The following is a 144,179-nucleotide window of genomic DNA, read 5'->3' on the forward strand; positions in this document are numbered from 1 at the left end:
AAAGTATCTGGAAAACACACTTTTTTGCATGATTTGTGATAACCAGCAATGTCACTATGCATTACACCTCTATACAGCATGCATATGAGCAATCAATTAGACTTTCATTTTGTAAGGAGTTGTGTGTGTATGATTGTGTACCATTGCATCTCCCTTGGATGAGCAACAGCTCCACCACATATGGTTGCTCACACTCCTCACCCAAGGAGCAAGTTCTTTGCAACTCCTTCGATTGGAAGCAGAAACCAGCTTCTTCTTTATTCCTGAATTACAAGGGTACATTATTATTGTAAGTCTATAGATTTTTATCCAACTATGACAACTTCCACTTCTGAGAAACCTGGAAATGTGAAAAGGATCCATCAAATCCTTCAATCTACTGAAATATGCATCTGACCATGATTCTCCCATCAATGCTTGCCTTTTTAAAAAAATGTGCATTGATATGGGCAATTGATCAGTTTTGAAAGTAAATTGAAATAGACAACACAGTAATAAATTTTTTAAATTATTTGAATATGCCATTATGGCCATCATAGTAACATAAGCTATGTTATAGGTTCATTTGTTGTTACCGAAAACCTGTGTAGACTACCTTCTATAACAAAAGGATTTGATAAAAGAATTGATAATTGAGAATCAGATGATAACGCAGGATTGACAATGGCATATTGTTATTGATATTGTTAAAATCCAATAAATTCACACAATAAGTATCAACAGGTTGTGCTCTACTGCCTAATAGACTAACCTTTTGCCACATGCCATGGATCAAACTGATGTATGATGTTAGGATACTCTTCTCTCATCAGTTTTCTGATGGATGGATGTATATCCGTTGTAACCACTTTTATGTCAATGCCTTCATCCAAGAGCCTCTCCAGCCCTTTCCTGAAGCCCATTGGTTCCATTGCTACGGAACTTGTGGCCTGGGACACCTAGAGGGAACAATTTTACAGATTATGACATTTTAGACATCATTTTTTAGTAAATTTATTCTAGTGTTGTGACCATTTGTTTACCTGAACCAGATCAAAAACAACTATCTGATTGGAGGAGTCATCCATGAAGGAATAGGTGGTATATTTGCATGAATGGCCTGGGCTGTCACTCCTCCCATCTCCGCAGAGCTGCACTCCCTGACCATCCTGAGTCTGGCAGATTAGTTGCGCTTTTATGAATTTTTTCATGCTTCTTGTATGCTGCTTCAATCGCTGGAATGAGGTAGCTTGCCTGTATGTTGTAGTATGTTGTTTTTTGGGGCAGCTGCAAGTTCAAGAGCCCAGCCCAGTCAGCGATGTCTGTAAACGTTGCACCAGTGAAGAGTGTGGAAGCTGCTGCTAGTAGGTTGTTTTCCGGCATTCCACGTGTGTTTGGACATGAATCACAATGTCCAGTATGTCCGTTGTTGCATTTCCAGCTCACGTTGATTCTGCAACCAATTGTTACTATGGTCTGGTCTGTCTGGGAGATCAGAGCTCCACAAGTGGAGCATTTCTGGAAGAGCTCCATGAGTTTTGACTCATTCACAATCCACTTTCTCTCATTCCATCCTCTGTAATGTTCAGAGCTGCTTGAAGTGCTTCCTGTGGAAGAGGTCGAGGGGCTTGTGAATGGAGCAAAACTGGCATCAGAAGGATCGGCAGCAGGCTCTGAACACATGCTGATTTCCAAGGCTGATGATGAACTGATGTCCATTAAAGATGTGTGTTTTTCCTGTTATTGACAATTCAACATTGAAATTGTTAGTTTCTCTTCCAGTATTTGTCTTCTCACATAGAAATGATTTGATTAAACAATTATTTGACTGTTCTACCATTGCATTTCATAATGCTATAGATAAGTGTCAGCAGAACGATGCAAAAAACTAATAATATTTTCATTATGGATTATAGATAGCAGACATATAACATGGACACTCACATCATAGATTAAACTTTTCCTTGGACTGGACACAGCCATGACACTGGACGAAGATGCAGTGTCCTATAAATTATAGAGATTTCAAATAATTTTAGGAGTTTCATTCATAACACATTACAAAAAACTAGAACAGAGGGTAAAGTTTCATTTTCCTACCAGTTGTGTCCATGTGGGTGCCAGGGCAGCAAATGGCTTTGTGCATGTCATTGTCTGTGCTGGACTAGTCAGCTGCAACAGTGACGGATGTCAGGATTCCATCTTCACCACCACGCTCTCCTTCACCTCCGCCCACTCGTTCTCTCTCTCCGCCCAGTCATCACGTCACCCGTTCACTCTCCCCTGATTACTGAGCACCGTCACCTGTGTCCCATTACCAGCACTCCCTACAAAACCCACAGTCTCCCTTCATTCAGTGTCTGGTCTCGTCAATACATGACTCACAGACTCCCGATCACTCACCTGGATACCTACCTGCTGAAATCCTCTCCGGTCCGTCCTTCTTGCATCCTGTTCAGCCTTCAGTCCATCCTGCATCTGCCTAGAGAACGAAAGAGAAAGACTTTACCATTCCAGCTAAGCAATCACTGTTGTTCTGTGTTACTATCACTCACCATCTGTCTGCATCTCCGTTATCTGCAAATAAATCTATTAACTTACCAACCTTGTCTGCATCCTCTGTGATCCGTGACAGAAGACCAGACCCAACATGCAGAAAGCGGAGTTATCCGAAGACCTGTACACGGACATTCCTGCCGTTTCCATTCCATCCATCTCATCGATGTCAACACGTCCACTTCCGCATTCACCCACTACTTCGTTCACTGCCTCCGCGAGTCCCATGTCCCGGCCAGCGACCTTTTCCGGTGAGGCGGAGAACTGCAGTGGGTTTCTGCTTCAAACTTCACTATATTTCACCATGAATGAACATCAGTTTCACAACGATGCAGCCCGAGTCGCCTTCATGATTTCTCTCCTCTCAGGCCAAGCCCTACAGTGGGCTCAATCATTATGGAACTCTGAGTCTGCGGTGGTAAAATCCATTACTGAATTCACGCGGCATTTCAAGGAGGTCTTTGGACAAACTGTTTCGGAACTATCAGTCCATGATCAACTGTATAATCTCCGTCAAGGGAATTCATCGGTGAGTACATTCGCTTTACAGTTCAGAACCCTTGCCGCATCCAGTGGTTGGAACGAAACCGCTCTGATCACCGCTTATCGCCATGGCCTGAACCCTAACATCCGCCATCTGCTGGTGGTGTATGAGGACAGCATGGGTTTGGAGAACCTGATTCAGAAATCCATCCGCATCTCGCAACGCCTCTCTGCTTGTGATCTATCTGCACCCACTGTAAGTTCTCCGCCCACGGTCAGTTCCAATACTCCTCCAGCACCAGTTCCCATGGAGATCGACTCCACTCATCTTTCATCCTCTGAGCGTCAGCGCAGGATTCTGCATCATCTCTGTCTCTATTGTGGATCGGATAAACACTTCCTCAGTTCCTGTCCAGTTCGTCCACCGCGGTCGGCGGTAAGTTCAATCCAACTCACTCCTAAGATTGAAGCATTAAATCGTACTAAAGTACATATCCTGATGTCTTCAATGTGTATCCCAGCGCAAGCTCTCATCGACTCCGGGTCAGCGGGGAACTTTATATCCACCCAGTGTCTTGAAAAACTGAACGTTCGCCGGCGACGCTTGGCTCAAGATCTGCCCATCCAAACCATCCAGGGCAAGCCACTGGGGCGAGGTCGTGTTCGTCACTTCACACCAACATTAACTCTTCGCATCGGATGTCTTCATTCTGAGGAGATTTCGTTTATGGTGCTGGAGGAGTCCACTGCGGATATCATCCTGGGACGCCCTTGGTTAATCCAACATCAGCCAACACTCCACTGGGAATCCGGAGAGGTCCTTCACTGGGGTGAGGATTGTCACGTATCCTGTCTTAGTTCTGTCAAGAAAACTCGACCTTCAGTCCGTTCCTTCAATGAGTGAGTCCAGTTTCCCTGTTTGTTCAACCTCGGTGGAAAGTCCCGAGACATCAACGCAAGTCGAGATCCCAGTGGAGTACCGGGCGTTCCAGGATGTCTTCAGTAAGGTCCTGGCAACTAAGCTACCACCTCACCGGCCATGGGACTGCGCTATCGACTTGCTACCCGGAGCCATCCTTCCCAAGGGCCGCATTTATCCTTTGTCCATCCCGGAACAGAAGGCCATGGAGGGGTACGTCAAGGAAGCACTAGAACAGCAGTTCATCCGACCATCTACCTCCCCTGCCGCTTCGAGTTTCTTCTTCGTGGCCAAGAAGGACGGAGGCTTGCGGCCGTGCATTGATTATCGTCAACTGAACTCTCAGACCATCAAGTTCCGTTATCCCCTTCCTCTGGTCCCAGCCGCCCTGGAACAGCTTCGTGGTGCGAGCATCTTCTCGAAATTAGATCTCAGAAGTGCTTACAACCTGATTCGTATTCGACGAGGGGATGAGTGGAAGACTGCCTTCGTGACCCCCTCAGGCCACTACGAATACCGGGTTATGCCCTTCGGGCTGTCCAACGCTCCTGCCGTGTTCCAAGGATACATGAACGAGGTCCTACGAGAGTTTCTCAACCGATTCGTAGTGGTCTACATCGACGATATACTCATCTATTCCTCTTCTATGTCTGAACATCACCATCACGTCATTCAGGTTCTAGAAAAACTGAGAGAGCACCGACTATATCTGAAGCTGGAAAAGTGCGAGTTCCACATTTCGACTGTCCAATTCCTGGGTTACATCATTAACCAACAAGGCATTCAGATGGACCAGAGGAAGGTGGAAACCATCCAGCACTGGCCACAACCCTCTACCATAAAGGATCTTCAACGATTCCTGGGCTTCGCGAACTTCTATCGTCGATTCATCCAAAACTACAGTCAGATCAGTGCTCCTCTCACCTCTGCACTCAAGGGCCGGCCCAAGTCTCTGTCCTTGTCTCCCGGTGCTATTCAAGCATTCCAGCAGTTGAAGGAAGCCTTCACGACAGCTCCTATCCTTGTTCATCCTGATCCAGATCTTCCATTCGTGGTAGAGGTGGACGCCTCTTCCACCGGGGTAGGAGCTGTCCTTTCTCAGCGGCAGGGGGATTCACGTAAACTCCTTCCATGTGCCTTCTTCTCCAGAAAGCTGTCCCCGGCGGAGCTAAATTATGACATCGGCAACCGAGAGCTGCTGGCCATCAAGCTGGCTCTGGAGGAATGGAGACACTGGCTGGAGGGAGCCAACCACCAGTTTGAGGTAATAACTGACCATCGCAATCTTGAATACCTCAAAAAAGCCAAAAGACTGAACCCTCGTCAGGCCCGCTGGGCTCTCTTCTTTACCCGGTTTGATTTTGTAGTGTCGTACCGACCTGGAAGCAAGAACTGTAAGGCGGACGCACTCTCCTGGCTCCATCATGCATCTCAAACCGACCTTCAACCTGAAACCATCCTCCCTCCAGCCATGATCCTGAGTCCCATCCTTTGGGACATCGACCAGCAGATCACCCAAGAGGCAGCTCGCCAGCCCGCTCCGCCGGGAGGTCCAGAAGGGCGCCTCTTCGTACCTCAACATCTGCGGACACCCCTTCTGGACTCAGCACACACCGATCCGGGCTCTGGACATCCGGGTAGCAAGCGTACCCTCTCGCTCCTCAGTCAACGGTACTGGTGGCCATCCATCTCCCAGGATGTATCCAGATTCGTCCGCGGATGCTCAGTCTGTGCCATAACCAACACCCCGAGGAGGCTTCCCGAAGGCAAGCTAGTGCCATTGCCTATTCCTCTGCGACCTTGGTCTCATATAAGTATAGACTTTATGACTGATCTACCCAATTCTGAGGGCTTCACCTGCGTATTCGTTGTTGTGGACCGGTTCTCCAAGGGGTGTAAACTAATTCCTCTACCAGGTCTCCCCACTGCCTTGGAATCCGCGGAAGCCCTTTTCAACCACGTCTTCAGGAATTTCGGTATCCCTGAGGACATCGTCTCGGACAGAGGACCCCAATTCATCTCTCGGGTATGGCATGCCTTCTTTAAGCTCCTCGGGGTCACTGTCAGTCTCTCTTCTGGATACCACCCTCAGACGAACGGCCAGACTGAGCGGAAGATCCAGGAGATAGGAAGATATCTGCGATCATACTGCCACCAGTACCAAGACAGCTGGAGCCGCTTCCTCCCCTGGGCAGAGTACGCTCAGAACTCCCTGCGACAGAACACCACTGGGCTCACCCCCTTCCAATGCATCCTTGGATATCAACCTCCACTCTTTCCCTGGTCGGGTGAGCCCTCAGAGGTTCCAGCTGTCGACTTCTGGTTCCATCAGAGCGAGAGGGTATGGGACTCAGCTCACGTGCACCTCCAACAGGCTGTTCGGAGGCACAAGGAACACGCGGATCGTCGTCGACTAGAGGCACCCCAGTATCAACCAGGACAGAAGGTTTGGTTATCTACCCAGGACATCCGCCTCCGACTGCCTTGCCGTAAGCTGAGTCCTCGATTCATCGGACCTTTCACCATCCAGAGGCAGTTGAACGAAGTCACCTACAGGCTCAACCTTCCTCCTCAGTATCGGATCTCCCTGTCTTTCCTTGTCTCCCTACTCAAACCCTTCACTGACCCTGTCATTCCTGTTCCCACAGATGGCTCTTCCTCGGACGTACATCCTCCTCCAGTTCCAGTCGAAGAGGAACGAATTTACCGCGTCCACACCATCTTGGACTCCCGGCGGCGAGGTCCCCGCCTGGAATACCTGGTGGACTGGGAGGACTACGGGCCAGAGGAACGTTCTTGGGTTCTTCGTGACGACATCCTGGATCCTGCCCTGTTATCCCAGTTCCACGAAAACCATCCTGATCGTCCAGCACCCAGAGGTCGGGGTCGACCTCGCCGCCGGCAGCGCTCCTCTCAGGCGTCAGGAGCCGCCTTGGGGGGGGGGGGGGGTACTGTCAGGATTCCATCTTCACCACCATGCTCTCCTTCACCTCCGCCCACTCGTTCTCTCTCTCCGCCCAGTCATCACGTCACACGTTCACTCTCCCCTGATTACTGAGCACCGTCACCTGTGTCCCATTACCAGCACTCCCTACAAAACCCACAGTCTCCCTTCATTCAGTGTCTGGTCTCGTCAATACATGACTCACAGACTCCCGATCACTCACCTGGATACCTACCTGCTGAAATCCTCTCCGGTCCGTCCTTCTTGCATCCTGTTCAGCCTTCAGTCCATCCTGCATCTGCCTAGAGAACGAAAGAGAAATACTTTACCATTCCAGCTAAGCAATCACTGTTGTTCTGTGTTACTATCACTCACCATCTGTCTGCATCTCCGTTATCTGCAAATAAATCTATTAACTTACCAACCTTGTCTGCATCCTCTGTGATCCGTGACAACGGAATTTTGAACTCCGCTGGAAATTCTTTTGAAGGTCTGGATTTCTGAGGGGTTGACTGTGGTACACCAGCAAAAAGGCTGAAGAAATGCTCATGTTCAGGTAGATCCTGCTGTACATCAAGCTCATCCTGATTGATAATTAAAAGAAAAAAAGGTTATTCCATGGAGGCAATACCTTTGAGATGCAAAAAAAAAAAAGTCCAACACACCTGTCTTTCAACAGCATAGGTAATATGAATCAGTGTAGCATATAACATAACGGTGTACGTATTGGCTTGAAATGAATGGGGCTATCAAATGTGTGTAAATCAAATCTTTGCTCATAATAGACAGGAGGGGCAATATTATTAGTCTAAAAATGTAAAGTGGCTGAGTTAAACAAGGTAGGGGACTGTGAATTTACAAGATTAGAACCGCTTCCAGAACTAGTCAGGCCAAAAGAGATTTCGGACGTCATCAATGAGATGATTTTTCGACACACGCTCCAAAGCTTCGGCACATAACGTGACATCAATAGTATTTTGTACTATAGAAACTTTAGATAAACAATACCGAAAATTCCACAAGTTTCCTTTAATTCAACTATACGCTAACTTACCGCACCAGAACTCGACAACAAAACTACTAACGTTATATGTACGTTACTGTACAAGACAAATGATCGAGCAAACCTAGCACTCATTGATTGCATTTCACAGGAAGATAAAGACAACGGCAGTCGGCAGTGCTTTTTCAATCAAGTGGTTCAAGCTAAAAAAAATAACAAATTTATACTTACAGCCATGGGTGATGATGATACACTGATGTTTTGAGATCAATGTTCAGAGCAGCCAACCATTGATTGTTTAGTTCCTTGTTGTTCACTGGTATTCTGTGAAACATGACGCCGGTAGTGTATCCCCTCGACTTACTATCACAGCCCTTTACTACGCACAGAACCATGGCTAATCACACAGGAAAATCCACTAACTTCACCTAATTTGCCGACTGAAATACACAAACTTAGTCCCGGTCACGTTGGAAGTTACCGAGCTGGGAACTATTTTCAGGCGCTGCGTCATATCCTTACGCCTGCTGCACTCATGGTACGGCAGTAAAGTTTCTTGATTATTACGCAGGAACGAGAGTATAGTTCCTAGACATATCAGCCTAGAAAATCGCAACTTTTCATTTTCCGTTGGTCTTAGTGCACGATGTGTCAAGTTTTAAATAGGAAAAATATCAAAACTCTTTGGTAATTTTTTTGAGAGAAATGCTAATGGTCTTGTCCACTTCAATGATGTATGCTAAGCTATGCTAAAAGTAGTACCGCCAGAACCGGAGATCGGCTGAATGGATTCAAAAACGGTAAAAACTCAACTGTTTAACTCTGGGGGAGTTGTAAAATGAGCCTATTTCCCAAAAAAGTAGAGTATCCCTTTAAGAATGAGTAGCTTTAAGAAGGTCTCGGGAAACCCAGCCCAGATCATTTATAGTCATGTGACCCAGTAAATACTCGTGATTCATGTTAAAGCTAGATGGCAGGAGAGTTCGAGTTGTTTTGTTTTGTTCATGATATATTTACACATTTTTGTCATGTTATGTTTAAATAAGTTTCATTGGTAAGAAATGTGTTAGGTAATGCAGGGTCAAAGATGACACAGCAAGTTTTAAAGTTGAGAGCAGAGAAATAGGCTACACACACTCATAGGCCATATACAGTCGTGCTCAGAATTAATCATACCCCTGGTAAATATGATCAGAAATGGCTGTAAAAAATAAATCTGCATCGTTTATCCTTTTGATCTTTCATTCAAAAAATTGGCAAAATCCTAACCTTTCATTTAAGTAAAAGAATTGAAAGTGTGTGTGTGTGTGGGGGGGGGGGGTCACATTATGAAATAAATGTTTTTCTCCAAAACACGTTGGCCACAATTATTCATAACCTTTTATTAAATACCTTTGCAATCTCCTTTTGCCAAGATAACAGCTCTGAGTCTTCTCCTATAATGCCTGATGAGTTTGGAGAACACCTGACAAGAGATCAGAGACCATTCCTTCATACAGAATCTCTCCAGATCCTTCATTCCTTCATTCAGAATCTCTCCAGTTCCTTCATTCCTTCATGCAGAATCTCTCCAGTTCCTTCATTCCTTCATACAGAATCTCTCCAGTTCCTTCATACAGACTCTCTCCAGATCCTTCATTCCTTCATACAGAATCTCTCCAGTTTCTTCATACAGAATCTCTCCAGTTCCTTCATTTCTTCATACAGAGTCTCTCCAGATCCTTCATTCCTTCATACAGAATCTCTCCAGATCCTTCATTCCTTCATACAGAATCTCTCCAGTTCCTTCATTCCTTCATGCAGAATATCTCCAGTTCCTTCATTCCTTCATACAGAATCTCTCCAGTTCCTTCATTCCTTCATACAAAATCTCTCCAGATCCTTCGTTCCTTCATTCAGAATCTCTCCAGATCCTTCATTCCTCCATACAGAATCTCTCCAGATCCTTCATTCCTCCATACAGAATCTCTCCAGATCCTTCATTCCTTCATACAGAATCTCTCCAGATCCTTCATTCCTTCATACAGAATCTCTCCAGTTCCTTCATTCCTTCATGCAGAATATCTCCAGTTCCTTCATTCCTTCATACAGAATCTCTCCAGTTCCTTCATTCCTTCATACAAAATCTCTCCAGATCCTTCGTTCCTTCATTCAGAATCTCTCCAGATCCTTCATTCCTCCATACAGAATCTCTCCAGATCCTTCATTCCTCCATACAGAATCTCTCCAGATCCTTCGTTCCTTCATACAGAATCTCTCCAGTTCCTTCATTCCTTCATACAGAATCTCTCCAGATCCTTCTTTCCTTCATACAGAATCTCTCCAGATCCTTCGTTCCTTCATACAGAATCTCTCCAGTTCCTTCGTTCCTTCATACAGAATCTCTCCAGATCCTCCGTTCCTTCATACAGAATCTATCCAGATCCTTCATTCCTTCATACAGAATCTCTCCAGTTCCTTCATTCCTTCATACAGAATCTCTCCAGTTCCTTCTTTCCTTCATACAGAATCTCTCCAGATCCTTCGTTCCTTCATACAGAATCTCTCCAGATCCTTCGTTCCTTCATACAGAATCTCTCCAGATCCTTAATTTCTTCATACAGAATCTCTCCAGATCCTTCTTTCCTTCATACAGAATCTCTCCAGTTCCTTCATTTCTTCATACAGAATCTCTCCAGATCCTTCATTCCTTCATACAGAATCTCTCCAGATCCTTCATTCCTTCATACAGAATCTCTCCAGTTCCTTCGTTCAGAATCTCTCCAGTTCCTTCATTCCTTCATTCAGAATCTCTCCAGATCCTTCTTTCCTTCATTCAGAATCTCCCCAGATCCTTCTTTCCTTCATTCAGAATCTCTCCAGATCCTTCGTTCCTTCATTCAGAATCTCTCCAGATCCTTCTTTCCTTCATACAGAATCTCTCCAGATCCTTCATTCCTTCATACAGAATCTCTCCAGATCCTTCTTTCCTTCATACAGAATCGCTCCAGATGCTTCATTCCTTCATACAGAATCTCTCCAGATCCTTCTTTCCTTCATACAGAATCGCTCCAGATCCTTCATTCCTTCATACAGAATCTCTCCAGATCCTTCATTCCTTCATACAGAATCTCTCCAGTTCCTTCGTTCCTTCATTCAGAATCTCTCCAGATCCTTCATTCCGTCATACAGAATATCTCCAGATCCTTCATTCCTTCATACAGAATCTCTCCAGATCCTTCATTCCTTCATACAGAATCTCTCCAGATCCTTCTTTCCTTCATACAGAATCTCTCCAGATCCTTCATTCCTTCATACAGAATCTCTCCAGATCCTTCTTTCCTTCATACAGAATCGCTCCAGATGCTTCATTCCTTCATACAGAATCTCTCCAGATCCTTCTTTCCTTCATACAGAATCGCTCCAGATCCTTCATTCCTTCATACAGAATCTCTCCAGATCCTTCATTCCTTCATACAGAATCTCTCCAGTTCCTTCGTTCCTTCATTCAGAATCTCTCCAGATCCTTCATTCCGTCATACAGAATCTCTCCAGATCCTTCTTTCCTTCATACAGAATCGCTCCAGATGCTTCATTCCTTCATACAGAATCTCTCCAGATCCTTCTTTCCTTCATACAGAATCGCTCCAGATGCTTCATTCCTTCATACAGAATCTCTCCAGATCCTTCTTTCCTTCATACAGAATCGCTCCAGATCCTTCATTCCTTCATACAGAATCTCTCCAGATCCTTCATTCCTTCATACAGAATCTCTCCAGTTCCTTCGTTCCTTCACACAGAATCTCTCCAGATCCTTCATTCCTTCATACAGAATCTCTCCAGATCCTTCATTCCTTCATACAGAATCTCTCCAGTTCCTTCGTTCAGAATCTCTCCAGTTCCTTCTTTCCTTCATTCAGAATCTCTCCAGATCCTTCGTTCCTTCATTCAGAATCTCTCCAGATCCTTCTTTCCTTCATACAGAATCTCTCCAGATCCTTCATTCCTTCATACAGAATCTCTCCAGATCCTTCTTTCCTTCATACAGAATCGCTCCAGATGCTTCATTCCTTCATACAGAATCTCTCCAGATCCTTCTTTCCTTCATACAGAATCGCTCCAGTTCCTTCGTTCCTTCATTCAGAATCTCTCCAGATCCTTCATTCCGTCATACAGAATATCTCCAGATCCTTCATTCCTTCATACAGAATCTCTCCAGATCCTTCGTTCCTTCATTCAGAATCTCTCCAGATCCTTCATTCCGTCATAAAGAATCTCTCCAGTTCCTTCATACAGAATCTCTCCAGATCCTTCATTCCTTCATTCAGAATCTCTCCAGATCCTTCTTTCCTTCATACAGAATCTCTCCATATCCTTCATTCCTTCATACAGAATCTCTCCAGATTCTTCATTCCGTCATAAAGAATCTCTCCAGTTCCTTCATACAGAATCTCTCCAGTTCCTTCATTCCTTCATTCAGAATCTCTCCAGATCCTTCTTTCCTTCATACAGAATCTCTCCAATTCCTTCATACAGAATCTCTCCAGTTCCTTCATTCCTTCATTCAGAATCTCTCCAGTTCCTTCATACAGAATCTCTCCAGTTCCTTCATTCCTTCATACAGAATCTATCCAGATCCTTCGTTCCTTCATTCAGAATCTCTCCAGATCCTTCATTCCGTCATAAAGAATCTCTCCAGTTCCTTCATTCCTTCATTCAGAATCTCTCCAGATCCTTCTTTCCTTCATACATAATCTCTCCAGATCCTTCATTCCTTCATACAGAATCTCTCCAGATCCTTCGTTACTTCATACAGAATCTATCCAGATCCTTCGTTCCTTCATTCAGAATCTCTCCAGATCCTTCATTCCGTCATAAAGAATCTCTCCAGTTCCTTCATACAGAATCTCTCCAGATCCTTCATTCCTTCATTCAGAATCTCTCCAGATCCTCCGTTCCTTCATACAGAATCTCTCCAGTTCCTTCATTTCTTCATACAGAATCTCTCCAGATCCTTCTTTCCTTCATTCAGAATCTCTCCAGATCCTCCGTTCCTTCGTACAGAATCTTTCCAGTTCCTTCATTCCTTCATACAGAATCTCTCCAGTTCCTTCATTCCTTCATTCAGAATCTCTCCAGATCCTTCTTTCCTTCATACAGAATCTCTCCAGATCCTTCGTTCCTTCATACAGAATCTCTCCAGATCCTTCGTTACTTCATACAGAATCTATCCAGATCCTTCGTTCCTTCATTCAGAATCTCTCCAGATCCTTTATTCCTTCACACAGAATCTCTCCAGATCCTTCATTTCTTCATACAGAATCTCTCCAGTTCCTTCACACAGAATCTCTCCAGTTCCTTCATTCCTTCATACAGAATCTCTCCAGATCCTTCTTTCCTTCATACAGAATCTCTCCAGATCCTTCATTCCTTCATACAGAATCTCTCCAGATCCTTCTTTCCTTCATACAGAATCTCTCCAGTTCCTTCACACAGAATCTCTCCAGTTCCTTCATTCCTTCATACAGAATCTCTCCAGATCCTTCATTCCTTCATACAGAATCTCTCCAGATCCTTCTTTCCTTCATACAGAATCTCTCCAGTTCCTTCACACAGAATCTCTCCAGATCCTTCATTTCTTCATACAGAATCTCTCCAGTTCCTTCACACAGAATCTCTCCAGTTCCTTCATTCTTTCATACAGAATCTCTCCAGATCCTTCGTTCCTTCATTCAGAATCTCTCCAGATCCTTCATTCCGTCATACAGAATCTCTCCAGATCCTTCGTTCCTTCATTCAGAATCTCTCCAGATCCTTCGTTCCTTCATTCAGAATCTCTCCAGATCCTTCATTCCGTCATACAGAATCTCTCCAGTTCCTTCGTTCCTTCATACAGAATCTCTCCAGATCCTCCGTTCGTTCATACAGAATCTCTCCAGATCCTTCATTCCTTCATACAGAATCTCTCCAGATCATTCATTTCTTCATACAGAATCTCTCCAGTTCCTTCATTCCTTCATACAGAATCTCTCCAGATCCTTCTTTCCTTCATACAGAATCTCTCCAGATCCTTCGTTCCTTCATACATTCCTTCATTTGAATCTCTTTTTGTAAACTCGGAGATGTGGATTCAGACGGCAATTAAATTACCACACGACCTGTTTGTCAAAATACAGTAAGTACTAATTTGGACAGGGATTTTTTTGCGGGTTGGGTGAGAAAAAACATTGATATTATGGATTCGGACCGCACTAAAATCACCGGATGAGCCCATGAGAAACAATATTAGCGTCCGAATAGAACTTAACTGACAGTAGCCTATGCTTTCACTGGCCTTTAAAAGCGCTCTTTTATTAAATTAATAATATAATATATAATAATAATAATAATATAATTAAAATTCTAACAACAATCAGTGTGATTGACTATTTTATTCTTTGCATGAAAACGCTTGAATTAGCCTAATTGAACACTGTCTGGGTGTATTAAAACTTCAGAATTACTGTATATTCATATAGACCTGCAACAGTGATAAGGTAAAGCTAAGAGTGGTCCAGACCAACTTTCCGAACGTATGACTTACAGAAGGTGTACTTAACTAAGAACGTTTCGGGAAACACGTATTAACGATAAGGTACAGCTTAAGGTGTAACTTAAGAACGACGTAGCATTAAGAAGGTTTCGGGAAACCCAGCCCAGATCCTTCATTCCTTCATACAGAATCTCTCCAGATCCTTCATTCCTTCATACAGAATCAGCTCCACCTCAGCGAACAAAAATGGGAAAGAGAAGAAAGCACATAAATAATTGAAATGGTTATTATGGCAGCAATATATGATACAATTTTAAAATATGTAGGCAAGGCTATTATAGGCTATTATAGTTTGGATTATTTTTTATATATTCCTAATAAATGAAATTTCAACTATTTCTGAAGTGCTTCTTTTATAAAGAACACCGCTTTCTCACATAAACAGCCCCTGCACGAGAGAATAATTGATTCTCGAGCCATCGATATCAACCAATTCAGCAGCATCGCCACGGACAGCACCCGGTAACGTCGCACGTAAGAAGGTATATCTTAAGCGGCTTCCTAAGGTATAGTTCGGGGAACACGCCTAGTAATAGTATACCTTCAGTTAAGTTATACCTTAAGAGTCTTCGTAGCGCGCTAAGAGACAACGTTATCGGGAAACTCAGCCCAGATCCTTCGTTCCTTCATACAGAATCTCTCCAGATCCTTCATTCCTTCATACAGAATCTCTCCAGTTCCTTCCAGGCAGATTCGTCACATCTTTAGTTGATTGGAACTTCTTAATTATTGCCCTGATGGTCAAAATGGGGATTTTCAATTCTTTAGCTATTTTCTTACAGCCACTTTCTATTTTGTGATACTCAAAAATCTTTTGCTGCACATCAGAACTATATTCTTTGGTTTTACTCATTGTGATGGATGATTCAGGGAATTTGGCCTTTGTGTTTCCTCATATTTAAACTCCTGTGAAACAAGAAGTCATAGCTGGACAATTTCATGTTCCTAGTCACCCTGGTGTGATAAATAAAGGTAAATATTAATGAGAATATACTTCAGAGATATTTTACTCGTAAAAAATTCTAGGGATATAAATAATTGTGGCTGACGTGTTTTGGAGAAAAACATTTATTTCATAATGTGATTTCCCCCCACTTTCAATTCTTTTACTTCAGTGAAAGGTTCGATTTTTGCCAGTTTTTTGAATGAAAGATCAAAAGGATAAACAATGCAGATTTCTTTTTTACAGCAATTTTTGATTACTAGTTGCCATAACAACACTATATAGAGGAAAATTTGTGCCAAAATTCAGAAATCTTTGGAAGATATCACTGAACATTTATTTAACCATAGCAAAAGTAATTTTCTTCATCTCTGTTTTTTTGTGTTTATTTAAAATGAAACAAATCTGATATTGTTTGAATCTCCAATATGTTATTTAACAGTTGAGATAGTCCTTTAATGCTGATCTGACAGCAGAAACACTTGCCGGGTTTAAACCCCAGTTGCACAGGCGGGGCATGTTGTCACACTGCGTTACAATGAGCCTCTATTAGAACTATTCTATTATATTCTATACTTTTATGAACATTATTGAGAAAACATGAGAAAAAGGTGAATAAATACTGAGAGTCTATGTTCAGAAATGATTCATTATTATTATGTTTTGAACTATGCTGTATAGCTGTTTTCCGGTGTGTTCGCTGTCAAACTCAAAAATTACTTTATTTTTAATTATTAAAGAATGCCATTATTTTATGTTAAAAAGTTAATAATTGTATTTTATTGAGGAAATATTTTAGTTTGTTTCGTATATTTTTTTTGATTAGATCACCTTTTTTTTACTAGTTTATTTTAAGGATTTTTCAAGTTAAAGGGACACTAGGTAACTTTTTAACCTTAACTGAACAGCTTTGGAGTCAGTGGAATGGTTATATTACTTATTTCGGGTTGAATGGTGGTGGTTTCGCACCCCCCTGGTGCCCGAGAGCGGAAAAAACTCACTTGCAACTTTGGGACGCGGGTCGGCGGCCTCGCCGTCAGGAAGTATCGCGTGATATCAGGTCTCGCGATGTAACGAATTGCTTGACGGCACTGCACACGTAATTACACGCCCCCATTCAAGCACCGGCTAGCTATAAGCAAAGGGCAACGATAGATTTAGTTATGGCTGAGCCTGTAAAAAAAGAAGCAGAAAGCTAGGAAATCTTTGTCGGAGGACCAACGAAAGAGGAAACGGGAGACTGACCGAGCAAGAAGTCAGACTCGAGTAAATATCGGACCGGCTTTTTCAGAATGGTGAGAACTGAGAGAAACAGAAGCCTGCAAAACGGATGCTGACCTTGCCTTCTTGCTGTTGCACTTGTAAGTATCTTTGGAATAAACTGTGTTTAATATTTAAATTTCAAGTAATTGCGACCTCAGGATGTTTGCTATTGTCTGTAAAGGTTTTTTATTATGATCGCTGTCTGTTACGGGCTTACTAGTACGCTAGATACTATAACTTTGTCATTAGCAAACACGTTTGATTTCTGTAGCTGTTTGGCCGTTCCTCTGTCGGTTTTATTTGTGTAACTTACACTTTTATTTTATGTCACTAAGTCAACGCGTCTGATAATAGGCATAACATGTTGCACATATCATGATCGAGCTAGAAAAAACTTTCTGATGTTTTCTTAGACAAGCAAAGGTAAACCGTCATTCTACCAGATGAACTTATAGACCTTGCTAATATAACTTTAGACAAATATTAGCCTCCGATATATATATTTTTATGCTCATGCCCATTCTCCCAAAAACAAACAAACACGAAAGCAGTAGTTCGCCTCGTTCATATCGTTCGTTCCCGGTAAAAATACTAGTATGCATGACAACACAATAAAAAAAAAAAAATCGCCATCAGTTGGAAATAAAATATTGCTTTACTTGCCTCGGTAGACATAACTTGTTTTGAAATAGCCGGTTCCTCTGCTCAGCTGGGTTGCTCGTGGCGAGGGGGGAGGGACAACAGTTCGTTTTTACGACAGAGTGTTTGAAAGCATTTACTACCAGACACTAGGGGGAGCTCCGTAGAGAAAAAACACTCAGACTTGCATAGTGTCCCTTTAAAACAGAACAAACAACACTGTCGTTGTTTTCGTTCAAACAACGAAATCCACATCTGGAAGGAAGGGGGTGAGGGTGATTTCCAGTTTTTAAGCACAAGTCTCTTAGCCACGACCATACTCATCATTAGAGCCTGTTGTAATGCTCCTGAAAGATGGCGAGTTCTGTGGAGGGTGCTCTGGGAGTATGGGGTCCGGGGCCCTTTGCTAAGGGCTGTCCGGCCCTGGTGGCTGGGCGATCCCTTAGAGATAGGATGAGGACACTCGGGAGGAGCTTGGAGTAGAGCCGCTGCTCCTCCACATCGAGAGGGGTCAGCTGAGGTGGCTCGGGCATCTGTTCCAGGTGACTCCTTGACACCTTCCCGGCAAGGTGTTCCGGGCGCGTCTCACTGGGAGGAGACCCTGGGGAAGACCTAGGACACGCTTGAGGGATTATGTCTCCCGGCTGGCCTGGGAACGCATCAGTAATCCCCCGGAAGAGCTGGAGGAAGTTTCTGGGGAGAGGGAAGTCTGGGCGTCTCTGCTTAGACTGCTGTCCCCGCGACCCGGCCCCGGATAAGCGGAAGAAGATGGATGGATGGATGGATGGATTATGATACTATTTTTTATTGCTAAATGATATTACTTTATTATTAATTGATTTCATTTGTATCTATTTTTATTTAAGTATGCACTGTAACCGTTCATCTGTGAGACGAATCAGTTTTATACATCAAACTCAGCAGTGCCCTAAAATCCGGTGGTTATGTTTAAAGGGGGGGTGAAATGCTATTTCATGCATACTGAGTTTTTTACACTGGTAAAGAGTTGGATTCCCATGCTAAACATGAACAAAGTTTCAAAAACTAAGTTGTACGTTTGAAGGAGTATTTTTGGAACAAAAATACTCCTTCCAGTTTGTCACAAGTTTCGGAAAGTTTTTTTCGAGTATGGCTCTGTCTTACGTAAGATAGGGCGGAATTTCCTTATATGGGTCCTAAGGGCACTTCTCCGGTAAGATCGCGGCCGCGCGCGCACTCGTAGACCAGAGCAAGAGAGTGAAAGCAGTTCGCCATCAAAGCGCCCTGCCCGGCTTTTGGGAAGTCAATGTCACCAAAGAAGTGTGTTTTTGGTTGCCAGGGCAAGACAACCCTGCACAGATTCCCAAAGAACCCAGCGTTAAGGAACCCGTGGATGGAGTTTGTTTTCCTGAGCATAAACGGAGTTGTGTAAGACTGTTGTTCCCTGCATTTCGACGATGATTGTTTTATAAACAAAGCCCAGATCTACGGATTTGCAGATCGTCTAATGCTTAAGGATCGAGCAGTCACAATGATAAAGGTTCGCGGTCGTGCGTTGGAACCGGACGGTGAGTAAAACTGTTGAACAAATGTCTCTGTGTGTTGTCACTAGCTCGGCGTGTTAGCACAGCTAAGCTCCGCCCACACGGCCCGCCCCCAGCCGCTCGGTTTTTTCCGGAAAGACTCGGTACAGCCTATCTTTCTGTTAAAAATTTAATAAAACAAAAGACTTTTTGGAGATATGAAGGATGCAATATTACTCTATAGGTACTCAAGATTAACAGGAGATTGAGTGAAAATGAGCATTTCACCCCTCCTTTAATGACTTTGTGCATTGAGTTTAATGAGTGTGATGAGTTTAAATTTCTAATATTTATATTTCTAATAAATATCTATACTGTTTTTATACATTCACATTAATTAATTGTCATTTCCACCACCACACACATTTTTTAAAAATATTTAAAAAGATCCCATCACACATTAAAATTGTATCCACAATTTATGAGATCATGCTCTACTTAATATAAAAATTCAAGTTATTTATTTTGTAATAAGCTCTTGTCCAAACCAATATTAAATTTCAGAGTGATGGTGTACAGTTCAGCATTTTGTCCTTAGGGCAGTTCATTTATCTCATTGACAAATGTATAATTATTGTACATTGTGGAAAAACCCTGATTACAAAAACGATCTTAGACAATTCTTGAGTGGCATAAGTTATTCTATTTTTAAATAACAGTATAATGAGCTGTGGTGGAAATGACATTTGTTCATTGCAGGTCAGAAAATGTTTTAACAATTTCTCTTGTAATCTAAGTTTGTCCTCTAACAGACCTTAAAACTAGACAAATTATTAAAATTATGAGACTGTGTTACGTGACTTTTGAACAAGTTTTTTTTTTATTCAACTTCACGAGGCCCTAGTTGAAGAAACGCCCTATATATATATAATAATATCGCATATTTTAAAAAACTTTTTTTATATAAAATCTGTATTAATTTGCAACAGTTAGGTTAAAGGCAATATAAAGAAATTCCTGTCGTAAGGACAGCTGATGGACACCGTGCTGCGTTTTCATCGGAACATTCCCAGGTGAAGATAATGAGGAAATCACGTTGTCTTTCATCGCTGCCTTCGCCAAGTGCGTTTCAAACGGCTATAGCCTACATGTCATGGTCTTGGAAGGGAGGGGGGCATAGGGATGATCACTTCCGCTTGGAATTTTCCCTAAGTTGTGCCCATAGGTTGTGCCATTGCGTGATCGTGTGCCACCATTGATCATCACAGATGCTGCTCCGTGTTTAAATGATACTCAGCTAAAACAGCGACGGAGACGGAGAGTGTGTGACAGCAGCCATGAAGAGGAATAAAGCGGAGGTGGAGCGATATATTTCTGCAGTTCAAAGCTCCTCTCCCTCTCAGAAAGCGGTAAGTGATGATGATGTCAGGAATAAGACGACGGTGTCTTCAGTGTTATCTCGCATGAACTTTCCTTTAGTAGGTCATTGTTTCAAAGTCACTCAGCTTCGCTTTTCTCTTTTCCACGCAAATGTTGACAGAAACGCCTCAGTGAAGTGGCTTTCAGAGAGCTGTTGTCTTCGGTTCTGGTTACAGTACACCTGTTCACTTCATGCGTTTTTTGCTGATTTATCAAAAATACTTGGTCACATTTAAATGTGTCTCCGCAAAATGGATATAAATCCGACCTTCAATTCCTGCGCTTTAGGATGCAGATTTAATGGAGTTCACTGAAAGAAACAAAGAGCTGGAATGTATTTTTCAACAGCTGTTCTATCTATTAGCTAATTTAAAAATCAAAAACTGTAATATAGAGCGGCAACAGCATTGCTAAAATTATTTAGTTTCTTTACTTTTAATGATTATGATTGTGTATTGAACAACTGCGACTTATTGTAGCTTACTTTCACTTTCATTTGCAAGTTGCTGAATAGAAACCTACTCGGGTAACACACGACGTAACAGTTTCGTAATGTATTCGTACTTTTTGGTCATATCATGACTTTGCGATTTTTTTATTTTTTTATTTTTTTTATTTTTACGAATTACAATAATAACAAAACAGTTTACATACAAGAGTACACATAACCATACATGTCAGGGGTAGAGAATAAATAAGAGGGGGGAAAAAAAAAGAAAAAAAGAAAGGCTTTTTACAAAAAAAAAGCTTACTTGTCAAATAGCTAGTTTTCATAGCTTTCAGGTTTTTACTTTTGGATATAGTTTCTAAATATATCTTAACATCAATTTTAAAATGTTCAAAATTTGGTATCTTTCCATTCCATTTGACCTTATGAATATAGTAACGGGAAATTATAACAATTAAATCAAATATAAACAAAATATTTTTATCACCCTCAAATGAAAAACATTTTAACATAACATCAATTTCTTCAAAGTTAACAAGAGTCATAACTTTACTTTGCAAGTAATTACTAAGTTCTTTCCAAAACATTTGGGTCTTGGGACACTCCCAAAATAAATGCTTAATAGTCTCAGGGGTAATTTTACAAAAAGCACAAATATCTTCAATGTTCACTTTAAAACGCTGTACCACAAGTGACTTAACTGGGTAAATTCGATGGAAAATTTTATATGCAACCTCTTTTACTTTGTTTGTAATGCAATACTTATGAGGTGTCATCCAAACTTTACCCCACTCAATATGTTTCTTAAATAAAGAATTCCAGTGAGTAGTAACAGCAAGTATACATTTAGATTGAAGAAGGGACCGCAAGAAGATATTATTACATCCAGAACTTGTGAAATCCTTACCCTGCAACTTAATACAAGTAAATTCTTCTACTGTTGTTTGTAGAGAACAATTATTATGACCTTCTAATAATCTCAAAATTTCCTTGGGAATTGCATGTAAAATCAAAAAATATTGGACAGGATCAACTGAAAAGTTATAAATATGAACAAATTCATTATAATTGTATAAAACACCATAATTTTTGATCAACTGCTTAACCCAAATACTTCCCTTTTCAAACCAATTTTCAAAAAATATTGATTTGTTTCTAACCCCTATACATCTGTTGTTCCATATGGTACATTTATGGGGGGCGGGGGTGGGGTAGGGTAGGGGGGGGGGGGTGAATGATGACTATACATAAGAGTCCATGAAAGTAATGCTTGTTTGTGGAAACTTGCAAGTTTAATGGGTATTTTGTTAACATCATAATCACATTTTAGTATAAATTCTATACCACCTACTTTTTGAAAGATAAAATTAGGTACCGTATACCAGATACTTTGCTTATATTTCAAATAATTTTGAAGCCATTTTATTTTAAATATCATATTAGAGGTCTTAAAATCCAAAACATTCAATCCTCATGACTTTGCGAATTGACAACCTAACTACGACGTCGCATGCCCGTAATTTCATTACCATTAAATAACCAACTCACAACGTCGCCTCCAGAGGTGGACAGTAACAAAGTAGACTACATTTACTGTGCAGACTGAGTACAGTTGAGACACTTTTTGCGTTTTGATTTTTCACACAAAAATAGATACTGAAAAGAAGTGAATTTCCACATGACATGCCACATGACATTTCATTAACTTCTAGACTAAGATATCATCAATCAATAATACCCACAAGTAGTTTATATTTTCCACAATTAGCTCATAAAAATAAGGTGCTTTTTGTCTCAGCTGTACCCATATGTGGTACAGTTGAGACACCCATTTTTAATGATGTAAAGGTAACTAACCATTCATTTTAAATATAAAAAATAAAGACAAATAAAGAAAAATAACAATTGGGCAACATTTTTGTTTATTCATCCATTTATATTCATTCATTTCATTTAAATTAGCACTGGTTAAAATTTATAAAGCAGGAACAAGATATGAAACAATATTTATTAATAATACACAGTTTAAATATCACAAATATCAAATTTTATTTTCATTTGCGTCCTTGTAGTATCCTGAGTACTCATAAAAGGAAGACGGACAGCGAGGTAGCATTTATCAGATAGCTTTACTTCACACTGGCATGAGCAAACACAGAGCATGCAGAGGGTGCTTCTCAATATCCCTCCTCGTCTCCTCTCTCCTCCGTCCTCCATCCTATGACCCGGAAACCGATCGAGCACAGCCATCTTGAAGGACATCTCAATTCTCTAATTGCACCGCGAGGAGTTGAGGATCGAGGAGTGAGGAGGCTTCCAGAGGAGTCATGAGCGAGGATACACAGGTGTATCCTATGCGGAAGAGTTTTATCGACTAAAACGTGACGCACAATACATTCTCCTCCCCCTTCACATCGGTCACAATCATTTTGATTTATACTTTACCTCTGCAGTTTATATAAACCACACATCTCACATCAACAGGGTATCTTGCTTTATTATTATTTATTATGAATTTCTTAAATAAACAAACTTCAACAACATAAGGGCAGATCCTCTGAGCGCTGCTCATGACGCGATGAAGTGACGCTCGAGTGATCAAGGATTCCAATGTATAAAAAAAGCTTTCATTCGATTCCTCCGTCCTCGCGTCTTTTCCTTGCAGCCTTCCCTCGCATCCTACAGGGGGTGGAGCTGAGACGCGAGGAAAGGAAGCGAAGCGAGGAGAGGAAACGAGGATACACAAATAAGAATTGAGAAGCACCCAGGCTGACAGACTCTTCTTCAGCTAGCTCTACACATCCCGTTTTAACTGCTGAACTGCTATTGCCACCTAGGGGACAATTCTAATATGACAGAGAAAACCTTCCCCATATACCACATTCTTCCCCCCTTAAAGGTCCCATGACATGCTACTTTTTGTAGGCTTTAATATAGGCCTTAGTGGTTCCTAGTACTGTATCTGAAATCTCTTTCCAAAAATTCAGCCTCGGTGCAGAATTATAGCCACTACAAGCCAGTCCCAGAATGAGCTTCCTTCAGACGGGCCGTTTCGGTGTCTGTAGCTTTAAATGCTAATGAGGAGGAGAAAGGTGGCGCAAGGTGGAGGGTGGGTGTGGCCTTAACCATCTTGCGAAACGGTACCGTGGCGTGCATGTTTACGTTGGATATAGCAATGGCACGAAGACACGCAGTCTTTCAAGCATTTCAGTTTGACCCAGAATCTGATCCGGATGAAGAAGTTGCAACTCAGCGGCTCCAGCAGGACGTTTCCGAATGGTTAGTTTAAAATATTATGTCTGGATACGGTACTTTATTCGGATGGTTTACAGTTATTATCATGTAGCTAACGCTAACCTACTGTTGCCTTTTCATGAGAGATCTGTAACATCTGTAATTTATCTTATTACAATTACATCAAGCTCTGCGATCTTGAAATGCGGATATCGCGCGCGCCGTATAACCAACAGGAAAACGGTTATCCAAATAACAAAGAAGTGTACAACACTCGCATTACAGTGTGTGTATTCACACACATAAACTGCATAGCTGCATAGCTAATGTGACAGCCACATTCTACGTGTAACAATCTAGGTAACCATAAACAGTAAAGCAACACACTTATATATCATTAGTTGACTTACTTGTCCGAGGTGTGTAGCTGAGCCAAAGAGAGTGATCCAGACTTTAGTTTCAGACGTTCAGCAAGCCCAGCTCTGTATTGACCCTTCGGTGTTCATTTGTACATCCAATTATTGAGCAATTGTTATGCTTCGCTCGCTCAAAAGCCATAATAGCTCTCGTGGACAAACTGTTCCTACTTCCTAGCTCATTTTCTCATGGGCGGAAAATATTCTCTGGGTGGGCAAAGCAGAGACAGGGGAGGTAACATTTCCTCCTTATGACGTCATAAGGAGGAGATTCAAGATCAGCGCGTATGAGCCTCCATTTTCTCAAAGGCAGAGAAAGATAGCAAAAGCTCGATTTACAAAGAATGACATTTCTAGAAACTTGGGGACCATATACAGGCTAGGGGAACTCATATTAATGTTAAAATACCTCAGAAAGTGAAAATTTCATGTCATGGGACCTTTAAGCTCTTACAACATACACTTCTTGTGAAAAACATACATCTTTTTTTTTTTAACGTGTGTGTGTTTAAATACATTTGTTTAGCTGGCCACTGTAGGTGTCTGTTTGTTTATTGTAAAACCACTCCAAACAACAATACACAAAGAGTGTGAAAATATGTTGAAATAAATTAATTATTTCATAATAAACCTAGTTTGTTCACACAAAGCGCGCTTCTTCATTGAAATGCGCTACTATTCCATTGTTTTTCTATGAAAATACTAGTCTGATGTGCAAAACTGTTCCGCTTGCTACTGCTAAGTCACATACAATAATCCATGTCCTCATAAACCACGAGTAAACACACACAAATGTTGTAAAACTCGCGCATGACATGGTGTTCTAAAAACACTGCGCTCAAGTTAAAATCATTTCTACTTTTAAAAAACTCTTGAGACCTCGTGTTTTCCCCCATTTCACTGCCCATCTCACGTTTTTCTAAGCAAAGACGTGTTCTGTATGTATGCTCGTGATTCTTTAGCTCCGCCCACACGGCACGCCTCCAGCCGCTCGTTTTTTTCCGGAAAGACTCGGTACAGCCTATCTTTCTTTTATAAATATAATAAAACTAAAGATTTTTTGGAGATATGAAGGGTGCAATACTACTCTATAGGTACTCAAGATTAATATGAGATTGACTGAAACTGAGTGTTTCACCCCCCCTTTAACTAATGCCTGTCTACTGGTTCCTTCCCTAACAGCCTTAAAGTTGCTGTGGTGACGCCATATCTTAAAAAAACAAATTTGGATCCTTCCTCTCTCTCTAACTTCCGTCCTATTTCTAATTTACCTTTTATTTCGAAGATCCTTGAGAGAGTTGCACTGACTCAATTACAATCATACTTGTCTGTAAATTCTCTCCACAAAACGTTTCAATCTGGTTTTAAAGCTTTACACAGTACTGAATCTGCCCTTTTAAGAGTTTCAAGCGATATTTTCACAGAAACTGATTCTGGGAAATCAATGGCTTTAGTTTTATTAGATTTGAGTGCTGCATTTGATTTAGTCGACCATGAGGTCCTGCTGAGACGTCTGGAGATATCCGTGGGCTTTCGAGGCGTAGTCTTACAGTGGTTCCGCTCTGACTAACAAATGTTTTAGTGTTCGTATTGGTCATCAGTCCTCCTCTAGTGTACCTCTAAACTGAGTCCCACAGGGATCAACCCTCGGGCCGGTTTTGTTTACCCTGTATATGCTACCTCTGGCTTCCATTTTTAATAAATACGGAGTATCCTTTCATCTATATGCTGATGATACTCAGATCTATTTTCCTTTAAAATGTAACGATAAAAATAGTTTACAACTCCTGTTGGCCTGTTTAAATGACCTTAAGCTTTGGCTTTCAAGTAATTTTCTAAATTTAAACGAAAATAAAACTGAAATAATTCTATTTGGGCCCAAGGAGAACTGTGTGTGATGTTGACCGTGGTTCTCTTGCCCCATATGAAACTTGTAACGACACTGACAGGGTATCCGGCCAGATGTTCTGAATTAGCGAATCCTGATTTGCAAACACAGCTCGTTTCTTCTTGAGTAAACAAAGAGCATTCTGTTTACGACCCCCTTTGGGGCATGTTGACCAGCGGGGGCGCCGCTCTGGCTGGGGTCTCCCGTGGCGCATGACACATTTATAACAAGCCGCGCGTTGTCGAGCAAATGGTCGACCTAGTCCCCTGATTCAAATCTCGCCACCTCACGGGACACACATCCTGATTCCCCCTGAAAGGGGGGGAAGGGCAAGGTTCACAAAGCAGCCTGAATTCTGAAGGACAATCACACACACACACACAAACGTCCTTTGTATGTAACTCAGACTTGTATCTGACCTTCCTGTATGCATGCATGTTTGATTAGTTTTGTTTTGATCATATAGTTATGATCTTCAAGTGTTTGGCTCTGAAATGTATTTTTGAAGAATGTTTCTCCCAGTGGAATCGCATCCCGTAACCCGATCTCATGCCAGGTCATAAAGTTTATGACCACCAAGCTTCAGCAGCTCATCCAGTTCCTCTGCAAGAGAGATAATGGGGAGCGCAACGCGACCAACATTCCAACACACATTAACACACACACATACACGAACTTTGAACATTAAACTTAGAATATAAGCATATCATATTTCATATACTCCTGTGTGTTTCCTAGTTTATATTCACTTCGTTTATGACGTTTATTTGAAGAACGAACTTGTAAATGCTTCTGTTCGTGCATTTGAATGTAACTTTGTATTCTTATAATCTTCAGATGACGTGTTTGATATCTTTGTAATTCTCTCAATCTAACGGAGTCGAATTCCCATAGCAGAATGCAGTAATGTGCATTGTTTTACACATTTCATATTTATTGAGCCGAAAGGCTTAAGTCAAACACCACTGTAACTCAAGCCAGGAGGCTGTTCCAAACCAACAAAGGAATCTTCCCGCTCGGAAATCTCGGCAGATGATTTGCCCTACCCGCAAAAAGGGGCGTGGACGGGATTCCCTCAAAAGACGGAACTTGCCCGTTTCTCGCTCTCTTCCTCTTCGGTCAAACTTCGGGAAAACACCAACTTCGCACCTCCGCGTCACTCCCGACCTCTCCTTTCTTTTCTTTTCTTTACTAAGTTTTATTTTCATGTTCGCCTCTCCCTCCACGAGGGAGATGAACTCTGAATTATTTCTTTTGTAACGTTGCACTGTTACGAACACACTTCGGCAGTGAGAAGATCCATGGCTCCCTTTTAGGAAGCGTTCTCCGTTTCTCTTTTCTTTTTCTTTAAGTCTTTTCTTTATTTGTTCATCTCGGACTTTTCCTACGTTCAGTGAAATGAACAGCCGGCAACTTCAACTTTAAAGAGACTTGAACATCCCGCGATCGCGCTCGCCCGGAAGAGACGCGCACGCTGCTCTTAAGGACACACGCATGACTCTGCGTTTTTCAGCAACAAAGAGAACCATTTTGCAAGATAAGTTTATTGAACTTTTAATGTAATCTGATTCCTTGTTGTCTCTCTCAAAGGTTACCTTGTCTGTGATTTTTGCCATACTGTGATCTCTCTCTGATCGCACATTTTGCTTTCACTTTCTCTCTCTCATCTCTCTCATTTTCCGATCTCTCTCTCTCTCTCTCTCTCTCTCTCTCTCTCTCTCTCTCATTTTCGTTATTCGTTTAGTCTTGTATTTGTTTATGTGTTCTGTATTTTGTGTATGCATACTCATGTAAATTGTAGTGTTTTTAATACTCGTAGTTCGATGTATTCTTAGTTCAATTTTATTAAAACCAATATATCCTTGATTGCCCCTGTCTAAATGCTCACATTATGAAGTCAATGAAATGTTGATCCTAGCTGCAAAGCTTTATGATCTGTTACTTTTCAGTAACCTAAATTGTATAAGGACAGGAGAATAGTTTCCATGGCCAGAAACTTAATTTTCCTGAAATTATAAGAAGTGATAACTTTATTGAGAAGTTGATAAGTTAATCTTACGGCCGTTTGCTGGACAAACAACTGTTTGATAATTACATTAATTTCCATTAAGGGTTATCTCATAGAATCGATCTGAAATAAGACTATTGATATATGAATGAGGAATTATAATTTGTTGTGATTGATTATTCATATATACAAAAATTTAATGTAACTGTAATATGCAATATATTAATCATATTCATGATTAATTATTAAAATTCCCTATAGATCATTTGAGCTAATGTTAATGTACTACCCAGTGCGGTTACAAACTCAATGCGCTAGAAATCTGTCTGTTTGATCACAACCTAAAGTTTGAGAAACAGATCAGTACTGTTGTAAAATCATGCTTTTTTCACCTTCGCCAACTCTCTAAAGTGAAACGTTTTTTAACTCAGAGTAATTTCCAAACAGTGATTCATGCTGTCGTAACATCTTGACTAGACTACTGTAATCCACTTTATTTTGGTGTCTCTCAGTCTTCCCTCTCCTGTCTACAGCTGGTGCAGAACGCAGCTGCTCCTCACTGGGACCCGATCACCCCTATTCTATCCAAACTGCACTGGCTACCTGTCAAATTTAGAATTGATTTTCAAATTGTATTATTTGTTTAAAAAGCCCTGAACAAATTGGCCCCTCAGTACCTGACTGATCTACTTTGTCCGTACACTCCTTCTAGAACCCTGAGATCCAGTGATCACGGTCGACTCATTGTGCCTAGATCCAGACTTACAAAACGAGGCGATCACGCTTTTGCGACTGCAGGCCCAAAACTTTGTTTCAACAGTCTACCTCTCTACATTAGATTAGCTCCCTCTGTTTCCACCTTCTTCAATCTTCTTTACAGACTTATTTATTTTCTTTGGCTTTTAATACTCCTTGATTCAGATACGATTATTGCTTATTTATTGTTTTGTGTTACTTTATTGGTTGTTTTATTATTATTTATTTTTATTTTTTTTCCCCCTTCTGTTCTGTACAGCACTTTGGTCAGCCTTGGTTGTTTTTAAATGTGCTTTATAAATACATATTGTATTGTATTGTATTGTATTGTACAGTTGATACACGTGTGTCTCAATTGTCCCCCGCTAGCCACCTCGCACATTTCTCTAGATTTTGCAATTACATTGCATGACACAATAACATGAAATATGCCAATATTTAGGGCACAGAATAACGTTTGTGGTGATACCAGTTATGTTTAAACGTACAGTATGTAATTTTTTTCGCTGCTAGGGGTCGCTAACCTCTTACAATAACAAAGGCGTAGTTTGATGATGCAACATTTGCTAAGAATTATGGATCTTGTCGTCAACGTCAAGCCGACCGATCTAATAATGTTTATGGATGACTGAATACATTGATGCTTTTATCATGACTGTGATATGAAGCAGTTCGGGATTGCTAAGAGACAGCTCTCAGCTCCACACCCGACGCGAGTCCCGCGGATATAAAAGGAATATGGACATTTCATTCTACCGAACTACACGCAGAATTACAACTCACAGGTCAGTTTATTAGACAGATTAAACTTGTGAGGTAACGCAGCGCTGTTTCACTTGGTCTAACAATACACTAGCACACTAAACTGCATTTGAATGTGTTGAAATGAATGTGGTAGTTTGTCTGTATGAGACCAGCAGTGAGCTAGATCAACATTAGAATAACATAGATCATATTCTAACATTTTATCATTGTTGAACTATATAACATTGATTAGTTTTATGTAAATGTGCTCACCTGTTTAATAAAGTACATGTAGGAGCGGTCGAAGTCTCGGACGTGGAGCTCTCGTTTATATACTGTCTATGGGAGCTCTCGGCATCTCGAAAACACCGCGCTGATACTGATTCTCGTTTTAGTTCTCCTTTTTTATCCAAAGTCTGCTTGCCATGGTCCATAATGTTTGAACGAAACAACAACAGCGTGCAGATAGACATTGCAAACTACATTGTCCACATCTGTCGCCTTGGTTACTATCAGAGGGCTCTGGTTCATAGCTCTGGTTACCATGGCAGTACGAGCGGAAACCAGGGACAACGCGGATATGACGCCATTGACTGCGACAAAACGGAAATAAAGAAACGTGCCGTGTCTTCGAATTAAATTTAAATTTCTCCTGGTTTGAAAGTTGTTGGAAACAGTCGGGAAGTACACAACTAAAAAAAAAAATATTACATAGATATAGTGATTTTTGCTATTTTTAAAGCAAAAAAGTTACATACTGTGCCTTTAACACTAACAGTCACATAAGGATAATAAGCTATTCATTGTGGAGGGTGCATGGTGAAGTGAACGTCCTACCTTAGAAAAAAACTTTTCCCGATATCTTCGGATCGGAGATGCGTCTGTTGTTCAAATTTCCCACGATCAAAGAGGACACTAATACGCATGTGCACAGCAAAAAACACAACTTGTGCTTGCTGCGAACGCAAGTTATTTAAGGTGTCTCAACTGTACACAGTCTACCCCTACTTAAGTACACTTTTTGAGTAGGCCTATCTGTACTTTACTTGAGGATTATTTTTTCTGGAAACTTTTAACTTAAAATCTGTCAAATATAATAAGCAAGTATCTGTTTAATATGTCCTTCTGAAACCAGATTGAAACCAGTTTTCGTAAATAAAACTATTCTTGATAACATAATCATGAATCTGTTTATACACAACTTTTTCTATTATTTTAGAAGCTACACTCAGAATAGAAACTGGTCGATAATTAGGCTACTTGGATCCTGTCTGTTACCCTTCTTATATATAGGATTAATTGGATTATGCATGTTTAGATATAGGTTGGATGTCCAGATATCGGACATGTATCTGATTTAAAACCACATTTGGAAGTTGCTTAGATCAAATGTGGAAAAAAAAAAAAACGGATCTTGTGCGTATATATTTGTGTTTACACGTGTGCAACAAATTCCGATCTGTGTCAGATGCGAGTAAAAAATCAGATTTTTTTTGTGCCAGTGTAAACACAGCCTTAGACTTGTTCAGTTTTTACTGATGTGGTTTGAGTGAATCCGTCTCAAATGTGTTTCGGAGGGCATTTACACCTGATCTTTTCACGATCGGATAGCTATCAGATCACAGAAAACTCATGAAGTGACCAGGTGTAACAGGCCCTTTCACTCTGTGTTTGTTCTGTGACTTTATCCTGTCCTGAAGAGAAACTCTCTTACTTCTTTAGCTGAAGTTGATCTTTAACTAGAACAAAACCTTTAATCCTTGCCTGTTCTAGCTCATATTCTGAACCATGTTTAAAACTTTATTACTAGCACGTGTTTATTATTTCAGATCAATCTCTTATTCCTCGCTTTGGATAAAAGTGTCTGCTAAGTTAATAAATGTTACTGTAGATGTCTACTTGTTCACTGTAAACCCATATAATTGAGCAGTTTATAAACTTCATGATTATCTTCAGATTTTGCTTTTGTTAATTGCACGATTTGAAGTGTTTAACAAGATCATAACTCATACAGTTTTGGGGCGCGTCTCATATAAATGGAGAAATTATGAATGTTGATGGACTGATTGATTGTGTTATTGTAATGGCCTTGTCTCAGTCTGAACACTTAAAGATGATGTACCTGTAGGGTTGGGTAAAAATAATAGATTTTTCAACATGGTATTAATCAGTGCATGCTGATGAGTAGTTGTCTTAATCTGCGTACCCTAGTTTTGCACTGATGTAAAAAGACTGACTGTGACACGAGACCTCATGTTGGTAAAATGTTTTCATTGGAGGTCGACCAATAGTGGATTTTACCGATACCGAATCCGATACCTAGGTTGGACCATACATGCCAATAATGATTAATTAACCGATAGTTTTTTTTTTAAAGATACTGGATAAAAAAACAAACATAACACTCCACAGTAAACAGTGCTGAACTTTATTACCAAAAAAAACATAAAAAACATTACTGAATCATGAAAATGTGCTAAATGAAATAAATATATTAATTATATATTAATAAATATTAATATTAATAAATATTGCTAATTTATATTAATAAATATTGAAGTAAATAAATATATTAAAATAAACTTAAAGGTTTCTAGCAATATATGCGCTTATAAGACCTGACCTGAACGAACTATCAACAATTAATTTAACCCTTCTATCGTTTCTTGGGTGGGTTATTAAATGCACCAGTTCAGTTAGAGTCTGGAGGCTCCTCGCTTTTGTCTTTGCATTCCTTTGGGGATTCCCTTTGTCCCTTTGCTTGAAAAGGGGGTTTCCCGGGTTTGTTAATTGGCTGGCAGTCTCATTGTGTGATGTGTTGGGCAGCCAATCACGTGGTGTGTTGGCGGATGGATGGAAAGTCTTGTGAATGAAGTTGGAAGCTGGAAGCAGGCTTTGCTATTGAATTGTTGACCGAAACTTTGCAGCAAAACTTAGTTTCTTTTCTTTTCCGCTGAGAGTCTCGGTTCTAAGTAAGAGAAAGAAAAGTGAAACGAGTAGCTAGATGGCTTGAATGAAATTGTTTAACTCATGTTCTTCTGATCTTGATCTGCCTCTTCATCTGCTCGTCTAACCGTCTACATGTCTAAGATTTTAAACTCAAATGTTTGTCCAGCCTCCTGGATGAGTTCTGACCAATTAGACACTGTCTTTAGTTCAGAGGTGGGTGATTCTTCCCCTCTCTGTAATCATGCGTTATCTGTGGTCTCCAGCTCTAAGCAGAGAGTACAGTTCAGACATGATTTATTGTAAGAATGACACATCTTACACAGATTTCAATCAAGTTATGAACAGACACACAATGGTACCAAGCAAGAAAAAATTTTGTTATCATTTACTCTCTCTCATATCGTTCAAAACTCTCGTTGATCTTCAGAACACAAGATTTTTTTTATGAAATCTGAGAGATTTCTATCCCTGTATTGACAGCTACACAACTGAAACTTTGACTCTTCAAAAAGTTCATTAAGAGATCACAAAACAAATCCATGAATTGAGTGGTTTAGTCCAATTTCTTTCTGAAGAGACACGATCACGTTATATGATGAACATATTGAATTTAGGCTTTTATTCACATAAGTTTGATCAACTCGCACATCAGTTGTGATAAACTTGTGTTACGCAGCACGTTTGAGCTTCAGCAAGAGCCAATGAGGTTCATTCTCGTGTTACGCAGCATGTTTGAGCTTCAGCAAGAGCCAATGAGGCTCATTCTCGTGTTACGCAGCACGTTTGAGCTTCAGCAAGAGCCAATGAGGTTCATTCTCGTGTTACGCAGCACGTTTGAGCTTCTCAAGAACCAATGAGGTTCATTCTCGTGTTACGCAGCACGTTTGAGCTTCAGCAAGAGCCAATGAGGTTCATTCTCGTGTTACGCAGCACGTTTGAGCTTCAGCAAGAACCAATGAGGTTCATTCTCGTGTTACGTAGCACGTTTGAGCTTCTCAAGAACCAATGAGGTTCATTCTCGTGTTACGCAGCACGTTTGAGCTTCAGCAAGAACCAATGAGCTTCATTATCGTGTTACGCAGCACGTTTGAGCTTCAGCAAGAACCAATGAGCTTCATTATCGTGTTACGCAGCACGTTTGAGCTTCTCAAGAACCAATGAGGTTCATTCTCGTGTTACGCAGCACGTTTGAGCTTCAGCAAGAACCAATGAGGTTCATTCTCATGTTACGCAGCACGTTTGAGCTTCAGCAAGAACCAATGAGCTTCATTATCTGGTGTTACGCAGCACGTTTGAGCTTCTGCAAGGGCCAATGAGGCTCATTCTCGTGTTACGCAGCACGTTTGAGCTTCAGCGAGAACCAATGAGGTTCATTCTCGTGTTACGCAGCACGTTTGAGCTTCAGCAAGAGCCAATGAGGTTCATTCTCGTGTTACGCAGCACGTTTGAGCTTCAGCAAGAGCCAATGAGGTTCATTCTCGTGTTACGCAGCACGTTTGAGCTTCTGCAAGGGCCAATGAGGCTCATTCTCGTGTTACGCAGCACGTTTGAGCTTCAGCGAGAACCAATGAGGTTCATTCTCGTGTTACGCAGCACGTTTGAGCTTCAGCGAGAACCAATGAGGTTCATTCTCGTGTTACGCAGCACGTTTGAGCTTCAGCAAGAACCAATGAGCTTCATTATCTGGTGTTACGCAGCACGTTTGAGCTTCTGCAAGGGCCAATGAGGCTCATTCTCGTGTTACGCAGCACGTTTGAGCTTCAGCGAGAACCAATGAGGTTCATTCTCGTGTTACGCAGCACGTTTGAGCTTCAGCGAGAACCAATGAGGTTCATTCTCGTGTTACGCAGCACGTTTGAGCTTCAGCGAGAACCAATGAGGTTCATTCTCGTGTTACGCAGCACGTTTGAGCTTCAGCAAGAGCCAATGAGGATCATTCTCGTGTTACGCAGCACGTTTGAGCTTCTGCAAGGGCCAATGAGGCTCATTCTCGTGTTACGCAGCACGTTTGAGCTTCTGCAAGGGCCAATGAGGATCATTCTCGTGTTACGCAGCACGTTTGAGCTTCTGCAAGGGCCAATGAGGCTCATTCTCGTGTTACGCAGCACGTTTGAGCTTCTGCAAGGGCCAATGAGGATCATTCTCGTGTTACGCAGCACGTTTGAGCTTCTGCAAGGGCCAATGAGGCTCATTCTCGTGTTACGCAGCACGTTTGAGCTTCAGCGAGAACCAATGAGGTTCATTCTCGTGTTACGCAGCACGTTTGAGCTTCAGCGAGAACCAATGAGGTTCATTCTCGTGTTACGCAGCACGTTTGAGCTTCAGCAAGAGCCAATGAGGTTCATTCTCGTGTTACGCAGCACGTTTGAGCTTCAGCAAGAGCCAATGAGGATCATTCTCGTGTTACGCAGCACGTTTGAGCTTCAGCAAGAGCCAATGAGGTTCATTCTCGTGTTACGCAGCACGTTTGAGCTTCAGCAAGAGCCAATGAGGTTCATTCTCGTGTTACGCAGCACGTTTGAGCTTCAGCAAGAACCAATGAGGTTCATTCTCGTGTTACGCAGCACGTTTGAGCTTCTGCAAGGGCCAATGAGGTTCATTCTCGTGTTACGCAGCACATTTGAGCTTCAGCAAGAGCCAATGAGGTTCATTCTCGTGTTACGCAGTACGTTTGAGCTTCAGCGAGAACCAATGAGGTTCATTCTCGTGTTACGCAGCACATTTGAGCTTCAGCAAGAGCCAATGAGGTTCATTCTCGTGTTACGCAGCACGTTTGAGCTTCAGCAAGAACCAATGAGGTTCATTCTCGTATTACGCAGCACATTTGAGCTTCAGCAAGAACCAATGAGGTTCATTCTCGTGTTACGCAGCACGTTTGAGCTTCAGCGAGAACCAATGAGGTTCATTCCCGTGTGTTACGCAGAGCATCAAGCAGAATCGTTGAGCTCGCTGATCAGTGTTTATATGTGAGTAAAAGCCTAAATTAAATATGTTCATCATATAAAGTGATCGAATCTCTTCAGAAAATTTTTACTAAACCACTCAATTTATTTGGATTTGTTTTACGATCTCTTTATGAACTTTTTGTCAAAGTGGTAGTTGCGTAGTGGTAGTGTTTGTCCATATCGCACAGCCCTAGCATGGGGTAATGTCTGGCAGTTGCAGTTTGTACTTGGGTGTAAATTTCAGAAATGAAAAAATAAACTTGACTGTTTTTGGGCAATTCAAATAGGGACGTTATCTTATTGATATTGATGGTTATCCAATGAGATTAATGGTAAATAGGAGACAAATCTGTTTTAAAATCTTATTAGTTACTCTATTTTGTAATTGCCAATTCCAATGCCACCTTGTAAAGTTACTGTCAGTGTTACTGGACACTTTTATTTCCTTATTTAACATTGTTGTCTCCCATTGATGTATGTTTATCCATTGCTACAAAGTGGAGTTCTGAGGGTCAGACCACCATTTTTTATCTAAATGTCTTACTGGTGTGTCAGCGTTTTTCTAATAAACCACATAGCTTATCATTAATTAATTAAGATACGCTGTTTGAACATTGATTTTATCTATTTATTTTATCAATAGTATTTTACATACACAGATGTTTCATCGAACATTAGGTCATGAATATTTGCCTCAAAAGTCATGCAAAAGTCATGGAAATGTATTGGTTGAAATGTGTACGAACCCTGAATTATCTATTTGAGTCTCAGTGCATGATGGGAACTGAGCCCCACCTAGACCGTGTTGAATGCAATCAAAAAGTATGAAATAATATTTCTCATTAAGTGCACTGAACCTTGAGTTCAGCAGCTTTTCCAGAAACTCTGTTCATCAGATGTGCCATTGATTCATGAACTCTGTTCTAAATACTCATTGAGATTCATTCATTTCAATTTCATTGAAGTATAATAGTTTCCTCTGCTCTGTACAGTTAATTACTTTCAGCTTTAGGGTTTACAGTGTTAACCTGTTAAGCTGCAACGCCACTTTTGAAAAATCCCCAGAAATGACATACCCAAACTGAAACAGATACAGTTCATGAACCCTTTGCACTAAAAGCACAAGTATGATCTCATTTGAAAGCTGACACCTGGCAGTTTATTGTAAATGTAGAATTAATTATTGTCATAATGAAAAAAATTGTTATAAATAGCTTCAAAGTTTTGTAAAGTTATTAGAAATTAATTTTTATGAAACATCCTCATGAAAATAAAATAGAAGTTGGCACTGGAGCAATCTAGAAATGCACTACAGCTAAAGCCACATGTCTAAACATTTTATGTTTAAAATCTGAAGATAATAAGTCCAAAACTCTGTATTTAGTTACATGTTTTCCAAGACCATGTCAAATGACTTTATTTTGATTTGACGCTAAAATGATGCTGATGTTTAGTCATCTAAGTCATCCATTCAGTCTTATTGTCTCTATTGTTTTGTGGTGCAAACGAGCCCCATTCAGTCTCAGTCTCCCCCTGCACACATTCACACCTCTCCAGCCTGGTTATGGCTCTAAATAAGCATTTCTTTTGTCTGCATTATAGTTACTAACGACTGGCTATTCACAGGCTATTCATAGGGTTTCAATCCCTAATTTCTTTTATCAAAGTTCTTACTTAACCCTCTGGGGTCTGAGCTGTTTTCTGGGCCCTGGAGGTGTTCTGACATGCTCTGACATTTGTGGTTATTTCTGTTACTTGTGACATTTTCATGGCTAAAGTCTAATTACACTGTATTCAGCACAAACTCTGCTACAATAATATATCAGCAGCATGTATGTAAAAGTTTGTAGTTTTGAGATAATGACATTTATGCGTGGTTTGTGAAAATACAAAAATAAATTCTCACTGAAATAAGGTCATGAAACCCCTACTGATTATTTCTTCACAAGACTTTTGAAAATTGCATGACGTAGCCTAGAATATTTGCTCTAAAACTATGTGAGAATCACCCTGACTGCTCATTCAGAGAAGACAATATATTGATTTAAAAAATTTACGACGTGTTTTGTGTTAGAAAGCTTTATGCGAAGGGGTGGATCATCTCATTAATATGAAAGCTTTCCACACCTGAGAAAGACAAAGAACCTCCCTAATGGCCCTATTAGGAGCTTATCAGGGCCCATCATTCTGACCACCCTTGCACAAAGAATGAGGAGATTTAAAAAAGAATGGCTTTTAAAATTGTTTGGATTTATTTACAACACAACATAATCCAAAGATACACAACAAAAAAGCACTTATTGAAGAAAGAGACCTTTGTGCCATTCCTAAAAACATTGTACATACCTTTCATTTTCTAAGGTGTTTGATTTTCACTTTACCATGTTCATGTACAGAGACATGTACTGTGAATGTTGAAGTCAGCAGGACTCAGTGGCATCTGGGCCCTGAAAAAAAAAAAAAAAAAAAGAAGTGAACATACTGATATCAAGAGAAAGGCCTGCACGATTTTGGGAATACATTTTAGATTTTTCTTGTTAAAATTGCTTTTTAAAATTCACAGAATACACACACTCACACAAATGTTTCCAACAATATATTATATAATGAACACCAGTTTTGTTGTGCCTTGTAGGTATAGGCTATGCGCAGTGCTGCATAAAATAATAACAATATAGCAGCCTATATATATTTTCAAAAAGATTTCAGTAACAACTAAGCTAGAGAAAAATATATTGATTATCATGTTACTTCAAATGTTTCCATTCGTTATGATGATATGAAATGAGATAATAGTAAAAACATGAAGCCGTTTGGAGCGTTTTGCTTTTCCAAAATATGATACATTCAAACGCGATCGCGATCAAAAATATGATACATTCAAACGCGATCGCGCTCAAATATAAAACATTATGGTTAGGCCTACCATATACATCTACGTTTGAGCAGACATCCACAAACACAGTAACAGTAAACACGGGTCTAAATATTATAATATTCACCATATATCTAGCAACAGTTCAACTGCAATGTGAAATTTATGCAACAATAGCAAACTAATATGTAAGAATTTCTTACCTTATCTTTCTTGTCTTCAAATATCGTTCTTCTTCTTCTGATGTAAATCCAATCTAAGCTCAGGCACGTCTTTCAAACTCGACGAAAAGTGAAGTGTTTTGTTGTTGAGGTAATGAGGGCGATCGCGTTCCATGTGGAGATTTGCATGTGAATATCTTTTGCGCGAGTGGGCGTGGTAAATTAAAAAATAATTAGGAAGCGTTTGAGAAGCTGGACATCTTGTTGGTTTTATACAAATTACTTAAACAGAGAATATTTGTTTTCGTTTTGAATCCAATCATTTAAAAGTACACACTTAAATGTTTATAAAGGTGTATGGCTCATAAATGTGTGACAAGTATTCGCTGAGTTTTGTTTCAGTTTATAGACGTGCTCAAGAAAAAAAAGTTCACCGCGACGGAGAGGCAGAACGCACACCCTGTTTATTTTCTTTATTTTACAAAAGCACAATGTTTTGATTTGATTGGAAGTGGACACATACAAAAGTAGAAATACCACAGATTCTTTTTTTATATTTCTTTTTTCTGTATGACCATAAATGACGGAGAAATTTAAGTTTATAGTGCTACAATGTGGAGAAAATGCAGCAAAACGCGCCGGCGCGTTTGCCGACCTCAGAGGGTTAACATTTAAAAACTGGATCAAATGCCCTGCTTGAATAATGAAACATTTCAGTAAGCATATTTAGAAAAAAAAATATAAAAGGATAACTGCTATATGTGGCATATAAGAAGTTGGCACTGGAGCAATCTAGAAATGCACTACAGCTAAAGCCACATGTCTAAACATTTTATGTTTAAAATCTGAAGATAATAAGTCCAAAACTCTGTATTTAGTTACATGTTTTCCAAGACCATGTCAAATGACTTTATTTTGATTTGACGCTAAAATGATGCTGATGTTTAGTCATCTAAGTCATCCATTCAGTCTTATTGTCTCTATTGTTTTGTGGTGCAAACGAGCCCCATTCAGTCTCAGTCTCCCCCTGCACACATTCACACCTCTCCAGCCTGGTTATGGCTCTAAATAAGCATTTCTTTTGTCTGCATTATAGTTACTAACGACTGGCTATTCACAGGCTATTCATAGGGTTTCAATCCCTAATTTCTTTTATCAAAGTTCTTACTTAACCCTCTGGGGTCTGAGCTGTTTTCTGGGCCCTGGAGGTGTTCTGACATGCTCTGACATTTGTGGTTATTTCTGTTACTTGTGACATTTTCATGGCTAAAGTCTAATTACACTGTATTCAGCACAAACTCTGCTACAATAATATATCAGCAGCATGTATGTAAAAGTTTGTAGTTTTGAGATAATGACATTTATGCGTGGTTTGTGAAAATACAAAAATAAATTCTCACTGAAATAAGGTCATGAAACCCCTACTGATTATTTCTTCACAAGACTTTTGAAAATTGCATGACGTAGCCTAGAATATTTGCTCTAAAACTATGTGAGAATCACCCTGACTGCTCATTCAGAGAAGACAATATATTGATTTAAAAAATTTACGACGTGTTTTGTGTTAGAAAGCTTTATGCGAAGGGGTGGATCATCTCATTAATATGAAAGCTTTCCACACCTGAGAAAGACAAAGAACCTCCCTAATGGCCCTATTAGGAGCTTATCAGGGCCCATCATTCTGACCACCCTTGCACAAAGAATGAGGAGATTTAAAAAAGAATGGCTTTTAAAATTGTTTGGATTTATTTACAACACAACATAATCCAAAGATACACAACAAAAAAGCACTTATTGAAGAAAGAGACCTTTGTGCCATTCCTAAAAACATTGTACATACCTTTCATTTTCTAAGGTGTTTGATTTTCACTTTACCATGTTCATGTACAGAGACATGTACTGTGAATGTTGAAGTCAGCAGGACTCAGTGGCATCTGGGCCCTGAAAAAAAAAAAAAAAAAAAGAAGTGAACATACTGATATCAAGAGAAAGGCCTGCACGATTTTGGGAATACATTTTAGATTTTTCTTGTTAAAATTGCTTTTTAAAATTCACAGAATACACACACTCACACAAATGTTTCCAACAATATATTATATAATGAACACCAGTTTTGTTGTGCCTTGTAGGTATAGGCTATGCGCAGTGCTGCATAAAATAATAACAATATAGCAGCCTATATATATTTTCAAAAAGATTTCAGTAACAACTAAGCTAGAGAAAAATATATTGATTATCATGTTACTTCAAATGTTTCCATTCGTTATGATGATATGAAATGAGATAATAGTAAAAACATGAAGCCGTTTGGAGCGTTTTGCTTTTCCAAAATATGATACATTCAAACGCGATCGCGATCAAAAATATGATACATTCAAACGCGATCGCGCTCAAATATAAAACATTATGGTTAGGCCTACCATATACATCTACGTTTGAGCAGACATCCACAAACACAGTAACAGTAAACACGGGTCTAAATATTATAATATTCACCATATATCTAGCAACAGTTCAACTGCAATGTGAAATTTATGCAACAATAGCAAACTAATATGTAAGAATTTCTTACCTTATCTTTCTTGTCTTCAAATATCGTTCTTCTTCTTCTGATGTAAATCCAATCTAAGCTCAGGCACGTCTTTCAAACTCGACGAAAAGTGAAGTGTTTTGTTGTTGAGGTAATGAGGGCGATCGCGTTCCATGTGGAGATTTGCATGTGAATATCTTTTGCGCGAGTGGGCGTGGTAAATTAAAAAATAATTAGGAAGCGTTTGAGAAGCTGGACATCTTGTTGGTTTTATACAAATTACTTAAACAGAGAATATTTGTTTTCGTTTTGAATCCAATCATTTAAAAGTACACACTTAAATGTTTATAAAGGTGTATGGCTCATAAATGTGTGACAAGTATTCGCTGAGTTTTGTTTCAGTTTATAGACGTGCTCAAGAAAAAAAAGTTCACCGCGACGGAGAGGCAGAACGCACACCCTGTTTATTTTCTTTATTTTACAAAAGCACAATGTTTTGATTTGATTGGAAGTGGACACATACAAAAGTAGAAATACCACAGATTCTTTTTTTATATTTCTTTTTTCTGTATGACCATAAATGACGGAGAAATTTAAGTTTATAGTGCTACAATGTGGAGAAAATGCAGCAAAACGCGCCGGCGCGTTTGCCGACCTCAGAGGGTTAACATTTAAAAACTGGATCAAATGCCCTGCTTGAATAATGAAACATTTCAGTAAGCATATTTAGAAAAAAAAATATAAAAGGATAACTGCTATATGTGGCAGGTGCACCTAGAGCTAGCTAGCATGTTAGCTTAGCACACCATCAATACACGACAATTTATGAGATTAAAACCATGTTTGTGCTTCAAACTTAATTTATAACGCAAGTCGAGTGTTTTAAATAATCTTCTGTGATATAATTTCGCTTCAGATAAAAAAATCAGACAGAAAATATATATATTTTTTTTTATTCTGAACAATGATAAAGTCTATATAGATTACCTCAGGTCCGATCCCCCCGCCCTCATCTAGATCTCCTAATAATTCTGCCTGGTAGGCCTGCAGGCCTGAATAAGCTTTGCCCACCAGCGAAGATGTAGTTCTGACCGGCTTGGTGGGCAGCGCCGGAGCCTTTAGGGAAGATGCCACCGCTGGAGAGAGATAGCTCGCAAGCGTCTCTTCCACCTTTGGCATCTCCTCATAACCGTGCTCTCTGTAGTTCGATATAGAGGAATAGTTTGATGTCTGTGAACTAAATACTCTATATGAGACTGGTTTCGAAAAACGGTAGGTTCCGGTGTTGAGGTTGTGATCTGGATGGCAGGAAACGTTCGCAAGTTTGCTATTTGAGCGAACATCCTGTTTATCAGCTGGCCAGTCAATACTCAATCTTTCTACAGCTCTGGTCACAACCTCTATCAGCTCTTCGAATGCATGAGACTGAGGGTGGCGAATTCTCAGCCTCAGCATCAACACTGACAACATCCAGCTCCTCAGACCTGGATAATTGCAATGTTGGTGCCTCCATTGGGGCGGAAGGAACCTCAACGCGTGCTTCCAAACCCTGAGAGAAGGCACAGGTGAAAGTAGAGATAAGGCTGGGCCCATCTCAAACCTCTCTGATAGATCCATTTGCGAACCCCAAGACTGCGATCGCCGCTGTGCCTCGGCAGCAGCAGGACCAGAGCCCTGGGGAACGCGAGCCTGAGCGTCCTCGCGAAAGAACGGCAGGCGGGATCGGAGCATCCGCATGGGAAGCAGATCGCAATGCTCACAGCCAGCACCCTCGAGTGCTGACTGGGCATGCTCCTCACCCAAACAAGCTACACAAAGAACGTGTGTGTCCCTACCCGTTATATAACGCGGGCAGGGGTGCACACATGATCTAAACTGCTGCTTGCACGCCATAACTTTATATGATATAAAGACAGACTGGAAATAAGACTGGACAGATTTCACAAAGAGCTCTACTGAAGACACAGAAGCTGACACTCTCTGTTTTCGAGCAGGCTTTATAGCTTCCTGGTTCGTGACGTCACCCGCATCTGATGTTCCGTCACACCATTGGACTGATTTTACATGTGTTTCAAGACGTCATCACGCGAAGCGTTCCCATAGCGCCAATCTCGACGCAACGTGAGTTCCCTTTGAAAGGGAACAGGATTTTTGTGCCATTTTCAATACAATACATTTTAAAATCTGTAACTTTTTTAAAGTTCACTTTTTAAAACTGTTTTCACTTCAGCAATAATCTGCCATGTGTTGTCTTTGAAAAGAGATCAAACTTAAGTCTGTGCTCTAATGTGACATTTACAACAGTTTTAAGTTGGAAATTAAATGTTTAGGTCTGTGCTAAAAAAGTGAATAAATGGATTATAACTTTAGCGTAAATTTAATTTAGTACCATAAAATCCCCTGAAAATACAATTAAATAAAAAACATCAATCTTTTGACAATGTAATCGTGCAGCTCTAGTGTCAGTACATGCTCTTCTGGGATAGAGAAGGATGTTTTGTGTTCTGTCTGTTTTGATGTGACCATGAAAGGTTTGAGCAGATCAGGGGAAGTTGGTGATATCGAGAGAGTGATCAGTCTTCTGTGTTTCAGGAGCGTCTCTGCCGGCCGAGCGTGGCGTCAAACGAGCAGGTGTCGCGCAAGTTTCACAAAGAGCTGCTGTTAGCGCTCTGCAGCCGCGTCCGACTGACGCTGAAGGAGAAGAGCTGCGAGGAGAGCGCTGATGCTCTCTGGAGGTACGGCAACACCAGCCTGTCTGGACAACACACAGCACACATGCGGCAAGATTTCACCAACTCAACGTATTTGCACAAATCGTATAATCCCTTTAATGTGTGGAGACATCGCTGTGGAACCGATCATCTCTTCCTCTATACTACTATTTACAGCAGCAAATAAACAGCAATGAACATCAGAAGGAACAACTTACTGAAATCAATCATGCCTCATGTAATCAATCGATCAGTGTTTCAACCACGGAAAGACGCCAATAAAACAGCTGGAGAACAATAATGCCACTGTAAGGAGATAATACAGTTAAAGACCCAAGGACCAGATATGATTAATGAAGACCAGCCGCCAGTTGCATAAACTTAGCCACTATGTTAAGACTGTGTCTTAAGAACTAATTTGGCCAACTAGAAATTAGTCAAGATGTAATCAGTCTTACTTTTCTGATTCAAATTAGACCGATCTACCCTTTTATGTAACTGACTTTAAAAAGTTAGCACCAGTCTTGAAGAAAAAAATTAGATGACTAACTTTTAAGACTAGTCTAAGCAGTTTATGCAACCGGCCCCAGGAGTTAGAAGTGCAGCCAATTTAAGACAAGATTCAGAATTATAATAAATTGAAGATTTTTAAGAGTTTGCATAGATAGATAGATAGTTTGCAGTTTCATCAGCAGAAGTCAGCTTCAAGACTCTCAAGGAGTTCGTAGGCTCCTCTTATAGTTACAAAGATCACAGCAGTTATACCCTTCACCACACGCACGCACGCACGCACGCACGCACGCACGCACACACACACACACACACACACACACACACACACACACAGAGCAGTTATACCCTTCACCAAGGTCTAAGCTACGTCATCGCTTCAGTTTGAGTGATTCTCATTGGCTAAGAAATAGAGAAACAAACATTTTCCACACATGGACAGATAGACTGAATCTGTAATCTCCATCGATTATGCAGCCCTGGATTTATATGGAGCTAGAATTGTGTCTTTATTACAAGAGAAAATAAATGATCTGAGAGAAAAAAAAAAAGTTTGAGAGAAAAAGTTATCACACTGATAGCAAAAAAGCATTTCATGAGAGAAAAAATAATATTTGAGAGAAAAAGTTTTCATACCAATAGCAAAAAATATTAATATTTGAGACAAAAAAAAGTTTTGAGAGAAAGTATTTTCTCATAGAACATAAAAAAATATAAATTTGAATTTTTAATTATTTCTGAGAAAAAAAATCTCTCTCAAAATACTTAAACTCAAATATATATTTTTTGCTGTCAGTGTGAAAACATTTTCTCTAAAAAAAAAAAAAAAGTGTTTCTCTCAAAACGCTTTTCTTTGCTCTCGATGCAATTTCTTGCTCTCGTGTCAGGATTTTGCTTTCTCTGTGAAAATTGTGTCATGGGCAGGGCCACGTTCCTATTGGCCAGTCGGGTGAGCATCGTCTTGTCTTAGGAGTCGAACTGAATCATTATACCATTGTTCGGTTCACCGGCATAGATGCCGCCTCTGCCTTAGTAGTTGAGCACGGACACTCCAATGTTTGGGTAAGATGATTCACGGTGATCTTAGATGATCACGGACGTATTGCCTGCGATAATTAATGCGATATGGCTCAGCTTGTCAGTGAACTACTGCTCAGGCCTAACCCTAACGAGCATCACTAGTTTGTAGCAGTATCAGTAACGCGTGTCTGCGCTACCACTACTAGTCTTTCTGTTTGTTTGTTTTTTTGGTTTTTGCTCGACAGGTTCTATATGTCAGAACGGCTTTTTTTTTTTTTTTTTACATTTTCTTTCTTAGTTACAACAAATTAATCAGGTTTTTAATTGACAGTAATAAGTCCATAAAGCCACTTTGGATGGTGGCACTTTTCACCCAGGCTCATAGATGTCTTTTCTTCAGTGTTAGCCTGCTAGATAACGTCAGTGCTTCAGTCAGCAGACTTCAGGTTCACGCGTTCATGAAATGTTCACGCCATGTTTCTGCTGCAGTTTGGACCGTGCGATGCAGTCTCTGAAGAACACGGCCACGAACACTCTGGACGAGCTGTCGGAGGTGTTCACGGAGACGAGGGCTCAGCTGTACCTGTACGCCGGGACGCAGCTGCTGAAGACGGCGCAGGACGGGCCGCAGCCGTGGAGGGCCGTGCGGGATTTAGCCGCGCTCTGTTATCTCGTGGCCTATCAGGTATGATGTGCGTTTCCTCTGTGATCAGCCACTCTACAGTGTAATGTTCATGCTTTCCACAGGCTCCGAGACCCAAAGTCAAGAGCTTGAAAAGTGAGCATGCGTCCCATGAGCCTTTGGAGCTGCTGGCTTCGGACCGCCAGAGCCAGGCGGGTCACATGCTGTTGAATCTGAGCCGGGACGTGGAGCAGCTGCTGAAGGAGGTGGTGGAGGCGTTCGGGAACCGGAACGGGCCGAGTCTTCTGTTCGACAAGCTCTTCGGCTCACAGGCGCACGACCCGCTCTCCTTCATCTACAACGACGAGATGCACATGGTCCGCGCACACGCGCCCAGCACTGACGAACTGGCCAAGTGGGACAGCGGTGAGTGTCATCCAGTCTGGTCTAGTGCTGCAACCGATCACAAAACTCACCGTTCGCATCATTTTATGGCTTTTGAGTCACAGATCAGAGAATTTTTCAGATCAGAAAAAAGGGGAGATAACTTTGCTTTCTGTTTATTATGTAAAGAGCACTTTAGGTACTTTGATAGCAAAAACTTTAATGTTAGAACATTATTAAAGCAAGTGAAAAGTCAGTAATAAAAAAGTAAACCAATTACAACCATAGATAAATACAATAGACCAAAGATAGGAGAAATAAAGGTTTACTGAAACTTAGTATTTAGTTAACAAAATGTAGATTTTTGTTAAAGCTGTGTTTTGTTGTTTGATTAACATTGACACAGACAGCAGCAGGTATTTATTGGCTGCTGTTACTTTAAAGGTTTAGTTCAACCAAAAATGAAAATTCTGTCATCATTTACTCACCCTCATGTCATTTCAAACCTGTAAGACTTTAATTTTTCTTCTAAACACAAATTAAGATGTTTTAAATTAAATCAGAGATTTTTGTCCCTCCATTGACAGTCCACGCAACTACCACTTTGACGAATCCATGAGGTTCATTCTCATGTTATGCAGCCAATGAGTAGGTCCTGACACATGTTGTCTAACTCCAATAGAGTTCAGAATGTCTTTAAATGCCAATCCCAATGCATCTTTTTCGTTATATACATGTATATTAAAATCACCAACAATTATGACTATCTGCAGCCAGAACTAACTCTGATAGAAAGTCAGCAAATTATTTGATAAAGTCTGTATGGTGCCCTGGTGGCCTGTATACAGTAGCCAGCACAAATCTAGAGCTTCAGAACTAGAGACACGCATCCAAGCTTTAATTGAGGTTAATTGTAAGAGTGCAAGGGTTTTAGATACTGCTTTGGATGCGACTGGCTTAGTGAACTCTGTACATTTTTCGGTTCCGGCTGAAGTAGAGCCCGTGCAGCAGGGCAACTGGGTGACGGTGAGGCGCTGTAGTCGCGGGACAAAACACCGCTCTTCCGTTCCGATTACAACTTCAAACAGATTCTCCCCTCTCAGTGAAACCCCCACTGAGAATCCTGTTGATTGTGCCCTAGTTATTGGCAATTCTATTACACGGAACGTGAAAATAGAGACACCAGCCACCATAGTCACATGTTTGCCGGGAGCCAGAGCGCCTGACATCAAAGCAAATTTAAAAGTGCTGGCTATTGCTAATCGTAAATTCTCTAAGATTATTATTCACATCGGCACAAATGATGTTCGACTCCGCCAGTCGGAGATCACCAAAATTAATGTTAAAGAGGTGTGTGAACTCGCAAGTACGATGTCAGGCACTGTAATTTGCTCTGGCCCCCTTCCTGTTCGCAGGAGTGATGAGATAGTTAGTAGGTTGTCCTTACTCAATGGCTGATTGTCTAAGTGGTGTCCGCAAAATAATACAGAATTCATAGACAATTGGAAAAGTTTTTGGGGCAGACCTGACCTGTTGAAAAGAGATGGTATTCATCCCTCCTGGGATGGTGCTGCTCTTCTCTCTAGTAATATGGCACATAGTCTTAGAGCTCAAACATGACAATCTGGGGCTCAGGTCAGGAAGCAGACAGACTGGCTAAACCGACCGTCTGCTAGCGGCCTCGCGTCACCAAGGTCAGATAAATCCTATCACATAGAGCCTCTTTCACCTAGATATCATCATATAGAGACTGTGTCTGTTCCCTGAATTAGGACATACAAAAAACTTCCAAACCTATCTAAGGGTAAAAATGTAATTGATGTTCAACAAAAATGAAGCTCGTCTGAAAGGCAAAGGGGGAGGTGTTGCTGTAATTTATAGAAATATTTTTAGAATTACTAATAAGTATAGTTTCAAATATAATTATTTTGCTTAACCCTCTGAGGTCGGCAAACGCGCGGGTGCGTTTTGCTGGATTTTCTCCACATTGTAGCACTATAAACTTAAATTACTCCGTCATTTATGGTCATACAGAAAAAAGAAATATAAAAAAAGATTCTGTGATATTTTTACTTTTGTATGTGTCCACTTACAATCAAATCAAAACATTGTGCTTTTGTAAAATAAAGAAAATAAACAGGGTGTGCGTTCTGCCTCTCCGTCGCGGTGAACTTTTTTTTCTTGAGCACGTCTATAAACTGAAACAAAACTCAGCGAATACTTGTCACACATTTATGAGCCATATACCTTTATAAACATTTAAGTGTGTACTTTTAAATGATCGGATTCAAACTGAAAACAAATATTCTCTGTTTAAGTAATTTGTATAAAACCAACAATATGTCCAGCTTCTCAAACGCTTCCTAATTATTTTTAATTTGAACACGCCCACTCGCGCAAAAGAGATTCACATGCAAATCTCCACATGGAACGCGATCGCGCTCATTACCTCAAAAACAAAACACCAAAACACTTCACAAGTCTCTGCTTTTCGTCGAGTTTGAAAGACGCGCCTGAGCTTACATTGGATTTAGGCTACCTCAGAAGAAGAAGAACGTGATTTGAAGACAAGAAAGATGTAAGGTTAGAAATTCTTACATATTAGTTTGTTATTGTTGCATAAATTTCACATTGCAGTTGAACTGTTGCTAGATATATGGGGAATATTATAATATTTAGACCCGTGTTTACTGTTACTGTGTTTGTGGATGTCTGCTCAAACGTAGATATGTATATGGTAACCATAATGTTTTGTATTTGAGCGCGATCGCGTTTGAATGTATCATATTTTGCAGCGCGATCGCGTTTGAAAAGCAAAACGCACCAAACGGCTTTATGTTTTTACTATTATCTCATTTCATATCATCATAACGAATGGAAACATTTGAAGTAATATGATAATCAATACATTTTTCTCTAGCTTAGTTGTTACTGAAATATTTTGGAAGATTTATAGGCTGCTATAGGTTATTGTTATTATTATTTTTTGTAGCACTGCGCATAGCCTATGCCTACAAGGCACAACAAACCTGGTGTTCATTATATTATATATTGTTGGAAACATTGTGTGTGTGTGTGTGTGTGTGTGTGTGTGTGTGTGTGTGTGTGTGTGTGTGTTCTGTGAATTTTAAAAAGCAATTTTAACCAGAAAAATCTCAAATTTATTCCCAAAATCGTGCAGGCCTATAGTTTCTCTTGATATCAGGTTGTTCACTTTTTTTTTTTTTTTTTCTTTCAGGGCCCAGATGCCACTCCTGCTAACTTCAACATTCACATGAGTTTGTACATGAACATGGTAAAGTGAAAATCCAAAACCTTGGAAATGAAAGGTATGTACAATGTTTTTTAGGAATGGCACAAAGGTCTCTGTCTTTGGATAATTGTTTTCAATGAGTGCTTTTTTGTCATTTGTTGTGTATCTTTGGATTATGTTGTGTTGTAAATAAATCCAAAAAATCAAAAAAATCTAAAAGCCATTCTTTTTTAAATCTCCTCATTCTTTGTGCAAGGTTGCTCAGAATGGCAGGGCCTGATAGCTCCTAATAGGGCCGTTAGGGAGTGTCTTTGTCTTTCTCAGGTGAGAAAAGCTTACATATTAATGAGCTCCCGCATAAAGCTTTTTCACACAAAACACGTCGTAAAATTTTTAAATCAATATATTGTCTTATCTGAATGAGCAGTCAGGGTGATTTTCACAAAGTTTTGGAGCAAATATTCTAGGCTACGTCATACAATTTTCAAAAGTCTTGTGAAGAAATAATCAGTAGGGGTTTCATGAGCTTATTTCAGTGAGAATTTTTTTTTGTATTTTCACAAACCACGCATAAATGTCATTATCTCAAAACTACAAACTTTTACATACATGCTGCTGATATATTATTGTAACAGAGTTTGTGCTGAATACAGTGTAATTAGACTTTAGCCATGAAAATGTCACAAGTAACAGAAATAAGCACAAATGTCAGAGCATGTCAGAACACCTCCAGGGCCCAGAAAACAGCTCAGACCTCAGAGGGTTAAACTTTGCAATAATCCACGGGTCATATGCGTGTCGAACCGTGGGGTGTGATGCGTACAGAACTGTGATCCGTTACAGCACTAGTGCTGACGGCGGGGTGTGTGTGTGTTCACACAGGTGCGGTGCTGCTGCATGCGGGCGATCTTCAGCACCTGGCGTGGCTCGGCCTGCAGTGGGCGCTGATGGAGCAGAGTGTCAGCCTGCAGCGCTGGCTCAAGCAGCTCTTCCCTCGCCTCACGCTCGAGACCTCCAAACTAGACACCAACTCACCCGAGTCCATCTGTCTGCTCGACCTGGAGGTGCGTCCACCCCTCCTCATCCTCAATGAGGCACAGGGGAAACATTCACCCACATTTGCACATGCACAATCTCTTAAATTACCTTTTTTTTAGCATAATGCAAGTATTCATTCATGTCTGATGATTGTTTTAGGTGCTGTTATAGGTGATGTAGCCTCTAAAATGCTGTTTTAGTTAACCCCCTGAGGTCGGCTATCGCGCCGGCGCGATAGGCTCGTTTTTTTTCGTATGAGTGCAAAAAAAACAACAAAAAAAAATATTAATTTTTATCTTATATGCTTGTGTTATACATCAATCGATCCTGTTTAGTGTGTATTTTTTTTGTGTATGCTCATAATAAAAACAAAGTGTTGTGCTTTTCGCCAAATAAAGAAAAATAAACATGATGCGAGTTCTGCCTACTCTCCGTCAGTGAAGTCAATTCTGAAACGCGTCCGAAAATGAACTGTAACTCAGCGAATACTCAGTCAAACAGGCATACAGTCACACAGGCATGAAGCTTGAATTCTCTTCTTTTCAATGAAGTAATTTTTATAAAAAACAAATATTCACAGTTTATATAATATGTATGTAAAGAGAGAGATGTCAGTCGTTCTCATCTCAGCTAATTAAGTTTTAATGTGACTCCGCCTACGGAGACCGCGCTATTCAAACGCAAATGTGAGGCGATCCATACAAACCTGTGAAACGCCCACATCCGCTGGATAAGGCCGGTGAAACACTGGATGCGTGGCGTAAGCGTCTCAGCTGCGTGGCGTGTCCGTTTTTATTTCGGCTCCCATCCATGTTAACAGTTTAGAGTTTGCACACTGCCTGTGTGAGACGCGCGTCTCAGGCGCGGCACGAGCCGCGTGGAAAACGCGTGCATTCTAGAAATAGAACCGACGCCTATTTTTCACGCGACACGCAAGCGTCTTGGAAGCGTTTCCATGCAAAATTGAATAGGAAAATCTGTTTATTTGTCATTTTGACACGAATACATATTAATAAATGTCCTTTTGATGTTTAAAAGTGTCTAGGTTTTGACATAAATGCAAATATAAATGTAATTTTACAAAATATGATCGATTTTCAAATACTGCTGTATTGAATGAACAGCTTTTAGTAAACTCTATTGCTATACTGAGATGAGGAATAGGCTATATATACTGTATGTGTTTTGTCAAAAATAAAGTCATCAACTAACTAATGAATCCTTTACTTTGAAATACGTATGATAAAATGTATACTTTAGTTTTGAAAGACGTTGACTAGTTTTGAAAAGATTATAAAGTATGTATGTGCATGCATATATATATGTGTGTGTGTATGAAGAGTTCAGATGCAAAAGCCTCTAAATGCCATCTGAAATTTTCTCCTAGAATGATAATTTTTATGAAGCTTGTATATTTAAGTTAGCTATAGGTGACACGTCACCTGAATGAGTGGCTCATTAAGTATGCAGGGACGTAGTCTCACCAGGTGTGAACTACTACATATGCATGATGCTGTTGGAGCGTTTATGCCCCATCCGCATATTGGCTTTCCAAACTAAAAGTGTTTCACAAAACTAAAATCAATGTATCGTTTTTTTGTGGATGATTAGGCAGGATGATTTTCATATCATTTTGAAGAAAAAACACTAGGCGATGAAATCCATTAGTCAAAAGTCTTATTGCCACATATTTAGTATGTGTTTTGTGGCCTTATTTCAGAAACTTTAGTTTTTAGTTTTTTCAATAACCACGCATAAACATTATTCTCTCAAAAATGCAGACATGTACATTCTTGTTGCTCACATATGATGGTAGCCCTGTTTGTGCTAAATAGTGTGTAATTTTTTTTTGCCATTAATATGTTTATAAGCAACTGAAAAAAGCACAAATGTCAGGGCATGTCAGAACATCTCAAGGACCCCAAAAACACCCCAGACCCCAGAGGGTTAATGCAGTAATTTAACGCCTGTGATTATATAATGCTGTAAAGCTCTTCCTAACGTACTATTTGGCTCTACAGTTTGGCTGATGGCATTTTCACAAGATTGATGTAGGCCTATTGATGATTTTAATAAATCAAATGTATTTCTTAAGGCTGTAGTCCATAAGCACAGCACGTTTGGGATTAAAGTCTTGGCTGTCATACTGTCGTAAAGGACTGGAAGTGGCAGGATCTCAGCAGACCTGATGAAGCTCCTCAGCTGTAACTCTGTGTATATGTGATGTGTTGCAGGTGTTCTTGTGCGGCGTTGTGTTCAGCAGTCAGACACAGCTGCAGGAGACGGCACGGATGGACTCGTGCTCCTCGCCGCATCAGCCCCGGTGTTTGCCTCTGCACATCATCAGGCTCCTGTCCTCCGCCAAGCAGCGCGAGTGGTGGGACGCCGTCTACCGCCTGATCCACAAGAGAGCGCTGTGAGTGACTGCTCTGCTGTGAGTGTGAGGCTGACGCATGGCTCTGTCTGACTGACTGTTTTCTGGTGTGTGTGTGTGTGTGTGTGTGTGTGACAGGTCTGGGGCGTCGGCTAAACTGCGGATGCTGGTTCAGCACGGTCTCGGCACGCTGCGCGCCGGAGAGAAACACGGCCTTCAGCCGGCGCTGCTCATCCACTGGGCTCAGCATCTCACTGACGTGGTACGTCTGCTCACAACCGTCCTCATGATGCTCCTTCTGAGCCAGGAATTATGGGATGCTCCGCTCTGATGAGTGTTTTTAGGGGGATAACGGTTGTTTTCTTTTAGGAAATAATGGATTTAAAAGGATTAAAGGGAATAAAGAAAAAGTAATAAAACGGCTAAATAATTTATTGTAAAATAATCCATTGAAACTATTTGCAAAAAATATTTTATTTTAAAATATGCACATATTCACTCTGAAAAAAGCATCTCTGCAAAAGACAAAAGTGTCACTATCATTAAAGTAAAGACGTGATAGGAAAGCGAGTTCACTGTCATACTCTGAACACTTCATAACCCACCTCTGTTCTTACCTGACATCATGCATGTGTAAATATGCCTCTGATTAGGCCAGTTATGCTCTCTCTCAGTAATAAAGCACACATTGTTTCTCAGATAGTACATCTGTAAACATCAGGAAGCAGCTCACGCAGTCGGTCGAGGGAATGAGCAGAGCTGGATGAATTAGAGCGTTTTTATCTGTTTGATTCCCATGCTTTGTTCGTAGTGTTGATGACTTCAAAAGTGTGAGAGTACTAGTACAGACTGAGCAGGTGTGTCCTGACGTTGATGTGTGTGTTTGACAGGGGGAACGGGTGAACTCTTACTATGACCAGAAGGACTATGCAGGCCGCACTGTGCACTACTGGAAAGTTGTGCTTCCCTTGCTTGAGAAAATCCGAAGCAAACATATCATTCCTGAACCTCTGGAGCCAATGTTCATGCACTTTCACAGTAGAGACATACAGGTATGTACTCTCTTCCTGCTTCTGTTTCATATGGTGGTTTCGTCTCTAATGGTCTCTTTGTCTTCAGCCTTCTCAAGTGCGAGTATATGAGGAAGAGGCCGCCATAAGCTCTGCCACACTGCTTGACATCGAGGGCAACACCGACGAGGCCATCGCAAAGCTGGAGAAGCTCAACAGCATCTCGTCTAACTGGCATCTTGCTAAGGTAACAGCGCTCTCTCTGGACGACAGTCACACTGGCTCAGCTTCAGAAGTGAAGTGATTAACATCGGTCTGTGAATGACCCTGACCTGATGCGTTTGTGGATGTGTGTTGTCAGATCTATCAGAGGCTGTCGGAGGAGGCGGGAAACGGGATGGAGGAGACGCAGGACAGGAGCATCAACTTCCTCCTGCAGTTCAGGAAATACCTCACAAAGATTTATCAGGCCAGTCCAGAGGACGTGGACAAGGTATGTTAAACACCTCTGATGCTTGTGCTGCTCACTTTACTCCAGGGTTCCTCAGATCTGACGCTGGAGGGCCACTGTCCTGCAGAGTTCAGCTCTAGCATTAAACAAACACACCTGAAGAAGTTAATCAAGGTCTTCAGGATTGCTGGAAAGCTTGAGTTTTGAATGAACTAGTCCTTTAATTCGGTCTCTTCGTGTTTTAAGTTGCCTATATCTATGGAGGATGTGATGGATTTGCTGAACGAGGTCAACCAGCAGCTTTCAGAAGATGACGAGCGGGATGAAGATCAGGTGGACTATCCACTGACGTCCAGCCCCGGTCAGCCCACTGAGCCACATGTGAAGTTCTCCACTCCGTCTCCATCCAAAAGTGCCATGTCTCCTTCTAAAAGATCCATGGTATGTCATGGCACTGGTGCTTCTGCAGAAACTTTGCTTGCTGTTTACATGGCGTTACAGTTCCTAACTGTTGTTTCCTTCTCCAGTTCTCACCTAAAATGTCTGCTCCCTGGGCCGAGGACCAGAAGTCCCTCTTGCAGATGCTGTGCCAGCAGGTCGAGTCCTTGAAGGTCAGTCACACATCCACCGCTTGTAGCAAAATCAGTCTGTGTTTGCTTTTGCTTTGCCACTGACAAATGGGAATTTATACTGTGAACATTACTTGTGCTCTGTGTATCTCCAAAGTCAGAATGAGAATCAAAGTCAAGTCACCTTCATTTTATAGCACTTTACACAATACATATTGTTTCAAAGCTGCTTTAAAGTGATAAACAGAAAAATAATGATCAAGATGCAAACAGAATTAAATTCTACTGTAAAGCAGCTTTAAGAAGAATTAAGTGCACATTCATTATTGAGATGAAATCAGTTCAGTGTTGATTTAGTTCAATAACTCTGAAAGTGCATCAATTATGAAATGAGTTAAATTCATCTTTAAAGCGTCTCTGCAGAAAGCAGTGATGTCATCGTCCAGCTGAGTTCAGCTCTCATCCAATAGTGTCAGTGCAGTCAGATAAATAATATTGCTGAGTATTAAGTAAGTGCCACTCTGGTATATACAGTGGGGAGAACAAGTATTTGATACACTGCTGATTTTGCAGGTTTTCCCACTTATAAAGCATGTAGAGGTCTTTAATTTTTATCATAGGTACTCTTTAACTGTGAGTGACAGAATCTAAAACAAAAATCCAGAAAATAACATTGCATGATTTTTAAATAATTAATTAGCATTTTATTGCATGACATAAGTATTTGATTGCCTACCAACCAGTAAGAATTCCGGCTCTCACAGACCTGTTAGTTTTTCTTTAAGAAGCCCTCCTGTTCTCCACTCATTAACTGTATTAACTGCACCTGTTTGAACTCGTTACCTGTATAAAAGACACCTGTCCACACACTCAATCAAACAGACTCCAACCTCTCCACAATGGCCAAGACCAGAGAGCTGTGTAAGGACATCAGGGGTAAAATTGTAGACCTGCACAAGGCTGGGATGGGCTACAGGACAATAGGCAAGCAGCTTGGTGAGAAGGCAACAACTGTTGGCGCAATTATTAGAAAATGGAAGAAGTTCAAGATGACGGTCAATCTCCCTCAGTCTGGTGCACCATGCAAGATCTCACCTTGTGGGGCATCAATGATCATGAGGAAGGTGAGGGATCAGCCCAGAACTACACGGCAGGACCTGGTCAATGACCCGAAGAGAGCTGGGACCACAGTCTCAAAGAAAACCATTAGTAGCACACTATGCCGTCATGGATTAAAATCCTGCAGCGCACGCAAGGTCCCCCTGCTCAAGCCAGCGCATGTCCAGGCCCGTCTGAAGTTTGCCAATGACCATCTGATGATCCAGAGGAGGAATGGGAGAAGGTCATGTGGTCTGATGAGACAAAAATAGAGCTTTTTGGTCTAAACTCCACTCGCCGTGTTTGGAGGAAGAAGGATGAGTACAACCCCAAGAACACCATCCCAACCGTGAAGCATGGAGGTGGAAACATCATTCTTTGGGGATGCTCTTCTGCAGAGGGGACAGGACGACTGCACCGTATTGAGGGGAGGATGGACGGGGCCATGTATTGCGAGATCTTGGCCAACAACCTCCTTCCCTCAGGAAGAGCATTGAAGATGGGTCATGGCTGGGTCTTCCATCATGACAACGCCCCGAAACACACAGCCAGGGCAACTAAGGAGTGGCTCTGTAAGAAGCATCTCAAGGTCCTGGAGTGGCCTAGCCAGTCTCCAGACCTGAACCCAATAGAGAATCTTTGGAGGAGCTGAAAGTCTGTATTGCCCAGCGACAGCCCCGAAACCTGAAGGATCTGGAGAAGGTCTGTATGGAGGAGTGGGCCAGAATCCCTGCAGTGTGTGCAAACCTGGTCAAAAACTACAGGAAACGTATGATCTCTGTAATTGCAAACAAAGGTTTATGTACCAAGTATTAAGTTCTGCTTTTAGGGATTGTAATATCATGTTTTGTTTTCCGTCTCACACAGAATGAGGTTCATGACCTGCGCCTTAATTCCCCTGAAGCGACAGCATCCTCATATAGGACGTACAGAGATAGTTATCCTGCAGAAGGACTTCAGGATGGATTTCCTGGAACGCAGGCATTCCATGGTGCTCCTCTTACTGGTCAGTTCAATTAGTTTCCCCAAATCTGCCGTCTTTTAAATTTGTGTATACCAGTGGTTCTCAATGTGTGCCTCCCCAACACATCTCAAATCTTGTTCACTTTCAACATTCAAATATACCAACAATCTCACAGCAATAGACATGCGAACCAATGAGGTTTGTGCAGTTTTTTTCAGTGTGCTTATTCAACCAAACAAATGTTCTTGCTGGCACACCAGATTTGAAGAGGGAGGATAAGAATTTGAGTGAATACGACTTTTAAATTGCGATGTTTTCCACAAAGCAATCAACTGAAAACAGAAGACTCAAATTTTTATTTTAAAATTTCAAATCATTTTATGGTTCTTTTGCTTTTATGTGCCATTTGAGCTTGAAGTTTACAATCCTCATCCTCTCATCTTTGGGTTTCATGGATAATGTAAGATTAAAGATGTTTTAAATGAAATCTGAGCGCTTTCTATCCCTCAATTGACAGCTATGCAACTACCACTGTGATGCTTCAAAAAGTTCATATAAAGAGATTGTAAAACTAATCGATATGAATTGTGTGGTTTAGTTCAAAGTATATGAAGAGACTTGATCACTTTCTATGATGAAGAGATTTGATTTAGGCTTTTATTCTCACATAAATATTCATCAACTCTCACATCAGTTGTGGTAAATGGAAGCTCAACCATGTTCCCTTGACGTGCGAGGAACAATGAGGTTCATTCTCGTGTTACTCAGCATGTTTGAGCTTCCTGAAGAACCAATGAGGGTTGTTCTCGTTAATTCATATTACTTTGTTTTGGCCAGCCTTTTTATATTCCCTTTAGACACAACTGGTATCTGATATCTGTGTTTGCATTAATTTCCACCCAAAAAGATTGTTGGTGATCGCTTTACTATGCGCATGGTAGACCCTCTGGTTTACCACAAAAAAAAGTTCCACTTCTAAATGGTGACATCACCAAAAAAATGAGAACCACTTGTGTAATACAATAAGACATAATTAAAATCCATTCCTTTTTTTCTCAGTTGCTACTAAAGGTCCCTCTGCGTACTACAACCAGTCTCCAGCATATAATTCACAGTATCTTCTACGCCCTGCTGCAAATGTTACACCAACAAAGGTAGTGGAGTGATTTTCATGTAAATGCAATATATTGTACCTTTTTTAGTTACCAAGAAAAAGCACAGAGAATCAATATCAAAGTATTGTTTGTTTACCTCTGCAGGGCCCAGTATACGGGATGAATCGTCTTCCTCCACAGCAGCATATGTATGCCTACCAACAATTAACACACACACCACCTCTTCAGTCAACTCCTGCTTGCATATATCCTCAAGAGCAGGTCTTTGGTGCTCCCATCCGGTTTGAGTCTCCAGCTACATCCTTGCTCTCTCCATACAGTGAAGAGTATTATGGTCACAATTTTCCTCAACCTACAGTCAATCTAACATTGCCAGAGCCTGGATATTTCACTAAGCCATGTGTCGATACATCCACGCAGCCATCCAAGAGCAGTGAAAACAAGACTGTTGACCCCAAGATGAGTTTTGGGTCTCAGTTCACAGGTGAACCTCCTAAGGTTCCAAACTTTGGTGGGGTTGCCGTTGCCCCATCAACATCGGCAACAACTGCATTCAAGTTCAACTCCAATTTCAAGTCCAATGATGGTGATTTCACCTTTTCCTCTGCTCAGATGAAAAATAGCGAAAGCCTCTTGGGACTTCTGACGTCAGATATTCCTCCCAAAGTGGACGGACCATCAGAACCGAAACATCAGACCCAAGAGCATCTGCCTAGCCAGAGTGGAGTCTTTACTTTTGGGAGTAAAAGTGCCACAGGGTTTTCATTCACCGATGCTGCTCAGAGCAAAATTAATATTTTTGGCAACACTGACCAAAGATTTAGCTTTGCAAGTGGAACCAAACCAGTATTAGGAAATCCAGAGGCTCAGGAAGAGAAAAGCGGGGAAAGTGATAATGATAGCACCCATGTGGAAGAGGAAGAGGATGGACCTCATTTTGAGCCCATTGTGCCTCTTCCTGATAAGGTAGATGTGAAAACTGGTGAGGAGGAGGAAGAGGAGATGTTCTGCAAGAGAGCAAAACTCTTCCGGTTTGACCCTGAGACTAAAGAATGGAAAGAGAGGGGCATTGGAAGTTTAAAAATTCTAAAACACAGAACATCCGGGAAAGTTCGTCTGTTGATGAGGAGGGAACAGGTTCTCAAAATCTGTGCTAATCACTATATCACTGCAGATATGGTCCTCAAACCAAATGCTGGATCTGACAAGTCCTGGGTGTGGTATGCTACTATGGACTATGCAGATGAAATGCCCAAGACTGAGCAGTTGGCCATTCGTTTTAAAACGGCGGATGATGCTGCACTGTTTAAATTCAAATTTGAGGAGGCTCAAAAATTCATTCTAGAGTCCCCACATGGCCAACAGTTGGAAAATAAATGTGAAACTCCGAAGTCTCAGGTTTCATCCAAAGAAATGGATCTTAAAACACTGTTTTCCAAGAAGCAGGGTGAATGGGACTGCGATGTGTGCTGTGTAAGAAACGCTCCCACATCTGCAGTGTGTGTTGCTTGCAACAGTGCAGCTCCTTCTACTGCAAATGTAAAACCTGTAGAGTCCCCACATGGCCAACAGTTGAGAAAGAAATGTGAAACTCCAAAGCCTCAGGTTTCATCCAAAGAAATGGATCTTAAAACACTGTTTTCTAAGAAGCAGGGTGAATGGGACTGCAATGTGTGCTGTGTAAGAAACGCTCCTACATCTGCAGTGTGTGTTGCTTGCAACAGTGCAGCTCCTTCTACAGCAAAGGAAAAACCTGTAGAGTCCTCACATGGCCAACAGTTGAAAAATAAATGTGAAACTCCAAAGCCTCAGGTCTCATCCAAAGAAATGGATCTTAAAACACTATTTTCCAAGAAGCAGGGTGAATGGGACTGTAATGTGTGCTGTGTAAGAAACGCTCCCACATCTGCAGTGTGTGTTGCCTGCAACAGTGCAGCTCCTTCTACAACAAAGAACAAACCTGTAGAGGAACTCAAAGGCTCTGCGCCTGTGGCTCCTCCTGCCAAATCTTTTTCTTTTGGACTTACTGGAGACACTGATGTCAGCTCAATGGGCTTAGCATTTGGGTCTCAAATACCAGTTTCTTTTCAATTTGGATCAAATGATGCTGCAGTAACATCTGTTGACCTTGCATCTCAGGCTGATAAGAAAACTATTCAGGCTGATGCACCACAACATGCAAAAGTGTCAGCAACTCCAAAGGCAGCAAACCCAAATATGAAGGGCAAGACCTCTACTGCACCATCAAGTTCCTCTTTTTCATTCAGTTTTGGTAGTTCTAGCAAGCAACCTGCTGCAACAGGATTTACAGCCAATTTCAATCCAGGTCCTGCTTTTCAGTTTGGTACAAGTAAGGAAAAAGCATCCTCAGTAGGTTTCAAGTTTGTTGAGTCCTCTACAACTCAGACTGATAAGCCAAGCAGTTCCAATTTTTCGTTTTCCATGCCAGTACCTGCTGGTGGTTTCAATTTTGGCATTGCAGAATCTGAGGCAAACACATCAGATGGACAGTCAGAAAATGGATCTGCATCTCACCTCCTGAAAAAACTTCACAGAGAGAAGGAAAAAGAGGCAATCCCAAGTTCCTCGGATGAGCCCGTAGACACTGGTAGTCACGATAATAATCCCCTTCTTACCGGTAAGCCTGACTCTTTTAGTTTTGCAGACTTGGCAATGTGCTCAGGTAGTTTTCAGTTTGGCCAGGAGGATCCCACTTTCAAAGGCTTTGCAGGGGCTGGCCAGCAGCTGTTTACAGGAATTAATTCCAGTTCCAAGACAGACACCTCTGTCGATCAAGAAGATGAAATGTACAAAACAGAGGATAATGATGATATTCAGTTTGAGCCAGTTGTTCAGATGCCTGAGAAGGTTGACCTTGTTACAGGGGAAGAAGATGAGAAAAGCTTGTATTCGCAGCGTGTCAAACTCTTCAGATTTGATACAGAAACAAGCCAATGGAACGAAAGAGGAGTTGGCAACCTTAAACTGCTCAAAAATAATAAGAATGGGCGGCTTCGAGTTCTTATGAGGAGAGAGCAGGTGTTGAAGGTATGTGCTAATCATTGGATCACAACCACAATGAACTTGAAGCCCCTCTCTGGGTCAGACAGAGCCTGGATGTGGATTGCAAATGACTTTTCAGATGGAGATGCCAGATTAGAACAGCTTGCGGCAAAATTCAAAACACCAGAGCTTGCAGAAGAGTTCAAGCTAAAATTTGAGGAGTGTCAGCGCCTGCTATTGGATATTCCTTTACAGACCCCTCACAAGCTTGTGAATACTGGCAGAACCGCCCAACTTATACAGAAAGCTGAAGAAATGAAATCTGGTCTTAAAGACCTGAAATCATTCTTGACTTACCAAAGCAAGGATGATGAAAGTAACATTGCAGGTATCAGTACCTCTTCAGTCATAGTCAAGCTCGACTCTGAAAGCACCACAACTGCTTTAGAATGGGATAATTACGATTTGCAAGAAGAAGTCGAGAACTATGCTAATTCTTCTGTGTGCAATACCTCTTCGCAACCTGATCCAGTAGCAAAAAGTTTGTTCCGTTTTGGCGAATCGTCTACAGGCTTTAGTTTCAGTTTTCAGCCTATTCTCAGTCCCTCCAAGTCTCCATCTAAGCTAAACCAGAGCCAGGCTTCTGTTGGCACAGATGATGAACAAGAAGCATCGCAAGAGGAAGAGCGAGATGGTCAGTACTTTGAGCCTGTTGTGCCATTGCCTGATCTTGTCGAGGTCTCAACAGGAGAGGAGAATGAGCAAGTCATTTTCAGTCACAGGGCCAAACTATACCACTATGATAAAGAACTTAGTCAGTGGAAGGAACGAGGTATAGGAGACCTTAAAATACTACAAAACTATGAAACAAAGCGTGTTAGACTTGTGATGAGGCGGGATCAGGTCCTGAAACTGTGTGCAAACCATTGGATTGCTTCAAATATGAATCTTGAGCCCATGAAAGGATCCGGGAAAGCATGGATCTGGAGTGCCTTTGATTTTGCTGAAGGGCAGGGCAAGGTTGAACAGTTGGCTGTACGGTTTAAACTGGAGGAAACGGCAAGTACTTTCAAAGAAGTCTTCGAAGAGGCAAAGACTGCCCAGGAAAAAGACACTCTTCTCACCCTGCCTTTTGCAAGAGTACCTGCCTTCAGCCAAGAGCCACTTTGTGGTAAGGCTGCTGTTGCTGTACTTGAGGAAACCACAAAAGAACGTACTGCACTTCCTGGGGTTCAAAGTAGTCCTAAACTAGATGGGTCGCCTGGATCAGAGCTTGGTGCTCAGGCCACCAAGACTCCCATGTTCTCTCTGGTCTCTCCTCCCAAGTTTGTCTTTGGGTCAGACTCTGTGCAGAAGATTTTTGGGAGCCCTTTGTCATCAAATGAGAAATCTCCTGTTATGATTCCCAGTCCAAAAGATGAGGAAACGAGTGCCTCAAGACTGAAAACCTCTGGACAGGCTGTGTCCAGTCAGCCATTCATTGGGAATCCTTTCAGCATCCCAACAAGTAAGCTATATTCTGTGCCCATAGTTTATGAATAAAACTGTTTAGACCTCTTAGTTAAGATCAGGGATGTCCAACCCTGTTTTGAGAGGGGTACCGCCCTGTAGTTTTAGTTCCAACCCTGCTCCCTGCAATTTTTCAAGTAGTCCTAAAGATAATGATTAGCTGGTTTAGGTGTGTTTAATCAAGGTTGGAGCTAAACGCATCCCTAGTTTATATTCTAGTTGTTTGGTTTCCTGGTTTATTTACAAGTTCATGATCTTATTGGGCACTGTTCATTGGTGTATGTTTTCCCTAGAAAAAAAAAAAAAAGGTCCTTGCAATCTGTCGCCTCTGAAATGTCTCCTTTACAGCTGATGTCATTAAGCCCATGTTTCTGTCGTATAGACTGATTTTCACCATCCACTCAGTAACTGAGATAAAATCAAGTCCCTGACAAGAATAACAAAAAATCTTTAACACGTAACTTTGTTTTAGGTTTGGATTTTAGGCTTTTCAAAAATAATCCAATGGCATTTTGGAGCTGCACATCAGCCACCCAGTTTGAAGCCCCAGGTATTTCAGGTCACAGTTTGAGCCGGGAGACCTGACCTTGGCTGAATGATGTGATAACTTAAACATTGTTTCCTTGGCCTCAATCAAAATGTTTGCATGGTCTGAAACTGGCTAACCTTTAGCTGTTTGTTTGAAACTTTAGCAGAATTTACAATTAAAGTGGACCAGTGGCTTCAAAGTCCTTAAAGTATTCAGCAGGGAGTGTCTTGTAAAGTTATTTTCCCATCTTGAAATGTGACACCAACAGGTGTGGTTACTGGGATGTGGTGTTGCAAGGTTTTTTGTCTCGGCTATATATTGTACGTGTAGCAGACGTTTTCCAACATTGTGGACGGCTGCTTCTGTTGATGTAGTAAATTAACAAAGAGCTGTTTGGCCTATCTGGATTTCAGTTATGATGTGGTTGCTCTTTACTGCCTTAAACACAGTGGTCAAAATACATGATAGGGCTGCATTATTTCTTTCTAAATTGTAATCATATACATTTTTATCAATAGAATTTACATTAAAACAGACGTGGCACATTTTTCTGACACACTACAGAGATCAGACTCGGTGTAGAGGAGACAAAAAACTGGTCCGGTTCTTTGGGCGAGCTGGTTCTTTTGGACAGTTCGTTTCATTCACCTGTTCTTTTACGTCCTTGCGTAATGACTTAAATTCTATCATCCCGGCTGATGAAAATGCATTCAAACACGTTCAAATAAAGTAATTTGTAATCATAACTTCAGTTAAATATTTAATAATTATAGCCATCATCATCAAGTTTCTTACATTTAACGTTTTGTAAAAGCACCCAATACAGCCACTGATGTACAAACGTGGATGTTTTACACGCCTTAAAGATATAAAGTGAATATAGTCATCAACTTTTTACAGAAACCAGGACCCAGCTCATAAAGCTTAAAATATAATGTGCATAATAGTAAATGCCAAAATTCATTTACATGTTTTGACTAAAGAGTTGTTGCATGTTCATCATGTTAAAATAAAATAAAATAAAATAAAATAAAATAAACATAAATAAACATACAATTTCGCCAAATTCGCCCCCTCATTCAAGACCTTGGTTCACCCGTGCTTATAGTAGTGTTGTAGTACTCGATCGGTCTTGGTCATGACTTGGTCTCGGTTTAGGTGGTCTTGACTACAACACTAGCTTATAGTATCAGCACAGCATCAGTTGTACGAAAGAAACCGTTCGGTTCAGACGGTGCTATCGTGCATGCTCAGTATCTGCAGCTCATCTGTTCTCAGTATCGAATGTGTCCGAAAGAAACCGTTTGTGCACTGTTGACTCGAGAACTGTTGACTCGAGTACCGCTGTACCTGTACGTTCGATTCGAGAACTGTTGACTCGAGAACCACTGGACCTGTACGTTTGATTCGAGAACTGTTGACTCGAGATCCGCTGGACCTGTACGTTCGATTCGAGAACTGTTGACTCGAGAACCGCTGTACCTGTACGTTCGATTCGAGAACTGTTGACTCGAGAACCGCTGGACCTGTACGTTCGATTCGAGAACTGTTGACTCGAGAACCGCCTTACCTGTACATTTGATTCGAGAACTGTTGACTCGAGAACCGCTGGACCTGTACGTTTGATTTGAGAACTGTTGACTCGAGAACCGCTGTACCTGTACGTTCGATTCGAGAACTGTTGACTCGAGAACCGCTGGACCTGTACGTTCGATTCGAGAACTGTTGACTCGAGAACCGCTGGACCTGTACGTTCGATTCGAGAACTGTTGACTCGAGAACCGCTGGACCTGTACGATTCGAGAACTGTTGACTCGAGAACTGCTGGACCTGTACGTTCGATTCAAGAACTGTTGACTCGAGAACCGCTGTACCTGTACGTTCGATTCGAGAACTGTTGACTCGAGAACCGCTGGACCTGTACGTTCGATTCGAGAACTGTTGACTCGAGAACCGCCGGACCTGTACGTTCGATTCGAGAACTGTTGACTCGAGAACCGCCTTACCTGTACATTTGATTCGAGAACTGTTGACTCGAGAACCGCTGGACCTGTACGTTCGATTCGAGAACTGTTGACTCGAGAACCACTGTACCTGTACTTTCGATTCGAGAACTGTTGACTCGAGAACCGCTGTACCTGTACTTTCGATTCGAGAACTGTTGACTCGAGAACTGCTGTACCTGTACGTTCGATTCGAGAACTGTTGACTCGAGTACCGCTGTACCTGTACGTTCGATTCGAGAACTGTTGACTCGAGAACCACTGGACCTGTACGTTCGATTCGAGAACTGTTGACTCGAGAACCGCTGTACCTGTACATTCGATTCGAGAACTGTTGACTCGAGAACCGCTGTACCTGTACTTTCGATTCGAGAACTGTTGACTCGAGAACCGCTGTACCTGTACTTTTGATTTGAGAACTGTTGACTCGAGAACCGCTGTATCTGTACTTTTGATTTGAGAACTGTTGACTCGAGAACCGCTGGACCTGTACGTTCGATTCGAGAACTGTTGACTCGAGAACCGCTGGACCTGTACGTTCGATTCGAGAACTGTTGACTTGAGAACCGCTGGACCTGTACGAATCGAGAACTGTTGACTCGAGAACCACTGTACCTGTACGATTCGAGAACTGTTGGCTCGAGAACCGCTGGACCTGTACGATTCGAGAACTGTTGACTCGAGAACCGCTGTACCTGTACTTTTGATTTGAGAACTGTTGACTCGAGAACCGCTGGACCTGTACGTTCGATTCGAGAACTGTTGACTCGAGAACCGCTGTACCTGTACGATTCGAGAACTGTTGACTCGAGAACCGCTGTACCTGTACTTTCGATTTGAGAACTGTTGACTCGAGAACCGCTGGACCTGTACGTTCGATTCGAGAACTGTTGACTCGAGAACCGCTGGACCTGTACGATTCGAGAACTCTTGACTCGAGAACCACTGGACCTGTACGATTCGAGAACTGTTGACTCGAGATCCGCTGGACCTGTACGATTCGAGAACTGTTGACTCGAGAACCGCTGGACCTGTACGATTCGAGAACTGTTGACTCGAGAACCGCTGGACCTGTACTTTCGATTCGAGAACTGTTGACTCGAGAACCGCTGGACCTGTACGATTCGAGAACTGTTGACTCGAGAACCGCTGGACCTATACGATTCGAGAACTCTTGACTCGAGAACCGCTGGACCTGAACGATTCGAGAACTGTTGACTCGAGATCCGCTGGACCTGTACGTTCGATTCTTTCTGATTTGGTGAACTGGTTCACTAAAAAGAACCGGTTCAAAACAATGATCCGTGCACAAACTGGATGTCACTAATTGAAGGTTAAAATTAACTGATTTGTATTACACACAAGGAGGGTTTTTTTAATAATAAAAAGTTATCATGCTGTAAGAACTGATTTTCCTGCTAAAACAAAACGCACCCTGCAATAAAGCCATAAAATGCACCCTGGACAGCAGATAGCAAAGACAGAGCACAGAACCTTGTCCTGCCCAAACTTATCTCCTTGTCCCCTTGTTTGACTTCAACTCATCCCCCCTCTCCCTCCTCAAGGCACTGAAAGTGCATTAAGAATGTCTATTTAACACATATGGTGTATCTTGTGAATATGTTGTTTTTCCATTTCATGTTTGGTGTCATTTTAATGGTCGCAGTGCGATTGGTAAAATGGTCTTAATTTCATTGCAGTCATTGGTTTAATGAGAAAGATTGAGAACTAGGAGAATCCTGTATCTCCTCTCTGGCTGATATCTCTTTACGATATCTCCTGAAATCAGGTGCTACCCCCCTGGGGTACATGGATTGGCCCAAACAACTCTAAACAACATTTGTATAACCCCTGTTGTTCTGATCTGGTATTTAAGGCGAGGGGACAGAACAATCTTTGGGACTCATACCAGACATCCCCCATAGTAATGTTTCAGTGTTTTCTTGTTGGAAAGCCCTGACACATTACTGTGTCTTTGTCAGGAAAACATTACTTACTTTTAGAGTCATCTTTGAGTAAATGATGTCATGTATTTTCTGAATTGGCTTTTAATAATTTACTTCTGTAATTGGCATGATACATTTTTACCTGACAAATAAATGTTACATCTTGATTTATTCTGAAGTATTCTGGCAAAGCAAGACTTGGCAAAATTAAACATTCTTGATGTCAATTTTCATAGTGCAGGGGAATCAACAACTGATCTTAGTTCGAGAATAATCAGGGGTAGAATACCTGGGGGTGTGGCTATCCTGTGGAACAAGAGACTTGACTTACTTGTTAATGTGCTTAGGCTTGATGTAGACTGGTGTATTGGTGTTCAGCTCAGTTACAGTGGCAGGGAGTTCATCATACTTAATGTTTATACACCATATGAATGTATTCAGAATGAAGCTGAATATCTTAATAGGCTTGCTTTTATTTATTCTTTTATTCAGTGTAGCAATACTTCTTGTATTTATGTAATTGGGGATTTGAATGCTGACATTGCAGACAGAAATTCACTGTTTGCTAATCACATGATCCAGTTTTGTCAGGATAACAGTTTAATGCTATCAAGTCAAGAGTTTCTACCCTCAAATACTTATACTTATATTAGTGAGGCTTGGCATACTGCCTCGTGGTTGGATCACTGTATCAGCACAGCTGATGCACACTCATCTATAGTGGGTATGGACATTTTGTATGGGGCAGCCACCTCTGATCACATGCCTGTGCTTATATTGATAAATGTTGAGGATATTCCAATGCTCTCTTGTGATAATTATGATTGTAATACTGAATTTTTGGACTGGTCTACCCTTTCCAGGGAGGATATTGCTGGCTACTATGCTGATACAAATAGATTATTGAGTAAAATCAGTCTTCCCAGTGATGCAATCAGGTGTAGTGATCCTACCTGTAATGACTGGAAGCACAGGGAGGAAATCTCCTCTCTATATGATCATGTTGTGAGAGCCCTTTATGAAAGCAGTAGACCCTATTTTAAACGGAAAAACAAAAGGGGTAAAATGAGGCCTGGCTGTAATAAGTATGTGGCCGGATATCATGAGGAAGCTAAGTTAGCGTTTAACCCCCTGAGGTCGGCTATCGCGCCGGCGCGATAGGCTCGTTTTTTTTCGTATGAGTGCAAAAAAAAAAATAATAATAATAATAATTTTTATCTTATATGCTTGTGTTATACATCAATCGATCCTGTTTAGTGTGTATTTTTTTTGTGTATGCTCATAATAAAAACAAAGTGTTGTGCTTTTCGCCAAATAAAGAAAAATAAACATGATGCGAGTTCTGCCTACTCTCCGTCAGTGAAGTCAATTCTGAAACGCGTCCGAAAATGAACTGTAACTCAGCGAATACTCAGTCAAACAGGCATACAGTCACACAGGCATGAAGCTTGAATTATCTTCTTTCAAATGAAGTAATTTTTATAAAAAACAAATATTCACAGTTTATATAATATGTATGTAAAGAGAGAGATGTCAGTCGTTCTCATCTCAGCTAATTAAGTTTTAATGTGACTCCGCCTACGGAGACCGCGCTATTCAAACGCAAATGTGAGGCGATCCATACAAACCTGTGAAACGCCCACATCCGCTGGATAAGGCCGGTGAAACACTGGATGCGTGGCGTAAGCGTCTCAGCTGCGTGGCGTGTCCGTTTTTATTTCGGCTCCCATCCATGTTAACAGTTTAGAGTTTGCACACTGCCTGTGTGAGACGCGCGTCTCAGGCGCGGCACGAGCCGCGTGGAAAACGCGTGCATTCTAGAAATAGAACCGACGCCTATTTTTCACGCGACACGCAAGCGTCTTGGAAGCGTTTCCATGCAAAATTGAATAGGAAAATCTTTTTATTTGTCATTTTGACACGAAAACATATTAATAAATGTCCTTTTGATGTTTAAAAGTGTCTAGGTTTTGACATAAATGCAAATATAAATGTAATTTTACAAAATATGATCGATTTTCAAATACTGCTGTATTGAATGAACAGCTTTTAGCAAACTCTATTGCTATACTGAGATGAGGAATATATATTGTATGTGTTTTGTCAAAAATAAAGTCATCAACTAACTAATGAATCCTTTACTTTGAAATACGTATGATAAAATGTATACTTTAGTTTTGAAAGATGTTGACTAGTTTTGAAAAGATTATAAAGTATGTATGTGCATGCATATATATATGTGTGTGTGTATGAAGAGTTCAGATGCAAAAGCCTCTAAATGCCATCTGAAATTTTCTCCTAGAATGATCATTTTTATGAAGCTTGTATATTTAAGTTAGCTATAGGTGACACACCTGAATGAATGGCTCATTAAGTATGCAGGGACGTAGTCTCACCAGGTGTGAACTACTACATATGCATGATGCTGTTGGAGCGTTTACGCCCCATCCGCATATTGGCTTTCCAAACTAAAAGTGTTTCACAAAACTAAAATCAATGTATCGTTTTTTTGTGGATGATTAGGCAGGATGATTTTCATATCATTTTGAAGAAAAAACACTAGGCGATGAAATCCATTAGTCAAAAGTCTTATTGCCACATATTTAGTATGTGTTTTGTGGCCTTATTTCAGAAACTTTAGTTTTTAGTTTTTTCAATAACCACGCATAAACATTATTCTCTCAAAAATGCAGACATGTACATTCTTGTTGCTCACATATTATGGTAGCCCTGTTTGTGCTAAATAGTGTGTAATTTTTTTTTGCCATTAATATGTTTATAAGCAACTGAAAAAAGCACAAATGTCAGGGCATGTCAGAACATCTCAAGGACCCCAAAAACACCCCAGACCCCAGAGGGTTAAATCCTGGGTGTTGGCTGGTAGACCAAGGCAAGGGCCGCTGTTTGAACAAAAGGAAAATGCTAATGCAGCGTATAAATATGCTGTCAGATTTATCTGTAAAAATGAGCAAGCTATGAGGGCAGAATCTATGGCCGAGAAGGTAATGGATAACAACACTACTGAATTTAGGAAGGAGGTAAAGGGTCTTAACAAATGTAGTATACCTCCCCCGTGCACTGTAGATGGTATCTCAGGTGTTGAGAATATTGCTGAGATGTGGAGACAGCACTACAGGACATTGTTTAATTGTGTTAAAAGTGATATTTATATGTCTGATAATGTTAAGTGTGTTGATTTTAAGGCAATTTTTTCACATGAGGTATCACGCACTATAAATAAGTTAGCAGATAATAAAGCAAGCGGGTCAGATCACAACACTGATGAGCACATTAAATATGCCAGCATGAGGTTACCCCCCCCTTCTTGGTATCTGTTTTAATTCTTTTTTAATTCATGGTTTCCTGCCGGATACAATGATATCTGTCTTGCTTGTGCCGGTAATCAAGGATAAGTCTGGTAAGGTTGGTTGCTCTGAAAACTACAGACCAATAGCCCTTGCCAGTGTATTGTCTAAAGTTTTTGAAAGCATCCTGTTGAGCAGAATTGTGGACATTATCCCCTCTACTGACAACCAATTTGCCTTTAAACCTAAACATGGCACAGATATGGCCATATATTCCTTAAAGGAAATTGTTAATACGTATAGAGATAAGAATTCCTCAGTTTTAATGAGTTTTATTGATGCCTCAAAAGCTTTCGACCGCCTTAATCACTACAAGTTATTTGACAAAATGTGTAAGAGAGGTGTATCTAAATGTATTGTGAGAATTCTGTCCTACTGGGATGCCAACCAGTCTATGTTTATAAAATGGGGCCACTGTGTTTCTGCCCCTTTTGGGGTCAGGAACGGGGTCAGACAAGGTGGAATCCTCTCCCCTATTCTTTTTAACATGTATGTTGATGAGCTCTCTGTCTGCCTGAATTCGTGTAACACTGGGTGTATGATAGGCAACACTTTAGTGAATCATATTATCTATGCAGACGACCTTGTGGTCTTCAGTCCTAGCAGTGCGGGTCTTCAACAGCTTCTTAATGTTTGCTCTGACTATGGAACTGTTCATGACATGAAATTTAATACAGACAAGAGTGCGGTGATGATTTGCAGAACAAAGGAGGATAACTGTCTAATGTTTCCTCCTTTTAAATTGGCAGGTAATACCTTGAGAGTTTTGAGCAAATACAAGTATCTTGGGCATCTCATTACAGATCAGTTGAAGGATGACCTTGACGTTTACAGGCCATGCCGTTCTTTATATGCTCAGGCGAATAGTTTGGCTCGCAAGTTTGGTGGGTGCACAGATAGATTGAAAGTTGCTTTGTTCAGAGCATACTGCACTCCTCTCCACAATGCACACTTGTGGTCTAGTTTCAGCAAAGCTAGCTTGCATAAACTCCAGGTAGCTTACAATGATGCACTGAGAATTCTGCTGAGAAGACCACGCTGGTGCAGTGCCAGTGAGATGTTTGTGGCTGCAGGTGTTAACACACTGCAAGCCACATTGAGAAATGTTATGTACAAATTTATATGTCGGCTGAATAACTCAGAGAATTACATAATTATGGCATTGACCAGCATCAAGTTTAGCACTACACGGTATAAGTCCAAGTTATGGAAGCATTGGTAAAGTTGTCTCCTCTGAAGTTTTTTATTGTATTGTGTGTACTGTCTTGTTGTTATTTGGACCTGTGAGTCTGTAATAAAGTTTATTATTATTATTATTATTATTATTATTCTGAAATCATTATTTTAATATATTAAGGAGGCTGGTGCTACCGCAAATCTTAGTTAAGGTAGGTCAAACTAAAGGCGCATGTATGAACGGAGCAGTAGGCACGTCATCTGAAGACCTTTTGATTTCTGTCTATCACTGATTTAGCAAGTTGTATGGAAATGGCTAAATTAAACTACACTCTCTAGTTCGAGTGAGCAGTAGGCAACCGACTTTAGAGGTATTAGCAAACCCTACATCCTCTGACTAAAATCAGACTTAACAAGTTTGTGTCCGTGAGAAACACGAATTGGTCGACGTGATCTCTGTGCGGCATTGGGTCCTTAATGAATTAATAACTGAAAGTATGGGATACTCAGAATAATCAAAGATCTAAATTAATTCATAATCAATATTTATGATTATTTTCTAATAATAAGTGAACTTCACTGGAGCGCTGAAAAGACATACACGTATTAAACCTTCGCCGGGCCGTTGGATTCCGTCGTTGGGCCAATGGGTGGTCCTTACAATGCTAACTTTATAATTACAGAAATTATGTTTCTACTTCAATTAGTTTTTTGAAATATAAACATTAAAATGTTGGTTTTAAATTAAATTTAAGGATTTATTCAAAAACATTTTATTTTCTGTTGTTAATGTGACGTTACGTGGCATTGTTCTCCAGCTGTTTTATTGATGTCTTCCGAGGTTGAAACACTGATTGATGGATTACATGAGATTGATTTCAGTAAGTTGTTCTGTAACTTTCAACATTCTTTCTGATGTTGACTGATGTATTTTTTTGCTGCTGTAATGGGAAGCGTCGACACAATGTTCTGTTCATCCACTGAAAACAGCGTAGACTAAAAGATCAATTCAAATTGAGAAATATATATTTTTATTTTTACCCTGCCCTGTTGTTTGGGAAGTTCTTCTCAATGCTATTTGAAGTTTCTCCAAGTTGCTTTACTTTCACTGTCCAGTTCATGCCATATCTCTCTGTAATTAACAGAGGAATAATGCAGGTACCTATTGTGTAATTTTGTCAGTGAAGAGTAACTGGATTTCATAGGATTGAAGCTGTCTGGCGATGAGATGTTTGTGCAGAACAGGACAGAAGGCCTTCAGTTACGCCTGGGCTGTGCCTGCCAGCTGGCTCTTTGAACACAGTTGAGTGTTTCTGAAGGTGATGATACACAGGGCAAACAAAAACGTATTAGTGTGGACATGGCCTCCACTGACCAGGAGTCATCTATACTCTTTCAAAATCAAGTTCAGGACAAACGCTTCCTGACTTGTACCTTCTGAACACACTTGTTAGCAGTTAGCACACTCAGTTCCCATCATATGCTCAGATGGCAAACTGACAACTGAAATATACTTTCGGCTTTAAGTACTAGTTGGATGTTGTGAGTCTTCTAACCAGCTAATAAATCGTGTGGATCTGCATGCTATGGTGAGTGAGATTTGATTTCACTAAACCTGTCGTTGCTTCCTACCTCATTCTTATGCTGTAGTTTACGTGTAGCTCTGGTGACGTACACAGGTCTTCTCCAATCAGCTCCCGCTCATCTGCATACACTCGAGAGCCACGCCCACATCTCAACATCCAATCAACAAGCAGTGCATAGAACCAAGCACCGCCCTACTTTTTTTTTCTTTTTCTAATAATCTGATCAAATTTGACGTTCATCACAATATGGAAGAAAAGATCTGATGCTGCTTCCGTTACATCGTGACGTTAGATGGCAGCAGTGGCTGTTGATGCCTTGATGTAGTTTATCATTCAGAGTTGTGTGTAATTGAGCAGTGAAGAAAACATTTATGGATTACATTTCTGGTTGGATGCTCTTTTTTTTTCACACAGTCTGATCAGGAGCATGAGTGTTTGCATGTGTGTGTCTTTATTATTGATCTAATTTTTGGTGTGATGTGTGGTCACTGCAGACGCTAGATGAGTCGTATGAGGGGTTTTGTGGCGTCTGTTACATGCTTCTGAAAGCTTCAGTCGTGTTGTCTTGAACATCTGTTGTTGCATTAGCTGAAATTATTTTTCTTATTCTTTTTGACAGTTTCGTCTGGGTCAGAACAGAAGAATGCTCCGGACGCGTGTGATGAAGATGATGATGATGTTGAGATTGTATATGAACGTAAGCCAACGAGAGAGCAGGCAGAACTGGCCGCCCGACTGATGCTTCCTCCTGCGTTCTTCTGTTACAAAAGCCTCCCAGGATACGTCAGTGACGATGACAATGATGGTAAGATCTAAACTGTATTGAAGCAGTGTTTCCCCTATTAATATTTCCAGCAGCGGTGCTGTTACGTGCTGGAGGTTGTTACCAAGTCGTGCGCGGGGGGGCCCGGGGGCATGCATCCCCGGAAGATTTTTTTTTTAAATAACCCCTTAAACCATGACTTCTGGCAAGTTTTGTGGATAGAAATGGACATTTTGAGACATACAAATTTGACATACCATCAACAGAAGGCATGATTATTGCAGCACGTACCTTGAACTGGTCAGAAACAGGACTAGGACAGGATTATTCATGTTTTTCTTTTGTGTTAATTTTCAGCTATAAGGTAGGAATTGATCGTGGAAAAAAAAATGAAACGGCACAACCCAGAAAAAGATTTACAATTTATTTATTTAAAATTTGATCTTAATGGCAAAGGCCACACCCAATCTGTGAGCACTTAATTTTTCTAGGCTTTTCATAGAAGATCTCTAATCTTCTATGAAAGATTAGAGATCCATTAATGCTGACACGCATGCACGTGGCCAGATGCTGTCCTTGTAGCCTATTCCTTAGGTCTGTCTTCACCTAGAAATAAAGCAAATACAAACACTGCATGAAGAGATTTCAGTGTGCCTGGAGCTGTAAGAATACAGACATCACGTCCATATGTCTTAATGAATGAATAATGGATCTGATTAAAATCACCCTATTCAGTGTGGAAAAGTCACGCTCACAGTTCACACTGGAGATTGGTATGCTGAGGGCGATGGCAGCCAGTTTACTTAATCCAGGGTAGAGCTGTCCCCACTCATCGAATTGTGCCGCAAGCTTCTCCATAATTTTTTGCTGGTCCATGTCCTGGAAGAATATTGCATACAAATTACATAACACACTTAGTAACCTTCACAGCTTGCACTACTTGTTGTCAGAAAGGTGATCACTTTTATGTACATACTTGGAATGCTCCACACAGGATGTGTTGCCTGAAAGAAGCCCATTCTTGCTGCACCTGGTGGTTGTCTATCTGAAATTTCTCAGAGAGCAAGGTCAGGTTTGACACATTTTCAGCTTCATCCCCTCTGGCTGCCTGAGGCCCAAGAACATGAAAGCGCTCAATAGGTCCAGATTAGAAAAGCGCCAGTCCAGGCTGTCAATCAAGGCATCCAGATATGGTTCCATTACCTAAAGATGACAAACAAAAGTAAGCTCATTTGTTTGTCTTAGAGAGGAAATCAGTGATCATGGTGAAAGATTGCTTATATTTGGACTAAATGGCAAATTATGGGCAAAGCAAACTGACTCCTCCCTTAAGTACTTTGACAGCTCAAGTCCTCCCCATTTTTCCCTTCCTCCCATTTCCCTTTTCTCCAAACTCAACAACAACTGTGCAACAACACCACAGCATTTCAAACACTTACCTGGCTCCTGAATCTGGACCAGAGCTGTTCTCTGCTGGACATTTCTTCAAGTCCTCTCCCTCTCCGGTCCCTCTCCTCCTCGTGGACAATGCTGAAGGCAGACAGTCTTGCTGGATCATCCAGGTCTTGATTTAGCTGGGACAGGAATGACCCAGGAGGTTGATTGTCTCCATCATCTTTAATCTTCCTCAGAGCAGCCACTGTCACAGGAACCTAATAAAAAGACAGGGATTAAATGTGGTAAATGCTGCAGAGAGCTTCTGAAATATCCTATTAAAATAAATTCTTACCTGGTATTTCAGTGCCAGAAAATTTACTTTTTCCTTCTGGAACAATTTGGACAGGCAGCTTAGGTGTGGCAGCACATCTGCTTGCAGGTGGACTGCTGCCACAAACCTGTATGTTGCCAGGAAGGAGCACAGCCCCTTGGCTGATGGGCACCTGTTGACCTCTGACTCTTCAGCCAAGGCTGCCAGGACTGCACAGAGGGTGCGCTGGAGGTTTTTAATAGCTGCATCTTGCGACAGCCAGCGTGTGTCCTTCACCTCCTAAACAATATTTAATGAGTAAAAAGATAAAAACATGAGCAGGCCCAGAAGGTGCAAGTCATAAGTTGTGTTACAATTTAATTTAGTATATGCTCTTATCCAAATCAACCTACAATTGGTGATGCAAGTATTGTTTTACTTTCAGCAAAACTTGCCTTGACTTTCAAATCATCGATGCCCAAGGTCTGCCCTGCCATCTTCAGAGCAGCAGTCCTATTGGCGCTGTTGCGGAAATACAGGTGGAGCTTCTGCAGGTGGTCCCTAATGGCTCGTTTCCACTGAGCAGTACGGTACGGTTCGGGTCTGTTAACCATGATCTGGCTAGCGTTTCCACTGCCAACAGTACCCTTACTTGATAGGCGTGGTGTTTCGATCAACGTCATTTTCGCGCGAAGAAGAACATAGTAAACTACAATGAATGACATACAGCAGATCTTGTTCTTGCTCCTCGACATGTTTGTCACAAGAAGACAAGCGCCGACATAGGCTTTTCTCAATATCAAGTACGCAAAGTTTGTACTTGCCATGTGCGACTCCTATATGCAAATGGTACAGCGCGTTCTTAAAAGCGTCGCTCAGCTCGCTCTGCTACTCCGGTTATCTCTGTTACTCTGTACATTTTAAGCAACAATAAAAAGAAATTTGTTATAAAACACCACTCTGCCTCTTTTCGTTTTCATTTATATAAATTAAACATTATAGGGACACAAATGTGGTTCATGCGCAACGCATATTGATTATTCACTGCACGTTATACGTTATTCTATTTATAACAAAACGAAATTTAAAACACAACCCTAACGTTACCTCTTTTCGTTTAAATAAAAAAATAAAAAAAACATATTCCAGGCAATATATGCATTTGTACAAATGCTGCAATAAACATAAGTGATAATCTTGTAATAAAAAAATGACAAGAAACCATATTTCTTTTTGTAAAATTTCAGTTTTATCAATATTAGCCAATATAAAAGTTTAAGTAAAAGGTACAAGAAGCTATACAATAAGAAATAAAGCAAACAATTCAGTCAAATATCCAAATGCAGCGCTCTAGTCTAACATTACAACAGTAAAGTTAAATACAAATAGCCTATAATATGAAACTAAACTTAGCCCTCAGCCAAAACGATTGAATTATATATTAACGAGACCAAAGATCGCCCGTTAGGTCTACACAAGACGAATTATATCTCATGTTTAATCACTACCGTCGGAGTCAGCGGCGACCGTCAGAAGGAAAGGCTCATCAAGCCGGGAAACATGAGCGCCGAGCGCCCGCTGATCGCATGGATCCGGGGAAAAAAATCATCTTTATAAATAAACCACAGATTTGAGCTTTAAACAACTACATTCTCGCCTGAAAAACTCTTAAAATTACATTTCGTGATACAGTAACAGTAGTATTATATTAAACTGTATATTAAAAAATGGCGCTTCTTATGTTGTCATTCCTCTTGTAGCACGCGCAAGTGACGATTCTCTGTCAACCAATCAGCGTCCTGCAGTGAGTCTAGCTCCACCTTTTAGTACCGTTCCACTGTGCTAGGTACCCCAATGGAAGGGTACCTAAAAAGTGGTACGGTACGGTTCGGCATTTTGGTACCATTCACAACTTTTGATAGTGGAAACGCAAATAAATGCGTACCGGTCCGTACCGTACTGTACCGTACCGCTCAGTGGAAACTAGCCATAAATGTTCCCATGTAGGGTACCGATGTTGACGCATCCTTGCATGACAGGGCAAGCCGATGGGCAGCACAGGCAACAGACACCAGCCAGGGGAAGGCATCCCCAAGTTGCTTGGCTACACCATTCACTCTCCCTGTTTGGAGACACCATTAGTTATACACCACAATATCTGTTAACTCACACTGAAACAGCCTTTGAACGTGTGCATACCAGTCATGACAGCAGCTCCATCTGTTCCCAACCCATACAATTTTGTGGTGGGAATTCCTTTTTTAAAAAGGACACCTTTGATGGCTGCCACTATGGTATTTGCTTTGCCATCAGGGACACTAATCATGTCAAGAAATTGACTGAAGACCTGCCCTTCTACATCTGTGTATCTAATGAAGACAGGAAATCTTGATGTAAAAAAAAAGAAAGAAATGTTTCATATTTGCAAAAAAGTTTCATATTTGCAAAAAATAAAAATGTCTTACTCAAACTTGCCTCACGTGTAGATCTAACTGTCGACTGACAGAAATGTCAGTGGTTTCGTCAACTTCCAATCCGATTGCTACAGATTGATCGATATCGTTGAGGATTGGTTCCTCCACCACTCTGTTTATTACGTCTAACATCTCGTCTATAATTCTATGTGATGTATAGTTAGTTGTTTTCCCAATCTGAAAAGTTCAAATCAAATATTAATATATTTAAAATAATGTTTGTTAAATGTTAAATATAGTGCCAAAATGTGTTTTACCTTGAGCTTTTTGAAATAACACCCCAAACACTGCAAAATCCAACAAAGCTGGATAATTGGTGTGATGTGCCTGCTCTCGTTTGATGGTGTAATAGAGGCACTTAAATCCCCCATTACAGCCTCATGCTCAAGCACCACCACGGGTTCAAAGGCAACCAGTACTGAGTTTGTTCCTGTGGGAAGTTTTATGTATCTGCATCATCATTCACAATCAATTTTAAACTATTAAGCAACCACTAAACTATACAACCAAACAAAATGTATAAACCAGTGCATAAATGCATAAATTAATAAAAATTAATGTCAATATATTATTGTTAACTAGCTTTAAAATGCCAACAGGCCATTTACACAGGATCTTACCTTGTATCAGAGAGGAGTGAGATTTTACTCTCTCCTGCTGGTGTTGAGTGTTGAGGTGCTTGTCCAGGTAGTCAACTCGATAAAGCTAGCATCCAATTTCGATAAACGGCCTCTTTCCCACACCTCTTTTGGGTGCCTTCTTGTGCTGCCGACACAAGCGACAGAACATTCCTACAGGCAACAAAAGATTTATTATATTTTCTCTCAAAAGTACAAATATGGTGGATAATTCAGGTTATGTTGAATAATCACCATGGCTGTGTACATGGTACAACCAAGGCTTGAATCTGGAGATATCAACCCAGTTAGGGTCCCATCCAGACCGCCTGTGTCGTCCTGTAGTTGTTGTTGTCCCTGGTCGTTCTCCTTGGTCCTGTCCATCCACCTCTCCTCGCACCTCCTCTCGCTCATGTCCTACCACTACAACTACTCTCTCCTGCTCTCTTGTAGTCTCTCCTTGGTCCTGTCCTCTAACCTTTCCTCGGTCATCTCGCTCATGTCCTACCAATGCAGCCTCTCTCTCCTGCTCTCTTGTAGTCTCTCCCTCGAGGTCTCTTTCCTCCCTCACCTGCACTTCTGATCTTTTTTTCTTTAACACACTTTAGCACTTAGATACATCATCATGTAACCAGTACTTTCATTTATTTTATCCTGTAGACATTTTGAACATTAAAATCCAAATTAAACTTTTCATTATTTTTAAAAGGTGACTAGCTTGCATAGCCTATTTTACTTCACTAACCTCCAGGGATACTATTTTATGTTTTTGAAAGAAGTTATGTTCATCAAGCCTGCATTTATTTAATCAAAAATACAGAAAAAACGGTAGCCTAATATTGTGAAATGTTCTTTTTAACTTTTTATTAAAGTATTCTTTTAAAAAAAAAAGAGCATCACATATTATATTAGAATGAATTCTGAAGGATGATGTGACACTGAAGCCCCACAAAGTGACAAATCCCCCCCCCCCCCCCCCCCGCACGTGCTAACCTCAGCTCCTTGATTTAGTAGACTCATCTGCAAAATGAATGGTATTTACCAGTGAAAATTCATGGTTCTTGGTACCAATTTCGCAGTTCGTACCGCTTTCTCCTTTCCACAAGCGCTTGCTCGCTCTCACGTGGCGTCTGTCGTTGCTATGCAACCATGAACAGAAGCGCGCCTGAAAACGAGCGCGCCGAGTCGCTTATATTATGAGCGCGCTTGCCGTGCGCCCACATTTGAAATAACGAATTTCACACGGAAAAAACGCGCTATGTGAACGGCCCCTTATGGCAGCGTGACATTAGCCCAGGGCTCGCAAAATTTCAAAATCGCTGGTAGCCCTTCGGGCAGGCACTCTTCAGATTTTGGTAGCCCGAAATGAATTTTACTAGCCCAGATAATAAGACAATTTTTAATGTAGAAAATTGGTTAGGAGTCAAAACAAATGAACCAAAACATTTTTCAAAACACAAATATCAACAAATATGCATCTGGTTCTAACTGAACTGAAATTTGTGTGACCAGTATGGAACATGAATCAGTCTGTGTCGGTTGCTCAGCTCCAAATGAGGGTATGATAAAAAAATAAAAAAAGTAATAATACTAATACTATTTAATACTATTAACTAACTAGTTTCATTAACATGCAGATGGCAGGTTTTTTTCATCACTGAGGTCCCGAATATGAGGTAGCTGCTAGGCTAGTCAGGGGGGTTCGGGGGAACCCCCGAGAAAATTGATTTCTCTGATCTAATGTTACATATGTGCATTTTAAGATGTTAATGAAGGCTACAAATTATATTTTAATTCTCAACATGTACACATTCATTATTAATCTTGTGCCTAACATGATGAAAACGGCTTTGTTAATGTCCCCTCACAATGACAGTAAACTAATTAGTCACATTACATAGGCCTATTTTCAATTCAAAATGGCGAAATTCGACAAAAGTATATTCGTTTGCCTGATTATTTTTGTCATTCGTTTCACATTTATGACCTAAAAAAGCTGTCAAATATGAAATGTTTAGTTTAGCTACTTGCATCTTATCTCGCACTTGACCGTAAACTGAATCGTCAGTTGATCGCTCTGCTCAAATTCGCGCTCAGCAGCTTCTTTGAACATAAAGCCCGCCTACTTTGATTTGATTGGTCATCTCAAAATATTCTGACATTGACGAGCAATGACAGACCAATGAGACTCAGATGAACACACACACACACACACACACACACACACACACACACACACACACAGAGCCTCTGTTTCTGAAGTGCGCTCTGTGTGCTCGGCGCCGCTGCGGATTGAAGATCGCTCTGAATCTGATTACAAGACTGAAGCGCGAACATTATTTCAGATAGCCCTTCGGACAGGCCGGTTATGCATTTTGTTAGCCCGACTGGAAAAACACAATAGCCCCGGGACGTCGGACTATCGATCCTCGTCGGACTACTTTCTTCTAGTGGATTCATCGCATTAGCAATGTGGTGATATTACTGATCATGTGAAGATTTTGCTGCGCCGCTGCTTAATACATTGTAGGGGAAACACTGATTGACACATGTCTGAAGCTGCAGATGCTCTGAGAACAGATCAGAACTTCCAGGGTCTGTGCTTCTGTAGAAGCTGTGAATACTGTTAAAGTTTGACTAACTCTGAAACGGCTGTAAAGAATGATTGTAGATCAGTGTGCAGGTGTCTGGGCCTTAATCGTGCTTCACGTGAATTTTCTCTCTCGCACAGATGAAGATTTTGAAACCGCAGTGAGGAATCTGAACGGAAAGCTGTATCCGGACGGAGCTGACGGGTCGTCGGATCACGGTAGGTTTTTTCCAGCTGTGGTGGCAGGCCTATTTCCACAGGGGTAGGGGGTGTCACCTCTGGGTGATTTCCACAGGTGTAGGGGGTGTCACCTCTGGGTGATTTCCACAGGGGTAGGGGGTGTCACCTCTGGGTGATTTTCCACAGGGTTAGGGGGTGTCACCTCTGGGTGACTTCCACAGGGGTAGGGGTAATTTTCCACAGAGGTAGGGGGTGTCACCTCTGGGTGATTTCCACAGGGGTAGGGGGTGTCACCTCTGGGTGATTTTCACAGGGGTAGGGGGTGTCACCTCTGGGTGATTTCCACAGGGGTAGGGGGTGTCACCTCTGGGTGATTTCCACAGGGGTAGGGGGTGTCACCTCTGGGTGATTTTCACAGGGGTAGGGGGTGTCACCTCTGGGTGACTTCCACAGGGGTAGGGGTAATTTTCCACAGAGGTAGGGGGTGTCACCTCTGGGTGATTTCCACAGGGGTAGGGGGTGTCACCTATGGCTGATTTCCACAGGGATAGGGGGTGTCACCTATGGCTGATTTCCACAGGGGTAGGGGGTGTCACCTCTGGGTGATTTCCACAGGGGTCGGGGGTGTCACCTATGGCTGATTTCCACAGGGTTAGGGGGTGTCACCTCTGGGTGATTTCCACAGGGGTAGGGGGTGTCACCTCTGGGTGATTTTCACAGGGGTAGGGGGTGTCACCTCTGGGTGATTTCCACAGGGTTAGGGGGTGTCACCTCTGGGTGATTTCCACAGGGGTAGGGGGTGTCACCTCTGGGTGATTTTCACAGGGGTAGGGGGTGTCACCTCTGGGTGACTTCCACAGGGGTAGGGGTAATTTTCCACAGAGGTAGGGGGTGTCACCTCTGGGTGATTTCCACAGGGGTAGGGGGTGTCACCTATGGCTGATTTCCACAGGGATAGGGGGTGTCACCTATGGCTGATTTCCACAGGGGTAGGGGGTGTCACCTCTGGGTGATTTCCACAGGGGTCGGGGGTGTCACCTATGGCTGATTTCCACAGGGGTAGGGGGTGTCACCTCTGGGTGATTTCCACAGGGGTAGGGGGTGTCACCTCTGGGTGATTTCCACAGGGGTAGGGGGTGTCACCTCTGGGTGACTTCCACAGGGGTAGGGGGTGTCACCTATGGCTGATTTCCACAGGGGTACGGGGTGTCACCTATGGCTGATTTCCACAGGGATAGGGGGTGTCACCTATGGTGTATTTCTCTCTGTATTGTTATAAAATACATTGACGAAAAACAAGTGTGTGTGTGTGTTTGTGTATATATATGTATATAATGTATGTGTATATATTCTGAAATGAGGCCATAAAACCAATACTGATTGTTCACAAGACTTTTGAAAATTGTATCATGTAGCCTAGAATTTTTTTCAAAACTGAAAATCATCCTGCCCACTCTATCACATAAAACACAATGATTTAAAATTTGTGAATATTGATGTATTTCACACCTGAGAAAGACAAAGACCCTCCCATAATGGCCCTATTAGGTGGGAATGTGAGGGAACTTGCACAAATAATGTGGAGAGATTAAAAGAATTGCTTTTTGATTGTTTAGATTTATTTACAACACAACATAGTCCTAAAATACAAAGGACAAAAAGGCCCATTATTGAACAGGCTGATCTAAACAGAGACATGAACAGTCACACACTTTTGTGCCCTTCCTTCCTGATCACCATACCTGTCATTTCTAAGGTGTTTGCTTCATTTACCATGTCCATGACTCAGTGGGGCATCTGGTCCCTGTATAAAAAAACTACTACTGTAAACGGGCTGACCGATCTGGGGAAGAAAATCTTATTGTGATTTTTGTAGTTAAAATTGCAATTTAAAATTCACAAAACTAAAAAAAAAATGAGCGAGACGGTAAACGCACATCATGTTTATTTTCTTTATTTTGCGGAAATCACAACATTTTGTTTTTATTGTGTACACAAGTAAAAGTAGACATTTAACAGTTTTAACAGTTTTGAATTATATACATGTGACAAATTAGTTATTATATTAAAATTATATTATATAAATTATATTAAAATTAGTCTATTTTTGAGTTATTTGAGTCTTTCGCACTGATAAGAAAAAAAGCGAGGCTATTGTGCCAAGCGCTACGGTCGACTCCAGGGTGTTAACACACAACTACTTTCTAATCCCAGAGTGTGTTTGTAGAATGTGTACCATAAGTAGCTATTGTCATGGATTATCAGCGCTGAGAGCGAGAGTGTGTGTCTGCAGACTCTGATGGAGAGTGTGTGTCTGCAGACTCTGAGGTCACGCTAGTGTTGGAGAAGCAGCCGACTGCAGAGGAGGAGCAGAGAGCCAGATGCCTGAAGCTGCCGCCCACCTTCCTCTGCGGCGTCAGCAGCGACTCCGACTCCGAGCGACCCGACGACTTCAGCGCAGAGCTACACACACTGCAGCACGCTCAGGTCAGAGGACTTTCTGAACACTGACATGAGACGTGATTAGCAGCACCGGTTTGACTCATGTGTCTTGTTCTGGACACACAGGTGAAGCCGAAACCTTCCCATGATGCAGCAGTGGAAGAGCCTCCTGCGGACGGCAGCACTGACCCCATTGACCTCTCCACGAAGAGGAGCAGCGAGAGCGAGTCCAGCTCCACTGCAGGTACACGTGTCCTCTGATGCTCAGGTCTACACTTCTACAGCAGCGCTGCCCTGCACACACTCCAGTGTAACGGCTAGAGACTGTAAGAGCAGAGCAGCAGAGGGCCGTTTATCTGTCGTGTTAAATAGGCTTGTTGCGATAGTCGGTGTTACCGGTGATACACGGTGTTTAACCCACCTACCGGTCATAGCACTTGACCACCGGCACCGTCCCCATCGTGTTGAAGTTTTAGCCTATAGTAATAAAGCACTTAATTCAGTTAGTGACTACGTGCCTTCGTAATTTAGCGTAAGCGGAACGTTCACATATCGCGCCTAAAAACGCATAGAAAACGCTAGGCGCGCCGCGTTCTCCTTTTTCCAAAGCGCTCGGGTGGTTGCGCTCCGGAGGCATCTGTCGTTGCTAAGCTTGGTTCTTGTCACGCGACCTGCGGTGAGCTTGCGGCATTCTGAAAAGTTGAGATGTTTTTATCTCGATGCGGCGCGGACGCGCTTGGAAAAAACGAGCTTCCATTATGAGCGCGCATACCGAGCGCCTACATTTGAAATAACGAACTTGCGCGCGCAAAAGACGCGATATGTGATCAGGCCTTTAAGCAGCAGGTGTCCGATTTCATTTATCATTTGAGGAGAGTGAGGCGAGCTAACTGGCAAAGGATGGCGGAAGATCTGGTTTCAAAGAGAAATGCAAACGTGACTTTAATTTTTATATTAGTTTTTTTTTTTTTTGCACTTAAGTGTCCAGTGATTATTCGGGTAGGCTACCTTATTTAACGAAGTTTTTGATGTTTGTTCGTTTCATATTCGATGGTTGTGCGGTGTTTTTTTTGTTTGTTTGTTTTTTGCTGAAAAAGGCAGGCACTTTATTTAACGAATAGTGATTTTTTAAATATAATTTCTTGTTTGATACTTGCACGATGTGTGCAGTGGTTTGTTTTAATAAATGCACTTTAAAGGTGTTTCATAAGTGCTTTTGTTTAGTTTTTACATGGTGTGTTAAGTTATTATTCATTTTGCAGTAAAGATGTGTGTAATACAAGCGAGTGTCTTATTGTTTTGTGTATTTTTATTAAGAATAAAATAAATTAACCCATGATTAATTCAAACAAATGCTACTGAATTGCCGCTAATTAAAGTGAAAGTAAAATTGAGACGTGTGCACGTCCGCATTTTCGGCCACCCGAAATCCCTGACACGCAACCCCGGTGACACCGGGATTACCGGTTTTTTTACACGTCGATTAACCGGTGGAAAAAATCCGTCACCGCAACATCCCTAGTGTTAAAGGATTCTGACGTGAAAAACCATTTCCAGAACACTGATAACTGCCTGTGATTGGCTGACCCGGTTCATAACTGAAAGGAGACACGCCTGTGATTGGCTGACACCTTTGATAACTGAGACGAGACACGCCTGTGATTGGCTGACACCTTTGATAACTGAGAGGAGACACGTCTGTGATTGGCTGACACCTTTGCATATGAAATAAGTACTACATGTGGAGCTCTTCTGGAAACTAAACTTCTACTCTTACAGCTGCAGAGATTATCTATTGTGAAAGGTGTTGATTACAGCATTAGATTTAGATCATCTCGTGTTGTATAAAAGATAGCCAATCACAGTCATGTCTGCGAACTCTCACAAATGCTTTCATCATAACAGTGCAAACACCATGTAAATAAGAGGTTCATCTTGCAGCATAGACAGTCATTGATTATAACGAGAGAGGAGAACTCACTGAATGAAAACACACTGACACGACGATAAGACAGTTATTACTTTGGTTCAGGTAAATGCAAGTTAAGTGTTTCTAACCAAAAATAAGGAACATTTTTATTATTAGAATTGAATGCTGCAGTTTCTTTCCCCAGTATAGAAATGATAAAACATCACTGAAACCATGATGTCAGTTGAACCAGTTTCTTCTCTATAATACACCATCATCTGTAAGCCCTAATCAGACAGGATATGCTTTATTTGGGGAGGTGGGCTAATATAATGACCACCGCTTCTCTAACATGTGGGAGTCCAGCCCGGGGTCAGAGAGTCAAGCTCAGGGACGGTCATTCAAACTCTGAATGATTCTGTTCGCTCTCGTCTGACGTCTTTGCTCTTCTCCAGCAGATCTTCCTTTTACATCTGCATCTGAGAGTGCGTTTACATTTGCAGACTTGGCAAAGACTTCAGGAGAATTTGCCTTTGGCAAAAAAGGTGAGTTCTGTTTACATCTTAACCAGTGTTAAACCAGTGTGTCTGACTGATTCATTAGATTTTATTTTACATAATAAAGAGTGCAGTCAAATTCACAATTCTTTCTGTTGAGTTGTCTAACAGGGCTGAGCGATAAATGATGAAATTATGATGGGTGGGGGGGGGTGTATTGAGAATGAGATCTAGCCAGAAGGTGTAGTCCCAGCCAGAGCACAGGAGAGAGAGGGACACGCGTACTGTCTGAGGGGTGAACTGCTGCTCTCATCAACACACAGGAGCCAGTGTTCCCACCTAATACTGGACATCTCAGTGCGGGACGCACTGATGCCGATGCTTACGTTTAGCGCTGTAGCTATCGGTTATTTTAGCCATCGAGTAATCGGATAACAAAATTGTGGTAATAAAAATAGTTCCAAGTGAACAACAGCCTTTAAAATGAGGTTACTAAGACATTATTAAAATCAAAGGTTGTATTTAACATTAATGTTCTGTGAACTAACATGAACAAACAATGAAACTAACAAAGATTAATAAATACAGTTACATGTGTATTGTTCATTGTTAGTTCATGTTGGTTAATACAGTAACTAATGTTAACTAAAGAACCTTATTGTAAAGTGTTACCTAAATATATAACAAGCAATAATTATTTTTTCAAATAAAGTATCAAAGTAATCATATGGGTTTTATTAAACAATGCTGTTAAAATACACCATGTCAAATAAATGATATAAACTATAAACATAACTTATGTACATGTCAAAGCAAATGTCAGCAGAGAGCTTCAACGGCCTGGTTACACTAAGCATGATCAAACCCTTGTTTAATATTGGCCAAACAAAATTTAATTAATGTCAACTTAATCTTTAATAAAACATGCAATCTCAGTGCAAGGGTTTTTTTCAACTTAAATTTTGAAATCACAATGAACAACAATTCGGTATTCGGAACAATACTTCAGAAAGATATTTATGTATTCTCCTGTGTTGGAGTAGATTTACAAATGAGTTGCGTTACGAATCTTGTGAAACGGCGCACACTGCGTGCAGATGAACGATGTAAGCCACACAAACTCACAGCACGCAGAGATGGAGTTTGAGACATTCGAGGCGCTGACACGCATATAAATGGTAACAGTGCAACTATGAAACACGTGTCCGAGGTTTTGCGTTCCCAAATGCACATTATTGGAAACCTAAACCAACAGCACATGCAGAGACTGAGTGTGTGTGAGCAGCGTTTACTGTGAACAGAGCTGAGGAACTTTTAACACTCTGCACGCATGTAAATAAAGCGTCTTGTTTCTCTGTAGGGTAAAAAAAAGCGCATATATTTTTTTAACTGAATCACAGCCTTTGTGATTTCATGATAGCACTATGCTATATTATGATTGCAAATGATTTTAAAGAGATCGCGTAGCCTTAGAAAACGGTGTAAAAATGCAGTTCATGGATTCTTTTCTGGAAAGCGCCACTCCGGTATTTTGCCGGTTACTCGACACGGTTAAATTGCAATCGAGGATTTTGTTAAATCGTGTACTCGACTTTAATCGAGGAATCGTTACAGCCCTACTTAATTGTTTTGTTTTGCTTACTGATAACCTGTATTTTACCAATTTTGATACTACAGCAAAAACTACTAGCCTACTTAATGTAAATTTAAAACATTTTAAAAGACAAGTAATCAGTCAGTAATAAAATGAGGACAAATAATAGAATTACAAGCAAGTACAAATAAAAACAATAGAACAAAGATACAAATGAAAGTGTTTTTCAGGTTCAGTTTCAGTCGACTCGCTCCATCTCACTATGGGAAACTCCTCTTGTGTGGTCATCCATGAAGAGCTAAACAGTCAGGCCTATCCGGCCAGCGCTCCCGGGTTAATATGAAATTATGAATCTGAAGGGTCTGGAGAGATTCTGTATGGAGGAATGGTCTCTGATATCTTGTCAGGTGTTCTGCAAACTCATCAGGCATTATAGAAGAAAACTCAGAGCTGTTATCTTGGCAAACGGAGGTTGCAGAGAGTATTTAATCACAGGGAGGCAATTATTATGGCCAACATGTTTTGGAGAAAAGCATTTATTTTATAATGTGATTTACCCCCCACTTTCAATTATTTACTTCAGTGAAAGGTTAGATTTTTGCAATTTTTTTGAATGAAATATCAAAAGGATAAACAATGCAGATTTATTTTTTCATTTTTGATCATATTTTCCAGGGGTGCCATTTAATTCTGACCACCACTGTACTTGTAACAATGTATAATTTACTGTTATTACTGGAGTAAATGCAGTGTTACCCATCCTACATCACTTCACTCGCGGCATCCAAGCTACGAGCCCTTTTCAGTACGCTTCGTGTTTGGCAAGATAAAACTGTCCGAAAGACAAGTTGCCACTTCTCGTAGGGCGTCAGGCCAAATAAAACATTAAGCATAGTGAAATGCTTTACCCAGTGTTGTGCCTGAACGCTTTCATTGAACGATAGTTCATGAACTCATTCATATTTTGGGTGAACGTGAACTGAACCAGCCTTAATATGTAGCGGGAAAAAAACCCAATCTGGCAACACCAGCCACCAGTGTCTACTGACTCTTGTTCGATCTCGTTCATCAAAATGAACAAATCTTTTTTCGAGTCATTTCGTTCATTTAAGGGGCTTTAAATGTTATACTAACTGACAAATTCCCTGGACACATCCACCTACGCAATATTGATCATATTCTGAATTAAGAAATCATTATAATGCAGTCAAAAATCGTTTACAGGGAACATAAATAATTTCTTTACCTTCCGAGTCTTTCGTTTATTTGTCACGTGACAGACGCAATGAATCATGAACAACTCATCACTTACGTTACAAATCAAAACAAAAAGCAGCAAGGAGGCGTCGTATGATGATCATTTATACGAGTTTTATGACAAGGTCGGTGAGGATGGGAAAATCTGACGCTAGCTTCAGTGTTAAAACTGATAAAATAATTGTCTGTGGTTCTATATGGGCTGTGGAAATCATTTTGAAAAATAATCTCGCAGCAACATGGAAAAAGAACTATGAACTAGTTCATTTTTGGAACTGTGAACTTAGTTCAAAATTTTGAGTATGAACTATGAACTGAACTAGTTCATTTTAAAATTTGTGAACTGAACTTTGAACTAGTTCATGTAGAAAGTGAACTTTCCCAACACTGGCTTTACCAAGAAAATAAGTTTTCTCAACTTAACAGTTGAACATGGCTTCTTCTATGAAGTATAAGTCCAGAGCACCTTCTGGCACGTGCCCTGGGAGATCTGGTCTCTTTCGACATGATGGATGTGGATTCACTATTGCCCAGAGCATGCACAGGCACCATTACAGGCACCGATCTCTTGTAAGAAGTGCAGCAAACTCTCTCTGGGAGCGCAGCGCAGGAGAGCGGTGTTTGTACAGGAAGTGTGCATCGATGCCTTACAGGGGTCAGACGGCACAGGATCCACGCAGGAAACGAACTCTTGGCCGACAATGGGACATCGGGAGATCTGTCAGACAAGTGTGAGGAGGATGATAAGAAAGGTCCGTTTGTTCCCCAAACGGAGTCCCCTGGTTACCCTGCATGGGTAGATGAACGGCAGCAGGGTGTGCGAGACTGTCTGAGGCTTGCCGTCCAACCAATTAGGCATTGTGCCGTCCAGTGGATAACCATTGTGGTTAGGCATTGTGCCGTCCAGCGGATAACCAGTAAGGCATTGTGCTGTCCAGCAGATAAACCATTAGGCATTGTGCCGTCCAGTGGATAACCAATTAGGCATTGTGCCGTCCAGCAGATAACCATTGTGGTTAGGCATTGTGCCATCCAGCGGATAACCAGTAAGGCATTGTGCCGTCCAGCGGATAACCGGTTAGGCATTGTGCCATCCAGCGGATAACCAGTAAGGCATTGTGCCGTCCAGCAGATAACCATTGTGGTTAGGCATTGTGCCATCCAGCGGATAACCAGTAAGGCATTGTGCCGTCCAGCGGATAACCGGTTAGGCATTGTGCCGTCCAGCGGATAACCAATTATGATGTGATGAAACATTGGGAAAGACTGTGGTCATCTAGAGTCCTGGTGTATGATATTTCCTGTATAGATACGAGCTCCACTCATAGCAGTGGTGTCTTTGGGGCTGCTGTTCATGCGAGATTTTCAGAGATGGTTTGCTTCTCTGAAATCAAGTCCCGGCAGAGATCTTCACTGGAAGGTGCATGTCTCAGCCCAATGTCTCAGGGCTCTGCTCATTTGGCGAGACGGGGAGTTCTTGTTGGAAGGGGTGATAATGGGAGTGGTTTCAGATCGCAGGGTAGTCGCCACAGACCGGGTTGGGGAGTGATAACGGAGGGACACCCTGTGAATGGAGCGTGGGCCGAACCAGTCAAAGTAGCTTCTTGCGGTATCTTTTGCCCTAAAACACTTCGGTCCGCAGGCAAGAGCATGAAACAGAAGTGCTCTCTCTCTCTCTCTCTGTACACACTGCTGCTGTCAGTGTAATGTTTTTAGTGTTTTCACACGCTCATGTTTATTTCTGTAGATGATAATTTTTCGTGGTCAAACGCCGGTGCCACAGTCTTCGGTAGTGCACCAGCACGAAATGAAGGAGGGGAAGCACACAATGAAGGAGAAGAGGAGGGCAGTGATGACGAATCTCCCCGTAATGAGGAGATCCACTTTGAGCCGATCGTGTCCTTGCCAGAGGTGAGTGTGTGTGAGGTGGATCCAGGGCCGCACGATTAACCGGAATTAACCCTGAAATCACAGAGTTGTATATGCGCAGTGTGTTTGATGAAGCGCAGCACTGACAATTTTTGTCAGAGCCTGTGTTTGAGCTTGTAACAACGGTAATGGTTACACTTCGAGGTTATGCTTCTCCTCGCCATCAGGGGGCACTAGCCTCCCTCTTAAGTGGGTATTTATACAGGTAGCTGACGTGTTGACATGACTCCTGCAGGTGGAGGTGAAGTCTGGCGAGGAGGACGAGGAGATCCTGTTCAAAGAAAGAACCAAACTCTACCGCTGGGACCGCGAGCTCAACCAGTGGAAGGAGCGCGGCGTGGGAGACATCAAGATCCTCTTCCACCCCGTCAAGAAGTGTTACCGTGTGCTGATGAGACGCGAGCAGGTGCTGAAGGTCTGTGCTAACCACACCATCAGCCAGAGCATCGAGCTCAAGCCCATGAACACCTCGGCCAACGCGCTGGTGTGGACCGCCACCGACTACTCAGGTACAGCCCTCGCACCGCATCCGCTGGACACTAGCGCTGGCAAAATGGAGGAAAAGCTCAATTTCAATTTCTTTCTTAAATATTTTATTTATTTAATTTTTTTTATTGAAATTATATTCAAAATCTTTAGGCAATACTTAATGTTACAGGGGAAAAGTACTGTATTGTCTCCTATGCCCACAAGAGGGCGCAAGCGAGCGCAATAAGCAATTATAAACCAAATCAAGCATTGCAACTTGGAAATGACATTACTGTAAAAAAAAAAAAACTTTTTAAAGTGCATTAACTTTTGAAACAATTGTTCTTAAAATATAATTTCCTTAATGTGCATGCAAGGAAAATTAGTTTACAATAGTGCATAAAACTGTTCGTGCATCAGTAACCAGAGAAAACACACTTCAACACACACGCTGTGTGTGAACTACATGAACACACAATAGCAAACTGTCATTCAGAAACACTTCTACTCTACATCTACATCTAGATCATCAAAAACACCAGACGCTCCACTTGATCTGAGCGAGTGCTTCCAGCTGATGAACACACACACTCCGCTCTGACCGATGTGTAAGTGTGCCGTTGCACGATTTTTGCCTCCAACTGAGTGGGTTTTCGTCAGCAGGAAGCCTTTTCCCGCCATGTTTCAGATTAACAACGCAGCCTCACCGTGCTGTGTACTGGATAAGCTAACAAACACAAACCGCATCAGTTACGCCGTCATCATGTCTCGCGGGCCTCTTGACACACCAAAATTTGAATGCACGTTTTTCGCAGGATTTTTTTTAATTCGATGAATATTCAAAAATGTATTTTTATTTGACAGCCCCAGTGTAACCTGTGCTGGGCAGTGTTGTTCACATGTGTGTGTTCCCACAAACAGAGGGAGACGGGAAGGTGGAGCAGCTCGCGGCCAAGTTCAAGACTCCAGAGCTGGCCGAGTCCTTCAGACGAGCGTTCGTCGACTGCCAGAGCCTCATGTCTCGGGCCGACTGCGCTCAGGTGTCCGTGGCCGAGGCGCATTCGCGAGACTCCAACCCTGTGGTGTTCTTCAACATGGCTGTCGATGGCGAGCCGGCTGGGAGAATCGTCATGGAGCTGTTCGCTCACATCGTTCCCAAAACGGCGGAGAACTTCCGGGCTCTCTGCACGGGCGAGAAGGGCTTCGGTTTCCAGAGCTCCGTCTTCCACAGGATCATCCCTGACTTCATGTGTCAGGTGAGGCCGCACCATCTGAAAACACAGCATGACTCCTTAAAAAATCATAACATTTAAGGCCTTAAATATGTTCTCACTAAATGTAAAAGAAAAGTCTTAGTTATCGCTTTAAGAGGTCTTAAATTTGTGGACGAAAAAACGGTAATCATGATGCTGTGTTTACCGGGGTAACCGCTGTATTTCTGCTGTTTCATAAGCGCCATCTACTGTCAGAGAGCGAGTCTGCATTATCATTCATTGCGTTATTTGAACTGTGACGGTTGAAATTGTGGGTTTTACTGTTATTTTATTGTTTAGGATGTTTCATAAACATTTTTTTTTTCTCTTAAATTCTTAAAGCATTCAGATTTGATTTGAAATGGGACCTATTATGTCCCTTTTTACAGGATGTAATATAAGACTCAGGTGTCCCCAGTATGTCTGTGAAGTTTCAGCTCTAAATACCCCACAGATCATTTGGGGGAAAACGCATGAAATAATAAATGCAAATGTGCTGCTGCTCCCTGCCCCCTTTCCAGGAGAGGGCGGAGCCTGTACAGTTCGTGCTTCGGTTACTCAATAACAAAACTGGAGAATCTCAGTAGCCAAAATGTCAGAAACTTGTCAGTAGCGCCGTTCATTGTTACATGTTCGAACTGGGGTCACTGATGGAGAGAGTTTATGTACTGTAGTTGTTGTGGAGTAACACACATCAGTGTTCAAACACCAGTAAAGGTGAATTATCTTCTGTGTTCTCTCAGGGAGGCGACATCACCAGCGGGGACGGGACGGGAGGACGGTCCATCTACGGAGGGAAGTTTGAGGACGAGAACTTCGACGTGAGGCACACGGGTCCGGGACTGCTGTCCATGGCTAACCGCGGCAGAGACACCAACAGCTCGCAGTTCTTCATCACACTCAAGAAAGCAGAACACCTGGACTTCAAGCACGTGGCTTTCGGCTTCGTCAAAGAAGGCATGGATGTGGTGAAGAGAATAGCAGAGCTGGGCACGAAGGACGGCAAACCCACTAAAACCATCACCGTCTCAGACTGTGGACAGCTGTGAACTCTTCTACGTTTAGCAAACTTCTGTTCATGTGGGGAATTATGTTCCCTGATGAAGACTAAAATTTCATCTTTTAATATTATTTTATTATTGAATATTATGTATCTGTACTATTATTCTTTATTAATATTCATAATCAGTTGTATTATCATATGGAGTTTTATGTGCATGAGTTTGAGTGTATGAGAGACTATAGATAGCATGGATCCATGTGAAGATCATATGTCAGAGACAGAGGGGTGTGTACTGTAACATGTTTCCACTGATGCAGATGTAAACAACAAAGATAGTTCTTAATATGGAAGTGAATTGTACCATGTGTTCGCATGACATATATGTTCCATTTTTAAAGTTCAAGCAACATAGTTTGTTACCATAAAAGGAATCCGTTCAGTGATGTATATAATCTCAACCTTACTGTACAACTCCAGAGAAAACTAAGAGATGTGAGGGAAGAGAAACACGGAAACGCATAGACCTGGCATGAATATAACATCTTCTCAGAGTTTCTCTCCTGACATATAAGAATTAAGAATTTATTCTTAATGGTATCCGGTCCTGTGAATCAAATAATAAGGGGAAAGGCTAAATTCCAAGTCTACACCTGAACATTTGTGTAAATGTGTGAGAGATCTTGTACATGCAGTGGTTTTATTTGTGTCCTGTTTGTATTCGACTGCATTAGTTGACAATAAAATGTATGCTTTGCAAAGAAGTTACTTTTATTATGAACACTTGTTTACCCCAGAGTTACCTCGATGTGGATTGAGTTTACCCCAGAGTTACCTTGATGTGGATTGAGTTTACCCCAGAGTTACCCCGATGTGGATTGAGTTTACCCCAGAGTTACCTTGATGTGGATTGAGTTTACCCCAGAGTTACCCCGATGTGGATTGAGTTTACCCCAGAGTTACCCCGATGTGGATTGAGTTTACCCCAGAGTTACCCCGATGTGGATTGAGTTTACCCCAGAGTTACCCCGATGTGGATTGAGTTTACCCCAGAGTTACCCCGATGTGGATTGAGTTTACCCCAGAGTTACCCCGATGTGGATTGAGTTTACCCCAGAGTTACCCCGATGTGGATTGAGTTTACCCCAGAGTTACCCCGATGTGGATTGAGTTTACCCCAGAGTTACCCCGATGTGGATTGAGTTTACCCCAGAGTTACCTCGATGTGGATTGAGTTTACCCCAGAGTTACCTTGATGTGGATTGAGTTTACTCCAGAGTTACCTTGATGTGGATTGAGTTTACCCCAGAGTTACCTCGATGTGGATTGAGTTTACCCCAGAGTTACCTTGATGTGGATTGAGTTTACCCCAGAGTTACCCCGATGTGGATTGAGTTTACCCCAGAGTTACCCCGATGTGGATTGAGTTTACCCCAGAGTTACCCCGATGTGGATTGAGTTTACCCCAGAGTTACCCCGATGTGGATTGAGTTTACCCCAGAGTTACCCCGATGTGGATTGAGTTTACCCCAGAGTTACCCCGATGTGGATTGAGTTTACCCCAGAGTTACCCCGATGTGGATTGAGTTTACCCCAGAGTTACCCCGATGTGGATTGAGTTTACCCCAGAGTTACCCCGATGTGGATTGAGTTTACCCCAGAGTTACCCCGATGTGGATTGAGTTTACCCCAGAGTTACCCCGATGTGGATTGAGTTTACCCCAGAGTTACCTCGATGTGGATTGAGTTTACCCCAGAGTTACCTTGATGTGGATTGAGTTTACTCCAGAGTTACCTTGATGTGGATTGAGTTTACCCCAGAGTTACCTCGATGTGGATTGAGTTTACCCCAGAGTTACCTCGATGTGGATTGAGTTTACCCCAGAGTTACCTTGATGTGGATTGAGTTTACCCCAGAGTTACCTCGATGTGGATTGAGTTTACCCCAGAGTTACCCCGATGTGGATTGAGTTTACCCCAGAGTTACCTCGATGTGGATTGAGTTTACCCCAGAGTTACCTCGATGTGGATTGAGTTTACAGGGACTTTCTCAAGGTTGGCTTTGAACATAAATCTGCCAGCTTGCGTTTCACTAGTTATACAGTGTCATTATTGATGATAAAACATTGAATACAACTACAGGAGAAATAGAGCAGCTTGGCTTCACTTTATCCAGAAGAATTTCACTGTTTCAAGAAAACTGGTAACCAGTATTTAATATACCGCTGTATAACCAGCAGAGATCAGGAGTCATTATTTGTTCAGTAAATCCACTCTCTTTGTTTCTCTGTACTTCATAGGTAAGACCTACATGAAACTGACCAAAAATGTATTGATTAAATATCAAAGCATACTGAATTTCAAAGTACAGTATATTATTTTTTGTTCACAATTGTGAATTTAAATAAGCGAGGACATCATGAATCCATCTTCCATAAGATAAGCCTATTAAAAGTGTTTATATTTTAAACCTGTCTGGATGGATTGTTTTTTCTTGGGGTCAGAAAGCCTCAAAACTAAAATCAAACTGCTCTGACATCATCACATGTTGTTTGGGAGTGTTTAATGAAGGAAAAAATCCAAAAACAAACTCCAGCACATTCAGTTGTCAGACACGACGGGGAACATAAGAAGTAGCCCATGCCCACGGTTCAATACACTGCTGGACCTTTAATGTTGTGGGCTTATTTTTCTGATGGAGGTCCTGGACTTCTTGTTCTGATACATGGCATTATGGATTCTAGCAAACACCAAAAGATGAAAATTCTAAAACTGACGGCCTCTGAGTTTGAGTGGGCTGAACTGAAGAGGAGCTGGCAATCTGAAGGATCTGGAGAGATTCTGTATGAAGGAATGAAGGAACTGGAGAGATTCTGTGTGGAGGAAAGGTCTCTGATCTCCAAACTCATCAGCCATTATATAAGACTCAGAGCTGTTATCTTGGCAAAAGGAGGTTGAAAAAAGTGTTGAATAAAACATTAATTGCATGAGATTTTCCCTCCACTTTTAATTGTTTTCCTGCAATGAAAGGATATATCTTTGGAACTTTTGGAATGAATGATCAAAAGGGTAAACTGTAGATGTATCTTCTCTTCTACACTCGACCAGGTCTGTATATTTAGCACTTGTGTTATCAGTGCGATTGTAGACAAAATGAAGTTCTTACAGTAAAACTTTTTATTGTGTTTTTGCTGCTGAACAATATAAACATCCACACAGAAAATACAATTCTATAGACCTCAGGTGAGGAATTAAACAGAACATAAGACTGCATATCTTCATCTTCATGAACACACCACTGAAGTGACTGAACTACAATAATAAATCTCAATCGTAGCTCATAACGTACAGATTCTGTAAAATCGAGATGAAATCCAGCGCACATGAACATGTAGACAGTGAATGTATTCAGACGCGTGTGCTTGAGTCGGTTCAGTTGTTCATCTTCATCAAGCGCAGATAAACTCTCCTGCAAACACAGTTCAACAACTCAATCAGTCATTCAGTCCAACATAACCACGAGGAAGACACAATAATAAAAGAAGCTAAAAGGTTCAGTGTGAGTATGATTCTTTAGTGTGGCACTTAAAGGAATCCTTCGCCCAAAAATGAAGCTTCTCATGCCTAATCTAATCACCCTCAAGCCGTCCCAGGAGTACATGACTTTATTTTTGACAGACAGTCCATCTCTGTAAACATGCCAGTAATCTATAAGAGCCCAGTGGATGAATCAATGACTTCTGAAGCCAAACGATATGTGTGTGTGTGTGTGTGTGTGATAGAAAAAAAATACTAATATTGTAACTTAAAATATGAACCATTGCTTCCGGCCAGCTGTTATGCATGTGTGTGTTGACATAGAGCTAAATAAACTTATCACTTCATCAACAACATGTTTATTAGATCCTATACCAACTAAACTACTGAAAGAAGTGTTACCTGTAGTGGAAGAGCCTCTCCTCAATATTATTAACTCATCTTTATCTTTAGGTCATATTCCAAGAACATTTAAAACCACTCATTAAGAAACCACAATTAGACCCAAATAACCTAGCAAATTATAGACCCATTTCAAATCTTCCATTTATGTCTAAAATATTAGAAAAAGTTGTGTCCGCTCAACTGGGCTCTTTCTTGAAAGAAAATGACATCTATGAAAAGTTTCAGTCTGGATTCAGGCCGCACCATAGCACTGAAACTGCGCTCGTTAAAATCACAAATGATTTACTCTTAGCTTCTGACCAAGGCTGTATCTCAATACTAGTTTTACTTGATCTTAGTGCTGCGTTCAATACTATAGATCACACAATACTCTTAGATCGACTACAAAATTATACTGGTATTCAAGGACAAGCATTAAGCTGGTTTAGATCATACTTATCTGACCGCTACCATTTTGTCTATTTAAATGGAGAAAAATTGATCAAAAAATGTATGTCTCTAGTTCATAAACGCCAGAGGAGAACTGGCCCCCGACTGAGCCTGGGTTCTCCCAAGGTTTTTTTTTCTCCATTAGGTCACTTGATGGAGTTTTTCGGTTCCTTGCCACTGTTGCCTTTGGCTTGCTCAGTTGGGGATATTTTGGGGATATTTAATTTAATTTGATCAATCAATAAATTCCACTAGAAACAAACCTTGTTGTATTATTTTAATTTAATACTGTGAAGCTGCTTTGATACAATCTGTATTGTGAAAAGCGCTATAAAAAATATACTTGACTTGACACAGACGTGTACGTGTTCTGAACCTCACGCGAGAGAAAGCAGAGGAACGCCACATCAAGAGAACACACATGACCGTTAGCTGGAAGAGATGGTTCATTTCACACCGATCGTTTCGCTTCAGAAGACGCTGATTCATCCACTGGGCTTGTAATGATACTCGTCATGTTCGTTTTGTGTGGTTTTTGATGAGGTCCCGTCTACATGGACTCGTGTGTTGGTTTCAGATCTGCAGAGAATGATGAGAGAAGCTTCATCTTTAACCCTTAGGGAGGTTAACAGCACTGACCATTGAGGAGCCATCATCACAGACAGATGGGCATCTTCTTCTTCTTGTCCTTGTTGTCTTGTTCACGCCTGGACAAGCGTCTCTTGAGCTCGTCTGGCACTCGCTCGTAGCAGCGCTTACACACGGGCTTCAGGTCCATCTCCACAAACTTATCCCTGAACAACAGCACAGATCAGGAGAGAAATGAGCCATTCTCAACTATTTGAGTTTAGTTGGCAGTGGTTTGACATTTTTGAACATCACATTTACATTTTCGCAGTTTCATTAATTTAGTTTCATAAGTGTTTTGCTATTAATGTCTCTATGAAATCAAAACAAACCATTCTTATTTCTTATGGAATCTTTATTCTAAAAGATTTATCGGTGCATATGATTATTGTTTTAAATTCATGTTCCTGGTAATCTTGAATCAGCAACTCTTCTCTGATGACGAGGGCGTGGCTATAACCTGTCACTCACATGAGATCAGCCAATAGCAAACCACAACCATCCAAAAAAGCCCCGCCCACATTTGCTCCTGTTCCACAGGCCGTTTCACTTGTACATACAGCACAATAGGGTAATAAAGTCTAGCTCAACTTCTGTTTCAAGTTTATTGTCAACCTTGTTAAATGTAAGAAAAGTGATTTTCGTTTTCAAAAATACAACCTTTAAATTAAGTATACTTAAAAAGAAAAGAGAAAAATAGTATTTTCTGCAAAACGTGTCAATTATTGGCACCTTTAGAAATTCTTATGAGTATAAATTAAACTATATTGTGCTATATATATATGATCCATTTATTAAGTTTAACAGTGATTTAGTACAGTGAAGTTGTAAACTATGATGTCCTGTTTCACTGTGTAACGCTGGCCAAACTCCTGTATCATCCATCACTATAGGAAAGAGCAGAGAACACAGTAATGATGCGACTGAAATGTCTTAAATTAGGAATTAGAAAAGGCCTGTTTCAGTCAGCTGGAGATCGACAGTGGAGCTGGACGAGTGTGTGCTATATGGAGTATCTGTTAGGTTAGGACACAGACTCAAACTGCAGGCAACAAAAGGTTTTATTCTTCTTCAAAAATGGAAACACAAAAGTCTGTCAACGACCCTGACAGGAGCTCAATATAGGCTTAACAAATTTAGAGAGAGTCCCAGGGTAGCGTCCTCAGTAGATCGACACAACGTCTGAAGAACCAGAAACAGGCAGTCTAGCGCAGCGACGGTCTGAAGCGGCAGGAGAATGGCGACTCTCAGGTAGTATGTGAAGGAGGGCAGTGAAAGAGACGATCCACAAGCAGAGACTGAGAGCAAGGCCAGGGCTGAATGCAGCAGAACCGCCTGAGAAAGGCAGGAGGAGGTAGAGAAAAATAAAACTAAAAAAAAATGTAACAAAAGGCTAGCAAAAGGTCCAACACGACACAGAGGAACACAAGACAAGGCACCGGGAGCAATAATCACACATAGCTCAAACAACGATCTGGCACAAGACAACACACACAAGGGGACTAAATAGGAGACAGAAGGAATTAATTGATACATGATCAGGTGAGGGGAATGAAACAATAACGAGGTAATGAATGGGATAACAAGGGGGCGGGGACAGACACCGCAATGACAGAGAAGCACATGGTGAACTGTCAAAACAGACCCACATGCTCCAAACAAACACAAAACCACAACAGAGACCAGGAAGAACGGACAGATCAGCCCAGGGACGTGACAGTATCTGGAGGAGGAGGATTCCAGTGGACAAAGGCTCTGTAAGGAGTGCAGACGGGCCATCACGCTTTTGGAGAACAGGTTTTGAAGGCTTAAGATGGCAGAGCTCCAGGGCTTCATTAGCCCATCGTGTGGCCCACTTAGGCTCACTCAGTCTAGGTTTAGGTTTTGTTAAATTTCACTGGTATCTAAAATTTTGGGTGTCATAACCTTATTTACAGTACAAGGATACATGGGTCAAAAACAACAACAACTATTTTATTCATTTATTACTTTTTTGTGGTGGGGCCAGTGAAAATGTAATCATTGAATTGAATCAGAATCGAATCGGGACATCTGTATTGATACCCAGCCCTAATAGACAGCATTGAAAAGTTTGAACAATTTATCAGTATATGTTAAAAGAATAAGAACATAAATTAGTAATAATGATGGTTATATTATTCTATTCATTGTTATATATTTGCTTTATTTTCCCTTTCATTTCATGCATCTCTTTACTTAACATTTCGGATTATCTATTATCAACATTTCTCAGCATAACACCTCTAATTACATCTTTATAATTATACTTAATAATATAACCTTTTAATGACTTGCCAAAATGAAATAATATAGTAAATAATAAATAAATAATATAGTGCAACTTCAATTGATTGTGCAATGTTCAATTGATTCATTAATTGCCACCTAATAGAGTCATATAGAATCAAAGCTTTATTTGCATGATTTTTGGGCATTTACGGTGTTTACAAAACATATACAAAACATGTATGGTATTTAAGTAGGCCTATTAAAATAGACAATACAGAACATTAATTGTGTAAAGAGATATAAATGTGGAAAATAAGATAAATATTATATACAGGTACTAAACAAAAATATCAGTGAAGGGATTTGAAAGACGTTTTGGCATGAGATTAATAAAACTGTAAATATATATATATAAGCATGTTGAAGCGTATCTGTCGATTCAACTATGATAATTTCAGATATGACATCAGTTTATTCAGCATAAGTCTCTCCTCTATTGACATACATTAAAAAGATAAAAAGGGTCTCCTTCCCTGCTCAAGGCAGCATAAGGAGGCTTGCTTTAAAGCTTCTGTGATGCTTCCTAAATCATCTTTGAGTTCACGGCGCCCCCTGGTGGTTTGGGTTTGGCACACAGGTTGTGTCCTGTGAGTAAAGGGAGGACTGTACCTTTCCAGGACAGGAGAGAAATACTTCATAGTTCCTCTTCATGGTCCACAGCTTCTGTGTCTCAGGTGGACAGGAGTCACAGATAAAGATGGCGAAGCGTCTCTCTGATGAAGTCAGGCAATAAGATGTATATCATTTTCTGTCAGCTTTGCAGCTTCACCATACGACAGGCTGACATCTGAAATAATAGCATTGGATTACATTGATTATACTGTATGCAATCAAACATAAATTTGTTGGTCTATTATTATTAGCAATCATGTAAAAATGTTTAAAAATGACATGATATTGTGATAATCACCTGAACACACTTCAGTCACCTGTTCACAGTGATGTTGTGAACCCTACATTTGGGTCAGTTATTTATAGGGATGTTTTTTTGTTTTATTGTTACACCCATTACCTGTGGTAGAATTATATGATGATTTGAAGAAGGACACTGAACTACATTTGATGCAATTTGAACTGATTTACATTTAATTCAGATATTTAGTGTCTAAGGTTTCATATATTGATGATGCTTTCAAATGGGTTAAATGCTCTTCTAGCTGGACCTCCATCATGTGCAATCAACCCTCTACAAATGATTCAAAACACAGCAGAATGACCGATCACAAAATCCTTGTCAAAGACATTAATCTGGTAAACATATATACAGTGGTGGTCAGAATTAATGGCACCCCTGGTAAATATGATCAAAAATGGCTGTAAAAAATAAATCTGCATTGTTTATCCTTTTGATCGTTCATTAAAAAATTCGCAAAAATCGAACCTTTCAAGTCAAGTCAAGTCAAGTCAAGTTTATTTATATAGCGCTTTTCACAACATAGGTTGTATCAAAGCAGCTTCACAGTAATAAATTAAAACAATACATCAATGTTTGTTTCTAGTGGAACGTCCACGTTTGGTAATGCTGATCAATGGTATCGTTGATTGATTAATTCAATTAAATATCCCCAAATATCCCCAACTGAGCAAGCCAAAGGCAACAGTGGCAAGGAACCGAAAAACTCCATCAGGTGACCTAATGGAGAAAAAAAAACCTTGGGAGAACCCGGGCTCAGTCGGAGGCCAGTTCTCCTCTGGCGTTTATGAACTAGAGACCGGATTTAACTGTATGATTAAAAGTATTATATGAATGCCTGGCTGAAGAGATGCGTCTTTAATCTAGTTTTAAACTGGGAGAGCGAGTCTGAGCAACGAACAGTATCCGGAAGACTATTCCAGAGTTTTGGAGCTAAATGTGAAAATGATCTCCCTCCTTTGGTGGATCTGGATATCCTAGGTATGACCAAAAGCCTCGAATTTAGTGATCTTAAAGAGCGCGATGGATTATAGGGCGATAGAAGATCCGTTAAATAGACTGGAGCTAAGCCGTTTAGGGCTTTATAAGTCAGTAGCAATACCTTGTAATTAATACGTGACTTTATAGGTAACCAATGTAGAGATGATAAAATTGGTGTTATATGATCATATTTTCTTGATCTAGTAAGAACTCTAGCGGCGGCATTTTGGACTAACTGTAGCTTGTTTATTGAGGATGCTGGACAACCGGCTAATAAAGCATTACAGTAATCTAGTCTCGAGGTCATGAATGCATGAACTAACTTTTCTGCATCAGAAACAGATAGCATGTTACGTAGCTTAGCAATGTTTCTAAGGTGGAAAAAGGCTGTTTTTGTAACATATGAAATATGATTTTCAAAAGACAGGTTGCAGTCTAGTATAACACCCAGGTCTTTTACTGTAGAGGATGAAGTAACAGGACATCCTACTATGTTAAAGTTGTAGTGTGAGAGGTTTTGTGGGTGTTTTTTTGAACCGATGATTAGTACCTCTGTCTTGTCTGGATTCAATAAAAGGAAATTGCGCGTCATCCAATCTTTTATATCTTTAACACACTCTGTCAATTTGGATAATTTAGCGTTTTCATCCGGCCGTGATGAAATATATATTTGAGTGTCATCAGCATAACAATGGAAACTAATTCCATGTTTCCTTATAATATTTCCAAGTGGCAGCATATATATTGAGAATAACAGAGGGCCTAACACAGATCCCTGCGGCACTCCATAGTTTACTGGAGTTATGATCGATTTTTCTCCATTTAAATAAACAAAATGGTAGCGGTCAGATAAATACGATCTAAACCAGCTTAATGCTTGTCCTTGAACACCAGTATTTTGTAGTCGATCTAAGAGTATTGTATGATCTATAGTATCGAACGCAGCACTAAGATCAAGTAAAACTAGTATTGAGATACAGCCTTGGTCAGAAGCTAAAAGTAAATCATTTGTGATTTTAACGAGCGCAGTTTCAGTGCTATGATGCGGCCTGAACCCAGACTGAAACTTTTCATAGATGTCATTTTCTTGCAAGAAAGAGCCCAGTTGAGAGGACACAACTTTTTCTAGTATTTTAGACTATCTTTCACTGAAGTAAAAGAATTGAAAGTGGGGAGGAAATCCCATTATGAAATAAATGTTTTTCTCCAAAACACATCGGCCACAATTTTTGGCACCCCTAGAATTTTTTACGAGTAAAATATCTCTGAAGTATATTCCCATTAATATTTACCTTTTTTAGCACACCAGGGTGACTAGGAACATGAAATTGTCCAGCTTTGACTTCTTGTTTCACAGGAGTTTAAATATGAGGAAACACAAAGGCCAAATTCCCTTAATCATCCATCACAATGAGGACAACCAAAGAATATAGTTCTGATGTGCAGCAAAAGATTGTTGAGCTTCACAAAATTGAAAGTGGCTGTAAGAAAACAGCTAAAGAATTGGAAATCCCCATTTTGACCATCAGGGCAATAATTAAGAAGTTATAATCAACTAAAGATGTGACGAATCTGCCAGGAAGAGGACGCGTGTCTGTATTGTCTTAATGGACGGCGAGGAGGAAAGATTGAGTGGCCAAAGACTCTCCAAGGATCACAGATGGAGAATTGCAGAGATTACTGGAGTCTTGGGGGTCAGAAAGCCTAAAAAATATATCAAACAACCCCTACACACATGTTGTTTAGGAGGGTTTCAAGAAAAATCCTCCTCGCTCCTCCAAAGATAAACTCCAGCATATTCAGTTGTCAGACACGACTGGATCTTCAGAAGGGACCGGATTCTATGGTCAGATTAAACAAACAAAGGGCTTTTTGGCAGCAAACCCACCAGATGTGTTTGGAGCAAACAGGGTTTATTTTTATAAATAAAAATAACACCAGTAACAACCACATCACTCGTCAGGGCACTTCTGTGTCAAATCTGGGGTCTAATTTGACCGTTTTACTTAAAAATAAAAACTGTATCTTTTTACTCTAGAAATCTTTCAAAAACTTTGAAGTTCAACATAATACAACATCATCTATCAATATATTCCAGAGACCCAAAATATTTTATCAATTAACCTCAAAACTGTTGTAATTGACTAAATCTCACAAATGTTGATATTCAGATAAAAAGAAAAAAAAAGAAGAAGAGCAAACAATCAGTGTGTTTGGATGCAGGAGAAATGGGCAGGAATGAAGATCTGAGCGACTTTTAACAAGAGCTGATTTGCGACTGGGTCAGAGTATCTCTGAAACTCAAGGCTTGTGTGTTGCTCTCATTTACCAATGGTGTCCGAGGAGGAACACACCACAACCCGGCGGCAGGCTGTTGTGCTCATCGAGGCACGGGGGCAATGAAGGCTATCCCGTCTGGTCCGAGCCAACAGAAGGTGTACTGCGACACAAGTCACACAATGTTTTAATGATGGTCACTCTCTCTCAGCTCTGCCGGCTCCATCGTGGTCTTCAGCTCTGTCATGTTGATCTCCTGCTCCTCCTGCTTCACCCTGGCTCCCTACTCTGTCGGCTCTTCCCTGGCTCCCTACTCTGTCGGCTCTTCCCTGGCTCCCTACTCTGCTGGCTCTGCCCTGGCTCCCTACTCTGCTGGCTCTGCCCTGGCTCCCTACTCTGTCAGCTCTGCCCTGGCTCCCTACTCTGTCGGCTCTGCCCTGGCTCCCTACTCTGTCGGCTCTTCCCTGGCTCCCTACTCTGCTGGCTCTGCCCTAGCTCCCTACTCTGTCGGCTCTTCCCTGGCTCCCTACTCTGCTGGCTCTGCCCTAGCTCCCTACTCTGTCGGCTCTTCCCTGGCTCCCTACTCTGTCGGCTCTGCCCTGGCTCACCTACTCTGCTGGATCTGCCCTGGCTCCCTACTCTGTCGGCTCTGCCCTGGCTCCCTACTCTTTCGGCTCTGCCCTGACTCCCTACTCTGTCGGCTCTGCCCTGGCTCCCTACTCTGTTGGCTCTGCCCTGGCTCCCTACTCTGTCGGCTCTGCCCTGGCTCACCTACTCTGCTGGCTCTGCCCTGGCTCCCTACTCTGTTGGCTCTATCCTGGCTCACCTACTCTGCTGGATCTGCCCTGGCTCCCTACTCTGCTGGCTCTGCCCTGGCTCCCTACTCTGCTGGCTCTGCCCTGGCTCCCTACTCTGTCAGCTCTGCCCTGGCTCCCTACTCTGTCGGCTCTGCCCTGGCTCCCTACTCTGTCGGCTCTTCCCTGGCTCCCTACTCTGCTGGCTCTGCCCTAGCTCCCTACTCTGTTGGCTCTTCCCTGGCTCCCTACTCTGCTGGCTCTGCCCTAGCTCCCTACTCTGTCGGCTCTTCCCTGGCTCCCTACTCTGATGGCTCTGCCCTGGCTCCCTACTCTGTCGGCTCTGCCCTGGCTCACCTACTCTGCTGGATCTGCCTGGCTCCCTACTCTGTCGGCTCTGCCCTGGCTCACCTACTCTGCTGGATCTGCCTGGCTCCCTACTCTGTCGGCTCTGCCCTGGCTCCCTACTCTTTCGGCTCTGCCCTGACTCCCTACTCTGTCGGCTCTGCCCTGGCTCCCTACTCTGTTGGCTCTGCCCTGGCTCCCTACTCTGTCGGCTCTGCCCTGGCTCCCTACTCTTTCGGCTCTGCCCAGGCTCCCTACTCTGTCGGCTCTTCCCTGGCTCCCTACTCTGCTGGCTCTGCCCTGGCTCCCTACTCTGTCGGCTCTGCCCTGGCTCACCTACTCTGCTGGATCTGCCCTGGCTCCCTACTCTGTCGGCTCTGCCCTGGCTCCCTACTCTTTCGGCTCTGCCCTGGCTCCCTACTCTTTCGGCTCTGCCCTGACTCCCTACTCTGTCGGCTCTGCCCTGACTCCCTACTCTGTCGGCTCTGCCCTGGCTCCCTACTCTGCTGGATCTGCCCTGGCTCCCTACTCTGTTGGCTCTGCCCTGACTCCCTACTCTGTCGGCTCTGCCCTGGCTCTCTACTCTGGGGGGTCCCTGTTATGTATGCCCAGTTTTGTGTATCTTGTGTTTTGTTATTTTGACTTTAAGGTTGCATTCTACCCTGTTCTATTTTTGTTTCCTGTGCCACCTATTGTAGTCCTTTGTAGTTTTCTTGATGATTAGTTCCTTGATTGTGTCCAAGTCATACCTGTCAACACTCCCGTTTTTCCCGGGTTTCTCCCGTTTTTTAGCCCTATCTCCCGGACCCCTCCCGATTTGTTATTTCTCCCGGGAAACTCCCGTAATTTGCATGGCCCAAAACTCCTTTATGAATAATCGGACCAATATGTTTGTCTAATGTTGACCAGTTGCCAGATCTTGTATTAAATGCATTATATTCACACAATCCACACACCATATACAATTTCAACCCATTTGTCACCTCAACCTGGGAACCTATAACCCAGTTGCACAGTCGCGGAAAATTTAACCCGAAAGCGAGCCGATAGACATGGCAGGTGAAGGCGGTGTCCCAGCAAAGAAACCGAAGTACAGTTGTAAATTTATGTTTCCATTTATGGGTATTGCAATGTAAATAATAAACTTAACACGTGCAGTACACTTAACAGCATGAGCCTACCCATACGCATAGGAGCCATTATACATTTCAAAATCTAAGTTTTGTCCCCCCAACTATTTCCCAATGTAAGATTTTGTTTTTCATTGCCTGCCTATCTCTGCCGATTTCAAAGTCTCCACATGAATCCATTCTGCAACTTTTAAATACATAATTACACTTTTAAAAACGAAATTATACACTTAAGTGTAGGGTCCGAAAGTTGGTCATTTTGTCGCTATGGTTACACACACACACACACACACACACACACACACACACACACACACACACACACACCGTTGGCAGTGCGCTCAAAGTCATCTGTCAGTTGTGCAGTTACCCCAAATCTCCTGAATGAAGTTAAAACCCATCATGTCACTGGATGAAATAAAATCGACTAGCAAAAATACAGGAGGCCGCCTTACAAACGAGTGTGTGGAGGATATTGTCATTTCACCCTAAGATTTTGATGGCGTCATTTATTTATAAGGAGTGCAACACTCCAGTCCATGAGGTATTATGTAATATAAATATATTATATTTAATATGAGGGAAATAGGCTACACATGCCGTGGACGTGACACAAAAAATCTTTAACTTTTAGGTGGCAAAATATTTTTTTGTAATTCTGTGAATTACACTACAAACCAAAGTACTACCCACCGGATGAAGAAGGGTCAGCTCTCCACAGAACATAACATAACATATTCATCGCCAGTGTATAATAAGGTACAGAGAACCGCTGACACGAGAGACTGGTTTAGTCAAGCCTTTAATGGCGAAGGAAGATAAACAACGACGAAAACTTCACGCGCATGCGCCGCCTGGGTCTGCGCATCTGCGCTCCACGTCACAGAACACGTCACGATCCACGTAACACTCCACATCCTGGCGCCACCCGTTTTCCTCCGGATTCTACGCCCTCTTTTCCAGCTTGAGAAACACACAAACAGGGAAACAAAAAGGTGGAATGTGACAACACAAGATAAGATGACTAAACCATTCATGCCATAATACACACAGAATATCTCACGGAGCTGCATAGAACACTAATGCAACATCTCAAAGAAAATACTTTTAAGCCAAAATAAGGATACAGGCGAAGGCAGCCCATCTACTGAAGCTCATAATCTTTCAACTTGTCAGGAGGCCGACGGAGACGAGCAGACCGCCGTGGGACCTGCACTGGGAAAGTTGATGGAGAGACCAACTCGTGACATGGAACCTCCACCAAACAAGATGGGGACACTTGTCTATCCACCTGACGTCCGTTGCCATCAGACCCTGGAGGTGACGCAGGCTCCGCTATCGCCAAGGGGATATCTGGATCACTTGAGGGAGCGCTAAGTGGCACTCTGCCCTCCTCTTCACACTCCTCTTCACTCTCAGACGCTGCACCGTCTTCACAATGACCTAGGACACTTGGGAAAGAGTCAACTTTATAACAATCAGATAAGCGGACCCTATAAGAAGCACGCCGCAGCTGGGAGCCTGTAAACTTGCGGATGTTGCACCACGTACCGTCAGATCTAAGCACGAGATATCGGCTTCGAGCTCGGGACTTATTGCGGTCACTATAAAGGTAAACAAGGTCGCCCGGGCTAATATCTGGTCTGGGTGCACCCCGACTTCGTGGTGCTTTTGCCTTAACACTATAGGGGTGGTTAGCGAGGCGTTGTGCATGCTGCATTGAAATCAGTTCCCGGTCACGCACAGGTAATTGCTCGAGAGAGAACTGATCACGCTGCAACAGCATTTCACGAGCGGACATACCACGAGACCGGACACGGCTATTTAACTGAGCAACAGCTACCGACAGCAACACAGGGGTGATGACCCCGCAGTGTGGTTCTAGACGTAAAATCTCGCCCTGTAGCTCCTGTATAGCCTTTTCCGCCACTGGATTTTTGTTGATATTTTTAGCATCGCCTACCTCAATGGCCAGCCTGTGCTGAGCAAGCATTGCGTCTTTGGCCAGTGCTGAAAAACCTGGTGCTGGGTCCGTTCTAACTACGGCAAAGGGGCCATCGAGCGGACAAAGGCTAATACACATATGTATGATACCATCCCGCAACGTTTCCTTCCGTTCGTCATCAATCAACAATGCAGCTGTGAAGGATGTCACACACTCACGAACGACTAGGATGAGCTGACGTTCACGTTTAAGCACGTCAGCTGCAAAGGTAGACCCGACCGTCTCAGGTGGATCGCAGCAGGACTGCTCCACTGCGAACACTGGGGACTGTGCCAGTGAAGCACATTGGTGACATCCCTTACTAGTAAGCTGAACGGCAGCCTCCAAATCCAGTGCATAGAAGTACCTGCCGATAACGAGTCTCAACTGGTGTGCCGAGGGGTGATCTAACCTAATATGCAATGACATAAGCAAACCATGCAACACTGACCTAGGAACGACGATGCACTCAGTGGTGGTCGACAGTGGTGTGTTGCGTCGTACGACTAAAAGCCCATCTCTTGCCAAGGTAACAGTGTTCAAATAACGTTTCACATCTTTAACATTAGTAACCCTCTTGGAAGGGCGCGTACCCTGCCGAAGATGCGCGTGCACCCTACGAAGGTCCGGACACTCTGCCTGAATGGACACCCACGTGGCTCTATTGGCAAAGGGTACCTTTTGAGCTCCATGCAAGATGTCAGCGACGTCAGTACGGCACACCACAGAGACCATAGATTCACGGACGAAGTTGCAAACCTGACATGAAGGACTATCACATTGAGCAGCATTACGACTAGCATAATCTGACGGGAGAATGGCAGACCCAGCGACATGCCTAACAGAGACCTGGAAGCGGCTTGCAGTGGACAAGAAAGTGGTAACTTGCGGGCTTGCAGAGAATTCGCCCCTGCACAGCTTTTCAAAGGCCTGTACGCATGGTTTACTGTCAGTGAGCACACATGCCTTCTGTGATGACTGAATAATGTATGGGCTGCAATGTTTGAGGGAGGCAGCTATAGCCAGGGCCTCAATCTCGCACGGAAGCCAATTAATCTGATTCTTACGAAGTTTAGCGCTAAAATATCCAGCGATCAGCAGCTTTTCCCCCCGTGTAACATACATTGTAGCGCCTAACCCTGGATCCCTGAGAGCACCATCAGTGACAATCCAAAGCTGATCCTCAGGACGCGGTATCGTCACAGCGCAACTAGTAGATAACACCTGCTGAGCCTTATGAAAACACTGGAGAAGCTCATCTGACCACACAATCGCAGCCGTCGACTCACCCCCAGCGACCACATTGTCGAAGGGAGCAAGGATCGACGCACAACCCTTAAGAACACGTGCTAGGACTTTATACGCACCGATGAAGGACCGTAGGCCACGAACAGTCGCAGGGGGAGCACATGAAGCCAATGTTGCAATGCGCTGTGAACTAGCACGAATAGTACCCTGACTCCACACCCACCCCAATATCTCGGTCTGGACCGGGGCAACGACAGTCTTACTGGGAGCTAAGCACAGATTGCATGCCTGGAGAGCCACTAAGACCTTTTCCCACACTGCAAGAAGGCCCTCAAGAGTGTCAGCCCCACAATAAAGGTCATCAGCAACCTTAGCCACCTGTCCCTGTTGAAGGAGATCACAGAGTACCCGACAGGTCAGTTCTTCTAACGCAGTTTCTGAACCAGGCATGCCCATGGCACATCTGGCATACACCCGGACTCCTTTAAATGGCGTGACGACCCCGCAGTACTTCATGGAGGCTTTGGATAGTGGAATTTGGTAGAACGCCTTGGTGAGGTCAGTGGCGATAATATACCTCCACTGAGCAATCTGACGCAACGTGGCGTCCACATTTGGCATAAGGGATGGCTGGGGTTTGCTATAACGACCCACATCGGCGAAAGCTGTAACGAGACGAAACCCGCCATTAGGTTTTTTGATAAGAAATGATGGGTTGACATATTCAACGTCGATGTCAATGTCTTCAGGCTTTCGAAAAATGCCTAGTGATTCTAGCTCGTCGAATTGAGCCTGCAGCTCCTGTAACTGGCCCCTGGAGTACTGCGGAACTCTTCCCTTCCGTTGCGGTGGCTGGACAGGTCCCATGTTTACCCTCGCCTGGAAGGGGCCAGCAGCGCCATTATAGCCTCCAAACTGCGGATTGAAGACCTCATCAAATTTCCTATGAATCTCGTGAAATTTTTCTCTGATGTCTGCCGTCATAATACCATTGGGGTCTAATGAGATAAGGTCAGAGAATAGTGTTAAACTGGGCGAACTGGACTTGCAAACAGTGGCCTGAGAAGTCTCCATTGGGGCATGTTCAGTTAGGGACTCCGGAACGTAGGTCATGCGAACACGGCATACATGGTCATGTTTCTTAATCCCCTGCGGTACGTCAGTCAAATTGGGAATCCTGATTTTTCCGGATACCCCTACGACCAACGATGGGGCAAACCAGTGTGTACGGCCCTCGTGCGGCTCAACAGCAAGCTTGTCGCTAATGTTTGCTAGTTCTGCTGGAAGCTCAAGTTCGACAAAATCCCCCGGCCACACAGTATGTGATGAGGCGGCACGGAGTACGTGAGCTCGCCGAATAGCATGTCTGTCTCCATACGTTTGACTGGCACCATACTCGTATGTGTCAGACCCCACACTGACCTGATGTCGAGCAGGGCGGATGGAGATGTCATTACATTCCATAAAGGGGATGCCAGCGAGAATGTCAGAATCCAGGTTCTCTACCACAAGTCCGTCGAAAAAGAGATTGTGACCATCTCTCTGAAAGTGTGTGCGTGTCTCCCCCACTACCTTCAATGGTGAGGAGCCATCTGCCTGACGAGCTGACTGTGTACTACTGGAGACTTTAAGGCCCAGTCTGCTCGCACATGCTGCCCTTATCATGTTTCCTGTCGCTCCACTGTCAATGGTCAGCCTTATGGGGATGTGGCCATGGAAGGCTTCGATGCATGGTGACTGCATAATATGAACGCGCTGTACTGCCTTAAGGTTGGATGCACTGTCCTCGTTGTCGTCCTCAGACTCGCTGTCAGAGTGACTCAGTGAGCCAGCAACTTGCCGCGCCTTGGCAATGAAAGCTCTGTCAGGAGGGGGCAGAAAGGGGCACTTACTGAGAAAGTGATTGTCTGGTCTGCGAGCCTCTTTACAAAGTGGGCAGGATTTCTTTAGTCGACCCAGTGAAGCCAGCTTCTGTCTTGGGGGTTAGACACAGCCAAGCGCATTGCTCTAGCATCCTCTGAGGACTGCAGCTCGTCTAGTAATGAGCACAGGGCTTGAGATATCTCTGGTTTAATGGACGCCAGAGTGCGTGAACGTAACTCTGTGCCATACCTCTGCTTTACAAGCTTCGGCAATTCGCTGTGTATAAGACGAAGCCAAGTGAGAACAACAAAGTTTTCTATCGTGGGGGAGAGCTCCTCATCCTCTGCGATGAGTTCACCTCCATGAGTAATACCAGAGTCTCTGCTTAGTAGATTATCCTCAACAAAAGCCATTAATCTCTGGTACAAATCCTCTGGTCCTTCATTAGACTCTAGTTTAATAGCAGAAAAATCAATAAAATGTGCACCAGTCGACTGGAATCCATAATGTAGTCTGATTGTCTGCCATATGTTATCAATGCTTTTGTTGGCGCGTGCGCCGTTGCGCCGCGGGAACATCTGCGTCATCATCGGTAAAACCTCTGAATGGTGAAGCCCTCGTCTTTTTTTCCCAGCGCGCGCCGTCGACTAGAAACGGAGCGAACTCTGTGTCCAGAGATAAAGTGTAGACGAGGTTCTGACGCCAGTTCTCAAATGAATTTACAGTCTCAACTTTTGTGAGGCACCATTGTTTCGGTGCTCTGTGTGTATTCGCCATGGCTTAAGTCTCGCGTTACACCAGCAAAGATAATCCACAACGCGGCTCGTTTATGCGCGTCGATAGTGTGAATTAATCTCGCATGAACTCACCAGGCTGTTTGGGGAGTGAGTGCGTTAAAGCTGCCACCACGCCAGTGTATAATAAGGTACAGAGAACCGCTGACACGAGAGACTGGTTTAGTCAAGCCTTTAATGGCGAAGGAAGATAAACAACGACGAAAACTTCACGCGCATGCGCCGCCTGGGTCTGCGCATCTGCGCTCCACGTCACAGAACACGTCACGATCCACGTAACACTCCACATCCTGGCGCATTTTATTTTATTTTATTTTTCATGTTCGCATTTATGAGGAAAAAACAATGTTACAGTTCTCCATTACGGACGTGAGCGCTCTGAAAGCGGCACTAAAAGACTGTAAATATAGTATAAATAGTATAAAAAGTAAATATAGTATAAAATATTTAATCATGACACAGAGGCGCCGGCGCATGAACCTGGAGCTCGTCTCATAAATGAACCGAAACTCAGCGTATAAGGTAGCCTACTTGCCTCACAGACCTGAGACTTGTAGCTTGAAATGTGTACTTTTAAACAGAACAATTCAAAACGAAAGAAAACAGACTGTTCTTTGCTTATGTCATCCGTATAAGTGCATTTCTCTCTGGCGCGTTCACTACTGCGAAGATCTCGAGTCAGCATTGTCAAATTCATCTTCAACTTCACACGTCAAATACACAGGAATGATTATCGGCCTGTTCACATCATCCCTATTTTGAAATCGGAACGATACCGATGTGTAAAAAAATTACCATATCGGCCGATATTACATCGGCGGCTGATATATCGTGCACCACTAGATACAACTACGTGAAAAATGTAGCCTACTTCAGTAAAGTAACGAAGTAGGCTATTTGTACTTCGTTACATTCCACCACTGCTGATTAACAGTAATGTAAATGCTAAATGTCCTAATAGGCCTTCCTGTTGATACTACAACAATGCAAAGTATGCTCTTAACCTTGCAGTTTTTCACATATCATGTAAGACTCAATTTCTCCATTTCTTTGCACAAAACTCTCCAGAAAATGCCATTTAATGGTTTATTTTTCAAAAAAATTCCCGGTGGGGCATTTTCCCCGGACTCCCCTAGCATTTACTGTCCCCCCCAGGTTCAAAATTGCTCCTACGCCCCTGAGCCTTTTCTCATTGTCAGGTCTTGTCTTTCCCAGGCTGTTATGTTGGTGTGCTCAGTTCTGTTTTGTTTATCTGTTCCTGGAGTTCCCTAATGTCTGTTACTTAGTTTTCAACATAAAAGTCCCAAAATGGTAGTTCCTTGATGGTCACACCACATGATATTTCATAAAATGGACATCATCGGACAAAGGAGTAGATGTACTACAAATATACAGTATCTTTTTATGCATTTAAACCCGTTTTTGCCTGAAAAAATGCAGTCGGACAGAAAATGTAGGCGTCACGTCATTGACCCTTCTATTATATCTTTAATAAACATTATTTGTCTCTGATTTCACCCCACGTCACGTTAAGAAATCAGTGCATTTCAAGCTTTTCAACGTCATAAGGTGACATGCTGACATGATAACAGTGGCATAAAGTCATTGTTAAGATCCCAAAGTTGAGTAGCCTGAGTCAAGATTTGGAGAAATGGAGTATACATTTGTCTTTTGTCACTTAGAGGAAGAATCCATAAAACATTTATTCTATGATCGTGTATTTACGCAGTTTTTATTGGATTGATATTAAATATCTAATACTTAGACACACAAAATAAAAGATTCGGCTATATGTTAAAGATATTTTTTTATTGTATAAAAATAAGAGTTTAGAGCAAAATTTGGTGATTAATTTAATAATTCTGTATGGAAAACACAATAAACCTAGCATCATATAATTGAAAACTGAACTAATGCTTTATATTGAGACCCTAAAAGATGCAAGAAACAAAAAGGCAAAACAGATACGAATTTCTGAATCCTTTTCTCTTTTAATTCCCTTAGTTATTCCCCATACAGTTTGTTCTCTCTCTCTCTCTCTCTCTTCTTTGCTCTCTTTTTTGATTCCTTTGAGCTACTATGATTATAACTGTGATTATAGTGTGATCCTGTTTGTATGTTATGTAAATATAATTTTTAAAAAGTTGAGTAGCTTGAGAGAAACTGTATTCTACCTTCTGGCCTTTAGGTGGAGACAAGATCGGGTAAAGAGATAGACTAAACGACTGGATCATGTTTCTGTAGTTATAACAAGAAGAAGGGAACGCGGTTCACTAAATTAACTAGTATGATCTGTTATTTATCTTTATTGATCGGGATGCTGTTCTCCGCGCTCGCCCCCGCGCCCGCGCGCGCGCCCCGATATAAAGCAGTTCTCGGTGAGTTCTTCTGTTTCCTCCAGACGCGCAGATCCTCCAGTGATGAGCTCAGCGCCAGCTTCTGCACAGGTACAGAAACATTATCACGATTATGTTTATTAACTAGAGAGAGAGAGTCGAATTACAGTGCTCTGTGCCCCTACTTGTTGCTTCTTACTGTTGTTTAATATGAAATGAAATGGTTTTTCTAATAAAATAAAGCAAGTTGCATTTGGATGCAAAGATTAAATCATTTTATTGTTTACACTAAAGTGTTATGACAGCTCAAAAACATTATGTAGACACATAAACAGATAATTCAATTATTTCTAATAAATAAATAAATATTCATCCTACAGGGTATTATGTAGCATATTTCTTTTCTTTTTTTTCCTGTGTATGTAAAATGTGTGTTTTATATGTAAAAACATTTGATCCGATATAGACAGTTAAACATTAACCTGATATAAAAAGCATTAATCTTTAATTGTTCATATACATTCAAACCAAACATTATTCAGACACCAGATATAATTTTTTATATTTTTCTACTAGTGTGTGCAGGACACTATAGTTCATTTATGTAAGTGAGGAGAGCAAAATAACATATTATACCCAAAAACTCTTCATATAGTGACTACCAGTAAAACGTAAACATTTGGGAGCAAAAATTATTCAGACACTTTGAGCTGATCATGTTTTGCTAAAGTGTGTTTTCTGTAATTGCTAATGCTCTTTTTACACACAGACTGAACAAAATGAAGCATTGCTTGGTGATTGGTTGAGCTAAACTGGTATTATCTAATTGTGTAGTTAAATTTAACAGCTGACAGATATTCAACATAACTCATGTGTGAGACAGTCTAACAGAAGGACGGACAAAACCAGTCAAATATCAACTGAGTTCTGCTCATATTTCATTACCATTCTCTAAACTATAGCGAATAAACTGATAATGTGAGAAATGTTGAAGGTGTCTGAATAAAGACTATATTTGATTAGTGTGTGTGTGTGTGTGTGTGTGCGCAGGAGTGAACGATGGCCATTCACGTGGACGGTCTGCTGGCCATCATCATCTTCTATCTGCTGATCCTGGCGGTCGGGATCTGGGCGGCGTGGAAGAACAAGAACTCCGGGATCTCAGCGGGAACGGACCGCAGCGAGTCCATCATGGTCGGAGGAAGAGACATCGGCCTGTTCGTGGGAGGATTCACCATGACCGGTGAGGGTTCCTCTCTAACCTTTCACCTTTCACCTTTAACCCTAACCTCAACCCCAACGTCGTTCATTACTTTAGAGCTGTTTAGATGTGAATATGGTGGCGTGTTTTACTCAATAATACAGAAACAGTGCTGAGATACAAAACTGCTGAAATTATGTTTTATAAAGTGTTGTGTGTTTCTGTTGTGTGTTAAACTGTTCATTAATTTTTGGTAATAAAAAGGAAGTTGCTGAAGTTGTTTGTTTTGAACAAGGAATACAACATTAAAATGTAAATCCTTTTGTTATTTTGGTTCTTATTTTACTTTATTAAAGAAAATTGTTTCTTCTTAGAAATTATGATAAAACTTTAAAGCCTTTATGTATTATGCATCACATTCATAATGTACTCTATAATGCATTATATCTGTTCATAAAAAATTATGAACAAAGGTAAAATTCATTATAATATTAGCAGATTCTGAATTTGGTTGTTTGTTGTGTTTTAATGCGTTATATTTTCTATTCATACTGTTGCGAATCATCAGACTCGGCGAGATCCATTTGCAGCTTTTATTAAAGAGGTGATAGAATGATTTTATAGGGTATTTCACACTGTTCCTTAAGGTTTCCATAGGGTATGTAACATTGGTTGGGCTAAAAATGCCCCGGTGGCTCTTTTATACGCCCTAATGCAACCCTGAGAAATAGCCCCAGAATGAAACAAGCTCCCTTTTATGGTATGCTCATGAATATTTAGATGAGCTGCACGCTGATTGGTTGGTTACAGAGCTGGGTGTACTGGCCAGTGCATTTGCCGCCTCGCTGACCGATTCAACGGAATATTAAATTGTGGCGCGAGCCTCGAGAGAGCGACACTGTGACACAATGAATGGCACCGGACCTGCTCGAGCACCTGGCCAGCAAAGCCTCTCTGTTTAACATGCAATACAACAGGGAACGCATTGTTAACCCGTTGCTCTCTTGCTGTGCTTAATGGTTTGTGTGCAAGCCGTTTATTTGACCGCTATATTAACTCTTTCCCCTCCAGTGTTTTTTTTTTTTTGCCAGCCACCTCCAGCATTTTTGATCATTGCAGAAGCAGTAAACTTAGCGTGCCGGCTAAACTGTGTCTGACTTCTCGACCACCATTGATGTTCCTGGGCCCAGAAAGTGGGCTGTGTGTATGCAAATTTAGGGGCGTGACAAAGGTACACACCAGATCCAAATAAGGAAATCCCCCAAGTGTTACGTAACATCTGAGCTGATTTGAGATCCGACTGTTTAACGGCTGCAGTTTAAAGTTTTTAGATTTTCATATTAAGAAGGTGACATAGGATTTTGAGATTCTGTGTATGGCCATTTTACCCACGAGCTGCTGTTATTCAACTATGCCAAGGTAAACTTGGTTTTGCATTCTATCACCCCTTTAAGAATAGTCAAACAGGCAGGATAATCAACAGCAGACAGGGCAATGGAGACAATGCAGAGACAAACCAGAATGACAGGCAGAGGTCGAGGCAGGCTGCAAGAAGCAAGGTCCAATAAACAATCCAGGTCAGGGCAGGCGGAGAACAATCAGAAACGAGATAAACAAGTAAACTCCTCTGTAACAGAGCCCTCCCCCTGCAAGCAGCTCCTGACGCGAAGAGGCAGACGATGCCGGGGTCTTCCGCGAGGTCGAGGGACCGGTTTCTCCGGAATTGTCCGGTGAAACTCCTCAGTCAGTGTGAGGTCTAAGATATCCCCAGAGTTGACCCAGGATCGCTCCTCCAGACCCGTCGACCCTCCCAGTCGACCAGGTACTGGAGAATATTGCCCCGGCGTCTGGAGTCGAGCAACTCGTGCGCACGATATGCCTCCTCGCCGTCAATCAGGATAGGTGGGGGAGTCTGTGATATGGCTCCCTCCTCCGGCACTCCTCTCGGACCACTGGCAGGTTTCAGTAGAGAAACATGGAACGTGGGAGAAATACGGTAATTAGCGAGGTAATGGATTGTACGGTAATGGATTGTAGGTCTAATCGAAATGCTACAGGAGAAATCTGTCAACTAGTTTGGAACGGGCCAATATACCTGGGACTGAGTTTGCGACTTGGAAGTCGGAGTCTTAGGTCTCTGGTGGAAAGCCAAATCCATTGGCCAGGGTTGTACTTCGGAGCAGGACGGCAGTGACGGTTGGCTTGTTGTTCCTGACATCTGACTGCATGAAAATAGTGAGTGTGAGCCGGGTCCCAAACCTCCTCGCTCTTTTGCAGCCATTCAGTGACGGATGGTAGATCAGTAGGTTCGCCAGACCAGGGGAATAGTGGAGGTTGAAAGCCCAGAATACATTTGAAGTGGGTCATGCCAGTGGCGGGTTTGACAAGAAAGTTCTGGGCGTATTCGGCCCAAAACAGGTATCTGCTCCACTCCGATTGTTGTTGTTGTTGACAGGAAGAATGAAGGAAATCGGATGACGTCCTGGTTCAGACGCTCAGTTTGTCCATTGGATTGGGGGTGATAACCGGAGGTGAGACTGATGTTAACGTTAAGGCCCAAACCCTGGATGTGAACTGAGGTCCCCGGTCTGACACTATTTCCTCGGGTAAGCCACAGAAGTGGAACACGTGGTCACAGAGGAGCTCAGCTGTTTCAAGTGCTGTGGGACGTTTGGGCAGTGGGATTAACCGGCAAGCCTTGGAGAATCGATCATCAATAGTGAGTATGGTGGTGTGCCCTTGTGAGTTGGGTAGGTCGGTGATAAAGTCTATGGCGATGTGAGACCAGGGTCGATGAGGTCTCGGCAGTGGAGTTAAGAGGCCAGCATATCGTTTTCTGGGAGATTTGGAGGTGTTGCAGTTGATGCAGTTCTAAACGTGCTTTGTAGTATCGGTCAGCCGGGCAGTAAACCAGAAGCGGTAAATGGGTTGTAGCCATGATTCTGGGATGACCTGAACTCGGTGTTGAGTGTACCTGATCGAGGAGTTGTGGATGCAGGAGTTCTGGGACGAAACAGAGGTTTGCTGGGCATTCGGAGGGAGGTGTCACTTGCAGGTTGGATTGTTCGATCTCTGTGATGATATCCAATTGTACTGGGGCCAACAGCAGGTTTTCTGGAATGATGTTATCTTTGGTGGAGGTTTGAACTGCCTCTTCTATTTGACGAGATAGAGCGTCGGCTTTAATGTTCCTGGTGCCCAGTCGATAGGTCACAGTAAAATGAAATCTTGTGAAGAACAATGCCCACCTGGCTTGACAGGGATTCAGACATTTGGCTGATTGGAGATACTCGAGATTCTTGTGGTCAGTGAGAATGATAAATGGTTGAGTTGCTCCCTCCAGCGTCGCCACTCTTCTAGGGCCAGTTTCATGGCCAACAGTTCAAGATTGCCCACGTCGTAGTTACAGCGGATGTTAATTTTCGGGAAAAGAAAGCACATGGGTTCATCTTCGCTGGATTACCTTGACGTTGTGATAATATTGCTCCTACCCCTGTGTTGAAGGCATCTACCTCCACAATGAATTGTCATTCGGGATCTGGATGTTGTAGAATGGGAGCTGACATGAATCGTGTTCTTAGCTCATTGAATGCTTGACGTGACTCTGTGGACCAGTTCAGACGGGCAGTGTGATGTTTAGTCATAGTGGTTAAGGGAGCGGCAACAGCACTGAAGTTTCTGATAAAACGCCTGTAGAAGTTTGCAAACCCCAGGAAACGTTGTACTTCTTTGACAGTTTGGGGTAATGGCCAGTCCAAGACTGCCTTGACCTTCCTTTCATCCATGGCTACCCCCTCCTGACTGTTAACATATCCCAAGAACGACGTGCTTGTTTGATGAAACTCACATTTTTCAGCTTTGGCGTAGAGTTGGTATTGCATGAGGCATTTCAGGACTAGCCTGACATGACGGGTGTGTTCTTCCATGGAGTTTGAGTAGATTAAGATATCGTCGATGTATACGATTACCCATCTATCCAGCATGTCCCGAAAGATGTCCTTGATGAATGACTGGAACACGGATGGACTGATAGCTAGGCCGAAGGGCATAACCAAGTACTCATAGTGCCCACTAGTGGTAGAGAATGCAGTTTTCCACTCATCTCCTTCACGGATACGAATCAGGTTAAAAGCGTTGCGTAGATCCAGTTTAGTATAGTACTTGGTTTGGCGGAGCTGTTCTAAGGCGGCTAGAACAAGAGGTAATGGGTACCTGAACTTGACTGTGTTGTCATTCAGTCCACGACAGTCAATACATGGTCGTAAACCTCCATCTTTCTTTTTCACAAAGAACAATCCGGTGGCTGCTGGTGAAGTTGAGGGTCTGATAAAACCCTTGGCTAGTTCTTCTTCAATGTAGTGTTTCATGGCCTCGGATTCGGGTTGAGACAAAGGAAATATCCTTCCCTTGTGAGGTGTGGTACCGGGAATGAGATCTATGGCACAGTCAAGTGAGCAGTTTTCAGGGAGTTGAGAAGCTTTTTCCTTGCTGAAGGCTTCGGTGAGATCTGCATACTCGGATGGTAAGTTTAACTCTTCAGGATCTGGCGCAATAATTTGGCCCTCTCTCCAAGAGATGTGAGGATTATGGGTGCGTCATCAGGGTTAGACCGAGAATGATGGAATGAGGAGCATGGATGACGTAAAACTTGATAGTTCAGAGTGCAGGGTACCAATGTGCATTTTGACTTCTTCGGTGAGATGGTGAAATTTTCCTTCTCCACGGGGTCGGCCATCTAGCGCCTCCACTGACAGGGAGGAATTACTGAGGAGGCGGTGTGAGAGCCTCCTCTGTAACACATACAGTGCTTTATAAGCTGCAGAATTAATGCATTCAAACTACTTTTATAATGCATTATATAAAGGTTTTAAGTAAAGTGTTACTGAAATTGTTTAATTATAATTTTTCTTTCTTCCTTTCTCCTTAATATGCTAATTAGAAACTGAAAGTATTCAAGAAAGTCATTAACTTGTTCTGTTCGGTTTAATTGGGATATTAAAAATGAATGAAATAATCAAGGAATATCGTATAGAGTGTGTGGCGTATAGAGCTGCTTAAGAACACACTCTCACATACACAGTCAGTGACAAACACACACACAAACTCAAACACACACACACACACACACAGACAACGACATAAACATCAACACACACTCACACACACACACACACACACACGGGCACAAACATCAACACACACACACACACAAACTCAAACACACACACTCACACAGTGTCAGTGTGTATGTGTGTGAGTGAGTGTGAATCTGTTGGTGATTGTGTCTGTGTGTGTGCGTGTCAGTGTGTGTGTGTTGATGACTGTGTGTGTGTGTGTGTGTGTGTGTGTGTTGATGACTGTGTTAATGACTGTGTGTGTTGATGACTGTCAGTGTGTGTGTGTGTGTGTGTGTGTGTAAATGTGTGTGTGTGTGTGTGTGTGTCAGTGTGTGTGTGTGTGTGTATGTGTGTGTGTGTGGGGGGGGGGGCTGATGACTGTGGGCCCTATCTTACACACGGCACAATGCAGCGACGAAGCTACGCAAGTGTTTTTTGCTAGTTTCAGTCTGGCGCAGTTATCATTTTCACATCCTGCGCCACGTTGTTTAAATAGCAAATGCATTTGTGCACTCATGGGTGTGCTGGTCTGAGAACGAGGTGTGTTCTGCGCATTGTTGGAGCGTTATTTTGAGGCAACAGAAATAGACTGTGCCGTTGACCGTCTGAAACCTGCTCTAAAGTCAATGGCGCAATATATTTTTTTTAATTTAATGTGCGCATTAGTAATGTGCGCTTATAGGCGGGTCCACAACGCGCATACACTCTGCTTAGTAAGCACAGGGACGCACAGCAGCACACAAACAAGCCAAATATTTAAAATATAAGGATTACAATGTAAAAAAAAATATTATTGTGTACATAAAGATATGGTGGAATCCAGCTTGTCTCGTAGATGTTCTGCTTGCGGACTTTTGTAAAATATGTAAATATTTTATAGTAAATAGCGTTTGTAAATAGCAAATCCGTCATGGCGCGAGCGCAACTGGCATTTAAAGGGAATGGGAGATGAGACTCTGATTGGTTTAACGCACGTAAATCCCAAAACACAGTCATTACTCAACTGATGACTGTCAGTGTGTGTGTGTGTGTGTGTGTGTGTGTGTGTGTGAGAGTGTGTGTGTGTGTGTGTGTTGATGACCGTATGTGTGTGTTGATGATGTGTCTCTGTCTGCAGCTACATGGGTGGGCGGCGGCTACATCAACGGGACAGCGGAGTCTGTGTATTTGCCCGGCTCCGGCTTGGCTTGGGCTCAGGCTCCGTTCGGATACGCGCTCAGTCTGGTCGTGGGTGAGACGCTTTTACACTGATCAGTCCATCATAATTCATGCATTTGAATGTGTATTACCACATTCAGCACCTCACTGTAATGAAAATGAGAGGTTTGTGTCTGTGAGCTTTGAGCTCAGATACAAGCTTCTGTAAAACACAAAAGAATAAATTTTGTCAGGCCAGTTTTCAGAGCCACTTTCCAGCGTATGAGCTCCTGTCCTGCTGTGGTTCTGACCGTGAGCTGCTCTCTCTCTCTCTCTCTCTCTCTCTCTCTCTCTCTCTCTCTCTCTCTCTCGCTCTGTCTCTCTCTCTCAGGAGGGCTGTTCTTCGCCAAGCCCATGCGCTCCCGAGGATACGTGACCATGCTGGACCCGTTCCAGCAGCTCTACGGGAAGAGGATGGGCGGCCTGCTCTTCATTCCTGCGTTATTGGGAGAGATGTTCTGGTCAGCGGCCATCCTGTCAGCGCTGGGTGAGCACACACACACACACACACACACACACAGGTGAAGCTCCAGCCTCCATCAGTCTTCAGTGTGTCTCACCCTCGTCCTCTGCACAGGGGCGACGCTCAGCGTGATCGTGGACATCAACATCAACGTGTCTGTGGTGATCTCGGCGCTGATCGCGGTCTTCTACACGCTGGTCGGAGGACTGTACTCTGTGGCCTACACTGATGTCGTCCAACTCTTCTGCATTTTTCTGGGTTTGGTGAGCCTTCTCTATAAATTTGTACGACAGGAAATATAACGTCTCGGTTACGTATGCAACCCTAGTTCCCTGAAGAGGGAATGGAAAGCTGTGTCGAAACGCTGGGGGAACGCCCCTGTGTGATTGCGTCATGAAGCACGTATGGAATCAGTCCATTGGCGAGACGTCATAGGCAGGTGACGTCATCGACCAGGAAACTATAAAGCACACCTGAATCAAACAGCACTAGCTTCTGTTAGGCTGAAGCAAGTCGATCACGGGCATGCAGGGAGTATGGCAGGGCGACGCAGAGTCTCGTTCCCTCTTCAGGGAACCAGGCTTACATACATAACTGAAATGTTCCCTTTCAAGGGAACTCGAGCTGCGTCGAAACGCTGTGGGAACGCTAATACCCACGCTGCCATAAGAGCAAGTGTCTGTTCGTATGAAGTCAGTGCGCACATTTAGACGCACCTGCGCCCCTGGAGTGGAGCTGAAGTCAAGATCATAAAACCTCATGACTGTGTGCGGTGAGGACCACATACATCCTGGAGGGAAACTCCTGACAGTAAAGCTTTAGAAGCAGTCATACTCCTAGTCGAGTGAGCTGGTACAGCCAAAGTTGAAGGCTGACCGGCCGACTCATAAGAAAGTGAGATATCCTCGACCACCCACTTGCTCATTCTCTGCTTAGATGCAAGGTACCCTTTCCTGGGTCACCCAAAGCAAATTTCACAGGGCAGACTTCCTCCACAGGGCAGCTCTGTGGACATGAGCATCTAGTGCCCTCCCCGGGCAGAGTATATTTAGGTTCTCTTGGTCTGATGTCAGAAAAGGAGGAGGATAGAAAGCCTGCAGTACTATTGGTCTAACAATATTAGTAGGGACCTTAGGAACATAGCCCGGCCTCAGGTGAAGAAAGGCCTTCACCATGCCAGGCGAAAATTCCAGGCACAAGGGAAATCCCGAAAGTGCTTGAATGTCTCCAATCCTCTTGAGAGACAAAATAGAGAGGAGAAAGATGGTCTTAAGAGTGAAAAACTTCTCAGCAACTTCATCAATGGGCTCGAGCGGAGCTAGAGACAGGCCTACTAAAACAATAGCCAAATCCCAAGTCGGTACCCTCGTGCGGACTGCTGGCCTCTGCCTCAAAGTGCCATGAAGGAAACGAGTTATTAGTGGGTGTCTCCCCAAAGTGACGTGGTAGGCAGGTAGTGCCACCACGCACATCTTCAGTGTGAAGGGGGATAACCCTGCGGAGAAGCGCTCATGCAAGAACTCCAGCACTGCACCCACTGGGCAGTTAACCGGGTTCAGCTGGTGCTCTGCACACCAAGAAGTGAATAATCTCCACTTCAAGGCTTAGAGATTCTTTGTGGACGGAGCTCTGGAGTGGAGGATGGTCTCAACCTCAGTTGAGAGACCAGAACTTATGAGCTGGCCTATGGAGAGAGAATTGTGTCTTTATTACATGCAAAAAAATAAATGATCTGAGAGAGAAAAAAAAAGTTTGAGAGAAAAAGTTTTCATACCAATAGCAAAAAATAATAATATTTGAGACTAAAAAAAGTTTTGAGAGAAAGTATTTTCTCAGAACAAAAAATATATAAATTTGATTTTTTTAAAAATTATTTCTGAGAAAAAAAATCTCTCTCAAAATACTTTGAAAAAACTCTCATATATTTTTTTTTTGCTATCATTGTGAAAACATTTTCTCTAAAAAAAAAAAGTGTTTCTCTCAAAACGCTTTTCTTTGCTCTCGATGCAATTTCTTGCTCTCGTGTCAGGATTCTGCTTTGACTGTGAGAATTGTGTCATGGGCGGGGCCACGTTCCTATTGGCCAGTCGGGTGAGCATCGTCTTGTCTTGGGAGTCGAACTGAATCATTATACCATTGTTCGGTTCACCGGCATAGATGCCGCCTCTGCTAGTTGAGCAAGGACCAAGCGGCAACATTCTGATCTGAAAAATGAAGCCTACCCGGAAGTGCGAAAAACTGCAATACATCGAAAATCCGCTAGGGGCAGGTCCCAAAAGGGAGCAAATGTCCATAGCCCCCATGTTAAAATGTCAGTTTTCACAGCATAAATTCAAGTTTTTACAGGTTGGTCCCATGGACTTTTATTGTATTTTTTGATAGGTTCCGAGTGCCTGACAACGGCGAGGGTAGTGAATTTTTTTAGATCGTATTTAGATATAAAATGTATGACAATAAGGGCGTGGTTAACTTTGATTGACAGCTTGATTGACAGCTGACAAGGCAGCGCCACGGAGAATGACAACATAAGAAGCGCCATTTTTTAATACAGTTGACATATAATACTACTGTTTATGTATCATGAAATGTAGTTTTAAGAGTTTTTCAGGTGAGAATGTAGTTGTTTAAAGCTCAAATCTGTGGTTTATTTAAAGATTTATGAAAATTTTATCCAGTTGATCCAGCGATGACCGGGCGCTCGGCGTTCATGTACCCCGCCTGGAACAGCATTTCCTCGGCTAGACGTTCTGAGGTTTGCCGCCAATGCTGGACTCTGGCGTCTCTTTAGTGGTTAAACATGATATATAATACGTCTTGTGTATATCTAATGGGCGATTTTTGGTCTCGTGAATCTATAATTTTTTCCCTGGGCAATCGTTTTGGCTGAGGGGAAGTTTCATAACTTTATAAGCTATTTAACTTTACCGATGTATGGTTAGACTAGAGCGCTGACTTTGTATGTTTGACTGAATTGTTTGCTTTATTTGTATAGCTTCTTATACCTTTTACTTATACTTTTATAATGGCTAATATTGATAAAACTGAAATTTAACAAAAAGAGACTGGGTTGAGTTTTGTCATTTTAAATTTTAATACAACGAATATGATCTGTAATGTTGTTTACTGCAAAATCTGTTCTTTAGTACAAATGCACATATTGCCTGGACCATATTAAAATGTTTAATATTTTTATATTATATTTGAAATGAAAAGAGGCAGGTTTGTGTTTTATATTTTGTTTTTTTCATAAATAGGCAAACGTTATGTGCAGTTGAATATAATCAATATGCGTTGCCTGAACCACATTTGTGTGGCTAAAATGTTTAAGATTTCTTTAAATGAAAACGAAAAGAGTTAGTATGGTGTTTTATCACATATTTCGTTGCCTAAAATATACACAGAGATAACCGGAGTAGCAGAGCGAGCTGAGTGACGCACGCTGCGTCAGAAGGTGGGCGGGGTTAGGATTTCCCAAGATTTTCCAAGATGGCGCCGCCCATACCCCCCATAAACGGCTTCAAACCCGTTCTTCAGAAAGTCTATGGGTGACGTCACAGACGCTTTGTCCATATTTTTTACAGTCTATGGCAAGGACACTCCAATGTTTGGGTAAGATGATTCACACTGATCATACGCCTGGTTCAGATTACAAGAATTTTGTGTCTGTTACGATAGTCACGGTGTCAGATTACACGATTTTGACTCCTAAAAATCTTGTCATGTCCTGGATGGACAAGAAATATGTCAGACTACACGTTGCTTTCCGACCAGTCACCGCGAGCCGTCTCACGCACACACACGCACTCACTCAAATACACACAGACACTCACTGTGCTCGCTCGCTCACTCACTCACTCACTCGCGCACACACACTGTAGCTCGCTCACTCACTCGCGCACACACAATCGCTCACTCGCACACACACAATTGCTCTCGCACACACACACACACACACACACACACACACACACACACACACACACACACACACACACACACTCGCTGTTGCACTTACTCTGACTTACATAGTCACTCTTGGCGGAACCCGTCGCCCGGAACCGAGCAAGGACCGTTATGCCGGGGTTTCGCCTGGAAAGCTCTATTGAAATCTGGCACTCTGTTGAACGAAGTTAAACTGAGAGAGCGTGACGTTCACAGACACCAGAATGAACGAGTTCACAGTAACGTTCATCAAACAGTAATACAGTAGGCTACTTTCAGTTCGCGTTCACCCAAAATATGAACGAGTTCATGAACTATCGTTCAATGAACCGTTAAGGCACAACACTGATAGTGCTCTATAGCCTACCTCTGAGATACAGATGCTAAACACATTCTAAAAATAATTTTAGGTTATAGTTAAGTTATAGGTTCAAACAGGAAATGTATCATATTGACCTTAAAACAAAATAGTTTATTCTGAGTCCGAGTAAAACTGTACAGGAGGTTGTATATGATGAACTAGGGCTGGGCCTGGGCGATATATCGGATGACATTGTTATGCGCATCTCGTCAGTAAAGCCGGTTCCTTGATTAGTAGTAAATCGCCATCTCCTGCTTTCAGATGAAGCGGCATTAACACAGAGCCGTAGTTCACTGACAAGCTGAGCCATATCGCATTAATTATCGCAGGCAATACGTCCATGATCATCTAAGATCACCGTGAATCATCTTACCCAAACATTGGAGTGTCCGTGCTCAACTACTAAGGCAGAGGCGGCATCTATGCCGGTGAACCGAACAATGGTATAATGATTCAGTTCGACTCCCAAGACAAGACGATGCTCACCCGACTGGCCAATAGGAACGTGGCCACGCCCATGACACAATTCTCACAGTCAAAGCAGAATCCTGACACCAGAGCAAGAAATTGCATCGAGAGCAAAGAAAAGCGTTTTGAGAGAAACACTTTTTTTTTTTTAGAGAAAATGTTTTCACACTGATAGCAAAAAATATATATTTGAGAGTTTTTTTCAAAGTATTTTGAGAGAAATTTTTTTTGAAACTTTCTCTCAAAACTTTTTTTAGTCTCAAATATTATTATTTTTGCTATTGGTATGAAAACTTTTTCTCTCAAATTTTTTTTTTTTTCTCTCATAAAATGCTTTTTTGCTATCAGTGTGATAACTTTTTCTCTCAAACTTTTTTTTCTCTTTCAGATCATATATTTTCTTGCATGTAATAAAGACACAATTCTCTCTCCATACTGGGCCCCCTCAGAGGCCAGGCCCACAGCTTCCACAGTTCTGGGCGGGGGTGAAGGATCGTCCCACTCGCCAGTGAGAGTAGATCCCTCCTGATCAGAATCTCCAAAGGAGAGCCATCGAGGAGAGACACTAGGTCCGAGAACCATACTCGGGCCGGCCAGAATGGGGCTACTAGCAGTAGACTGACCCCGTCCCGGCGAACTCTCTCCACAACAGGATTTCTGCTTCCCGATTTAAATCCCCAGGGATGTAAACTGCCTTTAGAGGGAGCAACTTCCCTTGGGCCCACAGGAGGATCTGGTGAGCCAGCTTGTATAGAGCTGGTAAGTCCCTTCCGTAAAACCCCGCTGGACCTCAAAGTTGAAAAATCGTCAATGCAAGTGAATGGGAGAAAATAATTATTTTCTGGTCCCGTTTGAATTGTGCCATGAATGTGAACATATGTTGTCTGTGAATTTTTTATATAACTTTTCATGTTACGAGTTTGACAGTATATGATATGATTCTTCGGCTAGCAGATGTGGAAAAGACATAACGAGAAAGACTACATGTCGCCTATGTGACGTCACCCCATAAAGTTGACTTACCCGTGGTTTTCGCCAACTTCAACGATTGTGTCCTCTCCCTGAAAGAAGGCGGTGAAGTGCACCAAAGACACAGCCATGTTTAGCGGGATCCGTGAGCTAGTGTCCGTGTGCGAGTGGTGGTGACGTTTCAAACGCGTCGAAGCAGCGAGGAGTTGTAGTCCACAAAGTGCTCTCACACAAAGTCTACCCGTATCAAACTTCTACACGCTAAATTGTATCATTCTTTACACGAAAAGTTATATCAAAAATTCACAGACAACATATGTTCACATTCATGGCACAATTCAAACGGGACCAGAAAATAATTATTTTCTCCCATTCACTTGCATTGACGGTTTTTCAACTTTGAGGTCCAGTGGGGTTTTGCGGAAGGGGCGGGACTTACCAGCTCTATAAGGGGCGCGATCGCAGGCCCCCCTGATGGTTTATATGGTTTATACCCGATGTGTTGTCTGAACGAACAAGCACATGATGGCCCCTCAGGTCTGGGAGGAAGTGTTTTAGAGACCACCAACATTTCTAGACAATTTAAATGCCACGAGAGATGATGGTCCTGCCACAGACCCTGAGCTGGATGACCACTCATGATCGCCCCCCAACCCGTGAGAGATGCATCTGTCGTTAGCGTGACGCGATGACAAGGAGCTCCCAGCACGAGCCGGCAGAAGCGGGACCCGCGGGGAACGCGATCCGAACCGCCCTCCTCGAAGAGCGATCGGCGGGAGTGCAGAGTTCTCAATGATAGCCGCTCACAATGCTCACATTCCTCGAGAGCCAACTGGGCATACTGCACTCCCAAACAAACAACACATAGTTGGTGTGTATCCCCACCCGTGAGATATCGAGTGCAAGGATGAACACTCTGTTCACTCGCCATTATATAGTTTTTTCTTTTATAATATATATATGAACTTCTGCCTAGCAACTTCTGAGGACAGACAAAAACACCAGAGTCAATGATTCACACACACAGAGCGCTTGCTGAAGACACAGAAGCTGACGCTGTTTGGTTCAGGTGTGCTTTATAGTTTCCGGGTCTGTGACATCACCCACCTATGGCATTCCGTCTCGCCATTGGACTGATTCCACACGTGCTTCATGACGCACTCATGCAGGGGCGATCCCACAGTGTTTCGACGCAGCTCGGGTTCTGTACTGGAAAACAAGACAAAAATACTGATTAAGAACATGATTTTTGCAGTGTGTTTCTTTGTCAATAGCAGGAGTGGGAGACAATCTGTGTTTTTGGGCCATAAAGTACCTTATGGTCTCTAGTCGTTTTTGCTCGTTTTCTCCCCACAATGAAAGTAGTGTAAATGTATGAAGTTTCTGAATTAAACGCACAGTGAATTAACATGAGGTCTAATGTGTTGCTGGATTATGGGATTATTGTAAGACTTTGATAAAAGCAATATAGAGATGTATGTTTTATAAAGTCCAAGGAACATTTTCTGTGTTTGCCAACCGTTTTTATTAACAATTTCTCTTGCATCATCATTCTAGATGCAAATACAAACTTCTGCTTAAAACTACCAATGGAATTATATTAGGTTGCATTTAGTTTATGAGAGTCTTCCTTTGAAAACTCATATCAGCCAGTTTTGTGATCGCTCATAACTGAACATTTGATCGCTACAAAAAAAAAAAAAAGGCAAAACGGCAGTGACAAACATGAATTTACCATGCGACTATTAATTAATCTCGTGCTTTCTGTCTTTTTATATATAAAAAATAATAATAGAGCAACTGGGCGGATGGGTTTGTTATTAGAGAATGAAATAATCTGCACCATGACTTCATGGCATGCATCTGTAATACGCCACAGTACTGATGTTAATCTAGTCAGGTTGATCATTGAGAGAGTGACATCCCTGAACGTGTGTGATTGTGTTTCTCCAGTGGATCAGTGTGCCGTTCGCTCTGTCCAGTCCTGCCGTGTCGGACATCGGAGTGACCGCCGTCACCGCAGTGTTTCAGCCTCCGTGGCTCGGAGAGATCGACCCGTCCGACGGCTGGATATGGGCTGATAACTTCTGCCTGCTCGTACGTATGTCTGTGCGCTAACATGTGCATCCCAGTGATGGGTTTACATCGGTGCATGAGACGGTAGAGTTCTGGCTCATTTTAAATTCCACTCAAACACACACACACACACACACACACACACACACACTCACACACACACTCACACACTCACATCATATCCCGTACTCTATTGGTATCTGTGTAGGGTTAGTGGAGTCCGGCTGTTGACGACGACCCAATCCTGCTGCTGTTTCAGTGTGTGTGTGTGTGTGTGTGTGTGTGTGTGTGTGTGCAGATGCTGGGCGGGATCCCGTGGCAGGTGTATTTCCAGCGGGTTCTCTCGGCCTCCTCGGCTAGTTATGCTCAGGTCCTGTCGTTCCTGGCCGCTTTCGGCTGTCTCGTTATGGCCATCCCGTCCGTCCTGATCGGGGCCATCGGGGCCTCCACAGGTAGAAACCTTCCCTCTCTCTCTTCAATCCAACACGGAAGAGACTTAAACTGCAGTTCATCGACTGGCCACTAGAGACAGGCTCCAAAAGAGAGTCAATCCCATAAACCCCCATGTTTAAGTGCCCAACTTTACAGCAGAAAAACACATGTTTACAGTCTGGTGCTAAAAGTGGTTTTGGTCTATAAAGCTAATTTTGCTCTTCATGACGACTGTGAGGGCAGTGATTATTTTTATAACTCATCCGTTTAAATGATATTGCTCCTTAAATTTCTGCATAATTAAGGGCGTGGCCACTTGACAGGTGGATTGCTGCTGATGTCACTACTAGCCGCTTGTCTGCTAGTGTTAGCATCACGTCACCTCAGCTAATCTCGCCTCTTTGCCAATTTTCGTTTATCCGGGAGTGACCGCTACTTTGGGCTTCAGAAACGCTCTTCAGAAACATACGGGTGACGTCACGCACACTACGCCAGTGCTTTACACCGTCCATGGCAGAAAGGCATCAGTGCGAGCTGCTCTGAGATCAGGGACGGACGGGCTGCTGATTCCAGATGCTGCTGTCAGGAATGTTCCCGGAGTTTCTCTGAATCTACTGGGACTTCATTAATGTTGTTGATCGCAGAGTCTCAGTTAATCAGCAGATGTTTACTGAATGAAGACTGATTCACAAAAGTCATTACATCTTGTACAGTTAAATCAGGCCATAGAATGTATATTTTCTATTATAGATTATACTGCATACAGTAATATATAATTAAAGGAGGAGATCGCTTCAGAATTAACATTTCTTGATAATTTACTCTCTCCACGTCTTCTTTCTTCAGTGGAAAAGAAATGAAGGTTTCTGAGGAAAACACTCCAGGATGTTCCTCCATATAGTGTCTTCAATGGGGTCCAACGGGTCGAAGGTCCAGATGTGAGTTTCAGTGCAGCTTCAAAGTCTCGACACGATCCAGCCGAGGAATAAGAGTCTCATCTAGACAAACCAGCGGACATTTTTTCCTCAAAAACCTTCATTTCTTTTCCACTGAAGAAAGAAAGACATGAACATCTTGGATGACGAGGGGGTGAGTAAATTATCAGAAGATTTTAATTCTGAAGTGAACTCCTCCTTTAAAGCTTCTACTGTGTGTGTGTGTGTGTGTGTGTGTGTGTGTGTCATCAGACTGGAACCAGACGTCGTACGGGCCGGTTCCTCCGGTGGAGAAGGACGAGTCGGACATGATTCTGCCCATCGTGCTCCAGCACCTCTGCCCGCCCGCCGTCTCTTTCTTCGGTCTGGGAGCCGTCTCCGCCGCCGTCATGTCCTCCGCCGACTCCTCCATCCTCTCCGCCAGCTCCATGTTCGCTCGCAACATTTACCAGCTCGCTTTCCGGCAGTCCGTGAGTTCTTAATGCCATCACTCCACTTATGGGTCTTATTCAGTCGTGCGCACGTACTGTAAAAGCAATGTAAAACAAAAACAAAATGTGTTTTGTATCTATGAACATTATTGCTAGAAACTGAGTTGCTGAGTGATCCTACAATACATCAAAAATGTGTGCTTGAAGTTAGATGTGTTGTACATTAAATGGATGCCAATGCTTTGCAGTCTGGGTCTATATAAAAGGTGTTTGTAGTGTTTAACCTGTCTTAATCGGAGGTACGGTTTAAGTTGATAAGGTAAGGCAGAAGTTGATTATGTGGCAGCTTTACAGATATGTGTGCTTCAGTTTCTTAAAGCCCTAGTGAAGAAGCTTAGCAGGAAAACATGCATGACAAAGACTGCGGTGAAGATACCGGAGAGATAAGCCTGTAGAGAGAGAGAAAACGAGACCACTAGTGTCTTTAGATCTGCCACCAAGTTCTTCATGTTGTGCCAGTGACAGTCATTTTGTCTGATCAAATGCGTATAAATCCTAAATCATATTGTAGATTATGATGGCAGCATTTGAAATGCTTGCATTTGTCACTCGCAAAACAGCGAAATTGTATGGAGTTAATATTGTGCCATAATTAAACAAACAAATCCAGCATTTTGCAAACAAACTCAATCTGCTTTGCAAAGGAAAACTCGACTCGCAAACAAACAGAAATTGTTTATTGTTTGTTTTGTTCAATAATTATTTTATTACATTAACAGTTTAGCTGACTGAATTCCATCTAAATAAATAAATAAGTGGGACCCTCCTTTCAATTAAATGAAATGTTCTTGTTAATATATGGAGAACGAAAGAAATAGACTCGTTCAGTAAATGTAAAGTTTTTACAAAAATGTAAAAAAGCAACATATGATGGCAGAGCTTTCAGCTTATAGATTCCCCTATCCTAGAGAGTTAATTGCTACTAAGTGCTAATCTGTCTAGACATTTACATAAACATTTTGCAAAAGAAAACCTTAAGAAGGTTAATTATAGATAAAGTAAGACAGAAACACGCCTGTTCACCGGTCATTTTCCTCAGCTCTGGCAAAGGCAAGTTTCAAATCAGTGCTTCTACGGGAGACTAGCGCTAAATTAATCCGCTAGCTTAGCGCCATCTACTGTTCTAGAAGAGGAAGTTGCTCAACTGCATTTGTGAGAAAATCGAGCCGAGAGATCTCATAAAAAGCCAAGTGTCTCCTAACAGATAGATATGCATTTGTATGCACTAGATTTGGTATTTGTTCAAAGGTTACATGCAATTTGTAGGATGGATTGTATTTATTTGTGAAACATCATCTAGGCTCATTTATTTATATTTGTAAAACACAATGCATATTTGTTACTCCACTGCATTTTCACTCAAACTGACCTTTGTACTTGCACATTGCTTTCTGTTTGTTTGCGAGTCGAGTTTTCCTTTGCAAAGCAGGTCGAGTTTGTTTGCAAAATGCTGGATTTGTTTGTTTATTTATGGCACAATATTAACTCCATAAAATTGTTGTGTTTGCGATGCTGTTTACTTCCACTGGGTGAAACTGGATGCTTAAGGTGCACTCAGTGTGTGTTTGCTAAAGAAAACCAATCATTAAAATTACGTGAGATAAGGACTTTACACACATCAGTCTTCAAGAAACAAATGTTTCATTCACATCTTTTATGAGCTTAATACAAACAGCAGACGTCACATGACCTCAACATCACCATCACTAAGCTTTCGTAACTCTTTCAAGTCTTCACTTGTCAAGAATGGAGCCAGACCTGGATGTTCAGATAGGTCACAACATTAACCAATATTATAAAACGGTTAATTCCAGTCCTTGATTCTGATTGGTCGATAGCTGTATTTTATTCACGATAAACCGCTTCACTCTACGATTCTATGCATCACTACACAACACCCCTAGCAACCACTCTCAGCAACGTAAACATATGTTTGTTCTCATTGATATTGTTCATTGAAGCTTATAGAGTACTGTGAGAGATCGAGTGAGCGAGTGTACCTGCATTTACAGTAGATATAGCATTTTCCTTCAGGTCAGTCCTATATTCGTAATTAAATATCCATTTGGATGTCCACTGTCATATCTTGTCCTTTTAAAAGTTAAGAGGTTTTCACGTGACAGTCATTTATCAGTTGCGTCTTGCTTCTCCTTGTTCACAAGTTTCAGTCCTTTCAATATAAAAGTCTTCTCCACTGACTGACTTACTCATAAAGACAGTGTTTGCCGCCATCTAATGGAGAAATAAAGTAACTCCTGTTGCTGTTCACGGTCAGGCTGGGACTAGTTCTTCCAGCGGAAGGAAGGCTTTTAGTGATTTTACTTGATGAAAGTTGCATTGATACATATTTTTTGGCTTTAATATTTGTATTGTGTGGTAACCATTTTATAAAATCAATAAGGTACTCGAGGCTAGCGCTGTGTGGTGAAGAAGTCACGTCTGACTCCGCTTCGCGTCGTGCCAAACAACGCCCTCAGCCGTGCCTTATTCACCATACAGCACAGCCTCGAGTACCTTACTGCTTACGGATAATGTGCACTGATGAGTCGTTGCCAATAACGGCACGAGCGCAGTGAACGGGTCCGCCTTGACGTCATGTCTTGCGTGTGTGTGTCTCCGGCAGGCGTCGGACCGAGAGATCGTGTGGGTGATGCGGATCACCATCTTCGTGTTCGGGGCGATGGCCACGGCGATGGCCCTGCTGACGGGCTCCGTGTACGGCCTGTGGTACCTGAGCTCGGACCTGGTGTACGTCATCATCTTCCCTCAGCTGCTCTGTGTGCTGTTCGTCAAGGGCACCAACACCTACGGGTCGGTGGCGGGGTACGTGTTCGGGCTTCTGCTGCGGGTCGGTGGAGGGGAGCCGTACCTCCGGCTGCCTCCGTTCATCTACTATCCCGGCTGGCGGCCGCGGGAGAAGCAGCACCGCCTGACGCTGGAGGTGGAGCGCTACGTGGAGCAGAGGTTCCCCTACAAGACCGTCTCCATGCTCGCGTCGCTTCTGAGCAACGCCGCCTTCTCCTATCTGGCCAAATACCTGTTCGAAAGTGGGACGCTCTCGCCCAAGTACGACTTCCTGGACGCAGTGCTTTCCAAACACAGCAAGGAGACGATGGACAAGACGACGCTCGTCACGCACGACAACATCGTTCTGTCAGAGCTGGCTGCTGTGAGGCCCAGGCACGGAAGCTCTCTAGCGGGAACGTTCGTGAACACAGACGTGCTGACGGACGAGGACACCATCAGCCCAGACGCAAACCACCAGCACCAGCAGAGGGACTGTTGAGGACGACAGCGGCGAGGACACAGCAGGGAACACTGGGACGAAACTAGTAGGACATTTATCATAATGTGACGTGACCTTTTGATGGTATGTATGAAACAAGTTTACGTTTATTCACTTTTTTTCTGCTTAGAATACAACTGTTGTAGAACAACACGATTTCAAAAGCGTTGGCTACTGTGAATAATCTTGTTTTGATGGTTACTCGCCCTCATGTCTCGTATTAGCGTACAGTGAAAGCAGACAGTGGCTGTCAAGCTCCAAAGATGATAGAAAGTATGCACACTATATTCCAATTCCAATATTAGCTGTCTTAAAGTGCCCCTGTTGTGCTTTTTGGGATATTCCCTTTCATGTGGTGTTTAATACAGCTGTTTGTGAATGTAAAAGATCCACAAAGTTTCAAAGATCAAAGATAATCGTCTCCTCAAAGAAAGAAGTGATTCTGAACTGAAACGAGCCGTCAGTAATTCAGTCTCACTTCCTGCTGAACCTGAGTAGGTGTGTACCTAATTAGCATAATGCCAGCCTGTGGTCTTGATTGGCTGACCAGCGTCTCTTAGCTCCGCCCTCAAACACTGTAGTGTATCTGAGACTGGGAGAGTTTGGTTCGTGTTGTTCATGTCGAGAAGACGCTGTTTTCTGAGATTGATACGGTAAAACCCACGCCATCGTTACTGTTCGCATCACTGTGATCAAGAGCTGAGATTCAGATATGATAATGAGCGTTTGGTTTCTTACCAATCAGAGCAGAGCATCTCTCAGAGAGGCGGGGCTTAGAGAGACTGAATCTTCAATCGAAGCGTTTCTGACACTGAGAGGAAAGAGCTGACGCTGCAGTGGAGATTATGAGGAGATTACAGTGTTTTTGACCTTGTTGTAGGAGACTCAGAAACTAAATCAGAGGCCTTTACAGTGGCATAATGGGGCAGTTGAACTACTATACAGTTACATATTAAAACTAAGCAGTTGATCCACTCTTATTATTTTTTATTATCTTTTTTAAGTCACTATTCACTCTCAAATGTCATTCATATTTAAACTTGCTGCATAAAGATATGGCAAGACTTTACTACTAATCTTGTTTTTTACATTTCTGGAGCTTAACAGCGTCTGTCCCTATGACATTTCATTGCATAAAAAGAGTTGAACATTCTGTTTCATGAAAGAGCTTGAATTGAGGGTGAGTAAATGATGCTTTTCAAATATTCCTAAAACGCTTGGTATGTATTATTGATATTTTTCATTAGTTATTTTGGCTTTTGCTCATTAGATGCAGGTCATTTATTTGAATGAATCTGATGTGAATTCCCTGCGTCTCTATTCATTACTTCCAAAGCAGCAGCAACGGTACCACCTCATTTCTGAGAAATACGTAATATGTAGCTTTTATTGATAAAAGTCACAGTGGCAGTCTTGAGTATACAGTATATATACATACATATATATTTATGTAGAGTAATCTGCCAGCAGGGCACAAGCTGATGGGTCGTCTCACTGTAATCTGCCATTGAGCTTGATTTAGTCTCGCTCCAGTGTTTGCTGAAGCTGCAGTGTGCTGGCTGGATTTCCTCTATGAATATTAGAGAATGATGGATTAGTAAGCTTGGATCTACACTAAAACATGTTTGGTAATTACGTTAAGCCTGGCTAGACTCAGGTGATTAGTTTGAATAAACCTTAAGGCAATGTCAGCCCAGTAACACATAGCTAGGTTATATGACCATATATAATATGTTTTGTGTGGATTCAATCAGCAATCCCATCATATATAGCTCTTTGGTTGGGACAGATGTTTAATGCATTTGGCTACGATATGTAAAAACTCACTGGCACATTGGCATACACTGGTCCAAGCACAATTATAGCAAGTAAACACGAGTCTCGCTGGTTGACTTGCTTTGTTGGGTTTTTGTGTTTTATGTTTGTTTGTGCGGCCACAGCATACCTGTGTGTGTGTGTGTGTGTGTGTGTGTGTGTGTGTGTGTGTGTGGCCTGGCCCTTCAGTATATTCTTCTCAAACGTTCATAATCTTCTCATGCGTCAGTGTCGAGCAGTGATCGTCCCACAGGTCTACTTCAGACTCGCTGATAACTCTATTGCCAGATGGATTGCAGGGCAGCGGTAGACTAATGTTCAATTACTGAGACTCGTTCACATTTGCATTAGGATTCATGTGTTAGGCTGAGGTGAATTTTCTGGGGGTTTGCTGAAGTCCAAATGCAAAGGTGCAGCAAAACTTTTTTCTTTTGGCAAGAACAGTGTTTTCTCGGCTGGTCCTCGAGCTCTCTGCTGTATGGAGGCTTGCGTCATTCATCGTGTGAACTCATATCAGCATTTAATAACACTTACATATATGTGTAATTTGTGTAAAAATTCACCCTGAGGTAAAGGGGTCATTCTCACTCTTAAGAGAGTATACATACATACAAGATAATAATAGCAGTGTTGATAGAAACATGCAATGTTTTGCATTTTCTTTAAAACACATGCACATCAAATGTGAAACAAACAATATATTGACTTGTAAAAGCTCTTTCTGTAATGTTTAATCAATGTTCTCATCTGGCACGGTAAAATAATATCGTTGAGTCTTCGTTTAGGGGCTTTTCTCAATGGCATATCAATATAATTAATTCTACCTAAGTCAATATATTGACTACTTTAGAAAATAGAAAAAGAGTATATTTGTCCTTTGGATGGTGTTGTGGGATACTGTATGTGTTCAAGTGTGTTAAAGTTGCCTTGATTTCTTTATTTGACAGCCTAACCTGACACCATGCCTCTGTATCTGTTTAGACTTGAATGTGAGTGTAAATATGCTGTAGATTATATCAAACAATGAGCAGCTTTATTAAATATGAGTGAAACAGACAGTGGAAAAAGTGCTTAGATGAAAATGCTGTTTGTCTCTTTGGTCTTAACCACAATAGTTCAGTGCATCGTTGGAGAAACTAATGGTGCGTAAATCCTACAAATTTAACCTTCAATTACACTTAGGTCACTGAATGAAAAACATTTCCTTTTTTTATTCTATAATTTTACTTTGTCTAAATGTTAGATTCTCACACACATTCTGAATGAAAGGCTAAGAGGATAAACAGCACTTTTTTAACGGCACTTTGTGTGTGTGTGTGTGTGTGTGTGTGTGTGTGTGTGTGTACGTGCGTGTGTGCGTGCAAGTATGAGATATTAGCAGTACAGCTGCGTACGAAGGAAATATCATTTGTGTGACCTAACTATTTTTGCTTGTATTTATGTATTTACCTGTTGTTGTAAAAACTATATTTTTGTGTGGTAGATGTATGTATATCTGCTATATCAAGCAAAGCTGATTCAGAACACAAGATCAGAAGTTACATTTTTAAAACATTTCTGGAAATATTTATTTATTTATTTATTTATTTAATAATGTGATAAATATGTCAGCTATAGGAATTAAATTACATTGTTTGGCATTACTGGCTATGTGTATTTTTTGATGTAATCATGTGCATGAAGTGCAACTAACCAATATAATTGTATAGCTGATGCTGCAGGGAAGAACTCAGGGGAGATTCCCAAAAGCATTGTTAGCAAACTATGATCGTAAGCTCTGTCGTTACCAACAAACTTAAAAAACACCAATAACTGCACTGATTTCAGAGTATACTCAACCGCAGATGAGTGGGGATGGACGAGTTTAGGCGAGACATCAGTCAAGTAGTTTAGTTTCGGAGGGATAGTGTCACGTTTTGTCTGAGGTGAGTTTAGTTTGACTTGGTTTTTCATCGTTTCCTGTTCCATTTTCTCTGTTTGCATTGGTTTCTATATTTATCCGTTGTTTGATTAATTCGCCACACCTGTTTCCTGTTTCTTTCATTGATTATCCTTTGTATAGCCCTTAGTTTAAAGTGTTCTTGGTTTGATCTTGCCTCAGTTAAGTGGTTGTTATGTTTGCTGCGTATTTGTATTTTGAAGTTCTGAGAGTGTTAAATTGATGTTTTGCTCATTAAAATCTCCTGTTGCAGTTAGATCCAGCCTCTACTCGTCCTTGCTGCAACCGCAACGGGACAGAAGATCAGACTCAGAATGGATCTAGCATTAGTTCAGGTCCTCCTCCTCTCCCAGTGGGATCTCTCCCTCGAGGAGCACATGCAGAGGTTTCACATCTAGCACATCTTGTCCACTTTCCCATTGACAGCCTCTGCGTGTTTTTCCAGGCAGGTCTTAATCAGCGGACTAAAGCGTGCCTGCCCGAAGACGATGGACATTCAAAGAGTAATTTCCTTCATTTCCTAACCCCTGAGGCCACGTTCGTCCTGGAGCCTGAGTCAATAATGGTCTCTAACCAGGTGTGAGAGCCGGTACCAATGTCCGCTCCAGTAGGCATTTTAGTGGAGTATGAGGGAATGGAGTGGAGCCCTGCCCATCCTCCCGAGGCTGATTTGATTGTGCAGAGCTGCAGTCCCAATTGTGATATGTGAGGAATAGGAAAGCATCTGTTCTCTCAGCCCTTCGTTAGCACTGATCCTGCCCACTCCAAGTCTACTTCGTCGGCCAGTACCAAGTCCTATTCATCACTGATGCTCCCGTCCAGCACCAAGTCTGTTTCATAACCCATCACTAAGTCAGTTTTGTCACCCAGCACCAACTCTGCTTCATCGCCCTGCACCAATTATGTTTTGCTGGCTTCACCTTGAATCTACCTTAGGCTCTAAGGTTTCCAGCTCCGGCCTGGTGTGTAGATGCCTCAGGTATCCGAGCCCTTGACTCCATCTCTGCCTGTAGATCCATCGGATCCACTTGGTCCGGCATCCCTCAGATTCTGCCGGGCTCCCTCATCCCTCCGGCTCCATCTTGATCAGTCATCACCCTGGATGCAACACGGACTTCCGGTCCTACGGCTACACCTTGTTCCTCCACTCCTGTGGCTTCACTGGACTCTTCCTTCCCTCCGGCTCCTCCGTTGTCCTTGCTCCCTCCGTCTCTGGCCCTATCTCCACCACGGCTTTACCTCAGTCAGTTGGGCTCCTGGCTACATCCTGGCTCCTTCCTCCTTCGGTTCCGCCATGGGCCTGCTTCCTAGTGGCTCTGTTTGGGGTCACTGCAGTCATCTCCTCCCTGGCTCCTCTTACCGTCATCTCTTCTCTGGCTCCTCTTACCGCCATCTCCTCCCTGGCTCCTCTTACCGTCATCTCCTCCCTGGCACCTCTTACCATCATCTCTTCTCTGGCTCCTCTTACCGTCAACTCCTCCCTGGCACCTCTTACCGTCATCTCCTCCCTGGCTCCTCTTACTGTCATCTCTTCTCTGGCTCCTCCTGCTGTCTTCTCCCTGGCACCTCTCGTTGTCATCTCCTCCCTGGCTCCTCTCGTTGTCTTCTTCTCCCTGGCACCTCTCGTTGTCTTCTCCTCCCTGGCTCCTCTCGTTGTTTTCTCCTCCCTGGCTCCTCTCGTTGTCTTCTCCTCCCTGGCTCCTCTTACTGTCATCTCTTCTCTGGCTCCTCCTGCTGTCTTCTCCCTGGCTCCTCTTGTTGTCATCTCCTCCCTGGCTCCTCTTACCGTCATCTCCTCCCTGGCTCACTCGTTGTCTTCTCCTCCCTGGCTCCTCTCGTTGTCATCTCCTCCCTGGCTCTCTCGTTGTCTTCTCCTCCCTGGTTCCTCTTACCGTCATCTCCTCCCTGGCTCCTCTCGTTGTCTTTTCCTCCCTGGCTCCTCTCGTTGTCTTCTCCTCCCTGGCTCTCTCGTTGTCTTCTCCTCCCTGGTTCCTCTCGTTGTCTTCTCCCTGGCTCCTCTCGTTGTCATCTCCTCCCTGGCTCCTCTTACCGTCTTCTCCTCCCTGGCTCCTCTTACCGTCATCTCCTCCCTGGCTCTCTCGTTGTCTTCTTCTCCCTGGCTCCTCTTACCGTCATCTCCTCCCTGGCTCCTCTTACCGTCTTCTCCTCCCTGGCTCCTCTTGTTGTCTTCTCCTCCCTGGCTCCTCTTGTTGTCTTCTCCTCCCTGGCTCCTCTTGTTTTCTTCTTCTCCCTGGCTCCTCTTACCGTCTTCTCCTCCCTGGCTCCTCTTGTTGTCTTCTCCTCCCTGGCTCCTCTTGTTGTCTTCTTCTCCCTGGCTCCTCTTACCGTCTTCTCCTCCCTGGCTCCTCTTGTTGTCTTCTCCTCCCTGGCTCCTCTTGTTGTCTTCTTCTCCCTGGCTCTTCTTACCGTCTTCTCCTCCCTGGCTCCTCTCGTTGTCATCTCCTCCCTGGCTCCTCTCGTTGTCTTCTCCTCCCTGGTTCCTCTCGTTGTCTTCTCCCTGGCTCCTCTCGTTGTCATCTCCTCCCTGGCTCCTCTTACCGTCTTCTCCTCCCTGGCTCCTCTTACCGTCATCTCCTCCCTGGCTCTCTCGTTGTCTTCTTCTCCCTGGCTCCTCTTACCGTCATCTCCTCCCTGGCTCCTCTTACCGTCTTCTCCTCCCTGGCTCCTCTTGTTGTCTTCTCCTCCCTGGCTCCTCTTGTTGTCTTCTCCTCCCTGGCTCCTCTTACCGTCATCTCCTCCCTGGCTCCTCTTACCATCTTCTCCTCCCTGGCTCCTCTTGTTGTCTTCTCCTCCCTGGCTCGTCTTGTTTTCTTCTTCTCCCTGGCTCCTCTTACCGTCTTCTCCTCCCTGGCTCCTCTTGTTGTCTTCTCCTCCCTGGCTCCTCTTGTTGTCTTCTTCTCCCTGGCTCCTCTTACCGTCTTCTCCTCCCTGGCTCCTCTTGTTGTCTTCTCCTCCCTGGCTCCTCTTGTTGTCTTCTTCTCCCTGGCTCTTCTTACCGTCTTCTCCTCCCTGGCTCCTCTCGTTGTCATCTCCTCCCTGGCTCCTCTTGTTGTCTTCTTCTCCCTGGCTCCTCTTACCGTCATCTCCTCCCTGGCTCCTCTTACCGTCTTCTCCTCCCTGGCTCCTCTTGTTGTCTTCTTCTCCCTGGCTCCTCTTACCGTCTTCTCCTCCCTGGCTCCTCTTACCGTCATCTCCTCCCTGGCTCCTCTCGTTGTCTTCTCCTCCCTGGCTCCTCTCGTTGGCTTCTCCTCCCTGACTCCTCTCATTGTCATCTCCTCCCTGGCTCCTCTTGTTGTCTTCTCCTCCCTGGCTCCTCTCGTTGTCTTCTCCTCCCTGGCTCCTCTTAACGTCTTCTCCTCCCTGGCTCCTCTCGTTGTCATCTCCTCCCTGGCTCCTCTTACCGTCATCTCCTCCCTGGCTCC

At 42.3% G+C, this 144,179-nt stretch overlaps 3 protein-coding genes and 2 long non-coding RNA genes across 7 annotated transcripts in view; 2 read left to right on the forward strand and 3 right to left on the reverse strand.

The window, feature by feature from the left end:
• The window catches only part of LOC307164982 (uncharacterized protein), a 2,625-nt gene extending 1,341 nt beyond the window's left edge, over nt 1-1,284 (reverse strand). Inside the window, exons 1-3 of the mRNA XM_079882233.1 lie at nt 1,023-1,284; nt 752-938; nt 142-263 (exon numbers count right to left, since the gene is read on the reverse strand). Of these exons, the coding sequence (XP_079738359.1) occupies nt 142-263; nt 752-938; nt 1,023-1,190 (477 nt within the window). The 5' untranslated portion in view covers nt 1,191-1,284. The remainder of the gene's footprint in view (nt 1-141; nt 264-751; nt 939-1,022) is intronic.
• Nucleotides 1,285-1,922: 638 nt separating this feature from the next.
• Nucleotides 1,923-2,161, reverse strand: LOC307165004. The gene is made up of 2 exons (XR_013822385.1): nt 2,080-2,161; nt 1,923-1,986 (listed from the first exon to the last, which is right to left on the reverse strand). It is a non-coding gene; the product is annotated as an uncharacterized lncRNA (long non-coding RNA).
• A 17,803-nt stretch (nt 2,162-19,964) lies between these two features.
• LOC307164933 (E3 SUMO-protein ligase RanBP2-like) lies at nt 19,965-94,730 on the forward strand. 3 transcript variants are annotated; one of them, XM_079882151.1, is made up of 25 exons: nt 19,965-20,211; nt 43,768-43,910; nt 45,906-46,101; nt 46,164-46,464; nt 50,558-50,739; nt 52,948-53,129; nt 53,226-53,349; nt 53,978-54,139; nt 54,207-54,344; nt 54,459-54,590; nt 54,795-54,989; nt 55,076-55,159; nt 57,083-57,221; nt 58,239-58,333; nt 58,439-62,804; nt 63,279-63,356; nt 74,031-74,216; nt 81,684-81,761; nt 84,043-84,209; nt 84,291-84,408; nt 86,532-86,618; nt 91,169-91,332; nt 91,586-91,859; nt 92,740-93,074; nt 93,815-94,730. In XM_079882151.1, exons 1-25 carry the CDS (start codon nt 20,140-20,142, stop codon nt 94,118-94,120), a joined length of 8,304 nt encoding a protein of 2,767 aa, XP_079738277.1. In that variant the 5' UTR covers nt 19,965-20,139; the 3' UTR covers nt 94,121-94,730. The 3 variants fall into 3 exon arrangements, with proteins under 3 accessions (XP_079738277.1, XP_079738278.1, XP_079738279.1); XM_079882152.1 differs by lacking the exon at nt 63,279-63,356 and having other exon boundaries at nt 86,529-86,618; XM_079882153.1 differs by lacking the exon at nt 63,279-63,356.
• Nucleotides 94,121-94,821, reverse strand: LOC307164999. The gene is made up of 2 exons (XR_013822380.1): nt 94,725-94,821; nt 94,121-94,168 (listed from the first exon to the last, which is right to left on the reverse strand). It is a non-coding gene; the product is annotated as an uncharacterized lncRNA (long non-coding RNA).
• Nucleotides 94,822-116,086: 21,265 nt separating this feature from the next.
• LOC307164950 (high-affinity choline transporter 1) lies at nt 116,087-137,028 on the forward strand. The gene is made up of 9 exons (XM_079882185.1): nt 116,087-116,155; nt 117,095-117,287; nt 123,480-123,593; nt 123,891-124,046; nt 124,137-124,285; nt 131,716-131,859; nt 132,137-132,290; nt 133,458-133,675; nt 136,320-137,028. The coding sequence occupies exons 2-9, from the start codon at nt 117,104-117,106 to the stop codon at nt 136,980-136,982; spliced, it is 1,782 nt and encodes a 593-aa protein (XP_079738311.1). The 5' UTR covers nt 116,087-116,155; nt 117,095-117,103; the 3' UTR covers nt 136,983-137,028.
• The last annotated feature ends 7,151 nt before the right edge of the window (nt 137,029-144,179 follow it).

This window comes from Squalius cephalus, assembly GCF_949319135.1.
Source record: "Squalius cephalus genome assembly, chromosome: 9".
Classification (NCBI taxonomy): domain Eukaryota; kingdom Metazoa; phylum Chordata; class Actinopteri; order Cypriniformes; family Leuciscidae; genus Squalius; species Squalius cephalus.

What these genes read in the sequence shown, in the direction of transcription:
- LOC307164950 (XM_079882185.1), top strand. Translation starts at nt 117,104, where the DNA reads ATGGCCATTCACGTGGACGGTCTGCTGGCCATCATCATCTTCTATCTG. An exon ending in GGCCATCCTGTCAGCGCTGG is followed by an intron (nt 124,047 to 124,136) that starts GTGAGCACACAC and finishes TCCTCTGCACAG; the next exon opens with GGGCGACGCTCAGCGTGATC. An exon ending in CTGATAACTTCTGCCTGCTC is followed by an intron (nt 131,860 to 132,136) that starts GTACGTATGTCT and finishes GTGTGTGTGCAG; the next exon opens with ATGCTGGGCGGGATCCCGTG.
- LOC307164933 (XM_079882151.1), top strand. Translation starts at nt 20,140, where the DNA reads ATGAAGAGGAATAAAGCGGAGGTGGAGCGATATATTTCTGCAGTTCAA. An exon ending in TCTGTCTGCTCGACCTGGAG is followed by an intron (nt 50,740 to 52,947) that starts GTGCGTCCACCC and finishes GATGTGTTGCAG; the next exon opens with GTGTTCTTGTGCGGCGTTGT. An exon ending in CAAATGTTACACCAACAAAG is followed by an intron (nt 58,334 to 58,438) that starts GTAGTGGAGTGA and finishes TTACCTCTGCAG; the next exon opens with GGCCCAGTATACGGGATGAA.